A 144,179-nucleotide genomic window follows, 5' to 3' on the forward strand; every position below is an offset into this window, starting at 1 on the left:
TGGGGAAAAGCCAAACCTTGGGGACATAATCCTCCTCACTGTCTTATGTCGTTGCAGTCCTATGTCCTTCCCCGTCAGGTTCCATCACCCAAAACTGTGCAGGAGCCCCATGTACACCTCATGATTGAAGGAGAGGATCCATCCAGCCTCACCCCTTGGTAGTGTCACTGTCATTAGATCACGGACAATCAGTGAATGACCCACCGCGAACTTCTTTCTGCCCCAGAGCCTGTAGCCTCTCCCAGGTGCTGTGCCATGACTGCCTCCTCTAGGCAGGACCAAGCCTGAGCAGAACATTTACAGAACACGGAAAATGTGTCAGGGTGAGCTTTGACTACCTACCTTCCTGCTCATCTCCACCCCACAGCTACCTTATGAGGCAGGGTCTAGATTTCCACTTAACACCTGAGAAAACCGAGTCTCCAGAGAGCATATCGTCCCTCTAGGTGGGACAGCTGGGCGGGACACGAAGCAGAGTTAATCCTGGGCTGATCTTCAGTCCATGGCTTGCACTCTTGAGAACCAAAGGAAACGATTCCTTACTAAATTGCATCCTACAGACTAAAAAGTGGGAGGACGTTGTCTTGCCAGGTGAAAATAGTTAATCTTAAAAATAAAACTCACTTATTTTGCCACCAAAATGCATTTATTTCGAAAAGCCGGGAATTTCAATCCGCGTGAGAAATCTGCAACAAAACCGTAGGCATGTCCATAGAATAAAGGAGAGAAAGGCTATTCTACAGAGGAGAGGAGGCAGTGGTCAACAAAAAGTCCACTGGCATAAACTGGGAAGTGAAAATAGAGCCACTTCTAGGGTGCTGAGCTGCGACTTTCCCTCATTGGCTGGGCTGTGACTGTCCCTCATTGGCTGGGCTGTGACTATCTCTTATTTGCTGGCATGGCTGTCACTCATTGCCTGACCTGTGACTGTCCCTCACTGGCTGAGCTGGGACTGTCTTTCTGGCCTGTTGCTGGGGCCAGTAGGAAAATCTTTCTTCCTTCCTCTTACTGAAATCGTAAAGCAGTAGCTGACATGTAGTGTGCATTTGCAAGTTTCCTCTCTTCCTGTTGGATTCACAATTGGCTAACAGGTGGTAGGGTGTGAGATCTGCCCCTTCTGGCCTCTTGGCTCCAATTCAGGGAAGGTCCCTTTATTAATTTTCATAATGTGCATGGCAAGACCCCCTTAGTTTTCAACGTACATCTTGAGACTCCCTGTTCGAGGAGACCGGCACAGAAGGCTGAGTTCTCCTAGCAGAAATTTGTGCAGCATGGATTGGAACAAGGATGAAAGGATGGGCTTACTTCTGAGCACCTGCACTTAAAATAATAAAGTATCCTCTCAAGGGGAATGACTCAGAAAACCAGTTCATACTGACAGCAGAGAGTCTGCTGAAAGCTAAGGCCCACATCTCCTTTCGGGTGGTTTTTCTGCTCCCCGAGAGGATGTGGGCCTGTGGTGGAGCTTTTCTGTGCATTGAGTGTCCCTCTTGTGTGCCAGGTTCCCCAGAGTCTGGTCCGTAGAGTGGTCACACAGCACTAAGGAGCCCAGCAATCACTTCTCATCACCCTCAGCATGAACCAACAAGTTGTGGGGTGCCCCTGTGTCCAGGCCCTGAACACACTGGGAATGTCTGATCTCTTCCCATTCCTCCCTTGTATCCGTGAAGTACGGATTATTCAGTCCTTCTGTTGTGAAGAGATTCAGGCCAAGGACGTGAGGGAACAGGCAAGGTGGCCCTCTCAGGAAGTGCTAAGGCCAACTCTTACTGACTGGGGACAGGAAAGCAACCAGGCCTCTGGAGCCAGAGATTGTTTTAGGAGTCTTGAGGAGGAGGCAACCTTAACCCCGGGTGCTGACCTTCCTGCCCTGCTTCCATGACAACTTACCCTGATGGTTTGGGAAGGAGCTTTTACATAACGTGTAGATCATCTAAGAGGATCAAAAGTCAGGGTCCCACAGTCTTGTGCCCTTGGGTGTGCATTAGGTCTCTACTGATACCTGATGATTTTCTTCCCATAGGGATTCCATGCGTACATTATTCAATTCACGTAATCTCTAAAAGTGATGGTCAGAGAACCTCAAAGGAGGAATAGATTGATCGCCTTCTAGCAAACGTCTGTTATGTCGGCAGCAGTGGGCTGTCCAGACCTGTGTTTAAACTGTTTTAACCAGGATCTTGAACCATTCAGCCGGGAAGGACTTTGAAGTGCAATCATGGAAGGCGCAGTTGAAAAGAGCAGAGCATCTCTCCAAGCACTCTTGGGACCCCCCACATTTTCCCCTACCTCTCCCTCCATCCTTGTGATGTAGCCACACTGGGCTCTTGGCCCCCAGCTCATGGCAGCCTGAGACCATTTGTGTGCCTTTGTATCCGTTCCTCCTTTTGCCTCAACTCTGATTCCCTTGACTTGTCACCCTTCCCCTCTCTCCTTAATCCCACCTTCTCCTCAAAAGGCGCTGTGTCACCCCATCTAAAGTATGACCCTCAGTTTTACTTACCACATTTGAGTTGTCCATTTGCCATAGAAAGACGAATAATAAATGACTTGTCTCATACGTACAATTTAAGAAAGTAAACACATGAACAATGAAAAATAGGGACAAGCAAAAGAACAGACTCTTAACTACAGAGAAAGTGGTGGTTACCAGTGGGGAGGTGGGTGGAGGGATGGGTGAAATACGTGAAGCGGATTAAGATTCCACCTATCATGAGGAGCCCTGAGTAATATAAAGAATTGTTTAATCAGTATGTTGTACACCAAAACTATGTTAATTATGATGGAATTCACATAAGTACGTAAAAATATTTCAGAATTCAGATCAATGGAACTGTGAGAGAAGAAAAGAAATGGATATATTTTCACCCACTAGGTTTGGGGGAACTTTCAGGCACTGAGTTTGGGTGATTTTATCATGCAAAGTTGAAAACCAATACTCTCTGAATTTCCACCCGTGTCCTCATGTGCATTTCATGGAACCAGTTGGCCAGAGAAACCATCCGGGAGGCCTGTTTTGCAGGTAGTTTTCACAATATGCAGGCACTGGCTATATTAGTTTCCTTCCAGGACAAAAGGAAAGCAGTGTAAATAATGTATAGTCGGATGCACAGTAGTCAAACTTCATTTAGAATGTAGCATATGTGAGCGGGCACTTCTGGGTTGTTGCAGGAAGGGCTTGTGAAAATCCAGTCAAGCATACAAGTAATGAGAACACGAGTAAATCCTGTCTACTCAATGGTTTATGAACTCTGCTAATTAAGCCAAGGCTGGCAACGATGGGAAGAGCGAACATCAAGGAAGATGGCTAGATCCCAGGAGGTACAGTGAGCTTTGGGCTGTTGTGATGAACGCTATTCCTAGGGCCCTCTCCTCAGCTCCATGGAGGCCCTGAAACCAATGACGTCACATCCACAGTAGCTCTGTACAACCACGACCTGTCAGCCACTGGAGGGTACCAAATGGATTGGAGCTGCCCAGCAATCTCTATTCCCAGACAATTGTCCCTAAGTGACATGCCTGGTGACTCCCTGGAAAGCACCACTCCTGGGGTTTGTCCATTAGTGAACAGTCTGAGAGTTTGTTCTGTGGGTACAGCCCTGTTCACCATCTTCAGGTGCCAGGCGGCACCCCTGTAGGGAGTGTTGAATAGAAGGGATGACGGTTTGTAATCTTGTCTTGATTTCACTTTATGTGCAATAAATACTTTGAATATTTCTCCCCCAAGAATAACCTGCAAAGCATATTTTGTAGACAATTTTTTCACCAAAACCTTTAATTTTTCCTAGTAATTATGATGAACAAATAATCTTCCTCTTTTTTTTTTTTTTTTCGTTAAAACAGTGGGTCAATTTTTGGTATATCCAGTCAAGTGGAAATTCAACCTTTGGCTGTTATGTAAAAAATGTTCTGGTTCCGGTAAATGTTTTTTCCTATGGCTTGTGTGACCGAGTTCTTCCTGCAGGGGGCGCCTGAGACGCGACTGGGAAGACTGGCTTCCAGGGTCAGGGCAGCTGGCACGGCAGGCTCCTGGGGAGGCAGGAGGCTCCTCCAGTACCAACCAGGCTGTGACACAGCTTCTCGGGGAACCGGGCTGTTGTGAGGCAGTGTGGTGAGCCGTTCCCCATGGCCTGCAGCTTCCCTTACACTCCTTGGGGCAGTAGCATAAATTTATTTTTTATTGGGGTTCAGTTTGCCAACATACAGAATAACACCCAGTGCTCATCCCGTCAAGTGCCCCCCCCTCAGTGCCCGTCACCCAGTCACCCCCACCCCCCGCCCACCTCCCTTTCCACCACCCCTAGTTCGTTTCCCAGAGTTAGGAGTCTCTCATGTTCTGTCTCCCTCTCTGATATTTCCCACTCATTTTCTCTCCTTTCCTTGGGGCAGTAGTAATACATCAGCGTCTTCTCCCATGGCAGCAATCTGTGCACAGCACTCCCAGACCCCCCAGGGGGCGTATTTCCAGGAACTCCCAGAGGGCGCTTTCTAGAAAGTTCCACCTGAGAGGCGTTACTGCCGTTGTGTGAGGTGCTCGACGGGCTCCTGGAACAAGGTGAGGATTTTCCCACTGGGAGTGTGGATTCTTTTTCCCTGGGGGCTCTCTGTGCCCTGGATGTGCCTTTTCCTTGGCTGTGGTGTGTTCCCGGGGGATCTACTTCAGCCTGTGGAGGCATTTGCTTGGTTGTGATCTGAACTCAGGGGGAGGCATGTTCTGGGCAGGTTATCTCCGCCATGTTGGAGAGGAGGCTGTTCCTTGGTTTTGTCTCCGAGTTCTGCGAGGGACTTTCTTTGTGGAACTCTCTCAGGACCCGTGTGGGGACGCGACTTTGGGTGATTATCTTAATCCTATACAGAGGCGGCGTTTGGTTCAGGGTTTCGGGGATTTGGGTTTTGGTGGCGAGGAGCAGGGCGGGGGCGGGGTGGCTGCCGCAGGGGTGGCTGCCGCAGGGGTGGCTGCCGCAAGGGAGGCCGGGAGGGTGAGTGGTGGGGAGTGTTTCCGGGGGATCCATTCAAGCTCTGTGAGGGGAATGTTTCCTGGGGTGCGTTACCCCAGCCCTTGGGTTCCTCTCCCTGAGGGCGTCTACCTCAGCCTGTGAGACACTCTCCTTGGTGCTTAGCTCAGAACCAGGGCGCTCTTTTCCTTGGGTGCTTGTGTCAGCCATGATGACGCTGGGCTTTTCTGGTGTTCAGCTGATCCCAGGTGAGGTCTCAGAGTCCCGTGTGACTTTCCAGGGTGCTTGGTCACCTCCTGTGGGGGTGCTGGTCCTTGGATGCTTTAAGACTGGAGGGAAATATCCCTGGGGGGCTCCGTCTGAGTCCTGGCAGGGAGAGAACTTCACCTTGGGTGCTTTGTCAGCACTGAGGCTTTGGGCTCTTTCTTGGTGCTCCCTCTGAGGTCTGGGGAGCTGAGACTCTTCCTGGGAAGGTCCATCTCTCCCCAGAAGAGTGGATGTGCCTTCAGTGCTGTCTCTCATCCCTTGGTGAGGAGGTTTCCTTCGGCGCTTCATCTCCCTTAGGTGGGGGGCGGGGGCGCTACTCTTCCTTGGCTACTGTATCTCAGCCCTGGCTGGGGAGCATTTAGGGGGCTCTACCTTAGGGGCTGGATTCTCCCTGATGTGGTCTGTCCCAGTCTTTGGGGTGAGGTGTTGGTAAGGCGCTATAATGCACTTTTTTTTTTTTTTTTTTTTTGGAGGCAGGTTGTTGTTACGTGGATGCTCTGTCTCAGCCTGTGGTTGAATACTTTTCCTTGATTTTTGTATCTCGGTCTTGCAGGGCTCTATCTAAGCCTTTCAATGACTTTGGGTATCAAGTGAGAATCTAGGGCTGACCATGTATGTGACTTTGTTGCATTATATAATCGCGAACATATGCTATAAAGGTAGTCTTTAATCTCGGCCACGCTGGTGGGTGTGCAGGGACCTCTCATGTTAAATGTGCATTTTGTTCTGGTTGATACGTTTACTGCCTATTGACCTATGTCTCTTTTGAAAAGCTGTTCCAGGACTTTTACCTACATTTTATTGAGATATTTGTATTATTAAAATCATCTCTAGCTCAACATATATTGATATTTACACATATTTAATATAAAATTTTGCATGTCATCAGCTGATCTGTTTTAACTTTATTGCTCTTTCCTATTTCTTTTTTTAAACGAGGGGGACTCTGGGCACTGTAGCTGGAGGATGGAGGCTGGGAGCAGCAGAGGCGGAGTGAGAAAGAGAATCTCATGTAGGTTACACACCCAGCGTGACTGCAACTTGGGGCTTGACCTCACTGCTCTGAGATCATGACCTGATCTGAAATCAAAAGTCAGATTTTTAAGAAACTGAGCCACTCAAGTACCTCATATCACTCGCTGTCACTCTCTCTTTTTATTTTAGGATTTTATTTATTTGTGAGAGATATCGCTGCATAGGCACGTGTGTGTGTGTGTGTGTGTGTGTGTGTGTGTGAGAGAGAGAGAGAGAGAGACAGAGAGAGAGACAGAGAGAGATGGAGAGAGAGAGAGAGAGGGAGCATGAGTGGGGGAGAGGGACAGATGGGAACAGACTCCCCAATGAGCAGGGAGCCCAATGCTGATCACGTCAGGACCCTTAGATCATGACCTGAATGGAAGGCAGGCCCTTAACCAATTCAGGCACCCAGGCACTCCCCTATGTAACTCTCTTAATAGTGTCTCTTGATGAACAGAAATTCTCAGTTTAATTAGTCTAATCAATTTATTACTCAAAGTCAGTGCTTTTGTTCTTTTCAAAAGCTTTGCCTGCTTTAAGGACACAAAAGTAATATCCTAAGTTTCCTTCTAGATCATCTGTTCATCAGAGATCTATGTGATGTGGACAGGATGGAGGTTAGACGCAGTTCCCAGTAAGGAGCAGGTGGACTTAGTGAATGGAGCACAAAGTTTTTACCAGCCCCATTGTCAGTAATCTAGGAATTTCTGTTTCCGGATTTATTTCTAGACTCTCTGTCCTGTCACACTGGTGAATCCATCCACTCTTGCTCCAATACCACAGATTTCTCATTGCTCCTCCTTTCCAGTAAGTCAGCTGTCTGCCCGTATTTGTCTTCCAACTCGGTACTTTTGCCAAAAGATGGTCTCAGCTATTCCAAACCCTTTGAATTCCATATACTATTTATTATCAGCGCCTGAATTTCCACCAATTATAACAGAGTGGATTTCTTTTTAATTTTAAATAAAATAAATTATTCTCATCTGGGATGCCTGAGTGGCTCAGTGGTTGAGCGTCTGCCTTTGGCTCAGGTCGTGATCCCAATGTCCTGGGATCGAGTCCCACACTGGGCTCCCCACAGGGAGACTCCCTCTCCCTGTCCCTATGTCTCTGCCTCTGTGTGTCTGTCATGAATAAATACAATCTTTTAAAAAATGAAAATAGTAAAATTATTTACATTTTAAGTGATGCAGTAATTATTCTGGCAGTTGACAACAGTGAATTAGTATGAGTCTTCCAATCCACAAGATATGTATTTCTCTCCAAATACTGAATCCTTTGATTTCTGTAAGTTTTATGTTCAATGCTTCAGCCATACCTATTGTTAGGTTTACTTGATGGGTTTTGATGTTCTCTTATTTTTAATTTTTTTTTTATTTTTAAGTAATCTGTGCATCCAACTTGGGGCTCGAACTCACAACCACAAGATCAACAGTCCCACCATCCACCAACTGAGCCAGCAAGTGCCCTTGATATTCTTGGCACTGTTCTTATGGTATTTTAACTATCTTTTTCTAATTTATTTGTTATGACACAGAAATACAGGTGATTGGATTCTTCTCTAATGTCCAGTAACTTGACAATTATACACTCGTTAATTCTCAATACTTTACATCCTTTTGGATATTCTGTGTCAGAAATCATGTCAACTGTGAACAATGACAATATCACTTCTACTTTTCCAAAATTATAATTACCATGTTTACTGTCATTTTTTAGTTCCTGCAGTATGTTTTTTCTAAATATTAATTTTTAGTTATTTATTTTTGGTTTTTGTTTTTGGTTTTTTATTTCCTGCAGTATGTTCTTGAATACACAGTGGACACCCTTGTCTTTTTTTAAAGTCAAGAAAAAAAAATGGATGGTTATGTCATCATTAAATACAGCAATATATTTGGTTGGTTGTCTATTTTTTGGCGGACAACCTTTCTTAAGTTAAAGAAAACAAAACAAAACAAAAAAAAGAAGGTTCCTTTTATCTGAAGTTGCTGATATTGTTTACCATGAGTAGGTACTACCTTCAATCTGGTTTTTCAACCTGTGACTTTTCCTGGTTTTTGCTGTTAATGTAGCACATTATACTGATGGATGTTCCAGGGGGAAACCAGTCTTGCCTTTCAGCAATAGACCCAGCAACCACCAACGCTTGGTTTTTATGTCCTATTTAATTTCATTTGCTAACCATTTGTTTAGGAGTTGTGTGTCTAGATTCAGGAGAGAGATCTGGAACTTTCGTTTTCCTATCTTCCAATGTTTTTTCTTAGATGCTTGGCAACAGGTTTATTTTTTATTTTATTTTTAAAAAATATTTATTTATTTATTCGTGAAAGACACACACAGGGAGAGAGAGAGGCATAGACACAGGCAGAGGGAGAAGCAGGCTCCATGCAGGGAGCCTGACATGGGACTCGATCCCGGGTCTCCAGGATCTCGCCCTGGGCTGAAGGCGGCGCTAAACCGCCGAGCCACCTGGACTGCCCTGGCAACAGGTTTATACTGTCCTCATAAAATGAGAAGAGAACTCACACCCTTTCTTCTCTTTTCTGAAAGAGTTTGAGTTAGACTGGTATTATTTGCCCCCTGAATGTGTGAAGAACACCTCAGGAAAGCCTTCAGTATAGGAAGGATCTTCAGTTGGTGCTAAAAGTTGTATGACATACACTAGAGTTCAGGTTTTCTGTTTTTTCTTGGTGAGATTTGTTATGTTTCATTATTCCAGAAAAGCGTCTGTTTCATCTCAGATTCCAAATTTCCTATAACATCATTCTGGGTGTTCCTGCTGTCCTTCACAGAACTGTCTTCAGGAATGCAGGGCTCAGTCTCCTGCTTTGTTGCTAGTGTAGTTTATCTGTGGCTAAATTGTCCTTGATAAACATGCCGAGGATGGCGTGGGCTGATAGTCCTGTCAGCGACCAACTTTTACTTTTGTTGAAGGTCTTTATGATCATTTTCCTTTTCCTGTCATTAACTTACGCTTTGCTTTGAGGAGCGGTCTATAGTGTGTTCCGTCTGCCATAGTAACATGCCACGAACTGGGAAGGTGACGAGGACAGACACGTCTTGGCCCCACCTCTGGAGGCCGGGAAGCCCAGGACCACCAGGGTACTGGCACCAGGGCGTTCTAGGCAAGGCCTGCTGCCTGGTTCAGAGCCTGGTGCCCCTCTCTCTGCCCTCAGTGCTCAGAGGGTTCGGGGTCTCTCTGGAGCCTTCTTTCTGAGGCACTAAACTCATTTGGGGTCATGACCCTGTCCTGAAATCAGACCTGTCAATGGTCCCTGATGCCTCCTAATACCAGCTTATTTGGGGCTTTGGATTTCAACACATGTTTGTGGGGACACACCATGTTCAGAACACAGTGTAGCTCTCGCTCTACTGTCCTGGGATTTTTTGTAGTCGTTTTGTATCTCCCTCCATGGACAGACCTCAGTATTTGCAGCCATTTTTATTTTCTTACAGAAGCATATAAAGCTATACATTTTCCTCTCTGTTTCTCCTTACCTGTGTCCCACAGATTCTGTCATGTGAGGCTTTCCTAGACAGACAAACAAAAAACAAATAGCAAGTATTGATTGAGAATCATGTTATCAAGTTTTGGAGGGCCCTTTTTTGTATTGCTTAGAAGTACTAATTTGATTTCATTTTGTTTAGAGAACATATTCTGCTTGAAATTAGGATTTGGTTTTGTTGTCACCTTGCTAATGCTTGCATGCTTGAGAAGGATTTATGTTCTTTTTTTAAAAAGATTTTATTTATTTATTCATGAGAGAGAGAGAAAGAGAGAGAGAGAGAGAGAGAGAGAGAGAGGCAGAGGGAGAAGCAGGCCCATGAAGGAAGCCTGATGCGGACTCGATCGTGGAACTCTGGGATCATGCCCTGAGCCAAAGGCAGACGCTCAGCCACCAAGCCATCCAGGCATCCCTAAGAATTTATGTTCTGATTGTTGAAAACAGGATTCTGTATATAAGGACATGATCAAACCTATTGGCGTGGTATCTTTCAATATGTGCATTTGGTATATGAGGCCTGAGCTAAGTAAGTTGTCACGTTCTGATTGATGCCCTGTAGAGCAAAATAATTGTTGCAGGTGGATATGGGAATGAAAGGAATTCCATCACAGTACACCTTAGGACTTCTCAGGAAGCCCAAGGGAGAGATGTGATCGCATTCTTCTGCTACACAGGACTGGAGTAGCATGCAAGTGAGGATCCCTAGCAGCCAAGTTGCGATCATGAGGAGGAGCTGGAATTGGGATGGAGTAGTTTCAAAAGAAGCAGAAGAGACCCAGGGAATGGACCAGGCCCTTAGTTCTATTATTGTTACAGGATTCAGCCTCATTTGATGCAAATCTCCACTTAGCTGTCAGCATCTTCTATCATTTTAGCTAGAACAGGATAGTTTCTGTTTCTGTGATTGAAAGCAACCTATGTAAAATAGTGTTCCCAGGCAAGTGAAATAGAAAACACACGATCCATTTGGAAATCAGCAGAAATTGTACCACCCTGGCAGCAACCACCACTTTTCACATTTAGTATGATCAAAGCCTGGAGTCTCTTCATAAAAGGCAATGTTTTTATTACATGTGGATCTTAGTGTGCAGAATGTCAGTATACCAAGGCCCTTCTAGGGTGCCCAGACTCCACTTGTCTATTCTGGAGAAAGTTCCATGTGCACTTGAGAAGAATGTGTATTCAGTTGCCTTTGGATGTAAAGTTGTAAATATCTGTGAAATCCACTTGATACAGCGTATCATTTAAAGCTCTTGTTTCTTTGGAGATGTTGTGCTTAGAAGATCCATGGATTGTAGAAAGCGCTGCGTTCAAGTCTCCAAGTATAAGTGTATTATTATCTAAGTATGTCTTAACTTTGGTTATTAACTGATTGATATACTTGGCAGCTCTTACATTCGGGGCAGAAATATTGATGATTGTTAGGTCCTCTTATTGGATAGATCTTTAAGAATGATATAGTGTCCATCTTTATCTCTCTTTTTAGAAACTTTTAAAAAAGATTTTATTTACTCAAGAGAGACAGAGAGAGAGAGAGAGAGAGAGGCAGAGACACAGGCAGAGGGAGAAGCAGGCTCCACACAGGGAGCTCGATGTGGGACTCGATCCCAAGTTTTCAGGATGATGCCCTGGACTGATGGCGGCACCAAACCGCTGAGTCCCCCGGGCTGCCCCCTCTTCATCTCTTACTACAGTCTTTGGGATAAACATTAATTTATCTGATATAAGGATGGCTACCCCTGCTTTCTTTTGAGGACCATTTGAATGGTAAATGGTTCTCCAACCTTTTATTTTCAGGCTGTAGGTGTCCTTACGTCTAAAATGAGTCTCTTGGGGATCCCTGGGGGGCGCAGCGGTTTGGCGCCTGCTTTTGGCCCAGGGCGCGATCCTGGAGACCAGGGATCAAATCCCACATCGGGCTCCTGGTGCGTGGAGCCTGCTTCTCCCTCTGCCTGTGTCTCTGCCTCTCTCTCTCTCTCTCTCTCTCTCTCTCTCTCTGTGTGACTATCATAAATAAATTTTAAAAAAATTTAAAATAAAATAAAATAAAATGAGTCTCTTGTAGACAGCAAATAGATGGGTATTGCCTTTTTATCCAGTCTGAAACCCTGCGCTTTTTGATGGGGTCATTAAGCCCATTCATGTTCAGAGTTACTATTGAAAGATATGAATTTAGTGTCATCATGATACCTATTCAGTCCCTGTTTTTGTGGGTTGTTTCCTTGGACTTCCTCTTTCTCTTAAAGAGTCCCCCTTAATATTTCTTGCAGAGCTGGTTTGGTGGTCACATATTCTTTCAGTTTCTGCCTATCTTGGAAGCTCTTTCTCTCTCTTTCTATTCTGAATGAGAGCCTTGCTGGATAAAGTATTCTTGGCTGCAGGTTCTTCTCCCTGACTATATCCTGCCAGCCCTCTCTGGCCTTCCAGTTCTCTGTGGAGAGCAATGCTGTTAACCTAATACTTCTCCCCATAAAGGTTAGGGATCTCTTGTCTCTTGCTGCTTTAAGGATCTTCTCTTTACCTTTGGAATTTGCAAGTTTCACTATTAAATGTCGAGGTGTTGAGTGGTTTTTATTAATTTTAGGGGGGATCTCTCTATTTCCTGGATCTGAATGCCTGTTTCCCTTCCAAAGTTAGGGAAGTTCTCAGCTATGATTTGTTCAAATACACTTTCTGGTCCTGTGTCCCTCTCGGGAACCGCAATTCAACGTAGATTTTTCCTTCTGAGGCTGTCCTTTATTTCCCTTAACCTATCCTCACGATCTTTTGATTGTTTGTCTCTTTTTTCCTCAGCTTCTTTCCTTGCCATCAACTTGTCTTCTATGGCACTCACTTGTTCTTCTACCTCGTTAACCCTCATCGTTAGGACCTCCAGTTTGGATTGCATCTCATTTAATTGATTTTTAATTTCAGCCTGATTAGATCTAAATTCTGCAGTCGTTAAGTCTCTTGAATCCTTTATGCTTTTTTCTAGAGCCGAAAGGAGATTTATAATTGTGTTTCTGAATTGGCTTTCTGACATTGAATTGTAACCCAAATTTTGTAACTCTGTGGGAGAGAGGACTGTTTCTGATTCTTTCTTTTGTGGTGAGTTTTTCCTTCTAGTCATTTTGCTCAGAACAGAGTGGCCAAAACCACGTTGTACTGGAAAAAGGAGAAAAATAGAGAAAAAAGGGGGGAGAACAAACAAAAAACAAAAAACGAGGGGGGTATCCTCTGATTCTATATGCTGTAAATCCCTCGACTTCCCCTGGAACTTTCCAGCGCTGCTCGGTCAAGAACTTGCTCTTCTCCTGTCCTTCCAGCTGGTGTTTTGGGGGAGGGGCCTGCTGTGCTGATTCTCAGGTGTGTGCACGTGGGGGAGCTGCCCAGCCTCCTGCCAGGTGTAGGGTTCAGTGGGAGCTGTTTATCCTGTGAGGCCCCTACTCCTTGGCGGCCCTGCTCAGTCTCAGGCACAAGGTGATACCAGGAGGAGCAACAAAAGTGGCGACGGCCAGCTCTCCAGCCCTGGAGTCAGCTCCAGCAGTAACTACCACAGTCTCCCAGTCCACAGGGGCCTGGATGCTCCGGGGACAGGGGGCGCCAATCTGCACAGCTCAGGGCCACCCAGGGGCAGGAGCGTCCTTACTGCCCTGTGTCCTCCCGGCCTCCATCTGTCCCGGGGGAAGCGCCCGATCCTGGGCTGTGTCCCCCCGTGCCCTGGGCTCCAGGGCCTTTGCCGCTGGAATCGCGCTCCCAGGGCCGCACAGCCCCCACTGCGCGGAGCCGCCGCCTGAGCTGCTCCTGGGGTCCCGCAGCCCCCTTGGCACAGAGCCTCCGCCTGAGCAGCTCTCGTGGCTGCACGGCCCCCTCCGCGCAGAGCCGCTGCCCGAGCTGCCGCTTGGGCTCCTCCAGGGGCCCCGCCGGGCGTGCGCTCCAGCCCTTTCCGGTACTCGGCTGGCGGTGTGGGTGCTCTCCCCTGGGGCCCAGTTCCTCTGCTAGTGCCCCTGGGAGCCTGAGGGCTCCACTGCTCCTCCTGGGATCCTGCCCGAGTTCCCTGCGAGCGCCTTTCCATCCGGGAAGATTGGTAAAGCTCCTGCTTCTCCGGGACTGGGCTTTCCTGCCCCGGAGGCTCTTGCCGCCCAGCCTTAGCCCGGCTCCTCGTGGGGCCCCTCCCCCTTGGATGCTTTTTTATTCCTTTAATTTTTTCCGTCTTCCTACCTTGATAGAAGGGCGAACTCTTCTCTCTGTAGCATTCCAGCTGTTCTCTCTTTAAATCTCAGGCCGAATTCGTAGGTTTTGAGGATGATTCGAAAGTTATGTAGGTAAGTTAGTCGGTGGGGACTGGTGACTTGGGGAATCCTACTCTTCCGCCGTCTTGCCCCGCCTCTCCCAGACTCCACTTGTGACTACACAGGAGAGTGCGGAGCAGCTGTGAGAGGGGAAAGAGCTCTTTCTGCCCTTCTTTCTGCAGGCGCTACCACGGAGGATGCCAGGCTGGCACCCCGAGAAACTAAAGGATGGGCAGCTTCTGTGCTCGACTGGACTCAACTGTGAGGCCTGGTCAGAATCCCATGCTGCTCACCCCTCACATGGTCACTTTAGTCCCATCCCAGATCCTCAACATCTCCAAATTAAATGCAATTAAAAATTTGCATATAAAGTGAATGCAATTGAAATTTCTCAGTTAAAATATTTCTAAGGTAGTTTGAAGGGCATGATAGTTCTCAGACAAATGGATTCACACTCAGCAACGTCACAAGACATTGGCAAAACAACAAACGAGTCGATTGTGGGCTGAGGGAAGTAGCAGCAAGCCCACTGGGATGCTTTTCCATTAGTCACTCCTGTTTTGTAGGTCCCTTGTGAATGTGGTGAACAAGCACTTGGAGCCTCAGTGTGCATTTCCGGGCCTGTTAGTCCTTCTTCTAGCCACTCTTAACAAGTCCTGCCCCTTCCTCATCTCGCTTTCATAAGATGGTCTTCTGCCCAGTAAAAGGATTTTGATGAAGGATGATCCTGCAGGCTGATGGCTGCTGAGCCAGGAGAGGGCTCCTGTCTGTAAGCCAGCCACCCACCATGGGAATCTTTGCGCTGGATGATCGCTCCTGACCCCCCTAGAGCTCCCCTTCCTTAGTTCATTTTTAATTTTTGCCAGAATTTTGTCTTTGTTGGAGGAGTTCCTGAGAAACTTGATCTCCCATTGACTCCAAGCTGCCCCAAATCACCAGAACCCCCTCACACGCCCCACCTCATTGAATGTAAGTTCTGCTCCACCCTAGGAACTGTGGCAAGTTCACAGCTTCAGAGTGAGTGTTGCTGGGCCCATATGGAAGGTGCCTGAAATGAACTCCGTATAGTTGTCTATACAAACTTTTTTTTTTCTGGCCAGCTCCGCGAAGATCTACTCATGCGGCTGCCCAAGACTAGCCTCATATATACGTTCTTTGTTTCTTAAACCTCCCAGGACCCATGTCGAGTGGTCTGCTGCTTTCCCTCGTCCCTTCTTGCCGCCCCCCCTTGTAACGGATGAGTGTCTGAATTCACCCAGAAGCTGCACAGTAATCTCCAGGGGTCAACCAGCCATGAGACTAGAGAAATGGATCTGGAGAAGGAGGCTCCATTGGGGAATTCCAGGCTTGGCCATTGCTCTCTGTGTGGGGAGGTGTGGAAGTCTGTCAGACGCCTGAAGACCACCCCACCCAGCCAAAGGCCAAGGCACACTTCCAGGTGTGGTTCATGTGGCTCTGGGATGCGTGGCGATGACTGCTAGACCAAGGGGCCCAGAATGTAAGCGCTGACAGGTGGTCTGAAATGCAGGGATGTTCCCTAGAGCCTGGACACTGGGATGCTGAGGGTGGATGATCAAGAATAAGTCCTCGTGAGGTCAGGGTATGTGGGGAGATATCTGGGTTTGTCTGCCAGGCTGTCTTTGCTGTCTTGCACACTCTGGCTCCTAAGGCACTGAGACTCCTGGCCAGGAGGAAGCTGATGCCCTACCAGAGCCCTAGCGCCTGCCCCTCCCATAGATCTGGCAGCTCGCATGAGTGGGCAGGAAGGTCACAGTGCAACACCAGGCAGAATGGTCCTAAACAACACAGGGACTATGTTAATGCAACAGCAGCCTGCCCTGTGCCTTCTGAACAGGGCCTCAGGCAACCTCCAGAGGAATCTGGCACCATCTGCCCGAGTTCTCACCTGATGTGGGGGTGGTAAGGGATACGTGGGCCCCCCCATCCCAGTGAGGGTTCTCAATATGCCATCCTTTGTGTAGACAACATATCTGGCCTAATGGAAGCTTTCTCCTAATGAGCAAAACAGGCCGCCACCATTAGGGGATGGGAGAAGATTTCTGTGTAGACATACCCTTGTCAAATAGACAGGGATCTGGGTCATGTTTTAAGGGTCATGATATGAAAGACTGGGCAGAGAAACTTGACATGGTGTGAAAGTTCCATGTCCCATTGAGCTGTGGGCAGCGGGATGGTAGAAGGGAAGAATGGGAAATTAAAACAGCAGATTAGGGCAGCCCCAGTGGCGCAGCGGTTTAGCGCCGCCTGCAGCCCAGGGTGTGATCCTGGAGACTCCGGGATCGAGTCCCACATCGGGCTCCCTGCATGGAGCCTGCTTCTCCCTCTGCCTGTGTCTCTGTCTCTCTCTCTAGCTGTGTCTCTATGAATAAATAAATAAAATCTTTAAAAAAAAATAAAAAATAAAACAGCAGATTAAATAGCCTACAGTAAATCCACCTTGTTCTGGTGGACTACAGTACTGTCCCAGCTATAATGTATTTGAATGACGAAGCAATAGAGCCTGTTTCTTACCCCATACCCTGGACTGGGGTCCCCTGAGAGACACTTAGCCTCATAAGGCTATGGAAGTCTCAGGAGACAGGCACAGCCTGACTCTCACAGTGGATCACTGTGCTCTGCTGCGCTCAGGACACTAAGCCCCATGGGTCCCGGGAGAGATGGGATCTTCTGGGATTTGCAAGGGGATCTCTGCAGGAAGAGTGTGTTTCCTCACAGCTGTGAGGGAGAGGAAAGGGTTCCATGCCCCCTGGGATCCCCCTCTTCTGCCGAGATGCACCATACCCAGTTGGAAGCCCACACTGTTGTTAGAGGGGAGCAGGTGGGGTCCTGCTCTGGCGGGTCCTGCTCCCAGTCCATCTCGTCTGGCCTGACTGCTGCCTTCCTTGCCCAGCATGTGTGGGAGGCATTATGAGGTCAGTTTCCTGATGCTGCCGCCACAGGACAATGTAGGGAGCAGGCCACAACTGGGATTCTTGCATAAGGGGACGGCCTTCCCATACAAACACTGTTTGTACCTGTTTTTCCAACCTTGGACTTCTGTGTAGCTCCTGTGGTGTCCCGTTACAGATTGGGCACCAGTTGCGAAGAACTTTCTACGGGGGTGGGGGTGGGGCTACTCTTAGGCCCAGCAAAGGAAGCAATCCAACAGTTGGTGTAGCCAGAGAGCCACCAGAGGATCTACCTGTATGCCCAAGGAACCCCAGGGCACATTGTGGCAGAGGGAAATGGGCATGATTATCATAGTCAGTCCTGAGGGATGGAGTGTCTGAGGAGCTCATGGAGGGGGCATGATTGCTGCTGGATGTGCACCTATGTGACTGAACGTAATTGAGGTCATATAATCCTGAAGGGTCTGGCAGGAGGGGTGGATTATCTGTTCCTCCTGACAGCCAAAGACAAGCCTCGCATGTAAATGTCCTCGCTTGTTACACCTGATATCTACCAATCTGGTTTAGTGGTCCTCTTCCTTCATCCTCTCTCTGCTCTTTGAGTAGGGGGCCAGTTTCTTACCTCACCCTGGGGAGTGTCCAGTGTTGCAAACCAGCGGGCCCTGTGGAAGATTAAGTGGGTCAGTACAAGGAAAACATTTAGCAGGCAATCTAGCTGGAAGGAAAAGTTCCATGAAAATCATTTCCCTCTTTTGCACTCCTGCTGAAGGGAAACTGTCCATGGTTCAGAAGAGGTATTGACCACAAATATTTGACAACATGCTGGGGCAAATGTGGGGGGTTATCCTAGGGTGAGAAGACATTTCCAGTAATCTCTCATACCAATACGAAACCATTTGATCCATCAGCAACATTGACAAGTGCTCATCACATGGCTCCTAGTCTGATGTGTTTGAACTCCCTGCCATTGGAAGTGGGTGGATTAAAGAGTTCTCCTCTTACCCTCTACTAAGGGGAATTCTGTGAAGATTCAGACAATAGTGGTAATGTTCACTTAAATCAAGAAAGGAAATGAAGTGATTTCCCCTGAAAGGATTTTCACAGGATGGTTTGTACTTCCACCAAGTTGTAATCACGTGTCTATTCAATTCTTGCTGAGGCATACACATTCTGGAAGCAATCTGATTCATCATATGCATTGTTTGCCTTTGGACAACACCTGTATGTTAGCTTCTCCCATTTTTCACATGGACTGGATGGAAATTAGGCTGAGTTTCCTGAAAACAGATATTTGAGTGGGCATCATTGAAAAGTGTCCCCTATTAAACCTCATATAAATGACCCAGATGCATATGTATATACATGTGTAGAAAGCAGTTTTGGAATGCTTGCATTAATTTTCAAGTTTTTATTCCAACTCCAGTGAATTAAAATACAAAATTACTATTAGTTTCAGGGGTAGAATTCAGTGATTCTACACTGCCATGCATTACGTGGTGCTCATCACAACAACTGTCCTCTTTAGGCCCTGTCACACATTAGACCCGACCCCATGCCCATCTCCCCTCTACTAAACCTTGGTTTGGTCTCTGTAGTTAGGAGTCTTTTTGATGGTTTGCCCCACCTTTTCCCCCCACGTTCATCAGTTTTGTTTCTTTTTTTTTTTGTATATTATTTTTATCAGAGTTCGATTTGCCAACGTATAGTATAACACCCAGTGCTCATCCCATCAAGGTCCCCCTCAGTGCCCGTCACCCAGTCACTCTGTCCCCCCACCCACCTCCTCTTCCACTACCCCTTGTTCATTTCCCAGAGTTAGGACAAACATTATATGGTTTCATTCATACGGGGAATATAAGAAATAGTGAAAGGGCTTAAAGGGGAAAGGAGAGAAAATGAGTGGGAAATATCAGAGAGGGTGACAGAACATGAGAGGCTCCTAAGTTAGTTTTGTTTCTTAAATTCCAAATATGAGTGAAATCATAGCCTATTTGCTTTTCTCTGTTTTATTTCAATTAGGACTATGCTCTTAGCTCCATCTAAGTAATTGCAAGATTTCATGGTTTTTGATGGCTGTGTAATATTCCATTGTATATACACCACCTGTTCTTTGTACACTTATCAGTCGATGGACATCTGTGCTCTTACCATAGTTTGGGTCTTGTAGCAAATGCTGCTATAAACATGCGCCCCTTCAAATCAGTAAGTTTGTATCCTTTGGGTAAGTACCTAGTAGGGAAATTGCTGGAACTTATCAATCTTTCCAGCAGTCGTTCTATTTTTAACTTGTTAAGGACCCTCCATACTGTGTAGGTAGTGTTGCGTTTTAGTCATTAATGGAACACGTTTCTTGATGCTCCTCAGGAAATGATGACTGATAAAGCAGAGGAGTCTGCTGTTGTGCCCCAAAGCCAAAAGAAACATCCTGGGAAACCCATCACTCCTCCTCCGTCTAAGAAAATGCAGAGGATGGCACTGCTGTCAGTGAAAGAGGAAGGAGAGGGAACATCCCACCCCGGAGGCTCAGCCATGACCTTGGAAGATGGTGAGGATGCCTGTCCTACCCTCCCGTTCCTGACCTCACTCACGGAAGCCCTGTCTCTGGGCCCTCCATGCCACGGGAGCATTTCCCATCAAGGTTACCAGCTCTGGCTGATGCTACCCTCAATTTCTTAGCCACACTGGATGTTCACTCTGTCCTTCCTAGAAACATTTCTGGCTTCCCTCCTCACCCTACTGCGTTCCTTCTTCTTGAATATGCCTTTTCATTCTTCCTTGTGCTCTTCTTTCTCCAGAGACTCTTAGTACTGTCATTGTTCCTGAGTCCCATCATTACACTGTGCCTCATTCCATGGTGCCTCCTGCCTCATTCACCTGCTCCCCTAGTTTCTGAGCTTACGTCCTGCTTTCCCACTTGACCCTGGGAGCTCATCTATTGCTGTGTGCCCAGAGTGACCATGTCCACAGAGTTATCAGTTCTTTTTTTTTTTAATTTTTATTTATTTATGATAGTCACAGAGAGAGAGAGAGAGAGAGAGAGAGAGAGGCAGAGACATAGGCAGAGGGAGAAGCAGGCTCCATGCACCGGAAGCCCGACGTGGGATTCGATCCCGGGTCTCCAGGATCGCGCCCTGGGCCAAAGGCAGGCGCCAAACCGCTGCGCCACCCAGGGATCCCGAGTTATCAGTTCTTGACACGTGCATCATTAGCGTCATCAACTCCACCCTCTATTATGCACAGATTCTGAGATCCAAATGCTGGTCTACACACACTACAGGACCTAGACCTGCCATCGTCTCCTACCATCAGCTATCCTCTCTGTGTCCTGCTTGCTAACCCTGTGTGTCCATTGCTACCCACCCCTGGTTTGTCCCACTCTAGGGGGCCTGCATGGCCCTCAGGGCCCCTGGAACTCCTGCTTTGTGTATGCACAGGCTGGCTCTGTCTCCTGCTCCTGCCTCTGCCCAGGCGTCACCTCCTCAGAGGGCCCTGGCTGACAACACACTCATGGATGCTTCCCCTTCTGCTGTCTGTAACATCCCTGCTTACTTACTTCCTGACACAAACTGTATTTTTTCCTTTGCTCATTTTATACCTACCACCAGGGTTATACATTCCAAAAGGGAAGGGTTTCTTCTGTCTTGTTCACTGCTGATCCCCAGTGTTGGCTTGATGCTTGGCAAGAGGAAGATGATTGAATGAAGTAGACCCATCACACTTGGAGTACAGCAAATTAAATTTCTGTGATGGAAAAGACTGAAGAGGATTGTCATTTACTAGCTGGGATTTTTGGTGATGGAGTTCCAATTGAGGCATTCTGATACCAAGGGACACATTTAGCTTTTCCACTTGTTGAGGGCATCAAGGGGACATTAATTGAAGGGTGCCACGGCTCTGTGAAGGGTTTTTAATTGGTTATCGTGTCCAAGTAGGTTTCTATATGTACACACAGTTCAGGAATATAAGAGGCTTCTTTATTGCATTATTTTTCTTGAGGTCCAATTTTTAGGTCCGATCCATCTATCTGGTATCGCCTTCTGCTATGAAATGAAAACTTTAGAGACACGGAGCATGTGGATGATGTCTGTGTGGGGTTGTTGAAATGCTCATGATTGCAGCTCCACATTCAATCTGGTTTCCAGATGCACCTGTCTTTCATAGTACCCATGGGGAGGGGACGAGAAGTGGTCAAACCCCACCCCCCATCCCCAATGGCCTCTTATCAAAATCTGTTCCTCCAGAGCTTATGAATATGTCAGGAGATGGCATTCCACACGGTCACTTGGATTCTTTGTCTCATGACTTAAGTGCCATCAGCAAGGGTGGGTTGCTTCACAAACCTGGTAGTAATGCACTGGTAAGAATAATCATTACCAGCTGTCTCTCTGCAGTTGACCCCAAGGTCACGGCAATGTCTGTGTCGGGAGATGTGCCAGATAAACTGCCAATACCAATAGTGATCAATATGGAAGTCAAAGAGCAGTTGAAGAAGGAAATTCGAGAGTTTGGAGGACGTAAGTAAAAAGAATTTCTCTCCATGAAACCAGAGCAAGTCTTTCTCATTCTTTGAGTTAGACTAGATCCAACCGACTTGTTGAGGCTCATCCTTTACCAGAATTGAGTTTTCACAATTAGAATAGTTCCTCATTACCTCATTATTTGAACAGAAATGTGCTAGTAAACTTTTTTTTTTTTAGTCCTTTGTATTCCTTAATTGCTTATTGTTTCTGAGAGCTCCATTGGTGGCTGTGTTTGAATGTCTGTATGTAAGCATGGAAAGCTCACATGCTCTAACATTCTAGCTCTTGAATGATTGCTGAGACATCAAGTTTTTGTTATACATCCTCTTTGTTCTTTACACGTACTGAAGGTTTTTTTTTTTTTCTAAACATGTTCAGAATATGAAAAAATCCTCAAATTGCTTGAAGGAGTACAAGGACCTCCAGAACTGCAGAGAAAGTTTGTGATATATGCCATGAAGCAAGCAGCAAAGTGAGTGTAGGAAGAATTGTCTAGTGTGTTTCTCAGGGGGCCCAGTGGGTTGCTTGGGGAGAGGTGGTATTGGGCCCTGCTGGAATTTCTCAAACCCTGGTCCTCACTCAGAGTTCATATTGTCTCCAGTTTAGAGTGATATCATCTGAATCTCACTGGTTCCTTTAAGCTCCAGGAACCTACTGTTCACACCTGAGTTTGAGGAGGACATTCATTGACCCTGAACTGTCACTCTTTGCATTTGCTGGATTGTCCCTTATCTTGCAAATATGTTTTTTGTTCTCATGCAAATGTTACTCCTCCTTGCATTTTCTACAGAGAATATTGCTTTATAGGTTCTTTAGGTATCTTTTGGTTAATGATGTCTCTCTTTATTTTCAGAGTCCAAAGACAAGACCTAATCGGTCACCTTCAGGAGGTACTAGACAAACTAGAATTGGACCACTTTCTCAAGAAAGATACTCACACCCACAACTTATAAACTTATTATGGAAATGATCAATGAGAAAGCAGAACCAGGTGGCTGTCCTGGATGCAATTTGATATTGTTGACGCCTCCTGGCATGAGTTCACTCTGAAAATTGTTTTCTTGAGGCTAAGCAAAAGCATTGCAACTTGAATGTTATAAGTTTCTGTTATTAAAACCTGGGCTTTTGCCCTAAGTATTTAGTTTGAATGAATTTTTTGTTTTCCTTCTGAGGTGGGGCAACACTATTTAGTCATCAGGTTACAGTAAATCCTAGCTCCTCAGCTGATCACAAGCCTTTAGCCTGTATTTATAATTGTCTTCTACACCAGCCAGTTCCTTTATTTTTATGAGAGGGAGAGCATGAAGTGGCAGAAGGAGGAGAGTGAGATTCTTAAGCAGGTTCCACATCTGGCACAGAGCCTGATGAGATGCTCAATGTTACAACCCTGGTATCATGACTTATGCTGAAATCAAGAGTGAGTCACTTAACTGACTTAAAAACCTGGGCAACTCCTTTTTTAAAATTTTATTTTTTAAGTAATGTCTGCACTCTGAGGGGCCTGAACTCACAACCCGGAGATCCAGAGTCATTGCCTCCACTGTCTCAGCCAGTCAGCACCCTATACATTCTCCATTCTTGTTGATTTGTATGAGACATCCTCTCAGGTCCTTATAGGGCTCGGTCTGAGGGCATGACTCCCACCTTACTTACCATGGGCCCACCATTAGATGTCCTGCCTGAAGTGACTTGTAATGTTTTCCTTTGACTTTAATGAAAATCATGAGAGTGCCGAGAATAAGCCAAACCTCATGGACACAGTCCTCCACATTGTCTCATGTAGTTACAACCCTGTGTCCTTCCCAGTCAGTTTCCATATCCCCACACTGTGCCAGAGCCCCAGGTTTGCCTGATGATTGAGGGAGAGGATCCATCCAACCTAAACCCTAGGCAGTGTCACTATCACTAGATCACTGACAGTCAGTGAGTGACCCCCGTGAACTCTCTCTGTCTCAGTGCTTGTAGCCTCTCCCTGGTACTGGGTTGTGACGTCTCCTCTAGGCAGCGCCAAGCCTGAGCAGAATATTTATAGAGCACCTCACACGGGCCAGCGTGGGCTTTGGATTCTTACCGTCCTGCTCCTCTCCACCTCACAGCCATCTTAAGAGGCAGGGGACCGATTTCTTCTTAACTACTGAGGATACTTAGTCCCCAGAGAGAATGTCCTTGCTCCAGGTCGGACAGCTGGCTTGGCGCTGAAGCCATAGTTAAACCCTGGTGTCCCTCAGTCCATGGCACGTGCTCTTGAGAATGGAGCAGCACTATGTCTAAATTTCACTAAAGGAAAACTGGATTCCTTACTGAATTGAGGTGTAAAGACTTAAAAGTACGAAGAGTTAGCCTTGCCAAGTGAAGGAGTCGTTAACCTTAAAAATAAACCTGTTCTATATTTTCAGGAAAATCACACTATAGTAAAATCATAGGCAAGTCCAGAAAACCAAGGAGAGGAAGGCTCTTATAAAGAGGAGAGGGGCAGTTGGAAACAAGAAGTTCATTTGAGTTAAACCTACATTTGAATGTAGAGAGGTTCCACATTGGCTGGCTGTCATTATCCCTCATTGGCTATGCTGTGACTGTCCCTCATTGGCTGAGATGTGACTATCTATCCCTGGGTGGGCTGTAAGTATCCTTCATTGGCTGGGCTGTGACTGGCCCTCATTGGCTGAATTGCAACTGTCTCTCATCTATCTACTGGACGGTGAATGTCTCTCATTGGCTTGCCTGTTGCTGGGGAGAGAAGGAAAAACTTTCTTCCTCTTGCTGGAATAGTAAAGCAGAAGTTGAAGCAGTATGGACTTTTGAGTTTCCTCTCTTCTTGTCGAATTCATAGTTGGTCACAGATGGAATAGCAAGCGCTTTGCCTTCTGGCCTCTTTACTCCAACTTAGGGAATCTTCCCTTTATTAATTTTTATAAAGTGCATGGCAAGAACCCCGAGTACATCTCCGAGTACAGCATGAGGCCTTTCTAGTTCGTTTTTATTTATTTATTTATTTATTTATTTATTTATTTATTTATTTTCTAGTTCGTTTTTATTTTTATTTTTATTTTTTAATAATAAATTTATTTTTTATAGGTGTTCAATTTGCCAACATACAGAATAACACCCAGTGCTCATCCCATCAAGTGCCCCCCTCAGTGCCCGTCACCCATTCAACCCCACCCCCCGCCCTCCTCCCCTTCCACCACCCCTAGTTCGTTTCCCAGAGTTAGTTCGTTTTTAAAAAGATTTTATTTATTTATTCATGAGAGATGTGGCGGGGGGGGGGAAGAGAGAGACGGACAGACAGAGACGAGTGAGAGAGAGAGAGAGAGAGAGGCGCAGAGATATAGGCAGGCTTCCCGCAAGGAGCCCGATGCGGGACTGGATCCCAGATCTGGGATCATGTCCTGAGCCAAAGGCAGACCCTCAACTGCTGAGCCACCCAGGCGTCCCGAGGCCTTTCTAGTTCAAAAGACCAACACAGAAGGCTGAGTGCTCCTTGGCTGACAATTTCTGCAGCAATGAGTGAATCAAGGAAGAATGGATGGGCTTACTTCTGATCGCCTGCACCTAGAACAACAAAGTCTCTTCTCAAGGGGACTGACTCAGAAAACCAGTTCACATTAACAGCAGAGAGTCTGCTGATATGTAAAGCCCACATCTCCTTTGAGACAGTGTTCCTGCCCCCCAAGAGCACGTGAGCCTGTGGTGGACCTCTCTGTGCATTGATGTCTCCCTTGTGTACCAGGTTCCGAAGAGTCCATCCCCATGTTGTGGTCACACAACACTAAGGAGTCCTGGGATCACTCATCATCACCCTCAGCATGAACCCACAAATTTCTGGGTGCCACTGTGTCCAGGCCCTGAACACACTGGCAATGTCTGACCTCTGCCATTACTCCTTAGGATCCATGGAGTAGAGGTTATTCAATCCTTCTCCTCCTTCTGAGTAGATTCAGGCCAAGGACGTGAGGGAAAAGGCAAAGTGACCTACTCAGGAAAGGGTAACACCAACTCTTACTGATTGGGGATAGTTAAGCAGCCAGGCCTCTGGAGCCAGAGATTGCTGAGGAGCCTCGAGGAGGGGGTGACCTTAACCCCATGTGCTGATGTCCGAGCCTTGCCTCCATGACAACTGACCCTGATGGTCAAGGAAAGAGCTTTTACATAATATGTAGATCATCTAAGAAGATAAAAAAATCAAGGTTCCACAGTTTTGTGCCCTTGGGTGTGCAGTAGGTCTCTCTCCATTAAACGTGATGATCTGCTTCAAGTCGATTTTCCACGAGTTCATTATCCAATGCATGTAATCACTAAAAGTGATGGTCAGGGAACAGCAAAGGAGGAATGAAGTGATCACTTTCTAGTAAAATCCCTTATCTGGGCAGCAGTGGGCTGCACAGACCTGTGTTTAAACTGTTTTAACCATGATCTTGAACCATTCAGCCAGGAATTATTGACAAGTACAATAACCGAAGGCACAGTTGCAAAGAGCCGGGTATCTGTCCAAGCACACTTGGAACCCTCACCTCTCCCACTGTCTCTCTGCCCCCCTCATTGTGCAACAGCCACACTGGGATCCTGGTTCCCAACGCATGGCAACCTTTGCCCATTTGAGAGCCGTTAAAGGTATACTTCCTGCTCCCTCAACTCTGCTCCTCACATCTTGTCACCCTTCCCCTCTCTCCTGAAATGCCACCTTCCCAGAGTGTTGCTATGTGACCCCATCTAAAGGAAGACCCTCAGTAGCATGTACAACATCTTCTTTGTACATTTGTCAGGGAAAGACAAATAACATACGATTTCACTCACATGTGCAATTTAGGAAACAAAACAAGTGAACAAAAAAACCCAGAAAGACAAAATTACTGACCTTTAACTACAGAGAACAAACAAAATGGTGGTTACCAGAGGGAAGAGGGTAGGGGATGGGTGATATAGTTGACGGGGATTAAGAGAAAACTTACCATGATGAACACCAAGTAGTATATAGAATTGTTTTTAATTTTTTTTTCTTTCCAAATTTTTTTTTATTGGTGTTCAATTTATTAACATACAGAATAACACCCAGTGCCCGTCACCCATTCACTCCCACCCCCCGCCCTCCTCCCCTTCTACCACCCCTAGTTCGTTTCCCAGAGTTAGCAGTCTTTACGTTCTGTCTCCCTTTCTGATATTTCCCACACATTTCTTCTCCCTTCCCTTATTTTCCCTTTCACTATTATTTATATTCCCCAAATGAATGAGAACATATAATGTTTGTGTATACAATGGAATATTACTCAGCTATTAGAAATGACAAATACCCACCATTTGCTTCAACGTGGATAGAATTGTTTTTAATACACTATATATTTGTAAACCCATAACTAAAAAACGCCATGTTAATTATATTGGAATTAAAAAAGTAAGAAATGACATTTTAAAAATATGATTGAAAAGGTATTGTAAAATTGAAATTTAGATGTACCTTAACTCACAATATTGTTTTTAATTTGAATATTTTTGCATCCAATTAGAATACATTATATAATCTTACTTTCTGGCTTTCATTGTGGCAAACTCATCAATCATATTTTTAAAATATACTTCTTTAAATGTAATTTTTGAAAAGAATTTACTTATTTATTTGAGAGACAGAGAGGGCAAACACAAGCATAGAGAGCTACAGAGGGAGAGGCAAAGCAGACTCCCTGCTGAGCAGGGAACCCAACGCCCGGCTTGTTCCAGGACCCTGGGATCATAATCTGAGCCGAAGGCAGATGCTCAATCGACTGAGCCACCCAGGTGCCCCCCAATGTCATTTTGACAAGAAAATTGCCATGAGTGCCAACTTCTTTTGCCAACTGATGGTCTATAATGATTTCTATTTAATTTCAGCTTTCTGAAAGGTCTTTTGGAAAATCTTACTCTGATTGGTGTTATTCAATAAAAATCTCTACATGAGGCTTCTACATTGGGACAAGGCTGGACAAAGGAAAATTCATGTGTCAGTTCATGAGATCCAAACAGGATTCTGATGAGTTACAAAGTCTAGATATTGTCTCTGCTTTGAACTAAGGACTATCAATGAAATATCTGCAGAACTTATATTGTCAACACATTTATTAATCACATCAGTAGCTTCCGTTTGTAAATTGGGTGTAGTAACCCAAACTAGCATTTTTTTTTGAGTCAAAAATTCCAAGCCATGAACATTTCATTTAATTGGAAATATTTCCATTTCAAATGTGAAATTGGCACATTTGTTATTCCCTAATTTCTATTTGATATGTTCTGTCCCCCTTAATAAGTGAAATTCTCATCTGGTGGTTTGTGTATTTCTAAGTTCTATCCTTTTATTCCCTTCATTGGATACTCAAGGGATACATTCTCAACTCTGCTTGGCTACACAGTCATGAAACACACTCAAAATAACTTCTTTTCATTCGCTTAAGCTAGGAAATAGACCTTCTTTTAGGCAAATGGCTTCATATACAGTCATGGTTTATGGTTGTAGAGCCTTATTACCTTTGTCTGCTTTGTTCATAATAACATCCCACGTCACATAAGAAATTGTAGTGTATTTCAAAACATGTTTTTGATTTGGCACAAAGTCTCTGTATCATTTGATATCGTATCTTTTAAAAATTTCTGGAAGTCTCAGGGTGTCTGGGTGGCTCAGTTGGTCGAGCGCCTGCCTTTGGGTTTTGTCTCAGGTTATGATCTCAGGGTCATGAGATGGGGCCCCACAATGGGCTCTGCACTCAGCATGGAGATTCTCTCTCTCCCTCTCCCTTTGCCTCTCCTACCCCCACCAGCTCATGTGCTCCCACTCTTTATTCTGAAATAAATAAACAAATCTTTTAAAGATTTTTGTGGAAATCTCTAATTTGTGTTTAATAGTGTCTTGATTGCATTTGGTCCTATGTCTTATCGCGTCTATATTTGTACTTAAATATAGTTTTCTAACAGACAACAGAAAGAATATTCCTCGGCCAGTTGATGTCCTCAACAAAGGAGCCCAACAAGACACAAATTTGGAACAATTATCTTTGTAGGCATAATGAGCTCTATGCACACTTCTATTTACTTGTCCTAGTTGGACCATGATCACGTCCCTGGCCTGAGGAATATAATGCCAATATCAGCTTCTTACACTGTATTAAAATTTTTATCCACTAGAAGGGGGTCAGCTTTTTCTCTTCATTTCAACCAGGTCAATAAAAGTATTTATTGTTGTGACACTTTTCTTAGTGTAAACGTACATAAGAATCTCAAATTTTGGTCAGGATGAGTCACATCTGGCGTACAATCAGAGGCGTACAATCAAGAGGCATGTATATGAAGCCATTTGGCTTCCTTTATTCTCAGCAATATGTCGCATTTAACACATTTTCCTAGAAGCAGGAAACATTTGTTTCCAATTTTATAAGAGAAAAATGACACAGAACGTTTTTTTTTTAAATAATTAGTTAGGTTAGTAGCTATATCAACAGTATAGAATAGAAATCAAATCCTCAATATTATAATGACCTGAGTTCAATTACATTTTTTAAAGATTTCATTTTTTTATTCATGAGAGAGAGAGAGAGAGAGATGCAGAGGGAGAAGCAGGCTCCATGCAGGGAGCCTGACGTGGGGCTTGGTCCCGGGTCTCCAGGATCAGGCTCTAGGCTGAAGGCAGTGCTAAACCGCTGAGCCACCCGGGCTGCCCAATTACATGTTTTTTCTTTATCTTTTTTTTTCCAATTACATTTTAAAATAGTAAAGCATTTGGACTCTGAGTCATCTCCTGGGATCTTTGAAGCGCAAAGAATTTTGTGCACAAACGCATCAACCACCAAATTCATTCCAACATATTCCATCGTTTTTTTTTTTTCCTGGTTTGATCACCTTCTGTTGACGTTTCCGAAAGTAAGTACACATTTGCAAGTAAGGCTATTATTGCATGGGAACAATGTAGTCTGTATCCTTGCCGCCTGAAGATCACAGGGTCACAGGAGAGGGATCTGATGGCAGGCTCTAAGAGGTGAGAGTGGCCTGCAGCTCACTCCTGCTGAGAAACCAAGGATGAGACTCTCACGTGGCAGGAAACTGGGTTGTGCCAACAATTCTGAACCAGCGTGATGTCACTGTCACCTGAGGCCTTCCAAAGGATGACTTGGCTTGGTCACAATCCTGATGTCAGCTTTTTAAGCCCTGAAGCAGAGACCCGGTCAAGATTTTCCAGAATTCGGGGTTACAGAACAATGAGAGTAGAAACAAGAAATGGTGTTGTTTCCCCTGCCAGGTTTGGGGGAACACTTGAAGCCACTGAATTTGGGTAATTAGGTACACAAAATTAAGAACCAATGCACCCTCTGAATCTACACCCTTGTCCTCATGTGCATTTCATGGAACCAGTTGGCCAGAGAAGCAATCCGGGAGGCCTGTTTTGCAGGTAGTTTTCACAATATGCAGGCACTGGCTATACTAGTTTCCTTACAGACCAAAGAGAGAAACAGTATAAACAATTTCCAGTCGGATGCACTCTATTTTATACCTCATTTAAAATGTAGCATGTATCAGTGGCTCAGTCGGTAAAGCATCTGCCTTAGGCTCAGGTCAGGATCCAAGGGTCCTGGAATCGAGCCCTGGGTCAGGCTCTTTGCTCCGTGGGGAGTCTGCTTCTCCCTCTCTCTCTGCTCCTCCCCCTACTTGTGCTCTATCCCTCTCTCTCTCAAAAACAAATGAACAAAATCGTAAAAAAATAAATGTAGCATATAGAAGTCAGTTGGAAGAACATGTGATTTTTGAACTTGAGAGTGTGAATTCAAGGTCCATTTTGAGGTAGAGATGCTTCAGTAAATTAAACTTCAAAATATAAAAAGGCACTTCTGGGTTGGTTGAGGAAGGGCCTGTGAAAAATCTACTCCAGCATACAAGCAATGAGAATACAGGCAAATCCTGTCTAAATAAGTGGTTTCAGAACCATGCAATTTTTTTTTATTTTTTTATTTTTTTAAATTTATTTTTTATAAATTTTTTTTAATTTATTTTTTATTGGTGTTTAATTTACTAACATACAGAATAACCCCCAGTGCCCGTCACCCATTCACTCCCACCCCCCGCCCTCCTCCCCTTCCACCACCCCTAGTTCGTTTCCCAGAGTTAGCAGTCTTTACGTTCTGTCTCCCTTTCTGATATTTCCCACACATTTCTTCCCCCTTCCCTTATATTCCCTTTCACTATTATTTATATTCCCCAAATGAATGAGAAAATATAATGTTTGTCCTTCTCCGACTGGCTTACTTCACTCAGCATAATACCCTCCAGTTCCATCCACGTTGAAGCAAATGGTGGGTATTTGTCATTTCTAATAGCTGAGCAATATTCCATTGTATACATAAACCACATCTTCTTTATCCATTCATCTTTCATTGGACACCGAGGCTCCTTCCACAGTTTGGCTATCGTGGCCATTGCTGCTATAAACATCGGGGTGCAGGTGTCCCGGCGTTTCATTGCATTTGTCTCTTTGGGGTAAATCCCCAACAGTGCAATTGCTGGGTCGTAGGGCAGGTATATTTTTAACTGTTTGAGGAAGCTCCACACAGTTTTCCAGAGTGGCTGCACCAGAGAACCATGCAAATTAATCCAAGGCTGGCAACAACTGGATGAGTGATCACTCAGGAAAGATGGCTAGATTACAAGAGGTACAATGAAGTTTGGGCTGTTGTGATGAGCACCATTCCAATGGCCTTCTCCCCAGCTCCTTTGTGGCCCTGACTACCCAAGACTCAAATCCACAGTAGCTCTGAACACCAGTGACTTGTCAGCCACTGGAGGGACAAAACTAATTGGAGTCCCCCCCAATAATCTTTATTTCCAGACAATTGTCACTATCTGACTTACCTGGTGACACTCCGAAAAGCAGCACTCCCGGGGCTTGTTCACCCTTGAGCAGTCTGAGAGCTCCTTCTGTGTGCACAGCCCTGTTCACCATCTTAAGGTGCCAGACCATCTGAAGGTGCCAGACAGGACCCCTGTAGGGAGTACGAATAGTAGGGATGACGGTGAGCAATCTTGTCTTGCTTTCATTTCATGTGCAATAAATACTTCAAATGTTTCACCGAAGAATAACCTACAAAGCAGATTTGCGTGGACAATATTTTTACCGAATCCTTTTAACTTTTCCTCATGAATATGATGATACAATAATCCTCCTCTATCCCCCTGAAAACAGTAGTCTAGTTTTGGATTTATCCACCCTGATCTTCATACTCAAACCTTTGAGTGAATAGTAGAAAGTGTTCTGGTTCCTAGAAATCTGTTTTCCTGTGGCATGTGTGACCGAGATCTGCCTGCAGGGGGAGCCTGAGCGGTGACCCTGAAGACTTCCTTTCAGGTTCTGGGCAGCTCCCTTGCATAGCAGGAGCCTGGGGAGGAGCCATGTTTCTTTAGCACCAGACTCTGCACTGCACAGAGCTGTTTGGGGACTGGGCTGCTGCAGGGCAGTATGGTCAGCAGTGCCCCATGGTCTGCAGTTTCTCTTACACTCCCTGGGGCAATAATGACAGATCAGAGCTTTCTGAACAGACACCTCCCAGTGCACACCACTCCCAGACTCCCTAGGGGGCATATTTCCAGCAACTCCCAGAGGGCACATTCTAGAAAGTTCCACCTGAGAGGCACCACCACTTTACTGCCATTGTGTGAGGTGCTCACAGGCTCCCGGAACAAGTTGAGAATTTTCCCACTGGGCGTGTGGGTTCTTTCCCTGGAGGCTCTCTGTGCCCTGGAGGTGCCCTCCTTGGCTGTGGTATCTTCCTGGTGGACCTACCTCAGCCTGTGGAGACACTTGCTTGGGTTCTGATCTCAGCTCAGGGGGAGGCATGTCCTGGGCAGGTTATCTCAGCCATGTTGGAGACAAGGCTGTTCCTTCGTGGTGTCTCTGAGTTCTGTCAGAGACTTTCTTGTGGAATTCTCTCAGGAGTGGGAGAGGATACATCTGTGGGTGCTTATCTCAGTCCAAATCGGGTAGGGGGTAGTGTTTCCTGATGCTGCATTAAACTCTGTGAGGAGAATGTTTCCTCGGTGCATTGCCCAGCTCTTGGGGCAATGCACCCAGTCCTCCCTGAGGACTTCTATCTCAGCCTGTGAGACACTCTCTTTGGTGCTTAGCTCAGCACAAAGGGCAACTTTTCCTTGGGTGCTCTGTCTCAGCCATGATGACGTTGGGCTTTTCTGGTGTTTAGCAGATCCTTGGTGGAGAATCCCAGTCCCGGAGAGTCTTCCATGGGTGCTGCTCCTTGGATGCTTTGCCACTAGAGGGAACTCTCCCTGGGGGGCCTCCATCTGAGCGGTGTCAGGGAGAGAACTTCCCCTTGGGTGCTTTTTCAGCACTGGGCTTTTGGGCTCTTTCTTCGTACTCCCTCTGAGGTCTGGGGAGCTGAGACTCTTCCTGGGAAGGTCCATCTCTGCTCAGAAAAGGGTCTGTGTTTACAGTGTTCTCTCTCAACCCTAGGTGAGGAGGTTTCCCTGGGCACTTCCTTCCCTTAGGTACGGGGAGGCCTATACTTCCTTGACTAGTGTATCTCAGCCCTGGCTGGGGAGCATTTAGGGGGCTCTGTGTCTGCCTTAGGGGCTGGATTCTCCCTGATGCTGTCTGTCCCAGACTTTGAGGTGACGTCTCAGTTGGGTGTTCTATTGCACTTTGGGCTGCATTGTTCTTACTTGGATGCTCTGTTTCAGCCTGGGGTGGAGTACATTTCCTTGATTTGTGTATCTCGGTTTTGCAGGGCTTCTATCTAACCCCTTTACTATGAATTTGGGCATTAGGGTGAAAATGGGGATGACTATATGTGAGAGCTGGTTGCATTATATAGTCAAAAATACTTGCTATATAGGCATTCTTTAATCTGACCACCCTGGTGGAAGTGCAGGGACCTCTAATTATTTCTAAATGGGCATTTTTTGCTTTCAATGTGGTTTATTGGCCATTTATGTATGTCTTTTATGAAGAGCATTTCCAGGACTTTTACCCACATTTTATTGTGATATTTCTCTTTTTAAAATTGATTTGTAATTCAACATATATTTATATACATTTAAATTAAAAATTGTGTGTCTTTTGGTGGTCTGTTCTGTTGTGTCACACATTTTTTTAAGAGTGAGAGAATGTGGGCACTTGGGTGGAGGGGCAGAGGGAGAGGGAGAAAGAGAACCCTGAGTAGACTTCACACCTAGAGCAAGCCCAACATGGAGCTCCATCTCACCACCCTGAGATCATGACCTGAACTGAAATAAAAAGTCAGAGCCTTAAGTACCTCAGTGGCCCAGGTGCCCCATGTCACTCTCTTTTTCTCACTTTTCATGATTTTATGTATTTATTTGAGCAAGATAGTGCTCACAAGCAAGAGGAGAGAGAGGAGAGAGAGAGAGAGAGAGAGACCACCAGCAGGGAAGAGAGGCATACAGAGAAGCCAACTTCTCATTGAGGAGGAAGCCCAATGCTAGGCTCAATCTGAGGTCCCTGGGATTGTGATCTGAGCCCAAGGCAGAAGCTTAACCAAATGAGCGACCCAGGGGCCAGCATGTTAGTCTCCTAATAGTGTCTCTTTGATGAACAGAGATTCTCAGTTTAAATATGTCTCCTCAAATTACTCCTCATGGCCATCTATTATTTGGAAATTGAGGTTGTATGGGCAGGAAGGAGGTCAGAGCAGAGGCACAGTTCCCTGGAGAGAGCAGGTGGACTTACAGAGGGGCCACAATAGTTTATTGGCCCCGTATCAGCAATCTAGCAACTGCTGTTTCCAGATTTATTTCTAGACTCTCTGTCCTGTCACACCCATGATTCCATCCACCCTTGCTCCAAAACCAAAGAGCTGTCATTGCTCCTCCTTTCTAGTCAGTCGGCTGTCTGGCAGCATTTTTCTTACAGCTTGGTTCTTTTGCTTAAAGACGGTCTCAGTTCATCGATATCCAGATACTGTTTATTATAAGACCTCAAATTTCCCCCCCCAAAGTAACAGGGTGGGTTTTTAAATCTTTTTAATAAAAAAATTACTTCCTTTTTAAGTATGACGCAATAATTATTCTGGGCAGAAATGACAATCATGTGTTGAGAACCAGTGTTCCAATCCAAAAAAAAAAAAAAAAAAGGATTTCTCTCTAAATACTGAGGTCTTTACTTCTGTCAGTGAGGTTTATGTTTTATATGTAGTGCTTAATATACCTCTTGTTACATGTACTCTACTTTTCTTTTTAAAGATTTTTATTTATGTATTCATGAAAGTGGCAGAGACACAGGCAGAAGGAGAAACAGGTCCCCTCTAGGGAACCTGATAGACTCATGCCCTGAGCTGAAGGCAGATGCTCAAACACTGAAGCACACGGGGGCCCTAATCTATAGGTTTTTATGTTCTTTTTCTTTTCTGACAAAAGCATATAAAGCCTTAAGTTTTTCTCATTCTGTGTGTAACGCTGATTCTGTCATGTGAGGTTTTGCCAAAGTTCAATAGTAGGTTTTGATTTAAAAGCTAACTCTCTGCCCCCCACTCAAGGAACCTAAGTTGAGGCTTTGTTCTACCATTACCGAGACATGTTGCTTCTGTGCTGTGTCACCTGGCTCCCAGCCTATGCCATTCCCTGTCATCTCCAGGTACCTGCCACTGCAGTGTCTTGATCTCTCCCTACAGTTTGAATCACTTCTGTAAGCCACAGAGAATCTGGTTCTGTGGCTCTTCTGCAGGCACATGCCCAGACTTCAAACACTGGCACCATTGCCACAGTAATTGCTCCTGTGTCCAGGCCCCCAAGTGCTCTGATAGTTCTGTACACCTCTAATATTGAGACCCCAGCTTCACTGCCACCAGCACATCAGGCCTGGTACTTACAGGAATCCCCTTAACTCCAACTTCTCCCCACAGGCAGGAAGAATAGGACTCTAGCATTCTTTACTACTGAGGATTCCAACTGCTTCAGCCTCTACTTGCCTTGACAGACAGGTGACCACTAGCCAATCAAGGAGCTTCCCTGGCCTCTGTAGATGTTGACCTCGGCTGATGGAGGTGCATGGAGACCAATCCATTGCACCTCTCCGTAACTGAAAATGCTACACCTACCCAGACAGTGTCCCTGTGTCACCTTCATATCGAGGTATTTCTCCACTGAGGCCAGTCTGAATAGGCCGGGAGAGCTGACTACTCCTCCAATGCATAGGCATCAGCAGAGACCCGTAAAACACTAAGGACCAAGGAGCTGTGACACTCTCAAAGGAACACAATCATTTTCCAGCATTGACCACAAAGAAATGGACATCTGTGAGTTCCCTGAGAAGTAATTCCAAATGATTATTTTAAAGAAGCTCGGCAAGATTGAAGAGATTAACACAGATACCTTACAGGCCATGTGTATGGGTTTGATATATTTAAAATGTTCACGGCAAAAGCTATTAACCAAGGATATTTATCCAGCGAAATTGTCCTTCGGAAATGAACGAGAGATAAAGACTTTCCCAGACAAAAAATATCTGAGGGAGTTCATCTCTGCTAGACTTGCCTTAGAAGAAATGCCAAATGGATTTCTTGAAATAGAAATGAAACAACAGGGGCACCTGGGTGGCTCAGTTGGTTGAGCATCTGCCCTCAGCTCAGGTTATGATCCCAGAGTTCTGAGATTGAGTCCTAGGATGGAGCCTCAGGATCGAGCCACTTGCTCAGCAGGGAGCCTGCTTTTCCCTCTGCTCCTCACCCAACATGTGCTTCTCTCTGTCTCAAATAATAAATAAAATCTTATTAAAAATAAAAAAAAATAAAAACATGTGATCAAATTTTGGGGTGCCTTTTGTTGTGTTTCTGGGAAGTAATAATTTAATTTCATTTTATTTAGAGAACATATTCTGCATAAAATTTAGAATTGGGGTATGTTGACACAATTGCCAATGTTTGCATGCTTGAGAAGAAGTTATATTCTTTTTTTTATGGTGTTTTTTTATTTTTTTATTTTTTATTTTTTATTTTTTTTAATTTATTTTTTATTGGTGTTCAATTTACTAACATACAGAATAACCCCCAGTGCCCGTCACCGATTCACTCCCACCCCCGCCCTTCTCCCCTTCCACCACCCCTAGTTCGTTTCCCAGAGTTAGCAGTCTTTACGTTCTGTCTCCCTTTCTGATATTTCCCACACATTTCTTCTCCCTTCCCTTATATTCCCTTTCACTATTATTTATATTCCCCACATGAATGAGAACATATAATGTTTGTCCTTCTCCGACTGACTTACTTTATGTATACAATGGAATATTACTCAGCTATTAGAAATGACAAATACCCACCATTTGCTTCAACGTGGATGGAACTGGAGGGTATTATGCTGAGTGAAGTAAGTCAGTCGGAGAAATTATATTCTGATTCCTAAATGCAGGATTCTATCTGAGGCCAAGATCAAGTCTATTGAGGGTAGCATTTTTCAATCTGTGCATTTGCTATTTGGCGCCTGAGGTAAACAATTTCACACATTGTGATTAATGCCCTGTAGAGAAAAATAATTGGTGCAGGTGTATATGTACATGAAAGATTCCCATCACAGTAAACCTTAGCACTTCTTTAGGGAGCCCGAGGGAGAGATGTGACTGCATTCTCCTGCTACACGGGACTGGAGTAGCATGTCAGTGAGGAGCCCTGGCAGCCACCATGAGATCATGAGGAGGAGCTAGAACTGGGATGAAGTGGCCTCGAAACAGCAAAAGAAAGCATGTGGAATGGACCAGGCCCTTAGTCACATTATTGATACAGGATTCAGTCTCCTTTGATGCTAATCTCCCCTTAGCTGTTGGCTTCTTGTATCATTTTAGCCAAAACAGGACAGTTTTCTGTCCCTGTGATTGAAAGCAAGCTATGCAAACAGTGTTCACCATGACAAGTGAAAGAGAAAACAACACAAGATCCATTTGTAAATCAGCAGAAATTGTGCCACCTGGCAGCTACCACTTTTCACAATCAGTGTGATGAAAGCCTGGAGTCTCCTCATAAAAATACATGTTCTTATATGTGGTTCTTTGCGTGAAGGATGTCAGTATATCAAGGCTCCTCCAGGATGGCCAGACTCCACTTGTGACAATGAAGAGAGTGTAGAGAAGCTGTGAGAGGGAGAAGAGCTCTTTCTGCACTTCTGCAGGTGGGTAAAATGGAGAGTGCCAGGCAGGCACCCTGAGAAACTAAAGGAGAGGTGGCCCCTGGGCTGACTGGACTCAGCCGTGAGGACTGATCAGCCTCCTGTGCTGCTCCCCCTTCTCGTGGTGACCTTAGTCTGATCCCTTTTCTTCAAGATATCCAGGTCAAATGCAATTAAAATTTGCAATTAAAATTAAATGAAATGCAATTAAATGTTGCAGTTAAAATGTTACTATGCTCTTTTGGAGAGAATGATGGTTCTCAGAAAAGTGGAATCACACTTAGCAATGTCACAACCACTGACGAATCAATAAGCATGTTAATTGTGGGCTGAGGGAAGCTGCAGCAAGCCCACTGTGATGTTTTCCAACTAGTCACTACTGTATCGCAGGTTCCTTGTGAATATGGTTAACACAGCAGTTGGCGCCTGAGGCCACGGATTTCAGTACCCATCTGTCCTCCTTCTGGCCACTCTTGTCGTGACCTGCTGCATCCTCATCTCGTTGCTTTCATAAGATGGTCCTTTGCCAAGTAAAGGGATTCTGATGGAGGATGATCCTGAACACTATCAGCCAGTGAGCCAGGAGAAGGCACCTTTCCTCAGGTCAGCCACCCATCATGGGAATCTTTGTGCTCGCTGATTGCTCCTGACACCCACACCTCCCCTTCCTTCCCTTGTTCCTAGTTTTTGCCAGAATTCTGCCTTTGTCAGAGGAGTTCCTAAGAGAACATGACATCCCGTGAACCCCACGCTGCCCCAAGTCAGGGGAGCCCCTCACCCCAACGTTGTTCCTTGAATGTAAGTCCCTATCTGCTCTAGGAAATGTGGCCAGATCACAACCTCAGAGCGAGGGTTGCTGGGCCCATCTGGAAGGTGCCTGGGATGAATCCCCTGTAATCGTCTATACAGACTTTTATGGTTCTGCTGGCAGTGCAAAGAGCTAATGGTGGGCCTGTCCAATCCAGCCTGATATATACTTTCCTTGCTGCTTAAACCTGTCAGGACCCATGTGGAGTGACCCGCGTCATTCTCTGTTCCCTCCTTGTCCTCCCTCTAAGTGGTCAGTGTCTGATTTCACCCAGAAACTGCAGAGGGATATCCCAGGGGTCAGTCAGCCAGGACCCAAGAAATTATTCTGGAGAAGGAGATATCCTTGGGGGATCCCAGGCTTGGCCCCTGTCCTCTGCATGAGGAGGTGTGGAGGTCCTTCAGATGCTTGAGGACCACCCAATTTTGGGAGAAACCCCCACCTTTTCAGTTGTCTGATGTGATGGAGTTAGTTGCACCTGGTCAACCTAACAGTGAATGGAAGCCCATGGGTTGGGCAGCCTGGCCTCTGCTGTGAACAGATGGGTGGACACTGGTACCCAACGACAGGCCACAGCTAGGATAGCATGGTGGAAGAAGAGCTGAGGGTAGAGAAGGGCCTGTGGAGTGCACTGCTCCACCGTCTTGAGGGGTGGAAGAAAAGAAGGGACAGGAGGAAGGGTTGTTGGAGACATGAGGCACTGCCTTCAGGAGTTAAAGCACACGAGGTGCCTGGGGCCTGTGGTCAGAGTGCCAGGACAGGGCGTGAGAGCCACTAAGTGGGAGGACCCCCAAGCGACGAGGAGGGGTACTGGTCATGGATGAAGATAGATCTATGCATCCCACGCCCTTGGACCCTTGATACAATAGAAATGATATTCAGCTTCACAGACGCTTGCTGTGGGAGTCTGCAGCTGGGGAAAGTCCTTGAGGATTGCTTCAATACCCTCTGAGCTCATTGTCATGGCTGCCCATCCCACCCAAAGGTCGGGGCACACCTCTAGGTGGGGTTCGTGTGGCTCCAGAATGCATGGCGATGGCTACTAGACGCCGGGGCCTGGGACTGAACGTGCTGACAGTTGGCCTGAAGTGCAGGGATGAACCCTAGAGCATGGACACTGGGAAGCTGAGGATGGATGATCAGGAATAAGCCCTTGTGAGATCAGTGTATATGGAGAGACATTTGGGTTTGTCTGCCAGGCTATCTTTGCTGTTTTGCACACTCTGGCTCTAAGGCAATGAGACTCCTGGCCATGAGGAAGCTGATGCCCTAGCTGAACCCTAGCCCCTGCCCTTTCCCATAGATTCAGCAGATGGTGTGCGTGGGCAGGGAGGTCACACCAGAGCACCAGGCAGGGTGGGCCTGGACAACACAGGGACTTGGTCACTGCAGCAGCAGCCTGCCCTGTGCCTTGTGAGCAGCGCCCCAGGAAACCTCCAGAGGAATCTGGCACCATCTGCCTGAGTTCTCGCCTGATGAGGGGGTGGCAAGTGACCATGTGGGCCCCTCCCTCCCAGTGAAGGTTCCCAATATGCCATGCTTTGTGTAGACAACACATCTGGCCTAATGGAAGCTTTCTCCTATTGGGCAAAACAGGCCACCACCATTAGAGGATTGGAGAAACCCAATTCTGCGTACACGTACCATGTGAAGTAGACAGTGATATGGTTCACGTTTTAAAGGTAACGATATGCAAGACTTGGCGGAAGAACATGACATGGTGTGGAGGTTCCATGTCCCGTGTGAGCTGTGATCAGCAGGATGGTAGAAGGGAAGAATCGGATATTAAGGCAGCAGATTACAGTGCCAACAATAAAACCACCTTGGTCAGGTGGACTTCTGTACTATCCCAGACTTTACTCCATTTGTTTTCTTTTTGCACAGTTTTTAAATTTAAGTTCAATTTACCTACATATAGTATAACACTCAGTGCTCATCACATCGCGTGCCCTCCTTAATGCCCGTCACCCAATGACCTCTTCCCCTTGGACCTCCCCTTCAGCAACTGTCAGTTTGTTTCCCAGAGTTAAGAGTCTCTCATGGTTCGTCTTCCTCTCTGATTTTTCCCCATTCAGGTTCCCCTCCTTCCTTATAGTCCCTTGCACTATTTCTTATATTCCACATATGAATGAAACCATATAATAATTGTCTTTCTCCAATTAACTTATTTCACTCAGGATAATATCCTCCAGTTCCATCCACATCTATATGAATATTACATATTCATCCTTTTGGATGGTTGAGTAATATTCCATTTTATATAGTCACTTCTTCTTTATCCATTCATCTATCAGAGGACATCTTGTTTCCTTATATAGTTTGCCTATTGTGGACATTGTTGCTATGAATATTGAGGTACAGGTGCCGCTCTGTTTCACTACATCTGCAACTTTGGTGTAAATACCGAGTCATGCAATTGCTGGGTCATAGGGTAGCGCTATTTTTAACTTCTTGAGGATCCTCCATAGGGTTTTCTAGAGTGGCTGTACTAGCTTACGTTCCCCACAAGACTGGAAAAGTGTTCCCCTTTCTCCATATCCTGACCAACATTTGTTGTTTCATTTTTTAATTGTTTTTCAATTCTTAACTTGAGAACACAGTATCAAATTTTAAATTTTCACTATAGTGGGCATGTGGGTTGGCCCATCCTAAACTTGTTTCTACCAAATGAGTTAATAGAAAGAAGGAAACATTATTTTATTGACCAGGCAATGACAACACTGCTTTGAAGAAAATGTGCTTACTTCCTCTATGGAAACCTATTGTTTAATGTCTTTTATATTTTATTAATTTTTATTTATTTTTATAAATTTATTTTTAATTGATGTTCAATTTGCCAACATATAGAATAACAGCCAGTGCTCATCCCGTCAAGTGCCCACCTCAGTGCCCATCACCCAGTCACCCCCATCCCCCGACAACCTCCCCATCCACCAACCCTAGTTCGTTTCCCAGAGTTAGGAGTCTTTCCTCCCTGGTTATTACCCTGTTCAGGTTTTCTATTTCTTCCAGTTTCAGTTTTGGTAGTTTGTGGCTTTCCAGAAATGCGTCCATTTCCTCTAGATTGTCTAAATTATTGGCATACAGCTGTTCATGTTTTTTTAAATAATACATTTATTTTTTATTGGTGTTCAATTTGCCAAAATACAGAATAACACCCAGTGTTCATCCCGACAAGTGCCACCCTCAATGCCCGTCACCCATTGAACCCCACACCCTGCCCTCCTCCCCTTCCACCACTCCTAGTTAGTTTCCCAGAGTTAGGAGTCTTCATGTACTGTCTCCCTCTCTGATATTTCCTACCCATTTCTGCTCCCTTCTCTTCTACTCCCTTTCACTATTATTTATATTCCCCAAATGAATGAGACCATATGTTTGTCCTTCTACGATTGACTTATTTCATTCAGCATAATACCCTCCAGTTCCATCCACGTTGAAGCAAATGGTGGGTATTTGTCATTTCTAATGGCTGAGTAATATTCCATTGTATACATAAAGCACATATTCTTTAGCCATTCATCTTTTTTTAAATATAAACAGATTTTATTTTATTTTTTATTATTTATTTTTAATAATAAATTTATTTTTTATTGGTGTTCAATTTGCCAACATACAGAATAATACCCAGTGCTCATCCGTCAAGTGCCCCCCTCAGTGCCCGTAACCCATTCACCCTCATCGCCTGCCCTCCTCCACTTCAACCACCCATAGTTCATTTCACAGTTAGGAGTCTTTATGTTCTGTCTCCTTTTCTGAAATTTCCTACCCATTTCTTCTCCCTTCCCTTCTATATCCTTTCACTATTATTTATATTCCACAAATGAATGAGACCATATAATGTTTCTTCTTCTACGATAGACTTATTTCACTCAGCATAATACCCTCCAGTTCCATCCACGTTGAAGCAAATGGTGGGTATTTGTCATTTCTAATGGCTCAGTAATATTCCATTGTATACATAAAGCACATCGTCTTTATCCATTCATCTCCCTATGGACACCGAGGCTCCTTCCACAGTTTGGCTATTGTGGACAATCCTGCTATAAACATTGGGGTGCAGGGATCCCAGAATTCATTGCATTTGCATCTTTGGGGTAAATCCCGAATCCATACGTCTATGAAGGCAAGGGAAACAAAAGCCAAAAAGAACTACTGGGGCTTCATCCGGATAAGAAGCTTCCCCACGTCCAAAGAAACAGTCAACCAAGCTAAAAGACAACCTACAGAATGGGATAAGACAGTTGCAAATGGCATATCAGATAAAGGGCTAGTATCCAAGACTTGTAAAGAATGGATTCAACTCCACAGCAAAGAAACAAACAATGCAAACAAGAAATGGGCACAAGACACGAACAGAAATGTCCCAAAGAAGACATAGACATGGCCAACAAGCATGTGAGAAAATGCACCACATCACCTGCCATCCGGGAAATACAACTCAACAGCACAATGAGATACCAGCTCACACAGTGAGAATGGGGAAAATTCACAAGACAGGAATCAAGGAGTGTTGGAGAGGATGTGGAGAAAAGGGACCCCGCTTGTCCTGTTGGTGGGAATGGGAAGTGGGACAGCCACTCTGGAAATCTCTGTGGAGGTTCCTCAAAGTGCTAACAATAGAAATGCCCTGGAACCCAGCGATTGCACTGCTGGGGATTTTCCCGAAAGACACAGATGCAGTGAAACGGCAGGACACCTGGACCCCAATGCTTAGAGCGGCAAGGTCCACAAGAGCCAAGCTTTGGAAGGAGCCTCGGCGTCCATCGAAAGACGGATGGAGAAAGAAGACGTGGTCTATCTCTACAATGGCATATTCGTCAGACACTAGAAATGACAAAGACCCACCCTGTGTGTCAGCGTGGATGGAACTCGAGGGCATTATGACGAGTGAAGTCAGTCAATCGGAGAAGGACAAACATTCTATGGTCTCATTCGTTTGGGGAATAGAGAGAATCCTGACGGGGATTCAAGGGGAGAGGAGAGAAATTGAGTGGGAACGATCAGTGAGGGTGACAGGATCCAAGAGACCCCTAGCTCTGGGAAACCAACAAGGGGTGGTGGAAGGGGAGTTGGGCGGGAGGTTAGGATGACTGGGAGACGGGCACTGAGGGGGGCGCCTGACGGGATGAGCAGTGGGTGTTATGCTGTGCGTTGGCAAATCGAACTCCAATAAAGAAACATACAGAAAACCACCACAACAACAAGAATAAGAACGAGAGCAGCAGCAGTGGGGACTGAATAGGTATTACGGGGTCACTAAATTCATAGCTGTCAATAGGAACTCTGACAATGAATGTGCTAAAGGATCCCCTGAAAAGGTGCAGGGTTTCACACGGGATCAAAAGGCAAGACCCATCTATTTGCTGTTTACAGGAGACTCATTTGACTTCCATTACAGTCCCAAAATGGAAGGTCAGAGAGACATTTCCCACACATGCTCCTCAAAGGAAAGCTGGGGTAGCATTCCTCATAGCAGATGAATTCAAGGGTATCCCAACGGCTGTAGTAAGAGATGAAGAGGGACACTCTCTCATACCTAATGGGTCTATCCAACAAGAACACCGAACAATCAGGAGACCTTATGCCCCTCATGTGGGAGCTGCCAAGGATCTCAAACAATCAATAACCAAAGTAGAGACATACGTAGATAAAAATACACAAATAGTCGGAGACTTCCACATGGCACTTTCTGCAAAGGAGGGAGCTTCCAAGCACCAAGGGAACAAGAGCTATACAGGATACATTGGACCAGGTAGTCTACACAGATATATACAGAACCTTGCATCCGCACGCAACTGAAGACACATTCCTCTCAAGGGCACATGGGGCTTTCTCCAGAAGAGACCACATCCTGGGTCACAAATCACGTCTCAACGGATCCCAAACGATTGGAATTTTCCCGTGCATGGTTCCAGACCACAATGCTTTGAAACTTGAACTCCATTCCAGGAGGAGATGTGGAAGAAATTCAAACTCGTGGAGGTGAAAGAGTGTGACCTGCTGAAAGATGAACGGGTCAACCAGGAAAACAGACGAGACCTAAAAAGATTCATGCAAACTAATGCAAATGAAGATACAACCGTTCAACATCTTTGGGATACAGTAAAAGCAGTCCGAAGAGGGAGATACATCACAATACAAGCATCCCTCACCCAATTGGAAAGAAAACCTCAATTACACAAGATAACCTCGCACCTAGCAGAACCTGAGAACGAACAGCCAATGCAATCTACACCAAGCAGAAGAAGAGACTTAATAAGGATTCAAGCAGAACTCCTTGAAATAGAGACCCGAAGAACTGTAGAAGAGATGTGCAAAACCAGGAGTTGGTTCCGTGAAAGAATCAATAAGATAGATAAACCAGGAGCCAGGCTTCTTGAAAAGTAAAAAGACTCCAATGAATAAAATCATGACTGAGGAATGAGAGATCATAACCAATACGAAGGACATACAAACGATTTCTAAACATATTATGAGCGGCAATACGCCAATAAACAAGGCAATCTGGAAGAAATGGCCGCGTTTCTGGAAACCCACAATCTACCAAAAGTGGAACAGGAAGAAACAGAAAAGCTCTTCAGAAGCCAATAACCAGGGAGGAAATGGAAGCAGTCATCAACAACCTGGCAGGACACAAAAGTCCATCGTCAGCTGGCTTCCCAGGGGAGTTCTATCCAACGTTTGCAGAAGGATCAATTCCTAGTCTACTAAAGCTGTTGCCAAAGATAGAAAGGGACGGAATACTCCCAGACTCCTTCTCTGAGACTTGCATCACCTTAACTCCCACACCAGACAAAAACCCCACCACAAAGGAGAATGAGAGACCAATATCTCTGAGGAATACAGATGCAAAACTTCTCAACAAGATACTAGCCAATCGGAAACTACGGGACATTAAAGATTGTTCACCAGGACCAAGTGGGAGTTATCCGCAGCTTGCAAGGCTGGTTCAACACTCGTCAAGCCATCAACGTGATAGATGATATCCACAAGAGAATACACAAGAGCCATAGGATCCTCTCCACAGATGCAGAGAAAGCATTTGACAACGTACAGCATCCATTCCTGATCAAACTCCTCAGAGCGTAGGGACAGAGGGAACATTCTTCAGCATCTTTAAAGCCATCTACGAGAAGCCCATGGCAAATATCGTTCTCAGTGGGGAAAGACTGGGAGCCTCTCTCCTAAGATCAGGAACACGACAGGGATGTCCACTCTCACCGCTGCTCTTCACCACAGTACTGGAAGTGCTGGCCTCTGCAATTGGACAACAAAAGGGAATAAAAGCCATTCACCTTGGTGAAGAAGAAATCCAACTCTCCCTCTTTGCAGATGACCTGACACTGTACGTAGACTACCTGAAAGACTCCATCCCGAGCCTGCTAGAACTCATACAGCAGTTCGGCAGTGTGTCAGGACACAAAACCAATGCCCAGAAATCAGTGGCACTTCTATACCGTAACAATGAAATGGAAGAAAGAGGAATTCAGGAGTCCATGCCATTCACAATGGCACCCAAAAGCATACGATACCTAGGAAGTAACTCAACCAAACAGGGAAAGGACCTACACCCTAAAAACGACAGAACACTTCTGAAAGACATGGAGCGAGACACAAACAGATGGAAAAATATTCCATGCTCGTGGATTGGGAGAATGAATTTTGTGGAAGTGTCAAAGCTACCCAGGGCGGTTTTCCCATTTAATGCAGTCCCTATCAAAATACCATGGGCTTTCTTCAGAGAGTTGGGACAAATCATCTTAAGATTGGCGTGGAATCAGTAAAGACCCCGAATAGCCAGGGGGAGATTGAAAAAGAGAACCAGAGCCGGGGGCATCACAACGCCGGATTTCAAGTTGTACGACAAAGCTGGGATCCTCAACACACTGTGGTACTGCCACCAACACAGACACATAGATCCATGGAACGGAAGAGAGAACCCAGACATGGGCCCTCAACTCTACGGTCAACTACTATTCGACAAAGCAGGAAAGACTCTCCACTGGGAAAAGGACAGTCTCTTCAATTAATGGTGCTGGGGAAATTGGACCGCCACGTGCTGAAGAATGAAACAACACCATTCTCTTACACCATACCCAAAGATAAACTCAAAATGGAGGAGAGATCAAAACACGAGACAAGAATCCATCCAACTCCTAGAGGAGATCACGGGCATCAGCCTTTTGGAGCTTGCCCACAGCAGGCCCTGGCAAGATACGTCTATGAAGGCAAGGGAAACAAAAGCCACAAGGAACTACTGGGACTTCATCTGGATTAGAAGCTTCCGCACGGCCAAAGAAACAGTCAACCAAGCTAAAAGACAACCTACAGAACGGGATAAGACATTTGCAAATGACATATCAGATAAAGGGCTAGTATCCAAGACCTGTAAAGAACGGATTCAACTCCACAGCAAAGAAACGCAGTATCCAAACATGAAATGGGCAAAAGGCACGAACAGAAATGTCACCAAAGAAGACATAGACATGGCCAACAAGCACATGAGAAAATGTACCGCATCACCTGCCATCCAGGAAATACAACTCAACAGCACAAGGAAAGCATTTAGAAGACGACCTAGCTGGTATGAAAATGTCCATGAATATCAATTTCCAGGGCATGATCCTGGAGTCCTGGATCGAGTCCCACATCGGGCTCCCTGCAGGGAGCCTGCTTCTCCCTCTCTTTTGTCTCTGCCTCTCTCTCTGTGTGTGTCTCTCTTGAATAAATAAATGAAATCTTCAAAAAAAAAAAAAAAAAGGGCAGCCCTGGTGGCTCAGCAGTTTATCGCCTGTCTTCGGCCCAGGGCATGATCCTGGAGTCCCCGGATGGAGTCTCACATCGGGCTCCCTGCATGGAGCCTGCTTCTCCCTCTGCCTGTGTCTCTGCCTCTGTGTGTGTGTGTGTCTCTCATGAATAAATAAATGAAATCTTTAAAAAATAAAAGAAAATCATTTCCCTCTTTTACATTCCTCTTGAATGCGTACTGTTCTTGTTTCAGAACAGGTATTGGCCACAAGCTGATGCCAACATGGTGGGGCAAATATGGGGGTTATCCTTGGACAAGAAGACCTTTGACATAATCTGTCATACCAATAAGTCCCATTTGATCTATGAGCAACTTTGAAAAGTGGCCGTTATATGACCTCTAGACTGGCATATTAGAAATTCTTGCCATTTGAAGCAGGTGGATTAAAATTTTCTCCCCTCACCTTTGAAGAGGGGCATTGTGTGAATACCCAGTCAATAATGATAACCTTGCATTTTAATCAAATTGGGAAGGGAAATGGAATTATTTCTGCTGAAAAAGTCAATACAGAATGGTTTACATTTCCTCAAATATGAAATCATGTGTGTATTCAATTCTGAATAAGGGGTACACTATTTGGAAGCAATCTGATTCATCTTGCACTGTGTTTGCCTCTGCTTGGAGCTTGTTTATTAGCTTCTCCTGTTTTCCCCATAGACTGGATGGAAATTAGGCTGGGTTTCCTGAGAATAGAGTATTTGTGGGAACCTGGTAAAACCTGGCCACTGTGAAAAATGATATTAATGACGCAGATGCATGTGGATGGATAGATAGATAGATGATAGATAGATAGATAGATAGATAGATAGATAGATAGATAGATAGATAGAATGCAGTAGTTTTGGAAAGGTGGCATTGTTTTTCAAGATTTTATTTAAACTTCAGTTAAGAGACAGTGAGATATTAGTTTCAGGGGTAAAGTTCATTGATTCCGCAATTCCAAACAACACTCGGTGCTCATCACAACATGTGTCATCCTTAGGCCCTGTCACACATTAAAACTGACTCCATGCCCTCCTCTCTTCCAGTGGCCCTCAGTTTATCCCAGTAGTTAGGAGTCTGTTTTCTGGTTTTCACTTCCTTTCTCCTCCCATGTTCCTCTGTTTGGTTTCTTACATTTCACAAATGAATGAAATCCTTTGGTAGTTCCCTTTTTCTCCCTGACTTATTTTGCTTTGCCGTATGCTTTCTAGCTCCATGTACGTCACTGGTATAGGCAAGATTTCATTGTTTTTGAAGGCTGAGTAGTATCCCACTGTATATACACCAGCTGTTCTTTTTCCGTTTATCAGACAATGGACATTGGGGCTCTTTCCATAGTTTGGCTATTGTCAATAATGCTGCTATAAACATGTGCACCTTCAAATCACTATTTTTGTTTCCTTTGGGCAAAGACTTAGTAGTGTAATTGCTGGATCTTAGCATCATTCTATTTTAACTTCTTGAGGACCCTTGGTACTGTGTACGTATGGTTGCATCTTTGTCATTAATGGAACGTGTTTCTTGATACTCCTCAGGAACTAATGACTGATAAAGCAGAGGAGTCTGCTGTCGGGGCTCGAAGCCAAATGAAACGTCCTGGAAAACCTATCATTCCACCTCCATTGAAGAGAATACTGAGGATGACGCTGCTGTCAGCGAAAAAGGGAAGCAAGGGAGCATCCCACCCCAGGCGCTCAGCCATGTCCTTGGAAGATGGTGAGGATGCCTCTCGTCCCCTCCATTCCTTCCGGACCCAGGGGAGTTCTGTCCTAGCTGCTCCACAACATGGGAACACTTCCCATCAAGGTCACCAGCCCTGGGTGATGCTGCCATCAGTTTCTTAGTTCCACTGGACCAGGTATTCATTGTGCCTTTGCTGGAAAGGTTCCTGGCTTCCCAAACTCCACAGGCTACATGTTTCCTTCTTATTGAACATGTCTTTTCATTCTTATTTGTGCTCTCTTTCTATCAAGACTCTTTTTTAATAATAAATTTATTTTTATTGGTGTTCAATTTGCCAACATACAGAATAACACCCAGTGCTCATACCATCAAGTGCCCCCCTCAGTGCGGGTCACCCATTCACCCCACCCCCGCCCTCCTCCCGTTCCACCATCCCGAGTTCATTTCCCAGAGTTAGGAGTCTTGATGTTCTGTCTCCCTTTCTGATATTTCCTACCCATTCCGTCTCCCTTCCCTTCTATTCACTTTCACTATTATTTATATTCCCCAAATGAATGAGACCATAAAATAAATGTTTCTCCTTCTCCGATTGACTTATTTCACTCAGCATAATACCCTCCAGTTAAATCCACATTGAAGCAAATGGTGGGTATTTGTCATTTCTAATGGCTGAGTAATATTCCATTGTATACATAGACCACATCTTCTTTACCCATTCATCTTTCGATGGACACCGAGGCTCCTTCCACAGTTTGGCTATTGTGGACATTGCTGCTAGAAACATCGGGGTGCAGGTGTCCTGGCATTTCATTGCATCTGTATCTTTGGGGTAAATCCCCAGCAATGCAATTACTGGGTCGTAGGGCAGGTCTATTTTTGACTCTTTGAGGAACCTCCACACAGTTTTCCAGAGTGGCTGCACCAGCTCACATTCCCACCAACAGTGTAAGAGGGTTCCCTTTTCTCTGCATCCTCTCCAACATTTGTGGTTTCCTGCCTTGTTAAATTTCCCCATTCTCACTAGTGTGAGGTGGTATCTCATTGTGGTTTTGATTTGTATTTCCCTGATGGCAAGTGATGAACAGCATTTTCTCATGTGCATGTTGGCCATGTCTATGTCTTCCTCTGTGAGATTTCTGTTCATGTCTTTTGCCCATTTCATGATTGGATTGTTTGCTTCTTAGCTGTTGAGTTTAATAACTTCTTTATAGATCTTGGAAACTAGCCCTTTATCTGATATGTCATTTGCAAATATCTTCTCCCATTCTGTAGGTTGTCTTTGAGTTTTATTGACTGTATCCTTTGCTGTGCAGAAGCTTCTTATCTTGATGAAGTCCCAATAATTCATTTTTGCTTTTGTTTCTCTTCCCTTCGTGGATGTATCTTGCAAGAAGTTACTGTGGCTGAGTTCAAAAAGGGTGTTGCCTGTGTTGTCCTCTACGATTTTGATGGAATCTTGTCTCAGATTTAGATCTTTCATCCATTTTGAGTTTATCTTTGTGTACGGTGAAAGAGAGTGGTCTAGTTTCATTCTTCTGCACATGGTGGTCCAATTTTCCCAGCACCATTTATTGAAGAGACTGCCTTTCTTCCAATGGATAGTCTTTCCTCCTTTATCAAATATTAGTTGACCATAAAGTTCAGGGTCCACTTCTGGATTCTCTATTCTGTTCCATGGATCTATGTGTCTGTTTTTGTGCCAGTACCACACTGTCTTGATAACCACAGCTTTGTAGTACAACCTGCAAACTGACATTGTGATGCCCCCAGCTATGGTTTTCTTTTTTAAACTTCCCCTAGCTATTCGGGGTCTTTTCTGATTCCACACAAATCTTAAAATAATTTGTTCTAACTCTCTGAAGAAAGTCCATGGTATTTTTTTTTTTAAATTTTTTTTTTTTATTTATTTATGATAGTCACAGAGAGAGAGAGGCGCAGAGACACAGGCAGAGGGAGAAGCAGGCTCCATGCACCGGGAGCCCGACGTGGGACTCGATCCCGGGTCTCCAGGATCGCGCCCTGGGCCAAAGGCAGGCGCCAAACCCCTGCGCCACCCAGGGATCCCAGTCCATGGTATTTTGATAGGGATTTCATTAAACGTGTAAATTGCCCTGGGTAACATTGACATTTTCACAGTATTAATTCTGCCAATTCATGAGCATGGAATATTTTTCCATCTCTTTGTGTCTTCCTCAATTTCTTTCAGAAGTGTTCTATAGTTTTTAGGGTATAGATAGATCCTTTACCCCTTTGGTTAGGTTTATTCCTAGGTATCTTATGCTTTTGGGTGCAATTGTAAATGGGATTAACTCCTTAATTTCTCTTTCTTCAGTCTCATTGTTAGTGTAGAGAAATGCCATTGATTTCTGGGCATTGATTGTGTATCCTGCCACACTGCCAAATTGCTGTATGAGTTCTAGCAATCTTGGGGTGGAGGCTTTTGGGTTTTCTATATAGGGTATCATGTCATCAGCGAAGAGGGAGAGTTTGACTTCTTTGACAATTTGAATGCCTTTAATGTCTTTTTGTTGTCTGATTGCAGAGGATAGGACTTCCAGTACTATGTTGAATAGCAGTGGTGAGAGTGGACTTCCCTGTCTTGTTCCTCATCTTAGGAGAAAGGCTCCCAGTGCTTCCCCATTGAGAATGATATTTGCTGTGGTCTTTTTGTAGATGGCTTTTAAGATGTTGAGGAATGCTCCCTCTATCGCTAAACTCTGAAGAGTTTTGATCAGAAATGGATGCTGCATTTTGTCAATTGCTTTCTCTGCATCTAATGAGAGGATCATATGGTTCTTGGTTTTTCTCTTGCTGATATGATGAATCACATTGATTGTTTTACGAGTGTTGAACCAGCCTTGTGTCCCGGGGATAAATCCTACTTGGTCATGGTGAATAATTTTCTTAATGTACTGTTGGATCCTATTAGCTAGTATCTTGTTGAGAATTTTTGCATCCATGTTCATCAGGGATGTTAGTCTATAATTCTCCTTTCTGGTGAGGTCTTTGTCTGGTTTTGGAATTAAGGTGATGCTGGCCTCATAGAATGAATTTGGAAGTACTCCATCTCTTTCTATCTTTCCAAACAGCTTTAGTAGAATAGGTATGGTTTCTTTTTTAAACATTTCATAGAATTCCCCAGGGAAGCCATCTGGCCCTGGACTTGTGTGTCTTGGGAGGTTTTTGATGACTACTTCAATTTCCTCCCTGATTATTGGCCTGTTCAGGTTTTCTATTTCTTCCTGTTCCACTTTTGGTAGTTTGTGGCTTTCCAGAAATACATCCATTTCTTCTAGATTGCCTAATTTATTGGCATATAGCTGTTCACAATATGTTTTTAAAATCGTTTGTATTTCCTTGGTGTTGGTAGTGATCTCTCCTTTCTCATTCATGATTTTATTAATTTGAGTCTTCTCTCTCTTCTTTTTAATAAGGCTGGCTAATGGTTTATCTATCTTATTAATTCTTTCAAAGAACCAATTCCTGGTTTTGTTGATCTGTTCCACAGTTCTTCTGGTCTCGATTTCGTTCAGTTCTGCTCGAATCTTTATTAACTCTCTTCTTCTGCTGGGTGTAGGATCTATCTGCTGTTTTTTTCTCTAGCTCCTTTATGTGTAAGGTTAGCTTTTGAATTTGAGTTCTTTCCAGTTTTTGAATGGATGCTTGTATTGCGATGTATTTCCCCCTCAGGACTGCTTTTGCTGCGTCCCAAAGATTTTGAACGGTTGTATCTTCATTGTCATTATTTTCCATGAAACTTTTTAATTCGTCCTTAATTTCCTGGTTGACCCTTTCATCTTTTAGCAGGATGGTCCTTAACCTCCACGTGTTTGAAGTCCTTCCAAACGTCTTGTTGTGATTTAGTTCTAATTTCAAGGCATTATGGTCTGAGAATATGCAGGGGATGATCCCAATCTTTTGGTATCGGTTCAGACCCGATTTGTGACCCAGTATGTGGTCTATTCTGGAGGAAGTTCCATGTGCACTTGAGAAGAATGTGTATTCAGTTGCGTTTGGATGTAAAGTTCTGTAGATATCTGTGAAATCCATCTGGTCCAGTGTATCATTTAAAGCTCTCATTTCTTTGGAGATGTTGTGTTTAGAAGACCTATCGAGTGTAGAAACTGCTAGATTGAAGTCACCAAGTAAAAATGTTATTATGTAAGTATGTCTTAACTTTGGTTTTTAATTGAGTGATATATTTGGCAGCTCCTACATTCGGGGCATATATATTGAAGATTGTTAAGTCCTCTTGTTGGATAGATCCTTTAAGTATGATATAGTGTCCCTCTTCATCTCTCACTACAGTCTTCGGGGTAAATTTTAGTTTATCTGATATAAGGATGGCTACCCCTGCTTTCTTTTGAGGACCATTTGAATGGTAAATGGTTCTCCAACCTTTTATTTTCAGGCTGTAGGTGTCCTTCTGTCTAAAATGAGTCTCTTGTAGACAGCAAATAGATGTGTCCTGCTTTTTTATCCAGTCTGAAACCCTGCGCCTTTTGATGGGGTCATTAAGCCCATTCACGTTCAGAGTTACTATTGAAAGATATGATTTTAGTGTCATCATGATATCTATTCAGTCCTTGTTTTCGTGGATTGTCCCACTGGACTTCTTCTTAAAGGGGAATTTTAAGAGTACCCCTTAAAATTTCTTGCAGAGCTGGTTTGGAGGTCACATTTTCTTTCAGTTCCTGCCTGTCTTGGAAGCTCTTTATCTCTCTTTCCATTCTGAATGAGAGCTTTGCTGGATAAAGTATTCTTGGTTGCATGTTCTTCTCATTTAGGACCCTGACTATATCCTGCCAGCCCTTTCTGGCCTGCCAGGTCTCTGTGGAAAGGTCGGCTGTTACCCTAATACTCTTCCCCATAAAAGTCAGGGATTTCTTGTCTCTTGCTGCTTTAAGGACCTTCTCTTTATCTTTGGAATTTGCAAGCTTAACTATTAAATGTCGAGGTGTTGAACGGTTTTTTTGATTTTATGGAGGGATCTCTCTATCTCCTGGATCTGAATGCCTGTTTCCCTTCCCAGATTAGGAAAGTTTTCAGCTATGATTTGTTCAAATACATATTCTGGACCTCAGTCCCTTTCGGCGCCCTCGGGAACCCCAATTAAATGTAGGTTTTTCTTCCTCAGGCTGTCATTTATTTCCCTTAATCTATCCTCATGGTTTTTTAATTGTTTGTCTCTTTTTTCCTCAGTTTTCCTCCTTGCCATCAACTTGTCTTCTATGTCACTCACTCATTCTTCCACCTTGTTAACCCTCGTCGTTAGGACTTCTAGTTTGGATTGCATCTCATTCAATTGTTTTTTAATTTCTGCCTGATTAGATCTAAATTCTGCAGTCATGAAGTCTCTTGAGTCCTTTATGCTTTTTTCTAGAGCCACCAGTAGCTTTATAATAGTGCTTCTTAATTGGCTTTCTGACATTGAATTGTAATCCAGATTTTGTAACTCTGTGGGAGAGAGGACTGTTTCTGATTCTTTCTTTTGAGGTGAGGTTTTCCTTCTAGTCATTTTGTTCAGTGCAGAGTGGCCAAAAACAAGTTGTATTGGGAAAAGGAGAAAAAGAGAGGAGAGAAAGAACGAAAGAAAAGAGAAAAACAGAAAAGAAAAAAGGAAGAAAAAAAGAAGAAAAAGGGAAGAAAAAGAGAAAGGAGAAAAGGGAGGGGGAAGCAAACAGAAATCAAAAATCAAAAAAAAAAAAAAAACAAAACACGGGGGAGTATCTTCTGATTCTGTATACTTTACTTCCCTTGACTTCCCCTGGAACTTGTCTATCTAGCTGGTCTTCTGGGGGAGGGATCTGTTGTGCTGATTTTCAGGTGTTAGCATTTGGGGGAGCTGCTCAGCCCCCTGCCTGGTGCCGGGCTCAGTGGAGATTGTTTACCCCGTGAGGCCCCAGGAGGAACAACCACAGTGGTGGCGGCCAGCTCTGGAGCCCTGGATTCAGCTCCTGCAGTAACTAAGGATCTCTCCGTCTGCAGGGGCCTGGATGCTCCGCGTGTGGGGCCGCTGATCTGCTCAGCTCGGGGCAGGAGCGTCCTCGCTGTCCTGGGACCTCCTGGCCTCTGCCTGTCCCGGGGGGAGGCCGGATCCTGGGCTGTGTGGCGCCCTGTGCTCCCGGGCCTGCGCTGTTGGATTCGCGCTCCCAGCTGCGCAGCCCCCTCTCTGTGCCACCGCCCAGGCTCCTCTGAACTGCTCCTGGGTCAATGCATGCGCGCGCTGCACTCCTTTAGGGAGCTCGGCGCACTCTCCCTGGGGCGCAATTGCTCTGTTAGTGTTCCAGGGAGCCTGAGGGTATCCCCGCCCTCCTGGGGTCCTGCTTTAACTCCCGGCTGTGTGCCTTTGTGCCCGGGAAGATTGGTGCAGCTCCTGCTTCTCTGGGACGGAGCTTTCCTGTCTTGGGGGCACTCGCCCCGGCCTTTGCCTGGCTCCTTGCGGGGCCCCTCCCCCTTGGATGCCTTTTGTTTCTTTAATTCTTACCCCCTCCCCCGTCTTCCTACCTTGATAGAAGCACGAACTCTTCTCCCTGTAGCATTCCAGCTGTTCTCTCTTTAAATCTCAGGCCGAATTCGTAGATTTTCAGGATGATTTGAAGGTTATCTAGGTTATTTGGTGGGGACAGGTGATTTGGAGACCCTACTCTTCTGCCAGCTTGCCTGTCCTCCCCTCAATCTGGTTTCCAGATGCACCTGTCTTTCACAGTATCCATGGACCGGGGAGGTTAAGTGGTAAAAGCCCCCTGATGGCTTCTTGTCAAAATGTCTTCCTCCAAAGCTTATGAATTTTACAGGAGATTGTATTCCACACAGTCAGTTGGGTTCTTTGCCTCATGACTTAACCAAGGGTGAGCTGCTTCAGGAACCTGATAGTAATGCACTATAACCAGCTGTCTCTCTACAGATGACCCCAAGGTCATAGCAATGTCTGTGTTGGGAGATGTGCCTGATAAACTGTCATTACCAATGGTAATCAATATGGAAATCAAAGAGCAATTGAAGAAGGAAATTCAAGAGTTTGGAGGATGTAAGTACAATAGGAATTCCTTTCCATGAAACCATAGAAAGTCTTTCTCATTCTGTGATTTAGACTAGATTCAACCGACCTCTTGAGGATCAATCCTTGGCCAGAATTGAGTTTTCACAAATAGAATAGTTCCTCATTATTTGAAATTAAATGTCCTAGAAACGTATTTTATTTTGATCTTTTGTATTCCTTAATTGGTTATTGTGTCTGAGAACTCCATCGGTGGCTGTGTTCAGGTGTCTATATGTAAGTATGTCAAGCCCACATGTTCTAACATTCTTCCCCTTGAATGATTCTTGAGACATCAAGATTGAATTCTACATCCTCTTTCTTTTTTACATTTTTGGGGTATATATATATATTTTATTTTTTTTTCATTTATTTATGATAGTCACACACACAGAGAGAGAGAGGCAGAGACATAGGCAGAGGGAGAAGCAGGCTCCATGCACCGGGAGCCTGACGTGGGATTCGATCCCGGGTCTCCAGGATCGCGCCCTGGGCCAAAGGCAGGCGCCAAACCGCTGTGCCACCCAGGGATCCCCGGGGTATATTTTTTTATTGGAGTTTGATTTGCCAACATATAGTGTAACACCCAGTGCTCATCCCGTCAAGTGCCCCTCTTAGTGCCCATCACCCAGTCACCTCATCCCCCCACCCACCTCCCCTTCCACCATCCCTTGTTCATTTCGCAGAGTTAGGAGTCTCTCATGTTCTGTCACCCTCTCTGATATTTCCCACTCATTTTCTCTCCTTTCCCCTATAATCCCTTTCACTATTTTTTTTATATTCCCCATATGAATGAAACCATATAATGTTTGTCCTTCTCTGACTTACTTCACTCAGCATAATACCCTCCAGTTCTATCCACGTTGAAGTAAATGGTGGGTATTCGTCCTTTCTAATGGCTGAGTAACATTCCATTCACATCTTCTTTATTCATTCATCTTTTGATGGACACCGAGGCTCTTTCTACAGTGTGGCTATTGTTGACATTGCTGCTATAAACATTGGGGTGCAGGTGTCTTGGTCTTTCACTGCATCTGTATCTTTATGGTAAATCCCCAACAATGCAATTGCTGGGTCGTAGGGTAGCTCTATTTTTAATCTTTTTTTTTAATTTTTATTTATTTATGATAGTCACAGAGAGAGAAAGAGAGAGAGGCAGAGACACAGGCAGAGGGAGAAGCAGGCTCCATGCACCGGAAGCCCGACGTGGGATTCGATCCCGGGTCTCCAGGATCGCGCCCTGGGCCAAAGGCAGGCGCCAAACCGCTGCGCCACCCAGGGATCCCGCTCTATTTTTAACTCTTTGAGGAACCTCCACACAGTTTTCCAGAGTGGCTGCACCAGTTCACATTCCCACCAATAGTGCAAGAGGGTTCCCCTTTCTCCACATCCTCTCCAACATTTGTTGTTTCCTGTCTTGTTAATTTTCACCATTCTTCACTGGTGTGAGGTGGTATCTCATTGTGGTTTTGACTTGTATTTCCCTGACGGACAGGAATGCGCAAATAATTAAAGCTTTTTTTTCTAAATATGTTCAGAATATGAAAAAATTCTCAAATTGCTTGAAGGAGTGAAGGGAACTCCAGAACTGCAGAGAAAGTTCATGGTATATGCCATGAAACAAGCAACAAGGCAGGGGGAATCGTCCAGTATGTTCCCCAGCAGGCCCAGTGGGATGCTGAGAGAGAGGTGAGGCCAGGGCCTGCCTGGAGTTTCTCCAACCCTGGTCCTCACTCAGAGTTCATGGTGTCTCTAGTATTTAGATTGATATTATCTGAGTCTGACTGGTTCTTTCAAACTCAAAGAGCCTACTGTTGACACCTGAGTTTGGGGAGGACATTGACTCTGAAATGTCACTCTTTGTATTTGCTGGATTGTCTGTTACCTTGCAAATGTGTTTTTTTGTTATCTGTAAATGGGACTTCTTGTCACAATTTCTACAGAGAAATTTCTATCTATACTGCTTCATAGATTCTTTGTGTATCTTTTGGTTGATGATGTCTTTATTATTATTTTCAGAGTTCAAAGACAAGACCTAAACAGTATCCTTCAGAAGGTACTATACTAACTAGAATTGGACCACCTTCTCAACAAAGATATTCACACTCACAACTTATAAACTTATTATGGAAATGATCAATAAGAAGCAGACCCAGTTGGCTCTCCTCGAATGCAACCTGATATTGTAGATGCCTCAACTCTGCTTCTCACATCTTGTCACCCTTCCCCTCTCTCCTGAAATGCCACCTCCTCAGAGTGTTGCTGTGTGACCCCATCTAAAAGAAGACCCTCAGTAGTATGTATAACATCTTCTTTGTACATTTGTCAGGGAAAGACAAATAACATACGATTTCACTCACATGTGCAATATAGGAAACAAAAAAAGTGAACAAAAAAACACAGAAAAACAAAATCACTGACCCTTAACTACAGAGAACAAAGTGGTGGTTACCAGAGGGAAGAGGACAGGGATGGGGGATATAGTTGATAGGGATTAAGAGAACACTTACCATGGTGAACACCAAGTAGTATATAGAATTGTTTAATACAATATATATTTTTAAATTCATAACTAATAACACCATGTTAATTATATTGGAATTAACACAAGTAAGAAATAATATTTTATTTTATTTTAATAATAAATTTATTTTTTATTGGTGTTCAATTTGCCAACGTACAGAATAACACCCAGTGCTCATCCCGTCAAGTGCCCCCCTCAGTGCCCGCCACTCAGTCACCCCCACCCGCTGCCATCCTCCCCTTCCACCACCCCTAGTTCGTTTCCCAGAGTTAGGAGTCTTCCATGTTCTGTCTCCCTTTCTGATATTTCCTACCCATTTTTTCTCCCTTCCCCTCTATTCCCTTTCACTATTATTTATATTCCCCAAATGAATGAGACCATATAATGTTGTTCTCTGATTGACTTATTTCACTTATTCACTCAGCATAATACCCTCCAGTTCCATCCACGTTGAAGAAAATGTTGGGTATTTGTCATTCTAATGGCTGAGTATTTTAAAAATATGATTGAAAAGGTATTGTAAAATTGAAATTTAGATATACCTTAACTCACAATATTGTTTTTAATTTGAATATTTTTGCATCCAAGTAGAATGTATTATATCTTACTTTCTGGAATTCATCAATTATATTTGTAAAATACACTTCTTTAAATGCTATTTTTAAAAAGAATTTACTTATTTATTTGAGAGAGAGAGAGAGAGCGAGAGAGCAAACAAAAGCATGGAGAGCTACAGAGGGAGAGGCAAAGCATACCCCCTGCTGAGTAGGGGCACTTGATGGGATGGGCACTGGGTGTTATTCTGTATGTTGGTAAATTGAACACCAATAAAAAATAAATTTATTATGAAAAAAAGAAACAAAAAACAAGGAGGAGTATCCTCTGATTCTGTATACTGTAAATCCCTCGACATCCCCTGGAACTTTTCAGTGATGCTTGGTCAATAATTTGTTTTCTGAGGTACCTCCACACAGTTTTCCAGAGTGGCTGCACCATTTCACATTCCCACCAACAGTGCAGGAGGGTTCCCTTTTCTCCGCATCTTCTCCAACATTTGTGGATTCCTGCCTTGTTAATTTTCCCCATTCTCACTGGGGTGAGGTGGTATCTCATTGTGGTTTTGATTTGTATTTCCCTTATGGCAAGTGATGCAGAGCATTTTCTCATGTGCATGTTGGCCATGTCTATGTCTTCCTCTGTGAGATTTCTGTTCATGTCTTTTGCCCATTTCATGATTGAATTGCTTGTTTCTTTGTTGTTGAGTTTAATAAGTTCTTCATAGATCTTGGAAACTAGTGCTTTATCTGATACATCATTTGCAAATATCTTCTCCCATTCTGTAGGTTGTCTTTTAGTTTTGTTGACTGTGTCTTTTGCTGTGCAAAAGCTTCTTATCTTGATGAAGTCCCAATGGTTCATCTTTGCTTTTGTTTCTCTTGCCTTCGTGGATGTATCTTGCAAGAAGTTTCTGTCGCCATGTTCAAAAAGGGTGTTGCCTCTGTTCTTCTCTAGGATTTTTTTTCAGCCAGGAACATAAAATGTCTTATTACTGAGCATCATAACTTTCAGTTACATGGTGTACATCATGTCAAAATGTGTTTGCTAATATTACCTCACTTACATAACAGGAAGGTAGTGAAATAATGTCTGTAAATACAGACTTAAGAAGGCACAGAAGCCATTGATGTTATGATGTTTGCACTTTTGACAGAAAATAAAAGGCCATCCATATTGACTCTTAAATTGACTGTGAATCAAACTCCCCATGCTGCCTCTTATTCATCACAGGAGCCCTGAGAAAGCCTCATCCTACCACCCTTTAGCTGAGTCAGGCCAAACCAGCATTCATGGGATACACAGGCTAAGCATTTTTTTAAAGAATATAAAGATGAATTTATGTGGCAAGAAAGATTTAAAAGATTTATTTATTTTTCTTTTTTCTTTTTTTTAAATAATACATTTATTTTTTATTGGTGTTCAATTTGCCAACATACAGAATAACACCCAGTGCTCATCCCATCAAGTGCCCCCCTCAGTGCCCATCACACAGTCACCCCCAACCCAAGCCCTCCTCCCCTTCCAACAACCCTAGTTCGTTTCCCAGAGTTAGGAGTCTTGATGTGCTGTCTCCCTTTCTGATATTTCCTACCCATTTCTTCTCCCTACCCTTCCATTAACTTTTACTATTAGTTATATTCCCCAAATGAATAAGACCATAAAATGTTAGTCCTTCTCCAATTGAATTATTTCACTCAGCATAATACCCTCCAGTTCCATCCATGTTGAAGCAAATGGTGGGTATTTGTCATTCTAATGGCTGAGTAATATTCCATTGTATACATAAACCACATCTTTTTTATCCATTCATCTTTCAATGGACACCGAGGCTCCTTCCACAGTTTGGCTATTGTGGACATTGCTGCTAGAAACATCGGGGTGCAGGTGTCCTGGCATTTCATTCCATCTGTATCTTTGAGTAAATCCCCAGCAGTGCAATTGCTGGGTTGTAGGGCAGGTCCATTTTTAACTCTTTGAGGAACCTCCACACAGTTTTCCAGAGTGGCTGGATGGCTGCACCATTTCACATTCCCACCAACAGTGCAAGAGGGTTCCCTTTTCTCCGCATCCTCTCCAACATTTGTGGTTTCCTGCCTTGTTAATTTTCCCCATTCTCACTGGTGTGAGATGGTATCTCATTGTGGTTTTGATTTGTATTTCCCTGATGGCAAGTGATGCAGAGCATGTTCTCATGTGCATGTTGGCCATGTTTATGTCTTCCTCTGTGAGATTTCTGTTTATGTCTTTTCCCACTTCATGATTGGATTGTTTGTTTCTCTGCTGTTCAGTTTAATAAGTTCTTTACAGATCTTGGAAACTAGCCCTTTATCTGATACGTCATTTGCAAATATCTTCTACCGTTGTGTAGGCCCTTTATCTGATACGTCATTTGCAAATATCTTCTACCATTGTGTAGGTTGTCTTTTAATTTTGTTGACTGTTTCTTTTGCTGTGCAGAAGCTTCTTATCTTGATTAAGTCCCAATAATTCATTTTTGCTTTTGTTTCTCTTGCCTTCATGGATGTATCTTCCATGAAGTTGCTATGGCGAAGTTCAAAATGGGTGTTGCCTGTGTTCTCCTCTAGGATTTTGTTGGACTCTTGTCTCTCATTTAAATCTTTCATCCATTTTGAGTTTATCTTTGTGTATGGTGTAAGAGAATGGCCTAGTTTCATTCTTCTGCACGTGGCAGTCCAATTTTCCCAGCACCATTTATTGAAGAGACTGTCTATTGTCCAGTGGATAGTCTGTCCCGCTTTGTCGAATATTAGTTGACCATAGAGTTCAAGGCCCACTTCTGGTTTCCCTAACCTGTTCCATGGATCTATGTGTCTGTTTTTGTGCCATTATCACACTGTCTTGATGAGCAGAGCTCTGTAATACAACCTGCAATCTGGCATTATGATGCCCCCAGCTATGGTTTTCTTTTTTAAAATTCCCCTGGCTATTCAGGGTCTTTTCTGATTCCACACAAATCTCAAAATAATTTGTTCTAACTCTCTGAAGAAAGTCCATGGTATTTTGATAGGGATTGCATTAAACATGTAAATTGCCCTGGGTAACATTGACATTTTTACAATATTAATTCTGCGAATCCATGAGCATGGAATATTTTCCCATTTCTTTGTGTCTTCCTCAATTTCTTTCAGAAGAGTTCTATAGTTTTTCGGGTATACATCGTTTACCACTTTGGTTAAGTTTATTCCGAGGAATCTTATGCTTTTGGGTGCAATTGTAAATGGGATTGACTCCTTAATTTCTCTTTCTTCAGTCTCATTGTTAGTGTAGAGAAATGCGACTGACTTCTGGGCATTGATTTTGTATTCTGCCACACTGCCAAATTGCTGTATGAGTTCTAGCAATCTTGGGGTGGAGGTTTCTGGGTTTTCTATGTAGAGTATCACGTCATCAGCGAAGTGGGAGAGTGACTTCTTCTTTGACAATTTGAATGCCTTTAATGTCTTTTTGTTGTCTGATTGCAGAGGCGAGGACTTCCAGTACTATTTTCAATAGCAGTGGTGAGAGTGGACATCCCTGTCTTGCTCCTGGTCTTAGGGGAAAGGCTCCCAGTGCTTCCCCATTGAGAATTATATTTGCTGTGGGCTTTTCGTAGATGGCTTTTAAGATGCTGAGGAATGTTCCCTCTATCCCTACACTCTGAAGAGTTTTGATCAGGAATGGATGCTGTATTTTGTCAAATGCTTTCTCTTCATCTAATGAGAGGATCATATGGTTCTTGGTTTGTCTCTTGCTGATATGATGAATCACAATGATTGTTTTCCGAGTGTTGAACCAGCCTTGTGTCCCGGGAATAAATCCTACTTGGTCATGGTGAATAATTTTCTTAATGTACTGTGGATCCTATTGGCTAGTGTCTTGTTGAGAATTTTTGCATCCATGTTCATCAGGGATATTGGTCTGTAATTCTCCTTTTTGGTGGGGTCATTGGTTTTGGAATTAAGGTGATGCTGGCATCATAGAACGAATTTGGAAGTACTCCATCTCTTTCTATCATTCCAAACAACTTTAGTAAATAGGTATGGTTTCTTATTTAAACGTTTGACAGAATTCCCCTGGGAAGCCATCTGGCCCTGGACTTCTGTGTCTTGGGAGATTTTTGATGACTGCTTCAATTTCTTCCCTGGTTATTGGCCTGTTCAGATTTTCTATTTCTTCCTGTTCCACTTTTGGTAGTTTGTGGCTTTCCAAAAACACATCCATGTCTTCTAGATTGCCTAATTTATTGGCGTATAGCTATTCATGATATGTTTTTAAAATCGTTTGTATTTCCTTGGTGTTGGTAGTGATCTCTCCTTTCTCATTCATGATTTTATTAATTTGAGTCTTCTCTCTCTTCTTTTTAATAAGGCTGGCTAATGGTTTTTCTATCTTATAATTCTTTCAAAGAACCAACTCCTGGTTCCTCCTTTTGTTGATCTGTTCCACAGTTCTTCTGGTCTCGATTTCGTTCAGTTCTGCTCGAATCTTTATTAACTCTCTTCTTCTGCTGGGTGTAGGATCTATTTGCTGTTTTTTTCTCTAGCTCCTTTATGTGTAAGGTTAGCTTTTGTATTTGAGTTCTTTCCAGTTTTTGAATGGATGCTTGTATTGCGATGTATTTCCCCCTCAGGACTGCTTTTGCTGCGTCCCAAAGATTTTGAATGATTGTATCTTCATTGTCATTAGTTTCCATGAATCTTTTTAATTCGTCCTTAATTTCCTGGTTGACCCTTTCATCTTTTAGCAGGATGGTCCTTAACCTCCACGTGTTTGAAGTTCTTCCAAACTTCTTGTTGTGATTTAGTTCCAATTTCAAGGCATTATGGTCTGAGAATATGCAGGGGATGATCCCAATCTTTTGGTATCGGTTCAGACCCGATTTGTGACCCAGTATGTGGTCTATTCTGGAGGAAGTTCCATGTGCACTTGAGAAGAATGTGTATTTAGTTGCGTTTGGATGTAAAGTTCTGTAGATATCTGTGAAATCCATCTGATCCAGTGTATCATTTAAAGCTCTCGTTTCCTTGGAGATGTTTTGTTTTGAAGACCTATCGAGTGTAGAAACTGCTAGATTGAAGTCACCAAGTAAGAGTGTATTATTAACTAAGTATGTCTTAACTTTGGTTATTAATTGAGTGATATATTTGGCAGCTCTCACATTCGGGGCATATATATTGAAGATTGTTAAGTCCTCTTGTTGGATAGATCCTTTAAGTATGATATAGTGTCCCTCTTCATCTCTCACTACAGTCTTCGGGGTAAATTTTAGTTTATCTGATATAAGGATGGCTACCCCTGCTTTCCTTTGAGGACCATTTGAATGGTAAATGGTTCTCCAACCTTTTATTTTCAGGCTGTAGGTGTCCTTCTGTCTAAAATGAGTCTCTTGTAGACAGCAAATAGATGGGTCCTGCTTTTTTTATCCAGTCTGAAACCCTATGCCTTTTGATGGGGTCGTTAAGGCCATTCACGTTCAGAGTTACTATTGAAAGATATGAGTTTAGTGTCATCATGATATCTTTTCAGTCCTTGTTTTTGTGGATTGTTCCACTGGACTTCTTCTTAAAGGGGAATTTTAAGAGTCCCCCTTAAAATTTCTTGCAGAGCTGGTTTGGAGGTCACATTTTCTTTCAGTTCCTGCCTGTCTTGGAAGCTCTTTATCTCTCTTTCCATTCTGAATGAGAGCTTTGCTGGATAAAGTATTCTTGGTTGCATGTTCTTCTCATTTAGGACCCTGAATATATCCTGCCAGCCCTTTCTGGCCTGCCATGTCTCTGTGGAGAGGTCTGCTGTTACCCTAATACTCCTCCCCATAAAAGTCAAGGATTTCTTGTCTCTTGCTGCTTTAAGGATCTTCTCTTTATCTTTGGAATTTGCAACTTAACTATTAAATATCGAGGTGTTGAACGGTTTTTATTGATTTTGGGGGGGGGGGAGGTCTCTCTATTTCCTGGATCTGAATGCCTGTTTCCCTTCCCAAGTTAGGAAAGTTCTCAGCTATGATTTGTTCAAATATATATTCTGGACCTCTGTCCCTCTCGGCGTCCTCAGGAATTAAATGTAGGTTTTTCTTCCTCAGGCTGTCATTTATTTCCTCATGGTCTTTAATTGTCTCTTTTTTCCTCAGTTTCCCTCTTTGCCATCAACTTGTCTTCTATGTCACTCACTCTTTCTTCCACCTCGTTAACCGTCGTCGTTAGGACTTCTAGTTTGGATTGCATCTCATTCGATTGATTTTTAATTTCTGCCTGATTAGATCTAAATTCTGCAGTCATGAAGTCTGTTGAGTCCCTAATGCTTTTTTCTAGAACCACCAGTAGCTTTATAATAGTGCTTCTGAATTGGCTTTCTGACATTGAATTGTAATCCAGATTTTGTAACTCTGTGGGAGAGAGGACTGTTTCTGATTCTTTCTTTTGAGGTGAGGTTTTCCTTCTAGTCATTTTGCTCAGTGCAGAGTAGCCAAAAACAAGTTGTATTGGGAAAAGGAGAAAAAGAGAGGAGAGAAAGAACGAAAGAAAAGAGAAAAAGAAAAAAGAAAAAAGGAAGAAAAAAAGAAGAAAAAGGGAAGAAAAAGAAAAAGGAAAAAAAGGGAGGGGGAAGCAAACAGAAATCAAAAATCAAAAAAAAAAAAAAACCAAAACACGGGGGAGTATCTTCTGATTCTGTATACTTTATTTCCCTTGACTTCCCCTGGAACTTGTCTATCTAGCTGGTCTTCTGGGGGAGGGATCTGTTGTGCTGATTTTCAGGTGTTAGCATTTGGGGGAGCTGCACAGCCCCCTGCCTGGTGCAGGGCTCAGTGGGGATTGTTTACCCGTGAGGCCCCAGGTGGAACAACCCCAGTGGCGGCAGCCAGCTCTGAAGCCCTGGATTCAGCTCCCGCAGTAACTCGGAGCTCTCAGCCTGCAGGGGCCTGGAGGCTCCGGGGCCGGGCCGCTGATATGCTCAGCTCGGGGCAGGAGTGTCCTTGCTTTACTGGGCCCTCCTGGCCTCTGCCTGTTCAGAGGGGAGGCCGGATCCTGGGCTGTGTCCCCGGCGCCCTGCGCAGCCCCCTCCACGGCGCCTCTTCCTCCCCCTGAGCCCCTCCGAGCTGCTCCCGGTTGAAGCCATCCGCGCGCTGCAGCCCTTTAGGGAGCTCGGCGCACTCTCCCCGGGGCGCAGGTGTCTGTTAGTGTCCCAGGGAGCCTGAGGGCAGCCCCGCCCTCCTGGAGTCCTGCTCTAACTCCCTGCCAGCACCTATTCTGTCCGGGAAGATTGGTGAAGCTCTTGCTTCCCCGGGACGGTGCTTTCCTGTTCTGGGGGCACTCGCCCAGGCCTTTGCCTGGCTCCTCGCGGGGCTCCTCCCTCTTGGATGCCTTTTGTTTCTTTATTTCTCCCCCCCCTCCCCCGTCTTCCTACCTTGATAGAAGCGTGAACTTTTCTCACTGTAGCATTCCAGTTGTTCTCTCTTTAAATCTCAGGCCGAATTCGTAGATTTTCAGGATGATTTGAAGGTTATCTAGGTAATTTTGTGGGGACAGGTGACTTGGGGACTCTACTCTTCCGCCATCTTTTATGTATCTGGAACATGTTTCTTGATGCTCCTCAGGAACTGATGACTGATAAAGCAGAGGAGTCTGCTGTCGGGGCTCGAAGCCAAATGAAACGTCCTGGAAAATCCGTCGTTCCACCTCCATTTAAGAGAATACTGAGGATGACGCTGCTGTCAGAGAAAAAGGGAAGCGAGGGAGCATCCCACCCCAGGGGCTCAGCCATGTCCTTGGAAGATGGTGAGGATGCCTGTCGTCCCCTCCCCTTCCTTCCGGACCCAGGGGAGTTCTGTCCTAGCTCCTCTACACCATGGGAACACTTCCCATCAAGGTCACCAGCCCTGGGTGATGCTGCCATCAGTTTCTCAGCCCCACTGGACCAGGTGTTCATTGTGCCCTTCCTGGAAAGGCTCCTGGCTTCCCAAACTCCACAGTCTACATGTTTCCTTCTCCTTATTGAACATGCCTTTTCATTCTTCTTTGTGCTCTCTTTCTATCAAGACTCTTAATACTGTCATTACCCTTGATTCCCTTGTTACACTGCCCCTCATTCCATACTGCCTCCTCCCTCAGCCACATGCTCCACTAGCTTCTGAGCTTATGTCCTGCTTTCCCACTTGACCCTAGGAGCCCATCTGTTGCCATGTGACCAGAGTCACCATGTCCACGCAGAAATTAGATGATGACATGTGTATCCTTAGTCTGCAGTCAGCTCCCCCCCCCTGCACTCAAAACAGAATCTGAGGCCCCAACACCGGTCTGCATGCGCTGCAGGATCTGGACCTTCCATCCTTTCCTTTATTCACCTGTCCTCTCTGTGTCCTTCTTGCTGTTTCTCCCTCTGTCCTATGTTTCAGAACCCTGGCTCATCCCATCCTAGGGGCCCTGCATATCCCCCACTGCAGCTGGAAGTCCTGCCCTGCGTGTGCGTAGGTCGGCTATGTCTCCTGCTCCTGGCTCTGTCTAGGGGTCACCTCCTCAGAGTGCCCTGCCTGACCACGTGCTCATGGGGGCTTTCCCCTCCTGCTATCTGTCACATCTCTGCTTACTTACTCCCTGACAGAAACTCAAACTGTATTACTCCCTTTGCTCGCTTTATACCTACCACCTGACTTCCGCATGAGTCTATACATTCCAAAAAAGTTGGGTTTCTTCTTGTTCACTTGTTCTTCTATCTTGTTCACTGCTGATTGCCAGTTTTGGCTTGATGCTCGGCACACAGGAGGATGAAGAAATGAAGTAGAGGTGTTGCACTAGGTGTAGAAATCAATTGATCTCCTGAGACAGAAAAGAGAGATGAGGAGCATCATTTACTGCCTGGGATTTTTGGTGATATAGTGCCAATATCAGACATCCTGACATCGAGTGAGACATTCAGCTCTTTGCTTTGTTGAGGGAATCAAGCGGACATTACATCATGAGCGCCAGGGCTCTGTGAATGTTTCTTAATTGGTTATAGTGTTCCATTAGGTTCCTGTGTGTATGCACAGTGCCAAGAATATAAGAGGTTTCCTTGTTCTATTATTTTTCCTGAGGCAAATTTTCAAGTCTGATACGTCTATCTGTTATAGCATCGTCCTATGAAATGAAAACTTTAGAGACATGGAGCACGTGTGGGTTTGTTGAATTCCATGAGATTGCAGCTCCATATTGGACCTGGTTTCCAGATGCATCTGTCTTTCACAGTATCCATGGGGAGGGGAGGGAAAGTGGTCAAACTCCACTCATGGCTGCTTGTCAAAATCTGTTTCCTCCAGAACTTATGCATATGGCAGGAGATGGTATTCCACACAGTCCGTTGGATTCTTTGTCTCGTGACTTAACCAGTGACAGCAAGGGTGGCTTGCTTCACAAACCTGGTAGTATGCACTGGGTGGGAGGGATCATTACCAGTTGTCTCTCTGCAGATGACCCCAGGGTGAGAGCAATGTCTGTGTCAGAAGTTCTGCCAGATAAACTGCCAATGCCAATGGAAATCAATATTGAAATCAAAGAGCAATTAAAGAAGGAGATTCAACAGTTTGGAGGACATAAGTAGAATAAGAATTTCTCTCCATGAAAGCAGAGGAAATCTGCTTTCTCATCCTATGATTTAGACTACATTCAACTGACCTCTTGAGGCTCAACCTTTGCCAGAAATGGGTTTTCACAATTGGAATGGTTCCTCTTTATTTGGACTAAAGTGTCCCAGTAAACGTTTTGTTGTTGTTGTTCTGCATTCCTTAATTGGTTACTGGGTGTCAGAGTTCCATTGGTGGCTGTGTTCGGGTATATGGATGCAACCAACGAAAACCCACATGCTCTGTAACATTTTACCACTTGAATGATTCCTGAGATACCAGGATTGAGTTCTACATCCTCTTTGTACTTTGCAATGCTGAAGGTCTTTTTTTAAATATATATATATATATTCAGAATATGAAAAAATCCTCAAATTGCTTGAAGGAGCGCAAGTTCCTCCAGAGCTGTGGAGAAAATATGTCGCGTATGCCATGAAGGAAGCAGCGAGGTGAGTGTAGGAGGAATTGTCCAGTGTATTTCCCAGCGGGCCCAGTATGGTGCTGGGTGAGGGGTGGGGTCGTGCCCACCTGGCATTTCTGAAACTCTGGTCCTCACTCAGAGTTCATGTTGTTTCCAGTTTTAGATTGATATTATCTGAGTCTCACTTTTTCTTCCAAGCTCCGTGGGTCTACTGTTCACACCAAAGTTGAGGTGGGCCTAGACCCATAACCGGTACTCCTTGTATTTGCTGGATTGTCCCTAACCTTGAAGATGTCCCTTACCTGTTCTCATGTAAATGGGACTTCTTGAATTTTCTACAGAGAGTTCTGCTTCATAGGTTCTTTGGGTTTCCCTTGGCTAACGATTTGTCTCTTTAATTTCAGATTTCAAAGACAAGACGTAATCAGTCACCTTGAGAAAGTACTCGACACACTTGAGTCAGACCACTTTCTCAACAAAGATATTCACACCCCAAATTTGAACTCCCCTCAAGGAAGTGATCAATGAGAAAGCAGGTCTGTCCTGGGATGCAACCAGATATTGTTGATGCTTCCTAGCGGGAGTTTGCTAAGAAAATTGCCTTCTTGTGGCTGAGAAAAAGCCTTGCAACTTGAACGTTAGAAGTTTCTGTTATTAAAACATGGGCTTTTGCCCTAAGTATTTAGTTTGGATGGGTTGTGGTTTATTTTTTTCCTTCTGAAGTGGGACAACACTATCAATTCATCAGATTATACTATATCCTGGCTCCTCAGCATGTCACAGGCCTGTAGCTGGTATTTATAATTGTCTTCTACATAAACGAGTTCCTTTCTTTTTTAAAGAGAGGGTGAGCATGAAGTGGCAGAAGGAGGAGAGAGATATTCTTAAGCAGATCCACATCTGGCACAGAGCCTGATGAGATGCTCAGTGTTACAACCCTGATATCATGACCTGTGCTGAAGTCAAGAGTGGGCCACTTAAGTGACTTAAATACCCGGGCAACACCTTTTTTTTTTTATAAATCTTACTTTTTAAGTAATGTCTACACTCAATGAGGGGCCTGAAGTCACAACCCAGAGATCCAGAGTCATGGTCTCCACTGTCTAGCCAGTCAGCTCCCTATGCACTCTCCGTTTCTTATTCATTTTGCATGACATAGCCTGTGAGCTGGTCATAGGGCTCGGCCTGAGCGGGTGATTCCCACCTTACTTACTATGGACCCACCATTAGATGTCCTGCCTGAACTGACTTGTAAAGTTCTCCTTTGACTTTAATAAAAATCACGAGAGTGGTGGGGAAAAGCCAAACCTTGGGGACATAATCCTCCTCACTGTCTTATGTCGTTGCAGTCCTATGTCCTTCCCCGTCAGGTTCCATCACCCAAAACTGTGCAGGAGCCCCATGTACACCTCATGATTGAGGGAGAGGATCCATCCAGCCTCACCCCTTGGTAGTGTCACTGTCATTAGATCACGGACAATCAGTGAATGACCCACCGTGAACTTCTTTCTGCCCCAGAGCCTGTAGCCTCTCCCAGGTGCTGTGCCATGACTGCCTCCTCTAGGCAGGACCAAGCCTGAGCAGAACATTTACAGAACACGGAAAATGTGTCAGGGTGAGCTTTGACTACCTACCTTCCTGCTCATCTCCACCCCACAGCTACCTTATGAGGCAGGGTCTAGATTTCCACTTAACACCTGAGAAAACCGAGTCTCCAGAGAGCATATCGTCCCTCTAGGTGGGACAGCTGGGCGGGACACGAAGCAGAGTTAATCCTGGGCTGATCTTCAGTCCATGGCTTGCACTCTTGAGAACCAAAGGAAACGATTCCTTACTAAATTGCATCCTACAGACTAAAAAGTGGGAGGACGTTGTCTTGCCAGGTGAAAATAGTTAATCTTAAAAATAAAACTCACTTATTTTGCCACCAAAATGCATTTATTTCGAAAAGCCGGGAATTTCAATCCGCGTGAGAAATCTGCAACAAAACCGTAGGCATGTCCATAGAATAAAGGAGAGAAAGGCTATTCTACAGAGGAGAGGAGGCAGTGGTCAACAAAAAGTCCACTGGCATAAACTGGGAAGTGAAAATAGAGCCACTTCTAGGGTGCTGAGCTGCGACTTTCCCTCATTGGCTGGGCTGTGACTGTCCCTCATTGGCTGGGCTGTGACTATCTCTTATTTGCTGGCATGGCTGTCACTCATTGCCTGACCTGTGACTGTCCCTCACTGGCTGAGCTGGGACTGTCTTTCTGGCCTGTTGCTGGGGCCAGTAGGAAAATCTTTCTTCCTTCCTCTTACTGAAATCGTAAAGCAGTAGCTGACATGTAGTGTGCATTTGCAAGTTTCCTCTCTTCCTGTTGGATTCACAATTGGCTAACAGGTGGTAGGGTGTGAGATCTGCCCCTTCTGGCCTCTTGGCTCCAATTCAGGGAAGGTCCCTTTATTAATTTTCATAATGTGCATGGCAAGACCCCCTTAGTTTTCAACGTACATCTTGAGACTCCCTGTTCGAGGAGACCGGCACAGAAGGCTGAGTTCTCCTAGCAGAAATTTGTGCAGCATGGATTGGAACAAGGATGAAAGGATGGGCTTACTTCTGAGCACCTGCACTTAAAATAATAAAGTATCCTCTCAAGGGGAATGACTCAGAAAACCAGTTCATACTGACAGCAGAGAGTCTGCTGAAAGCTAAGGCCCACATCTCCTTTCGGGTGGTTTTTCTGCTCCCCGAGAGGATGTGGGCCTGTGGTGGAGCTTTTCTGTGCATTGAGTGTCCCTCTTGTGTGCCAGGTTCCCCAGAGTCTGGTCCGTAGAGTGGTCACACAGCACTAAGGAGCCCAGCAATCACTTCTCATCACCCTCAGCATGAACCAACAAGTTGTGGGGTGCCCCTGTGTCCAGGCCCTGAACACACTGGGAATGTCTGATCTCTTCCCATTCCTCCCTTGTATCCGTGAAGTACGGATTATTCAGTCCTTCTGTTGTGAAGAGATTCAGGCCAAGGACGTGAGGGAACAGGCAAGGTGGCCCTCTCAGGAAGTGCTAAGGCCAACTCTTACTGACTGGGGACAGGAAAGCAACCAGGCCTCTGGAGCCAGAGATTGTTTTAGGAGTCTTGAGGAGGAGGCAACCTTAACCCCGGGTGCTGACCTTCCTGCCCTGCTTCCATGACAACTTACCCTGATGGTTTGGGAAGGAGCTTTTACATAACGTGTAGATCATCTAAGAGGATCAAAAGTCAGGGTCCCACAGTCTTGTGCCCTTGGGTGTGCATTAGGTCTCTACTGATACCTGATGATTTTCTTCCCATAGGGATTCCATGCGTACATTATTCAATTCACGTAATCTCTAAAAGTGATGGTCAGAGAACCTCAAAGGAGGAATAGATTGATCGCCTTCTAGCAAACGTCTGTTATGTCGGCAGCAGTGGGCTGTCCAGACCTGTGTTTAAACTGTTTTAACCAGGATCTTGAACCATTCAGCCGGGAAGGACTTTGAAGTGCAATCATGGAAGGCGCAGTTGAAAAGAGCAGAGCATCTCTCCAAGCACTCTTGGGACCCCCCACATTTTCCCCTACCTCTCCCTCCATCCTTGTGATGTAGCCACACTGGGCTCTTGGCCCCCAGCTCATGGCAGCCTGAGACCATTTGTGTGCCTTTGTATCCGTTCCTCCTTTTGCCTCAACTCTGATTCCCTTGACTTGTCACCCTTCCCCTCTCTCCTTAATCCCACCTTCTCCTCAAAAGGCGCTGTGTCACCCCATCTAAAGTATGACCCTCAGTTTTACTTACCACATTTGAGTTGTCCATTTGCCATAGAAAGACGAATAATAAATGACTTGTCTCATACGTACAATTTAAGAAAGTAAACACATGAACAATGAAAAATAGGGACAAGCAAAAGAACAGACTCTTAACTACAGAGAAAGTGGTGGTTACCAGTGGGGAGGTGGGTGGAGGGATGGGTGAAATACGTGAAGCGGATTAAGATTCCACCTATCATGAGGAGCCCTGAGTAATATAAAGAATTGTTTAATCAGTATGTTGTACACCAAAACTATGTTAATTATGATGGAATTCACATAAGTACGTAAAAATATTTCAGAATTCAGATCAATGGAACTGTGAGAGAAGAAAAGAAATGGATATATTTTCACCCACTAGGTTTGGGGGAACTTTCAGGCACTGAGTTTGGGTGATTTTATCATGCAAAGTTGAAAACCAATACTCTCTGAATTTCCACCCGTGTCCTCATGTGCATTTCATGGAACCAGTTGGCCAGAGAAACCATCCGGGAGGCCTGTTTTGCAGGTAGTTTTCACAATATGCAGGCACTGGCTATATTAGTTTCCTTCCAGGACAAAAAGGAAAGCAGTGTAAATAATGTATAGTCGGATGCACAGTAGTCAAACTTCATTTAGAATGTAGCATATGTGAGCGGGCACTTCTGGGTTGTTGCAGGAAGGGCTTGTGAAAATCCAGTCAAGCATACAAGTAATGAGAACACGAGTAAATCCTGTCTACTCAATGGTTTATGAACTCTGCTAATTAAGCCAAGGCTGGCAACGATGGGAAGAGCGAACATCAAGGAAGATGGCTAGATCCCAGGAGGTACAGTGAGCTTTGGGCTGTTGTGATGAACGCTATTCCTAGGGCCCTCTCCTCAGCTCCATGGAGGCCCTGAAACCAATGACGTCACATCCACAGTAGCTCTGTACAACCACGACCTGTCAGCCACTGGAGGGTACCAAATGGATTGGAGCTGCCCAGCAATCTCTATTCCCAGACAATTGTCCCTAAGTGACATGCCTGGTGACTCCCTGGAAAGCACCACTCCTGGGGTTTGTCCATTAGTGAACAGTCTGAGAGTTTGTTCTGTGGGTACAGCCCTGTTCACCATCTTCAGGTGCCAGGCGGCACCCCTGTAGGGAGTGTTGAATAGAAGGGATGACGGTTTGTAATCTTGTCTTGATTTCACTTTATGTGCAATAAATACTTTGAATATTTCTCCCCCAAGAATAACCTGCAAAGCATATTTTGTAGACAATTTTTTCACCAAAACCTTTAATTTTTCCTAGTAATTATGATGAACAAATAATCTTCCTCTTTTTTTTTTTTTTTTCGTTAAAACAGTGGGTCAATTTTTGGTATATCCAGTCAAGTGGAAATTCAACCCTTTGGCTGTTATGTAAAAAATGTTCTGGTTCCGGTAAATGTTTTTTCCTATGGCTTGTGTGACCGAGTTCTTCCTGCAGGGGGCGCCTGAGACGCGACTGGGAAGACTGGCTTCCAGGGTCAGGGCAGCTGGCACGGCAGGCTCCTGGGGAGGCAGGAGGCTCCTCCAGTACCAACCAGGCTGTGACACAGCTTCTCGGGGAACCGGGCTGTTGTGAGGCAGTGTGGTGAGCCGTTCCCCATGGCCTGCAGCTTCCCTTACACTCCTTGGGGCAGTAGCATAAATTTATTTTTTTATTGGGGTTCAGTTTGCCAACATACAGAATAACACCCAGTGCTCATCCCGTCAAGTGCCCCCCCCTCAGTGCCCGTCACCCAGTCACCCCCACCCCCCGCCCACCTCCCTTTCCACCACCCCTAGTTCGTTTCCCAGAGTTAGGAGTCTCTCATGTTCTGTCTCCCTCTCTGATATTTCCCACTCATTTTCTCTCCTTTCCTTGGGGCAGTAGTAATACATCAGCGTCTTCTCCCATGGCAGCAATCTGTGCACAGCACTCCCAGACCCCCCAGGGGGCGTATTTCCAGGAACTCCCAGAGGGCGCTTTCTAGAAAGTTCCACCTGAGAGGCGTTACTGCCGTTGTGTGAGGTGCTCGACGGGCTCCTGGAACAAGGTGAGGATTTTCCCACTGGGAGTGTGGATTCTTTTTCCCTGGGGGCTCTCTGTGCCCTGGATGTGCCTTTTCCTTGGCTGTGGTGTGTTCCCGGGGGATCTACTTCAGCCTGTGGAGGCATTTGCTTGGTTGTGATCTGAACTCAGGGGGAGGCATGTTCTGGGCAGGTTATCTCCGCCATGTTGGAGAGGAGGCTGTTCCTTGGTTTTGTCTCCGAGTTCTGCGAGGGACTTTCTTTGTGGAACTCTCTCAGGACCCGTGTGGGGACGCGACTTTGGGTGATTATCTTAATCCTATACAGAGGCGGCGTTTGGTTCAGGGTTTCGGGGATTTGGGTTTTGGTGGCGAGGAGCAGGGCGGGGGCGGGGTGGCTGCCGCAGGGGTGGCTGCCGCAGGGGTGGCTGCCGCAAGGGAGGCCGGGAGGGTGAGTGGTGGGGAGTGTTTCCGGGGGATCCATTCAAGCTCTGTGAGGGGAATGTTTCCTGGGGTGCGTTACCCCAGCCCTTGGGTTCCTCTCCCTGAGGGCGTCTACCTCAGCCTGTGAGACACTCTCCTTGGTGCTTAGCTCAGAACCAGGGCGCTCTTTTCCTTGGGTGCTTGTGTCAGCCATGATGACGCTGGGCTTTTCTGGTGTTCAGCTGATCCCAGGTGAGGTCTCAGAGTCCCGTGTGACTTTCCAGGGTGCTTGGTCACCTCCTGTGGGGGTGCTGGTCCTTGGATGCTTTAAGACTGGAGGGAAATATCCCTGGGGGGCTCCGTCTGAGTCCTGGCAGGGAGAGAACTTCACCTTGGGTGCTTTGTCAGCACTGAGGCTTTGGGCTCTTTCTTGGTGCTCCCTCTGAGGTCTGGGGAGCTGAGACTCTTCCTGGGAAGGTCCATCTCTCCCCAGAAGAGTGGATGTGCCTTCAGTGCTGTCTCTCATCCCTTGGTGAGGAGGTTTCCTTCGGCGCTTCATCTCCCTTAGGTGGGGGGCGGGGGCGCTACTCTTCCTTGGCTACTGTATCTCAGCCCTGGCTGGGGAGCATTTAGGGGGCTCTACCTTAGGGGCTGGATTCTCCCTTGTGTGGTCTGTTCCAGCCTTTGAGATGGGTCTTAGTAGGGTGCTGTATTGCACTTTGGGCTGTTTTGTTCTTACTGAATACTCTCTCTTAGCTGGGGATGGAGTACTTTTCCTAGATTTTTTATCTCAGTTTTGCTGCGCTTCTATCTAAATCTTTGAATGGCTTTGGGCATCAAGGTCAGAATCTAGAGCTGACGATATATGAGAGTTTGTTGCATTAAATTGTCACAAACAGTTGCTGCATGGGCAGTTTTTGTTTCAGCCGCCCTGGCGGGTGTTCAGAGACCTCATGTCAAATCTGCATTTTCTGCTGGTTGATGTGTTTACTGGCTATTCATGTATGTCTTTTATGAAAGGCTGTTCCAGGACTTTTACCCATATTTTGTTGAGATATTTGTATTTTTAAAATTATCTATAGTTCAGGGGATCCCTGGGTGGCGTAGCGGTTTGGCGCCTGCCTTTGGCCCAGGGCGTGATCCTGGAGACCCGGGATCGAATCCCACGTCGGGCTCCCGGTGCATGGAGCCTGCTTCTCCCTCTGCCTGTGTCTCTGCCTCTCTCTCTCTCTCTCTCTGTGACTATCGTAAATAAATAAATAAAAAATTAAAAAAAAATAAAATTATCTATAGTTCGACATATATTGAGATCTACATTTATTTTTTTATTTTTATTTATTTATGATAGTCACACAGAGAGAGAGAGAGGCAGAGACACAGGCAGAGGGAGAAGCAGGCTCCATGCACCGGGAGCCCGATGTGGGACTCGATCCCGGGTCTCCAGGATCACGCCCTGGGCCAAAGGCAGGCACTAAACCGCTGCGCCACCCAGGGATCCCCGAGATCTACATATATTTAATATAAAAATTTGTATGTCATCAGCTGTCTGTTTGGCTTTTTCACTCTTTTTCTTTTAACGTGTGAGAGGCTCTGGGTAGGGGACTCGGGCAATGGGGTTCAGGAGAGGTAGAGTGAGAGAAAGAGAATCTCATGTAGGCTACACACCCAGCATGACTCCAACTTGGGGCTCGATCTCACTGCCCTGAGATATGGCCTGAGCTGAAATCAAAAGTCAGGTGTTCCAATAGTTCATTTTTGCTTTTGTTTCTTTTGCCTTCGTGGATGTATCTTGCAAGAAGTTACTGTGGCCGAGTTCAAAAAGTGTGTTGCCTGTGTTCTCCTCTAGGATTTTGATGGACTCTTGTCTCACATTTAGGTCTTTCATCCATTTTGAGTTTATCTTTGTGTATGGTGAAAGAGAGTGGTCTAGTTTCATTCTTATGCATGTAGATGTCCAATTTTCCCAGCACCATTTATTGAAGAGACTGTCTTTCTTCCAGTGGATAGTCTTTCCTCCTTTATTGAATATTAATTGACCATAAAGTTGAGCGTCCGCTTCTGGATTCTCTATTCTGTTCCATTGATCTATGTGTCTGTTTTTGTGCCAGTACCACACTGTCTTGATGACCACAGCTTTGTAGTACAGCCTGAAATCTGGCAATGTGATGCCCCCAGCTATGGTTTTCTTTTTTAAAATTCCCCTGGCTATTCGGGGTCTTTTCTGATTCCACACAAATCATAAAATAATGTGTTCTAACTCTCTGAAGAAAGTCCATGTTATTTTGATAGGAATTGCATTAAACGTGTAAATTGCCCTGGGTAACATTGACATTTTCACAGTATTAATTCTGCCAATCCATGAGCATGGAATATTTTTCCATCTCTTTGTGTCTTCCTCAATTTCTTTCAGAAGTGTTCTATAGTTTTTAGGGTATAGATAGATCCTTTACCTCTTTGGTTAGGTTTATTCCTATGTATCTTATGCTTTTGGGTGCAATTGTAAATGGGATTGACTCCTTAATTTCTCTTTCTTCAGTCTCATTGTTAGTGTATAGAAATGCCACTAAGAAGGTTTTGCACAGCAAAGGATACAGTCAACAAAACTAAAAGACAACCTACAGAATGGGAGAAGATATTTGCAAATGACGTATCAGATAAAGGGCTAGTTTCCAAGATCAATAAAGAACTTATTAAACTCAACACCAAAGAAACAAAGAATCCAATCATGAAATGGGCAAAAGACATGAAGAGAAATCTCACAGAGGAAGACATAGACATGGGCAACATGCACATGAGAAAATGCTCTGCATCACTTGCCATCAGGGAAATACAAATCAAAACCACAAAGATACCACCTCACACCAGTGAGAATAGGGAAAATTAACAAGGCAGGAAACCACAAATGTTGGAGAGGATGCGGAGAAAGGGGAACCCTCTTACACTGTTGGTGGGAATGTGAACTGGTGCAGCCACTCTGGAAAACTGTGTGGAGGTTCCTCAAAGAGTTAAAAATAGACCTGCCCTACGACCCAGCAATTTCACTGTTGGGGATTTACCCCAAAGATACAGATGCAATGAAATGCCGGGACACCTGCACCCTGATGTTTATAGCAGCAATGTCCATAATAGCCAAACTGTGGAAGGAGCCTCGGTGTCCATCAAAAGATGAATGGATAAAGAAGATATGGTTTATGTATACAATGGAATATTACTCAGCCATTAGAAATGACAAATAACCACCATTTGCTTCAACGTGGATGGAACTGGAGGGTATTATGCTGAGTGAAATAAGTCAATCAGAGAAGGACAAACACTATATGTTCTCATTAATTTGGGGAATATAAATAATATTGAAAGAGAATAGAAGGGAAGGGAGAAGAAATGGGTAGGAAATATCAGAAAGTGAGACAGAACATAAAGACTCCTAACTCTGGGAAACAAACTAGGGGTGGTGGAAGTGGAGGAGGGCAGGGCATGGGGGTGAATGGGTGACGGGCACTGAGGGAGGCACTTGACGGATGAGCACTGGGTGTTATTCTTTATGTTTGCAAATTGTACACGAATAAAAAATAAATTTATTATTAAAAAAACAAAAGTCAGGTGTTTAAAAAACTGAGGCACCCCTGAGCCCCATGTCTCTGTCTCTGTCTCTTTTATTTTAGGATTTGATTTGTGTAAGAAAATGCTACAAGTGCACAAGTGTGTGAGAATGAGAGAGAGAGCTGGAGAGAGTGGGGGATCATGAGCAGGGGAGAGGGGCAGATGAGAAGCAGACTCCCCAATGAGCAGGGAGCCCAATTCTGGTCACATAAAGACCCTGAGATAATGATTTGTGTGGAAGGCAGATGCTTTACCCGTTCAGCCACACAGGCACCCCCTATGTCTCTCTCTTAATAGTGTCTTTTGATGAACAGAATTGTTCAGTTTAAGTCTAATCAATCTTTTACTCAAAGTCAGTGCGTTTATTCTTTTCAAAAGCTTTGCCTACTCTAGGGACACGAATGTAATATCCTAAGTTTCCTTCTAGATCATCTATTCACTGGAGTTTGATTTGGTATGGACAGGAAGCAGGTCAGAGCAGAGACGCAGTTTCCCGTAGGGAGCAGGTGGACTTAGTAAATGGAGCACAAAGTATTGCCAGCCCCGTTGTCGGCAATCTAGGAACTGCTGTTTCCAGGTTTATATCTAGACACTCTGTCCTGTCGCTGTGGTGCATCCGTCTACCCTTGCTCCAATACCACAGAGTTCTCATTGCTTCTCCTTTCCAGTAAGTCAGATGTCTGCTTTTATTTGTCTTCCAACGTGGTTCTTTTGCCAAGAGATGGTCTCAGCTATTCTAAACTCTTTGAATTCCATATACTATTTATTATGAGTGCCCGAATTTTCCCCAAAAGTAACAGGGTGGGTTTCCTTTTAATTTTAAATTTAAAAAAATTATTTACATTTTGGGATGCTTGCGTGGCTCACTGGTTGAGCATCTGCCTGCCTTTTCCTCAGGTCATGATCCCTACATCCTGGGATTGATTCCTACATCGGGCTCCCCACAGGAAGACTCCTTTTCCCTCTGCCTATGTCTCTGCCTCTCTCTGTGTGTCTCTCATGAATAAATACATAATATATTAATAAAAATAATAAAATTATTTGAATTTTAAGTGATGCAATAATTATTCTGGCAATTGACAACAGTGAATTAATACAAGTCTTCCAATCCACAAGAAATGTATTTATCTCCAAATGCTGAGTCCTTTGACTTCTGTCAGTGATAGTTAAGTTTTATGGGTAGTGCTTCAGAATACCTACTTAGGTTTACTCAGTAGGTTTTGATGTTCCTTTATTTTTAAATATTTTTAAGTCATCTCTACATTCAACGTGGGGCTTGAACTCACAACCACCAGATCAACAGTCCCACCATCCACCAACTGAGCCAGTGATTGCCCTTGATATTCTTGACACTGTTCTTATAGCATTTTAAATACCTTTTTCTAATTGATTTGTTATGACACAGGAATACAGGTGATTGGGTTCATCTCTAATGTCTGGTAACTTGACTATTATACACTTATTAATTCTCAATATTTTACATCCTTTTGGATATTGTGTCAGAAACTGTGTCAACTGTGAACAATGACAATGTCACTTCTGCTTTTCCAAATTTATACTTACTATATTTACTGTCATTTTCTAGTTCTTGCGATATGTTCTTGAATACACAGTAGACAACCTTGTGTTATTTAAACTCAAGTAAAAAAAGTTTTGTTACGTCATCATTAAATACACCACTATGTTCAGTTGTTTGTTGGTTTGTTTTTTGGCAGATATCCTTTCTTCAGTTAAAGAAGTCTTGGTTTATCTGAAGTTGCTGGTCTTGTTGCCCATGAACAGGTACAACCTGATTATTACAATAGCTGTGTTACTACTTTTCCCTTGCTTTTGCTGTTCATGTAGCATATTATGAAGGTTCCAGGGCGAAACCAGTCTTGCCTCCCAGTAGTAGGCCCAGCAAACACTTAAGCTTGTTTTTTTTTTTATGTCTTATTTAATTTCATTTGTTAACCATTTGTTTAGGAGTTGTGTGCCTATATTCAGGAGAGAGATCTGAATCTTTCACTTTCCTATCTTTCAATATTTTTCTTTGATGCTGGCAACATGTTTATGCTGCCCTCCTAAAATGAGAAGGGAACTCAAATACTTTCTTCTCTTTTCTGAAGGAGTCTGCGTAAGACTGGTAAATTTTCCCTCCTGAATGTGTGAAGGACTCCTCGAGAAAGCCTTTGGGATAGGAAGGATCTTCAGTTGGGGCTAAAAGTTGTGCCACATATACTAGTGTTTTGGTTTTCTGTTTTTACTTGGTGGGATTTGGTATGTTTCATTGCTCTAGAAAAGTGTCTATTTCATCTCAGATTCCAAATTTGATATAACATCATTCTGGGTGTTCCTGCTGTCTTCTGGTTGCAGGGCTCGGTCTCCTGCTTGTTTGCTAGTGTTGCTTATCTGTGGCTAAATTGTCCTTGATAATCGAGCCAAGGATGGCGTGGGCTCTTAGTCCTGTCAGCGACCAATTTCTGCTTGTGTTGAGCATATTTATGGTTATTTTCCTTTTCCCTGTCATTAACTTACACTTTCCTCTGAAGATCTGTCTTAGATTATTCTGGCTGCTGGCAGAACATGCCACAAAAGGGCAAGATGACAAGGACAGACACGTGTTGGCCCTGCCGGTGGAGGCTGGGATGCCCAGGACCAGGGTGCCAGCACCAGGGAAACCTAGGGAAGGTCCACAGCCTGGTCGGAGCCTGGAGCCCTCATTCTGCCCTCAGTGCTGGGAGGGATTCAGGTCTCTGTGGAGCCTTCTTTCTGAATCACTGAGTCCCATTGGGTTCACGACCCGGTCCTGACCTTGGATCCTGCCAAAGTCCCTGATGCCTCCTAATACCTGCTTCTATGGGGGTTTGGATTTCAACACATGCTTGTGAGAAGACACGAGTGTTCAGAGTACAGAATAGCTCTCACTCTATTTTCTTGGATTTATTGTAGTCTTTTTTACACCTTCCTCCATGGACAGACTTCGATAATTGGCAGCCATTTTTCTTTCCTAACAGAGGCATATAAAGCTATACATTTTCCTCTCTGTTCCTCCTTACCTGTGTCCCACAGATTTGGTCGTGCCAGGCTTTCCTAGAGTTCAGTAGTAAGTATTGGTTTAGAAGCATGTTATCAAATTTTAGAGTCCCTTTTGTTATGTTGCTAAGAAGTAGTAATTTAATTTCATTTTGTTTAGAGAACATATTCTGCATGAAATTTAGGAGTTGGGATTTTTTAAAACATTTTATTTATTTATGAGAGAGAGAGAGAGAGAGAGGCAGAGACACAGGCAGAGGGAGAAGCAGGCTCCATGCAGAGAGCCCAATGTGGGACTCAATCCCGGGTCTCCAGGATCAGGCCCTGGGCTGAAGGTGGCGCTAAACCACTGAGCCACCTGGGCTGCCCTGGGAGTTGGGATGTTGACACTGTTGTTAATGTTTGCATGCTTGAGAAGAAATTATATTCTGATTGTTGAAAACAGGATTCTATTTGAGGACATGATCAAGCCTTTTGAATGTGTTCTTTTTCAGTCTGTGCATTTGGTATCTAGGGCCTGAGCTAAGTAAATTGTCACAGCTAAGTAAATTGTCCCTTCTTCAGGGAGCCTGAGGGAGAGATGTGACCCCATTCTTTTACTACACAGTCCTGGAGTAGTATGTAAGGGAAGATCCCTGGCAGCCCCCTTGCGATCATGAAGAGGAGCCAGAACTGGGATGATGTAGTTTCAAAACAAGCAGAAGAGAACCTGAGGAATGGACCAGGCCCTTAGTTATATTGTTATTATAGTATTATTCAACCTCCTTTGATGATAATCTCCCCTTAGTTGTTGGCTTCTTGTGTCATTTTAGCCAAAAACAAGAGAGTTTTCTTTCCCTGCAATTGAAAGCAAGCTATCTAAAACAGTGTTCACCATGGCAAGTGAAAGAAAAAAAAACACAATATTCATTTGGAAATCAGCAGAAATCATACCACCTGGTAGCAACTACTTTTCACATTCAGTATGACCAAAGCCTGGAGTCTCTTCATAAAAAAGGCAATATTCTTATTATATTCGATCTTAGCCTGAAGAATGTCAGTGTACCAACACTCCACCTGGGTGCTCAGACGTACTTGTGACAATGCAGAGAGTGCAGAGCAGCTGTGAGAGGGAGAAGGGCTCTTTCTGCTCCACTGCTAGTGGGTACCATGGAGAGTGCCAGGCGGGCACCCTGAGAAACTAAAGGAGAGGCGGCCCTTGGGCTCGACTGGGCTCAACTGAGGACTGGCCAGCCTTCCAATGTTGCTCACCTCTCACGTGGTCACCTTAGTCCCATCCAGATATTCAACATTTCTGAATTAAATGCAATTAAAATCTCTCAGTTAAAATATTTCTAAGGGAATTTGCAGGGGATGATAATTCTCAGAAAAATGGATTCACACTCAGCAATCTCACAAGACATTGATGAATCAACAAACGTGTCAATTGCACACTGACAGAAGCAAGCCCACTGCTATGATTTTCCATTAGTCACTCCTGTTTCTTAGGTTCCTTGTGAATGTGGTGAACAAGCACTTGGAGCCTCAGGCTGTGGAATTCCGAGGCCTGTCAGTCCTCCTCCTGGAAACTCTTAATGAGTCCTGCCCTTTTCTCATCTCTTCACTTTCATAGGATGGTCCTTTGCCAGGCAAAGGAATTTTGATGAAGGATAATCCTGCACGCTGAAGGCTACGGAGCAAGGAGAAGGCTCTCATCCCCAAGCCAGCCACCTATCATGGGAATCTTTGTGCTCGCTCATTGCTCCTGACCCCCTACATCTCCCCTTCCTTACCTTATTCCTAGTTTTTGCCAGAATTTTGCTGTTTGCAGGAGAAGTTACTGAGAGACGTGAACTCCCATTGACCCCAAGCTGGCCCCAAGACATCGGAACCCCCTCACACCACGCCCTCATTGAATGTAAGTTCTGATCCCCCTTAGGAACTGTGGCAAGGCCACAGCTTCAGAGTAAGGGTTGCTGGGCACATCTGGAATGTGCCTGGGACAACTCCGTGGAGTCATCTATGCAAACTTCTTTTGTTCTGGCCAGCTCTGTGAAGATCTCCTCATGCAGCTGCCCAAGACCAGCCTTGTATGTACATCCTTTGCTTCTTAAACCTGCCAGGACCCATGTGGTGTGGTCTGCTGATTTCCCTGGTCCCTTCTTGTCTCTCTGTAATGGGTCAATGCCTGATTTCACCCATAACCTGCAGAGGAATTTCCCAGGGGTCAGTCAGCCAGGAGACCAGAGAAATAGGTTTGGAGAAGGAGGCATCACTGGGGAATTCCAGGCTTGGCCTTCACTCTCTGTGTGGGGAGGTGTGGAGGTCCATCAGATGCTTGAAGACCACTCCATGTATTTGGGGACACCCCCACATTTTCAGGCAGTCTGATGTGTTACTGCAGGGAGTTGCACCTGGTCACCCAGTAGATGCGGGAAATCCATGGCTAGGGTAGGCTGGCCTCTGCTGTGAATAGATGGGCGGGCACTGGTACCTGATGACAGGCCACAGCTAGGATAGCAAGTTGAAAAAAGAGCTAAGTGTAGAGAAGGGTGTGTGAAGTGCACTGCTCCAAGCACCTGGGGGTGGCAGACAAGGGGGGACAGGAGGAAGTATGTTAGAGATTTTAGGCTCTGCTCATCGAAGTTGAGCTTCCCAGGGATTCTAGTCTGAGTGCAAGGACAGGGCCTGAGAGCCACTAAGAAGGAGAACCCCTGAGTGAAGAGCAGCACTACTGGTGATGGATGAGGAAGATAGGTCAATGTGTCCCATACCCTCTGACCCCTGACACAAAGGAAATGAAATTCAGCAACACTGCTGCAGGACGCAGGAGTGCCCAGCTGAGGAAAGTTCTTGAAGATTGCTCCTATGCCTACTGAGTTCACTGACATAGCCACCCACGCAGCCAAAGTCCAGGGCATACCTCCAGGTGTGGTTAGTGTGGCTCTGGGTTAGGTGGCAGTGGCTGCTAAATAAGGGGCTGAGAACTCTTGCCCTGACAGTTGGCCTGAAATACAGGGATGATCCCTAGGTCATGGACACCAGGAAGGTGAAGTGGATGATCATGAATAAGCCCTCATGAGGTCAGGGTATGTGGAGAGATATTTGGGTGTGTGGCCAGGCTGTCATTGCTGTTTTGCACACTCTGGCTCCTAAGGCACTGAGACTCCTGGCCGTGAAGAAGCCTCTGCCTTGGCTGAGCCCTAGCCCCTGCCCCTCCCATAGATTCAGCAGATGGTGTGCATGGGCAGGGAGGTCACACCAGAGCACCAGGCAGAAAGGGCCTGGACAATACATGGACTTGATCAGTGCAACAACATGCAACAACAGCTGCTCTATGCCTTCTGGGCAGGGCCCCAGGCAACTTCGAGAGGAATCTGCCAAGAGAGGGACCCCAAGAGAGGGACCATTTGCCAAGTTCTCGCCTGATGAGAGGGTGGCAAGTGATTACATGGGCCCCTCCCTCCCAGTGAGGGTTCTCAATATGCCATGCTTTGTGTAGACAACACCTGGTCCTAATGCAGGCTTTCCGCTACTAGGCAAAGCAGGCCACCACCATTAGGGGATTGGAGAAGATGAGTTCTGTGTACACTTAGCCTTGTCAAATAGACAGGGATCTGTGTCACGTCTTAAGGGTCACAATATGGAAGATTGGGCTGAGGAACATGATATGAGGTGGAGGTTCCATGTCCCATATGAACTGTGGGCAGCAGAATGTTAGAAGAGAAGAATGGGAAATTAAAGCAACAGATTAAATAGCCTACATTAAATCCACTTTGTTCTGGTGGACTACAGTACTGTCCCGGCTTCAATGTATTTGAAGGACTGACCAGTAAGGCCTGTTTCTTACCCCATACCACAGACTGGAGTCTCCTACCGTGATATTCAGCATCATAAAGCTATTGAAGCCTCAGGAGAGAGGCATAGCCCAAATCTCAAAGTAGATCACTGTGCTCTGCTGCTCAGGACACTAATCCCTGTTGGTCCTTGGAGAGATGGGATCTTCTGGGATTTGCAAAAGGGTCTCTGCAGAAAGAGTATGTTTCTTCACAGTTGTGCAGGAGAAGGAAGGGCTCCATGTCCCCTGGGATCCCCCTATTCTGCTAAGATTCACCATACCCAGACGGGAGACCACACCATTGTTAAATGGGAGCAGGTCTGGGTCCTTCTCTGGCAGATCCCACTCCAGGTCCATATTCTCTTGCCTCAAACTGCGGCCTTCCCTGCCCAGCATGTGTGGGAGGCATTATGAGGTCAGGTTCCTGATGCTGCAGCCACAGAAACATGTACGGAGCAGGCCACAAGTGGGATTGTCACACAAGGGGACGACCTTCCCATATAAACCCTGTGTTTATCTGTGCTTCCAAACTTGGACTTCTGCTGCTCCTGTGGTGTCTGTTTACAGATTTGGCACCAGATGCAAAGAACTTTCTACAGGGTGGACCAGCAAAGGAAACAATCCAACTGTTGGTGTAGCCAGAGAGCCACCTACATGCCTAAGGAACCCTGGGCGGACGGTTCAGGGCACATTGTGGCAGAGGGAAATAGATATGATTGTTATAGCCAGTCCTGAGGGGTGGAGTGTCTGAGGGGACATGATTGCTGCTGGATGTGCACCTATGTGACTGAACCCAATTGAGGGCTCCATATAAACTTGGAGGTTCTGGTAGGAGGGGGTGGATTATCTATTCCTCCTGCCAGCCAAAGACAAGCCTTGTATGAAAATATCCTTGCTTATTACACCTCCTACCTACCAATCTGGATTGGGGGTCCTCTTCCTTCAGCCTCTCTCTGCTCTTTGAGTAGGGGGCCACTTTCATATGTCACCCTGGGTAATGTTTAGCGTTGCAAACTAACGGGGTTTGTGTAAGATTAAGAGGGTCAGTACAAGGAAAGCATTTAGCAGGGAATCTAGCTGGAATGAAAAGTTCCATGAAAATCATTTCCCTCTTTTGCACTCCTCCTGCAGGGACACTGTCCATGGTTCAGAACAGGTATTAACCACAAATTGATGCCAACATGGTGGGGCAAATGTGAGGGTTATCGTAGGATGTGAAGACGTTTCCAGTAGTCTTTCCTATCAATATGTCCCATTTCATCTATGAGCAACATTGACAAATGCTCATCACATGGCTCCTAGTCTGATGTGTTTGAACTCCCTGCCATTGGAAGTGGGTGGATTAAAGAGGTCTCTTCTTACCCTCTACTAGGGGAATTCTGTAAAGATTCTGTCAATAGAGATAAAGTTCACTTAAATTAGGAAAGGAAATGAAGTGATTTCTCTTGAAAGGATTTTCACAGAATGGTTTATACTTTCTCAAAGATATAATCACATGTTTATTCCATTCTGGCTGAGGAGCTCACATTCCAGAAGCAATCTGATTCCTCATGTACAGTGTTTGCCTTTGGTCAACACTTCTATATTAGCTTTCCCCGTTTTCTACATAGACTGTATGGAAATTACGCTGGGTTTTCTGACAACAGATATTTGTGTGGGCGCGGTTAAAACTTGTCCCTTAATAAATATCAGAATAATGATGCAAATTCAAGTGTATTTACATATGTAGAATGCAGTTTTGGAATGGTTACATGATTTTTCAAGTTTTTTAAAGATTTTATTTATTTATTCATGAGAGACACACACACACACAGACAGAGACAGAGGCAGAGACACAGGCAGAGGGAGAAGCAGACCCCATGCAGGGAGCCTGATGTGGGATTCGATCCCGGGACTCCAGGATCACAGCCTGGGCCGACGGCAGGTGCTAAACCGCTGAGCCACCCAGGGATCCCCTCAAGTTTCTATTTAAACTTGCATTACTTAAAATACAAAATTACTATTAGTTTCAGGGGTGGAATTCAGTGATTCTACACTTCAATACATTACCGGGTCTCATCACAACAAATGTCCTCCTTAGTCTCTGTCACACATTAAACCCAACTCCATGCTCATTTCCCCTCCAGTAACCCTCAGTTTGGTCTTTGTAGTTAGGAGTCTTTTTTATGGTTTGCCCATCTTTTTGCACCCCATGTTCATCTGTTTTGTTTCTTAAATTCCAAATATAAGTGAAACCATAGCATATTTGCCTTTCTCTGACTTAGTTAAATTAGGATTATGCTCTTAGCTCCATCCAAGTAATTGCAAAATTTCATTGTTTTTGATGGATAAGTAATATTCCATTGTATATACACCATCTCTTTTTTGTATATTTAATAGTCGATGGACATTTGTGCTCTTACCATACTTTGGCTATTGTAGAAAATGCTGCTATAAACATGCGCCCCTTCATCAGTCAGTTTGTACCCTTTGGGTAAATAGCTAGTAGGGAAATTGCTGGAATTTCTAGCGTCATTCTATTTTTAACTTTTTAAGGACCATAGGTATGGTTGCATTTTAGTCATTAATGGAACATGTTTCTTGATGTTCCTCAGGAAGTGATGACTGATAAAGCAGAGGAGTCTGCTGTCGGGCCCTGAAGCCAAATGAAACATCCTAGGAAATCCATCACTCCTCCTTCATCTAAAAAAATGCAGAGGATGGCACTGCTGTCAGTGAAAGAGGAAGGAGAGGGAGCATCCCACCCCGGAGGCTCAGCCATATCCTTGGAAGATGGTGAGGATGCCTGTCCTCTTCTCCCTTTTCCGATCTGACTCACGGAAGCCCCATCTCTGGGCCCTCCATGCCATGGGAGCATTTTCCCTCAAGTTTACCGGCCCTGGCTGATGCTACCCTCAATTTCTCAATGACACTGGACCAGGTGTTCACTCTGTCCTTCCTGGAAATATTTCTGACCTCCCAACTTCCTCACCCTACTGCCTTCCTTTTCCTCATTGAATATGCCTTTTCATTCTTCCTTCTGCTTTTCTTTCTCTAGACTCTTAAGAGTGTCATCATTCCTGAGTCCCATCATTACACTGTACCTCATTCCACACTGCCTCCTGCTTCATCCACCTGCTCCCCTACGTTCTGAGGTTACACCCTGCTTGCCCACTTGACCCTAGGAATACACCTCTTTCTTTGTGCTCACAATGACCATGTCCAAACAGTAATCAGTTCTTGACACATACATCATTAGTGTCATCAACTCCACCCTGTATTCTGCACAGATTCTGAGATTCCAATGCTGGTGTACACACCCTACAGGACCTAGCCCTGCCATCCTCTCCTACAATCACCTGTCCTCTCTGTGTCCTCCTTTCTGCCTTTGTGTGTGTCCATTGCTCCCTGGCCCTGGTTCGTCACCTCAGGGCCCCTGGAATTCCTGCTTTGTGTGTGCACTAGCCGGCTCATTCTCCCGCTCCTGGCTCTGCCCAGGGATCACCTCCTCAGAGCGCCCCAACTGACCACTCACTCATGTATGCTTCCCCTCCTGCTCTCTGTCGCATCCCTGCTTATGTACTTCCTGATACAAACTCAAACTGTATTATTCCCTTGACTCATTTTATACCTACCACCAAGGTTATACATTCCAATAAGGAAGGGTTTCTTCTGTCTTCTTCACTGCTGATTCCCAAAGTTGACTTGATGCTTGGCAAGAGGAAGGTGATTGAATGAAGTAGACTTGTCACTCTTGGAGTACAACAAATTAAATTTCTTTGATAGAAAAGAATGATGAGGATTTTCATTTACTGGCTGGGATTTTTGGTGATGACTCGAGTGCCAGTTTAGGCTTTTGGATATCAAGGGACACATTCAGCTTTCCACTTATTGATGGCATCAAAGGGACATTAAGTCAGAAGTGCCAAGGCTCTGTGAAGGTTTCTTAATTGGTTGTAGTGTCCAAGTAGGTTTCTATGTGTACACATAGTTCCAAGAATATAAGAGGCTTCTTTATTGTATTATTTTTCCTGAGGCCGAATTTTCAGACCCAATCCATCTATCTGGTATAGTCTTTTGCTAAGAAACGGAAACTCTAGAGACAAGAAGCAGGTGTGTGTGTGTGTGTGTGTGTGTGTGTGTGTATGGGAGGTTGTTGAAATGCTCATGATTGCAGCTCCACATTCAGTCTGGTTTCCAAAGGCACCTGTCTTTGACCGTATCCATGGGGAGGGCAGGAAAAGTGGTCAACCTGGGTGGCACCCGCACCCGATGGCCTCTTTTTTTTTTTTTTTTTTTTTTTTTTTTTTTTAAAGATTTTGTTTATTTATTCATGAGAGACATGGGGGGCAGGGGGAGGGGGGCGGAGAAGCAGGCTCCATGCAGGGAGCCCGATGTGGGACCTGATCCCTGGACTCCAGGATCACGCCCTGGGCGTGAAGGCGGGCGCTAAACCGCTGAGCCACCCAGGGATCCCCCACCCGATGGCCTCTTATCAAAATATGTTCCTCCAGAGTTTTTTAATATGTCAGGAGATTGTATTCTACCCAGTCAGGTGGATTCTTACTCTCATGAATTAACCAATACTAGCAAGGGTGGGCTGCTTCACAAAACTGGTAGTAATGCACTGGTAAGAATAATCTTTACCAGTTGTCTCTCTGCAGATGACTTCAAGGTCGCAGCAATGTCTGCGTCAGATGTGCCAGATAAACTGCCAATACCAATGGTAATCAATATGGAAATCAAAGAACAATTGAAGAAGGAAATTCGAGAGTTTGGAGGACGTAAGTATGATAAGAATTCCTCTCCATGAAACCACAGGAAGTCTTTCTCATTCTGTGATTTAGAATAGATTGAACTGACCTCCTGAGGCTCATCCTTTGCCAGAATTGTGTTTTCACAAATAGAATAGTTCCTCATTATTTGAACTGAAGTGTTCTAGGAAATGTAATTTATCTTGATCTTTTGTATTCCTTAATTGGATATCGTGTCTGAGTCCTCCACTGGTGGCTGTATTCAATTGTCTGTTAAACTCACGTGAAGTTTAACAGCATGGAAAACTCACATGCTTTAACATTCTAGCCCTTGAATGATTACTGAAACACCAAGATTGAGTTCTACATCCTCTTTGTTCTTTACAAATACTGATGGTGTTTTTTTTCTAAATATGTTCAGAACATGAAAAAATACTCAAATTGCTTGAAGGAGTGCAGGGACCTCCAGAACTGCAGAGAAAGTTCGTGGTATATGCCATGAAGCAAGCAGTGAGGTGAGTGTAGGAGGAATCATCCAGTATGTTTCCCAGCCGACTCAGTGGGCTGCTGGGAGAGAGGTGGGGTTGGGCCTTCTTTGGAGTTTCTCAAACCTTGGTCTTCACTCAGAGTTCATGCCATCTCCAGTTATGTAGATTGATATTATCTGAGTCTCACCAGTTCCTTCAAGCTCAAGGATCCTACTGTTCACACCTGAGTTTGAGGAGGACATTGACCCTGAATTGTCACTGTTTTTATTTGCTGGATTGTCCCTTACCTTGCAAATGTTTTGTTTTTCTCCTTTGTAAATGGTACTTCTCCTTGCATTTTCTTTTTAAGATTTTTAAATAATTTATTCATTCTTGAGAGACACACGCAGAGAGGCAGATTTATAGGCAGAGGGAGAAGCAGGCCTCTTGTGGGGCGTCCCATGTGGGTCACTATCCCGGGTCTCTGGCACCACACCCTGAGCTGAAAGCAGATTCTCAACCCCTCAGCCATCCAGGTGTCCTTCTTGCATTTTCTATGGAGAATACTGCTTCTTAGGTTCTTTGGATATCTTTAATAACTTCTCTCTTTATTTTCAGAGAACAAAGACAAGCGCTAATCGGTCACCTCCAGAAAGTACTAGACAAACTAGAATTGGACCACTTTCTCAAGAAAGATATTCACACCGACAACTTATAAACCTATTATGGAAATGATCAATGAGAAAGCAGAACCAGGTGGCTGTCGTGAATGCAATTCAATATTGTTGACGCCTCCTGGCATGAGTTCGCTATGAAAATTGTTCGCTAAGCAAAAGCATTGCAATTTGAATGTTATGTTTTTGATATTAAAACCTAAGTATTTAGTTTGAATGGATTTTTTTTTGTTTTCCTTCTGAAGTGGGCAACACTGTTAAGTTATACACATATAGTATAACTATATCCTAGCTCCTCAGCAGATTACAGGCCTTTAGCTTGTACTTATAGTGCCTTCTACACTAGCCAGTTCTTTTTTTTAAAGAGAGGGAGTGCATGAATGGGCATAGGGAGAAGGAGAATGAGTCTTTTTTTTTAGGAGAATGAGTCTTAAGTAGGTCCCACATCTAGCACAGACCATGATGTGGATATCAGTCTTACAAATCTGATATCATGACCTGTGCTGATATCAAGAATGGGTGGCTTAAGTGACTTAAAAACCTAGGCATTTCCTTTTTTATATTTTATTTCTAACTAATCTCTACACAGTGTGGAGCCTGAACTCACAACCTGGAGATCAAGAGTCATGGCTCCACTGTGTCAGCCAGTCAGGATCATATACACTCTCTATCTCTTATTCATTTTGCATGACATAGCATTTCAGCTGCCAATAGGGCTCGGCCTGAGGGGATAACTCACACCTTACTTACCATGGACCCCCCCCCCACTAGATGTCCTGCTTGAACTAAGCTGTTAGAATTTTCATTTTACTTTAATTATAAACATGAGGTGCTGAGAAAAAGCCAAACTTCGCTGACATAATCCTCCACGTTGTCTTGTGTAGTTGCAGCCCTGTGTCCTTCCCAGTCAGGTTCCATCTCCCCACACTGTGCAGGTTCCCCATGCCTGATGATTGAGGGAGAGGATCAATCCAGCCTGACCCCTTGGTAGTGTCACTGTCACTAGATCACTGATCAGATCACTGATAACTGGTGAATGACCCACCATCAGCTTCTCTCTGCACAGGAGCCTATAGCCTGTCCTGGGTACCGGGCCATGACTGTTTTTTTTTTTAGGAAGGACCAAGCCTGTGCAGAACTTTTATAGAACACTTAAAATGGGTCAGGATGGGCTTTGACTACCTACCTTCCTGCTAATCCTAACCCCACAGCTATGTTATCAGGCAGGAACTAGATTTCCACTTAACACCTGAGAAAACTGAGTCTCCAGAGAGCATCTTGTTCCTCCAGGTCTGGCAACTGGATGGGAACCGAAACCAAAGGTAATCCCATGTGTCCTTCAGTCCACGGCGTGTGCTCTTGAGAACAGAGCAGCACTGTTTCTAAACTTCACAAAAGGGAAACTGGATTCCTTACTAAATTGAGATCAAAAGACTGAGAAGTGCTAAGACTTTTCTTGCCAAGTGAAGAAGTTGTTAACCTTAAAAATAAAACCATCAGTTATTTTGTCAGCAAAAGTATTTATTTGGGAAGAGCAAGCAATTGCAATGTAGCACAAGCAAGCTACAACAAAATCATAGGCAAGTCCAGAGAAGGAGAGGAAGAACCTTTTAGAAGAGAGGGCAGTTGTAAAACACAAGTCCACTGGAATAAACTGGGATTTGGAAGTAGAGCAGCTGCTCACTGGCTGGGCTGTACCCTTCTCTCATTGGCTGGTTGTGACTGTTTCTCATTTGGTCAGCTGTGAGTGTCCCTCATTGGCTGTTGTGGCTGGGCTAGTACTGTGTCTCACTGGCTGGGCTGTTGCAGGAGAGAGTAGGAAAATTTGTTTTCCTCTTGCTAGAATAGTAAAGCAGTAGCTGAAGCAGTATGCACTTGCAAGGTACCTCCCATCCTGTTGGATTCACAATTGAACACAGATGATAGAGTATGAGATCTCCCTCTTCTTGCCTCTTGACTCCAACTTAGGGAAGTTTTCCTAAGTTAATTTTCCTAAAATTCATGGCAATACCCCTTTTCATCTCCAAGTACAGCATGAGGTCTCCTTGGTTCAAGAGACAAGTATAGAAGGCTGAGTACTTCTGGACAGACAAATTCTACAGCATGGGATGGATCAAGGAAGAAAGAATAGGCTTACTTCTGAACACCTGCACCTAGAACAACAAAGTCTCCTCCCAAGGGGACTGACTCAGAAAGCCAGTTCAAAAAAAAAAAAATCAAAAAAAAAAAAAAAAGAAAGAAAGCCAGTTCACATTAACAGCGGAGAGTCTGCTGAAAGGTAAGGCCCACATCTCCTTGGGATGCCGTTCCTGCCCTCCAAGAACATGTGGACCTGTGGTGGAACTCCCTGGGCATTGAATGTCTCCCTTGTGTACCAGGTTCCCCAGAGTCCATCTTCACGTAGTGGTCACATAGCACTAAGGAGCCCAGTGATCACTCCTCATCACCCTTAGCATGAGCCCACAAATTACTGGGTGCCACTGTGTCCAGGCCCTGAACACACTGGAAATGTCTGACCTCATCCATTTCTCTTTAGCATCCGTGAAGTAGAGATTATTCAGTCCTTCTGTTGTGAGGAGATTCAGGCCAAGGACATGAGGGGACAAGCAAGGTGACCTACTCAGGAAAGGGTAATGCCAACTCTTACTTATGGGGGAGAGACAAGCAGCCAGGCGTCTGGAGCCAGAGATGGTTTGAGGAGCCTTGAGGAGGGAGTGACCTTAACCCCAGGTGCTGATATTCCTGCCCTACTTCCATGACAACTGGCCCTGATGGTTAAGGAAAGAGCTTTTCCCTAACATGTAAGTCATCTCTAAAGATCAAAAATCAGGGTCCCGCAGTTTTGTGCTCTTGAGTGTGCAAAAAGTCTCTACTGATACCTCATGATCTGCTTCAAGTCGACTTTCTATGAGTTCCTTATCCAATTTATGAAATCACTAGAAGTGATAGGGAATATCAAAGGAGAAATAGAGTGATCACCTTCTAGCAAAAAGTTCCTTATGTGGGCAGCACTGGGCTGCACAGATCTGTGTTTAAAGTGTTTTAACAATCATCTTGAACTATTCAGCCAGGAAGGACTATCAAGAACAATCAGGGAAGGCAGTGTAAAAGAGCTGGGAATCTGCCCAAGCACACTTAGGACCCTTCAACTCTCCCACGGTCTCTCTCCTGATCCCGTGCTGCAGCCACACCAGTTCCCAGCACATGGCAGCCTGAACTCTTTCATGTGCCTTTGCAGCTGTACTACCTGCTGCCTCAACTCCGATTCCCATGACTTGTCACCCTTCCCCTCTCTCCTTAATCCTATCTCCTCAGCAAGGCACTGCATCACACCATTTAAGGTAAGACCCTCAGTGATATGTATAACATCTTTGTCCATGTGTCAGAGAAAGACAAAGAACACATAATTTGACTCATATGTACAATTTAAGAAACAAAACAGATGAACAAATAAAAAATAAATTTATTTTAAAAAACAGATGAACAATGAAAAAAAGGACAAACAAAATAACAGACTCTTGACTACAGAGAACAAAGTTCATGGTGGCTAAGAGAGGGGATTGGAGTGGGGGAATCAGTGAGATAGGTGAAGGTGAAATAGGCTTATCATGATGAGCCCTGCATAATGTAAAGAATTGTTTAATCACTGTAGTATACACCCAAAAGTAATACAAAACTATGTTAATTATGATGGAATTAAAGTAAGAAAGTAAAAATACTCTAAACTTCAAAGCTATGGGACAATGTAATAGAAGAAACAAGAAATTGCTGTTACTTCACCTACTAGGTTTGGGGGAACATTTTAGCCACTTAATTTCAATAACTTGTTACACAAAATTAAAAACCAATACAATCTCTGAACCTGCACTTGTGGTCTCATGTGCATTTCATGGAACCAACTGGATAGAGTAGCAATCCGGGAGGCCTAGTGTACAGGTAGTTTTCACCATAGGCAGGGACTGCCTATATCAGCTTCCTTACAGAACAAAAAGGAAGCAGTAGCAATAATTTATAGTCACATGTACTGCACTGATACTTCACTTAAAATGTAGCATATAAGAGGAGACACTTCTGGGTTGTCGGAGGAAGGGCCTGTGAAAATCCACTCTAGCATACAAGCAATGAGAAGACGGGTAAATCCTGTCGAATAAATGGTTTCAGAACTGTGGAAATTAACCCAAGGCTGGCAACAACCAAAAGAACATTGACTCAAGAAAGATGACTAGATCCCAGGAGAGACAGTGAGCTTTGGGCTATTGTGATGGTGGGCACTCTTCCCACAGCCCTCCCCTCTGCTCCCTGTTCGCTCTGAAAGCTATGACCTCACATCCACAGTAGTTCTGAACACCAGAGTCCTGTCACACACTGGATGGACAAACTTATTGGAGCTCCCAGGCAATTTCAATTCCCAGACAATCGTCACTATGTGACGTGCCTGGTGACTCCATGAAAAGGACCAGTCCTGGGGCTTTTCTGTCACTGAGCAGTCTGAGAGCTACTTCTGTGGGCACAGCGCTGTTCACATCTTAGGGTGACAGGTGGGATCCCTGTAGGGAGTATGAATAGAAGGGATGACAGTGAGCAATCTTGTCTTCCTTTCATTTTATGTGCAATAAATACATCAAATGTTTCTCCCCGTTAATAACTTGAAAAGCATATTTGTGCACACAGTTTTTTACCAATGCTTTTAATTTTTCCTAATTATTATAATGATTAAATAATCCTCCTCCTTTTCTGTTAAAACAGTGGGCCAGTTTTGGATTTATCCATTCTCTGCTTCAAACTCCACTCTGGCTGATATGTAAAAAATGTTCTGGTTCCTCTAAATGTTTTTTCCTGTGGCTTGTGTGACCGAGTTCTGCCTGTAGTGGGCACCTGGGACTTGGCCAGGAAGATTTGCTTTGGGGTTCTGGGCTCCTGGGACAGCAAGCTCCCGGGGAGGCCCCAGCCTTCTCCAGCATCGGGCTGTGCACCATACAGAGCTTCTGGGGGGCTGAGATGCTTCAGGGCTGTGTGGCCAGCAGCACCCCATGCCTGCAGCTTCCCTTATACTCCCGGGGGGGGGGCGGTAATAATAGATCAGAGTCAACTGCCCTGGCACGTCCCTGTGCACAACAATTCTAAACCCCAGGGGGTATATTTCCAGCAAATCCCAGAAGGCACATTTCTAGAAAGTTCCACCTGAGAGGCACCACCACTTTAATGCCATTGTGTGAGTTGCTTCACAGGCCTCTGGAACAAGGTGACGATTCACCCACTGGGAGTGTGGATTCCTTTTGCTGGTGGCTCTCTCTGTGCAATGGAGGTGCCTGTCTCTTGGCTGTGGTATCTTCCTGGGGGGATCTAACTCAGCCTGTGGAGACAATTGTTTGGGTTCTGATCTCAGCACGAGGGAGGGAGAGGCATGTTCTGGGTAGCTCATCTCATCCCTGTTGCAGAGGGGGCTGTCCTTGGTGGCGTCTCTGAGTTATATAAGGAACTTTCCTTGTGGAAATCTCCCAGCACTGGGAGGGGATGCGACTTTGAGTGATTATCTCAGTCTTAAGTGGGGAGTGTGTGGGGAGGTTTCCTGGTGTGCAATTCAAGCCCTGTGAGGGGAATGTTTCTTGGGGTGCATTACCCCAGGCCTTGGGCTCCTCTCCCTGAGGGCTTCTACCTCAGCCTGTGAGACACTCTCTCTGGTGCTTAGCTCAGCACCACGGGACACTTTCCCTTCGGTTCTCTATGTCAGCCACGATGAGGCTGGACTTTTCTAGTGATTTCCTGGTCCCTGGTGAGGACTTTGAGTCCAGGGAGACTTTCTTGGGAGCTCTGTCACCTCTTGTGAGGGTGCTGGTCCTTGGATGCTTTAAGACTAGAGGGAAATCTCCCTGGGAGAGCTCTGTCTGAGTCCGTGCAGAGAAAGAACTTTACACAATGAGTTAAGCATCCCACTCTAGGTTTCATCTCATGTTCTGATCGCAGGGTCATGAGATCAAGCCCTATGATGGACTCCACACTGAGCTTAGAATCTGCTTGAGATTCTCTCTGCCTCCCGCTCTGCCTTTTCTGCTCATGCTCTCTCTCCAAAATAGATAAATAAATCTTTTTAAAAAATCAAACCAGAAAAGAACAACTGCTGTTGAAGTTGGAGAAATTGGAACCTTTGTGCACTATTGTTGTGATCATAAAATGGTGTGGCTGCTATAGGAAATAGCATGCTAGTTCCTCAAAAAATTGAAGAAATAAAAATGCTAGAAGATCTAGCAATCCTTCTGGATATATATTTAAAAGAATTGAAATCAGGGTCTCGAACAAATATTTGCACACCCATGTTCATAGCATTATTCAAAATATCCAGAAGATGAGGACACCTGGGTTGCTCAGTGGTTGAGAATCTGCCTTTGGCTCGGGGCGTGATCCCAGTCTGGGATCGAGTTCCATATGGGACTCCCTGCGAGGAGCCTGTTTCTCTCTCTGCCTATATCTCTGCCTCTTTCTGTGTGTCTCTCATAAATAAATAAATAAATAAATAAATAAATAAATAAATAAATAATTTTTAAAAAACACAAAATATCCAAAATATGGAAGAAACCCATGTGTCCATCCATCAATGGATGAACTGGGTAAAAAAAGTGTTATGCACATACAGTGGTATGTTATTCAGCCTTAGGAAAAGAGGAAATTCTGACATATGCTACAGGTTACTAGAGTAGTCTAATTTATAAAAACAGAAAGAAGAAATGTGGTTGCCAGGGTCTGGGGTTAACAGTATGTTTGATGGAGCTCAAAATATGGGTTTGTGCAGCTCTCTTCTGACTACAAAATGAACATTGGTAGAACGGAACATACATACTGTCCATTTGCATTTTCTGGGTAATCATTTTTTCATAATCTGACCCACAAGCATACAGAGCACTTGGGATTGTCTCAAATGCAAGGACCAGTGTATACATAATTTTATATTCTATAACAACTGGCAAAGAAAGTCCTTAATTCTGATTCAAAAACTAACACATTGCATAAATTGCATAAACATTTGTTAAATACAGTTTTAAACAGAACATCAGGTATAAACAGGAACCTGCTGCATGTCTGCGGGCAAATCTATGTGGGGGTCTGACTTTTTGACCTTTGGAGAAGATCTATTTTTTTATATAAAATCTCTCTTTGCCATGGAGACAGGACGAGGAGATTAGCACATCCTGAGAAGGCCACCTTTCCTGTCCCCTCATGGCCTTGGCATGAATCTCCTCACAACAGAAGGACTGAATAATCACTGCTCCAGGGATATTAAGGAAGAATGGAAGAGATCAGATATTCCCAGTGTTTACAGGGCCTGGCCACAGTGGCACCTAGAAATGTGTGGGTTCATTTGTGTGACCATTTATGGGCCAGACTCTAGGGAGCCTGGTACACAAGGGAGACAATCAAGGCCCAGGGAGCTCCACCACAGGCCCACATTTTCTTGGGGGCAGGAACACTGTCCCAAAGGAGATGTGTGGGCTTTAGCTATCAGCAGATTATCTGTATTAATGTGAACTGGTTTCTGAGTCAGTCCCCTTGAGAGGAGAGTCTGTTGTTCTAGGTGCATACGTTCATAAATAAAGCCATCTTTTCTTCCTTGATGCACAAATTGTCAGCCTATGAGCACTCAACCTTCTGTTCTGATCTCTTCAAGTGGGGAGGCTCATGCTGTACTTGGAGATGAAAGGCGGTCTTGCCATGCCCTTTATGAAAATTAAAAAAGGGAAACCTCCCTAAGTTGGAGTCAAGAGGCCAGAAGGGCAAGCTGTCATCCCCTATACCATCTGTGGCTAATTGCAAATCCAACAGGAGGAGAGGAAACTTGCAAGTGCATACTACTTTGGCTACTGCTTTACTATCCTGACAAGAGGAAGAAAGATTTTCTGTCTCACCACCTGGCACCAGCCCAGCCAATGAGAGACAGTCACAGATCAGAAAAAAAGAGACAATCACTACCAAACCATGGAAGAACAGTCACATCTCAACCAATGAGGAACAAAGCTCAGCCAATGAGAAGTGGCTCTACTTCAAAATCTCGGTTTATTTTACTGGACGTTTTGTTGACAACAGCCTCCTATCCTCTGTAAAAGAGTCTTCTTTGTTCTCTGGACTTGCCTATGGTTTTGTTGTAGAAGTTTGTAAAAGTTAAGAACTTTTCACTTGGCAAGACAAAGTCTTGGCACTTTTTTAGTCTTATATCTCATTTTGGTAAGGAATCCAGTTTCCCTTGTGTGAAGCACAGAAACTGTTGCTCCATTCTCAAGGGCACATACCATGGAGTGATGGACAATCTTGGTTAACTCTGGCTTCAGGGATCCCTGGGTGGCGCAGCGGTTTGGCGCCTGCCTTTGGCCCAGGGCGCGATCCTGGAGACCCGGGGTCGAGTCCCACGTCGGGCTCCCGGTGCATGGAGCCTGCTTCTCCCTCTGCCTGTGTCTCTGCGCCTCTCTCTCTCTCTCTCTGTGACTATCATAAATAAATAAAAATTAAAACAAAAATTTAGAACTCTGGCTTCAGCTCCCAGCCACCTGTAGGACCTGGAGCAAGGATTAGCGCTCTGAAGGCTAAGTTTCTTCAGTTGTTGAGTGGACATCATAGCCACTGCCTCATAAGGTGGCTGTGGAGTTGAGATGAAGCAGGATGGTAAGAAGCTGAAGCACATCATGGCCCATTTTAGGTGTTCTGTAAATGTTCTACTCAGGTTTGGTGGTGCCTAGAGGAGACAGTCATTGCGCAGTACCTGGGGAAAGCTATAGTTTCTGGAGCAGAGACAAGTTCATGGTGGGTCATTCACTGACTGTCACTGACCTAGTGACAGTGACACTGTCAGCAGTCAGACTGGATTATTCCTATTCCTCAATCATCAGTCAAACATGGAGAACCTGCACAGTGTGGGGGGATGGAACCTGACTGGGAAGGACACAAGGCTGTAACTACACAAGACAATGTGGGGGACTATGCCCTCGATGTTTGGAGTTTTCTCAGCATTCTCATGATTTTTATTAAAGTCAAAGGAAAATGATGACAACTCACTTCTGGCAGGACATCTAATGGTGGGTCCATGGTAAGTATTGAGTGAGTCATCTCTTTAGGTTGAGCCCTATGAGCAGCTGAGGGACTGCCTCAGACAAAATGAATAAGAAATGGAGAGTGTATAGGGTCCTGGCTAGTTGAGTCACTGGAGCACATGACTCTCGATTTCCTGTGAGTTCAGACCCAAGGTTGAGTATAGAAATTACTAAAACATTATATGGTCTCATTCATTTGAGGAATATAAATAATAGTGAAAGGGAATAGAAGGGAAGGGAGAAGAAATGGGTAGGAAATATCAGAATGGGAGACAGAACATGAAGACTCCTAACTTTGGGGAACGAACTAGGGGTGGTGGAAGGGGAGGAGGGTGGGAGGTGGGGGTGAATGGGTGTCAGGCACTGAGGGGGGCACTTGATGGGATGAGCACTGGGTGTTATTCTGTATGTTGGCAAATTGAACACCAATAAAAAATAAATTTATTATTAAAAAATTACTTAAAATTAAATTAAAGGAAAGGGGGTGTACAGGTAATTCAGTCAGTTAAGCAATCAAGTCTTGATTTCGGATCAGGTCATGATGTCAGGGTTGTGAGATCGAGCTCCGAATCAGGCTTTGTGCCAGATGTGGAACCTGCTTAAGATTCTCTCTCCCTCTCCCTCTGCCCCTCCCCACCCTCTCCCTTTTATTTTTTAAAGATTTATTTATTTATTCATGAGAGACACAGACTGAGAGAGAGAGAGAGAGAGAGGCAGAGACATAGGCAGAGGGAGAAGCAGGCTCCTTGCAGGGAGCTCAATGCAGGACTCGATCCCTGATCCCAGGATCACAACCTGAGCCGAAGGTGGGTGCCCAACTGCTGAGCTACCCAGGGGTCCCCCCACCCTCTGTCTTTAAAAAAAAAGAAAAGAAATGTTTAGTGTAGAAGACACTTAAAAATACCATCTACAGGCCTGTGACCTGTTGAGGAGAATAGGATAGAGTGTAACCTGATGACAGCAGTGTTGTCCCAGTTCAGAAGGAAAACAAAAAGTCCATTCAAACTAAATACTTAGGGCAAAAGCCCAGGTTTTAATAGCAGAAACTTGAATGTTATAAGTTCCAATGCTTTTTCTTAGCCTCAAGGCAACAATTTTCTGAGAGATCTCATGCTAGGAGGCATCAACAATATCGAGTTCCATCAAAGACATCCACCTGGTTCTGTTTTCTCATTGAACACTTCCATAACAGGTTTATAAGTTGGTGTGAATTTCTTCATTGAGAAAGTGGTCCAATTCTAGTTTGTGTGGTACTTTCTCAAGGTGACTAAGTCTTGTCTTTGAAATCTGAAAATAAAGAAACAAAACATTAACCAAGGATACCCAAAGAACCTATGAAGGAGAACTCTGTAGATGATGCAAGGAGAAACCCATTTACATGAGAACAGAGGACAAACCTGCAAGGTAAGAAAAATCCAGCTAATACAAAGAGTGCCAGTTCAGGGTATAGGCCCACCTCAAACTCTGGTGAGAACAGAAAGCTCCTTGAGCTTGGAAGAAAGACTGAGACTCAGATAATATCAATCTAAATAACTAGAGATAACATGAACTCTGAGTGAGGATCATGATGTGAGAAACACCAGGCAGGCCTGGCCTCACCCTATCACCTGCACTACTCTGGGACCACGGGGAAGCACACTGGATTTTTCTTCCTACATCCACCTCCCTACTTCTGTCATGGCATGTGCGATAAACTTTCTCCACAGTTCTGGAGGTCCTTGCACCCCTTCAAGCAATTCAAGGATTTTTCATATTCTGAACATACTTAGAAAAAATATGCTTCAGTATTTATAAAGTACAAAGAAGGGTAGAACTTAAACCTGGTGTCTGAGAAATCATTCAAGGGCAAGAATGTTACAGGGCACATGGGCTTTCCATGCGTACATCTGGACACTCGAACACAGCCACCAATGGAACTCTGGGACACAATAACCAATTAAGGAATACAAAAGAACAACAACAACCAAAGGTTTAGTGGGACATTTCAGTCCAAATAAAGAGGAACCATTCTAATTGTGAAAATTCAATTCTGGCAAAGGATGAAACTAAAGAGGTCAGTTGAATAAAGTCTAAATCACAGAATGAGAAGGAGTTCCTGTGGTTTCATGGAGAGAAATTCTTTTTTTTTTTTAATTTTTTTTAAATTTTTTATTTATTTATGATAGGCACACAGTGAGAGAGAGAGAGGCAGAGACACAGGCAGAGGGAGAAGCAGGCTCCATGCACCGGGAGCCTGACGTGGGATTCGATCCCGGGTCTCCAGGATCGCGCCCTGGGCCAAAGGCAGGCGCCAAACCGCTGCGCCACCCAGGGATCCCCATGGAGAGAAATTCTTATTGTACTTATGACTTCCACTGTTAAAATTCCTTCTTTAGTTGCTCTTAAATTTCGGTATTTTTTTGAGGTTAGCAAATTTTCACTTTATTTTATTTGTTTTTAATTGGAGATCAATTTGCCAACATTTAGCATAACACCCAGTGCACATCCCGCCAAGTGTCCCCCCTCAGTGCCCATCACCCAGGCACCTCAACCCCCTGCCCACGTCTCTTTCCACTAGCCCTTGTTCGTTTCCCAGAGTTAGATGTCTCTCATGTTTTGTCACCCTCACCGATATTTTCACTCATTTTCTCTCCTTTCGCCTTATTCCCTCTCAATAATTTTTATATTCCCCAAATGAATGAGACCACATAATGTTTGTCCTTTTCCAATTGACTTATTTCACTCAGCAAAATACCCTCCAGTTCCATCCATGTTGAAGCACATGGTGGGTATTGTTAAGTCTCTAATGGCTGAGTAATATTCTATTGTATACATATACAACATCTTCTATATCCATTCATCTTTTGATGGACACCGAGGCGCCCTCCACAGTTTGGCTATTGTGGACATTGCTGCTAGAAACATCAGGGTGCAGGTGTTCCGGCGTTTCACTGTATCTGTATCTTTGGCGTAAATCCCTAGCAGTGCAATTGCTGGGTCGTAGGGCAGATCTATTTTTAACTCTTTGAGGAACCTTCACACATTTTTTCAGAGTGGCTGCACCAGTTCACATTCCCACCAACAGTACAAGAGGGTTCCCCTTTCTCCATATCCTCTCCAACATTTGTTGTTACCTGTCTTGTTAATTTTCCTCATTCTCACTGGCGTGAGGTGGTATCTCATTGTGGTTTTGATTTGTATTTCCCTGATGGCACGTGATGCAGAGCTTATTCTCATGTACTTGTTGGCCATGTCTATGTCTTCAGCTGTGAAATTTCTGTTCATGTCTTTTGCCCATTTCATGATTGGATTTTTTGTGTTTTTGCTGTTGAGTTTAGTAAGTTCTTTATAGATCTTGAATACTAGTCCTTTATCTGATAGGTCATTTGCAAATATCTTCTCCCATTCTGTAGGTTGTCTTTTAGCTTTGTTGACTGTATCCTTTGCTGTCCAAAAGCTTCTTATCTTGATGAAGTCCCAATAATGCATTTTTGCTTCTGTTTCTCTTGCCTTCATGGATGTATCTTGCAAGAAGTTACTGTGGCCAAGTTCAAAAACGGTGTTGCCTGTGTTCTCCTCTAGGATTTTGAAGGATTTTTGTCTCACATTTAGATCTTTCATCCACTTTGAGTTGATATTTGTGTATGGTGTAAGAGAATGGTCTAGTTTCATTCTTCTGCATGTGGATGTCCAATTTTACCAGCACCATTTATTGAAGAGACTGTCTTTTTTCCAGTGGATAGTCTTTCCTCCTTTATCGAATATTAGTTGACCATAAAGTTCAGGGTCCACTTCTGGATTCACTAATCTGTTCCATGGATCTATGTGTCTGTTTTTGTGCCAGACCACACTGTCTTGATGACCATAGCTTTGTAGTACAACTTGAAATCTGGCATTGTGATGCCCTCAGCTATAGTTTTCTTTTTAAATATTACTTTGGCTATTCAGGGTCTTTTCTGATTCCACACAAATCTTAAGATGATTTGTTCCAACTCTGTGAAGAAAGTCCATGGTATTTTGATAGGGAATGCATTAAATATGAAAATTTCCCTAGGTAGCATTGACATTTTCACAAAATTAATTATTCTAATCCATGAGCATGGAATATTTTTCCATCTCTTTGTGTCTTCCTCAATTTCTTTCAAAAGTGTAATGTAGTTTTTAGGGTATAGATCCTTTACCTCTTTGGTTAGGTTTATTCCGAGGTATCTTATGCTTTTGGATGCAAATGGGATTGGCTCCTTAATTTCCCTTTCTTCAGTCTCATTATTAGTGTATAGAAATGCCACTGACTTCTGGGCATTGATTTTGTATCCTGCCACACTGCCAAATTGCTGTATGAGTTTTAGCAATCTTGGGGTGGAATCTTTTGTGGTTTCTGTGTACAGTATCATGTCATCTGTGAAGAGGGAGAGTTTGACATCTTCTTTGCCAATTTGAACGCCTTTTATTTCTTTTTGTTGCCTTATTGATGAGGCTAGGTTTTCTAATACTATGTTGAATAGCAGTGGTGAGAGTGGACATCGCTGTCGTGTTCCTGACCTTAGGGGAAAGGCTCCCAGTCTTTCCACCATTGAGAATGATATTTGCTTGGGCTTTACGTAGATGGCTTTTAGAGGCAGAGGAATGTTCCCTCTATCCCTACACTCTCAAGGGTTTTGATCAGGAATGGATGCTGTACATTGTCAAATGCTCTCTCTGCATCTATGGAGATGATCATACGGTTCTTGTGCTTTCTCTTGTTGATATGATCTATCACATTGATTGCTCTACGAGTGTTGAACCAGCCTTACATCTCAGGGATAAATTCCACTTGGTCATGGTGAGTAATCTTCTTCATGTACTCTTGGATCCTATTGGCTAGTATCTTGTTGAGAATTTTTGCATCTGTGTTCATCAGGGATATTGGTCTATAATTCTCCCTTTTGGTGGGGTGTTTGGTTTCGGGATTAAGGTGATGCTGGCTTCAGAGAACAAGTTTGGAAGTACTCCATCTCTGTCCATCTTTCAGAACAGCTTTAGTAGAATAGGTATGCTTTCTTCTTTAAAAGTTTGATAGATTTCTCCTGGGAAGCCATCTGGCCCTGGACTTTTGTGTCTTGGGAGGTTTTTGATGACTGTTTCAATTTCCATCCTGGTTGTCAGCATGCTCAGGTTTTCTATTTCTTCCTGTTACAGTTTTGGTAATTTGTGGTTTTCCAGAAATGCGTCCATTTCTTCTAGATTGCCTAAATCATTGGCGTATAGCTGCTCATAATAAGTTTTTAAAATCGTTTGTACCTCCTTGGTATTGGTGGTGATCTCTCCTTTCTCATTCATGATTTTATTAATTTGAGTCTTTTCTCTTTTCTTTTTAATAAGGCTGGCTAATGGTTTATCTATCTTATTAATTCTTTCAAAGAACCAACTCCTGGTTTTGTTGATCTGTTCCACAGTTCTTCTGGTCTCGATTTCGTTGAGCTCTGCTCGAATCCTTATTTACTCTCTTCCTCTGCTTGGTTACTCATTATTTGCTGTTCCTTCTCCAGCCTCTTTAGGGGTAAGGTTAGCTTTTGTATTTGAGTTCTTTCCAGTTTTTGAATGGATGCTTGTATTGTGATGTATTTCCCCCTCGGGAGTGCTTTTGTTGTATCCCAAAGATTTTAAACAGTTGTATCTTCATTCTCATTAGTTTCCATGAATCTCTTTAATTCTTCTCTAAATTTCTGGTTGACCCTTTCATCTTTTAGCAGGATGGTCCTTAACCTCCACGTGTTATCCTTCCAAAGTTCTTCTTCTGGTTTAGTTCTAGCTTCAAAGCATTATGATCTGAAAATATGCAGGTACGATCCCAATATTTTGGTATCGGTTCAGACCTGATTTGTGACCCAGTTGTGGTCTACTCTGGAGAAGCTTCCATGTGCAGTTGAGAAGAATGTGTATTCAGTTGCGATTGAGTGTAAAGTTTTGTAAATTTCTCTGAAATCCATCTGGTCCAGTATATCATTTAATGCTCTTGTTTCTGTGGAGATGTTGTGTTTAAAAGATCTATCAATTGTAGAAAGCACCGTATTCAAGTCTCTAAGTAGAAGTGTATTATTAACTAATTATGTCTTTACTTTTTTTTTAATAAATTTATTTTTTATTGTTGTTCAATTTACCAACATACAGAAAAACACCCAGTGCTCATCCCATCAAGTGCCCCCCTCAGTGTCCGTCAGCCATTCACCCCAACCCCTCGCCCTCCTCCAATTCCACCACCCCTAGTTCGTTTCCCAGAGTTAGGACTCTTTATGTTCTGTCTCCCTTTCTGATATTTTCAACCCATTTCTTCTCCCTTCCCTTCTATTCACTTTCACTATTATTTATATTCCCCAAATGAATGAGACCTTAAAATGTTTGTCCTTCTCCGATTAACTTCTTTCACTCAGCATAATATCCTCCAGTTCCATCCATGTTGAAGCAAATGGTGGTTATTTGTCATTTCTAATGGCTGCGTAATATTCCATTGTATACATAAACCACATCTTCTTCATCCATTTATCTTTTGATGGACACCGAGGCTCCTTCCACAGTTTGGCTATTGTGGACATTGCTGCTAGAAACATCAGGTTGAGGGGTCCCAGCGTTTCATTGCATCTGAATCTTTGGGGTAAATCCCCAACAGTGCAATTGCTGGCTGGTCTATTTTTAACTCTTTGAGGAACCTTCACACAGTTTTCCAGAGTGGCTGCACCATTTCACATTCCCACCAACAGTGTAAGAGGGTTCCCTTTTCTCCGCATCCTCTCCAACATTTGTGGTTTCCTGCCTTGTTAATTTTCCCCATTCTCACTGGTGTGAGTTGGTATCTCATTGTGGTTTTGATTTGTATTTCCCTGATGGCAAGTGATGCAGAGCATTTTCTCATGTGCATGTTGGCCATGTCTATGTCTTCCTCTGTGAGATTTCTCTTCATGTCTTTTGCCCATTTCATGATTGGATTGTTTGCTTCTTTGGTGTTGAGTTTAATAAGTTCTTTATAGATGTTGGAAACTAGCCCTTTATCTGATATGTCATTTGCAAATATCTTCTCCCTTTCTGTAGGTTGTCTTTTAGTTTTGTTGACTGCATCCTTTGCTATGCAAAAGCTTCTTATCTTGATGAAGTCCCAATAGTTCATTTTTGCTTTTGTTTCTTTTGCCTTCGTGGATGTATCTTGCAAGAAGTTACTGTGGCCAAGTTCAAAAAGGGTGTTGCCTGTGTTCTCCTCTAGGATTTTGATGGAATCTTCTCTCACATTAAGATATTTCATCCATTTTGAGTTTATCTTTGTATATGGTGTAAGAGAATGCTCTAGTTTCATTCTTCTGCACGTGGCGGTCCAATTTTCCCAACACCATTTATTTAAGAGACTGTCTTTTGTCCAGTGGATAGTCTGTCCCGCTTTGTCGAATATTAGTTGACCATAGAATTGAGGGCCCACTTCTGGATTCTCTATTCTGTTCCATGGATCTATGTGTCTGTTTTTGTGCCAGTAACACACTGTCTTGATGATCACAGCTTTGTAGTACAACCTGCAATCTGGCATTGTGATGCCCCCAGCTTTGGTTTTCTTTTTTAAAATTCCCCTGGCTATTCGGGGTGTTTTCTGATTCCACACAAATCTTAAAATTATTTGTTCTAACTCTCTGAAGAAAGTCCATGGTATTTTGATAGGGAATTCATTAAACGTGTAAATTGCCCTGGGTAACATTGACATTTTCACAATAGTAATTCTGCCACTCCATGAGCATGGAATATTTTTCCATCTCTTTGTGTCTCCCTCAATTTCTTTCAGAAGTGTTCTATAGTTTTTAGCGTATAGATCCTTTACCTGTTTGGTTAGGTTTATTCCGAGGTATCTCTCCGGGACTGGGATTCTCCACCAAGGATCAGCTAAACACCAGAAAACCCCAATGTCATCATGGCTGAGACAGAGCACCCAAGGAAAAGTTGCCCCTTGTACTGAGCTAAGCACCAAAGAGAGTGTCTCACAGGCTGAGATAGAAGTCCTCAGGGAGGACTGGGTGCATTGACCGAAGAGCTGGGGCAATGCACCAAGGAAACATTCCCCTCACAGAGGTTGAATGGAGAATCAGGAAACACTGCCCCCTGCCCGATTTGGACTGAGATAAGCACCCACAGATGTATCCTCTGCCGCTCCTGAGAGAATTCCACAAGAATGTCTCTGACAGAACTCAGAGACACCACGAAGGAACAGCCTTGTCTCCAACATGGCTGAGATAACCTGCCCAGGACATGCCTCCCCCTGAGCTGAGATCAGAACCCAAGCAAGTGGCTCTACAGTCTGAGGTAGGTTCCCCAGGTAGATACCACAGCCAAGGAGGGCACCTCCAGGGCACAGAGAGCCTCCAGGGATAGAACCCACACTCCCAGTGGGAAAATTCTCACCTTGTTCCGGGAGCTGTGAGCACCTCACACAATGGCAGTAAAGTGGTGGTGCCTCTCAGGTGGAACTTTCTAGAATGTGCCCTCTGGGAGTTGCTGGAAATATGTCCCCTAGGGAGTCTGGGAGTGGTGTGCACTGGGAGGTGTCTGTTCAGAAAGCTCTTGTCTGTCATTACTGCCCCAGGGAGTGTAAGGGAACCTGCAGACCATGGGGCACTGCTGACCATACTGCCCTGCAGCAGCCCAGTCCCCAAACAACTCTGTGCAGTGCAGAGTCTCGTGCTAAAGAAACATGGCGCCTCCCCAGGTTCCTGCTATGCAAGGGAGCTGCCCAGAACCTGAAAGGAAATCTTCGTGGGCACCGCTCAGGCTCCCCCTGCAGGCAGAACTCGGTCACACATGCCACAGGAAAACAGATTTCTAGGAACCAGAACTCTTTCTACTATTCACTCAAAGGTTTGAGTATGAAGATCAGGGTGGATAAATCCAAAACTAGACGACTGTTTTAAGGGGGAAAGAAGAGGATTATTGGATCGTCATATTCATGAGGAAAAGTTAAAAGGATTCGGTAAAAATATTGTCCACACAAATCTGCTTTGTAGGTTATTCTTCGGAGAAACTTTTTTTTTTTTTTGGAGGGAAACATTTGAAGTATTTATTGCACATGAAATGAAAGTAAAACAAGATTGCTCACTGTCATCCCTACTATTCATACTCCCTACAGGGGTCCTGTCTGGCACCTTCAGATGGTCTGGCACCTTAAGATGGTGAACAGGGCTGTGCACACAGAATGAGCTCTCAGACTTCTCAAGGGTGAAGAATCCCTGGGAGTGCTACTTTTTGGAGTGTCACCAGGTAAGTCAGATAGTGACAATTGTCTGGAAATAAAGATTATTGGGGGGGGCTCCAATTAGTTTTGTCCCTCCAGTGGCTGACAAGTCACTGGTGTTCAGAGCTACTGTGGATTTGAGTCTTGGGTAGTCAGGGCCACAAAGGAGCTGGGGAGAAGGCCATTGGAATGGTGCTCATCACAACAGCCCAAACTTCATTGTACCTCTTGTAATTTAGCCATCTTTCCTGAGTGATCACTCATCCAGTTGTTGCCAGCCTTGGATTAATTTGCATGGTTCTGAAACCACTTATTTAGACAGGATTTGCCTGTGTTCTCATTGCTTGTATGCTGGAGTAGATTTTTCACAGGCCCTTCCTCAACCAACCCAGAAGTGCCTTTTTATATTTTGAAGTTTAATTTACTGAAGCATCTCTACCTCAAAATGGACCTTGAATTCACACTCTCAAGTTCAAAAATCACATGTTCTTCCAACTGACTTCTATATGCTACATTTATTTTTTTACGATTTTGTTCATTTGTTTTTGAGAGAGAGAGGGATAGAGCACAAGTAGGGGGAGGAGCAGAGAGAGAGGGAGAAGCAGACTCCCCACGGAGCAAAGAGCCTGACCCAGGGCTCGATTCCAGGACCCTTGGATCCTGACCTGAGCCTAAGGCAGATGCTTTACCGACTGAGCCACTGATACATGCTACATTTTAAATGAGGTATAAAATAGAGTGCATCCGACTGGAAATTGTTTATACTGTTTCTCTCTTTGGTCTGTAAGGAAACTAGTATAGCCAGTGCCTGCATATTGTGAAAACTACCTGCAAAACAGGCCTCCCGGATTGCTTCTCTGGCCAACTGGTTCCATGAAATGCACATGAGGACAAGGGTGTAGATTCAGAGGGTGCATTGGTTCTTAATTTTGTGTACCTAATTACCCAAATTCAGTGGCTTCAAGTGTTCCCCCAAACCTGGCAGGGGAAACAACACCATTTCTTGTTTCTACTCTCATTGTTCTGTAACCCCGAATTCTGGAAAATCTTGACCGGGTCTCTGCTTCAGGGCTTAAAAAGCTGACATCAGGATTGTGACCAAGCCAAGTCATCCTTTGGAAGGCCTCAGGTGACAGTGACATCACGCTGGTTCAGAATTGTTGGCACAACCCAGTTTCCTGCCACGTGAGAGTCTCATCCTTGGTTTCTCAGCAGGAGTGAGCTGCAGGCCACTCTCACCTCTTAGAGCCTGCCATCAGATCCCTCTCCTGTGACCCTGTGATCTTCAGGCGGCAAAGATACAGACTACATTGTTCCCATGCAATAATAGCCTTACTTGCAAATGTGTACTTACTTTCGGAAACATCAACAGAAGGTGATCAAACCAGGAAAAAAAAAAACGATGGAATATGTTGGAATGAATTTGGTGGTTGATGCGTTTGTGCACAAAATTCTTTGCCTCTTTAAAGATCCCAGGAGATGACTCAGAGTCCAAATGCTTTACTATTTTAAAATGTAATTGGAAAAAAAAAGATAAAGAAAAAACATGTAATTGGGCAGCCTGGGTGGCTCAGCGGTTTAGCACTGCCTTCAGCCTAGAGCCTGATCCTGGAGACCCGGGACCAAGCCCCACGTCAGGCTCCCTGCATGGAGCCTGCTTCTCCCTCTGCATGTCTCTCTCTCTCTCTCTCATGAATAAAAAAATGAAATCTTTAAAAAATGTAATTGAACTCAGGTCATTATAATATTGAGGATTTGATTTCTATTCTATACTGTTGATATAGCTACTAACCTAACTAATTATTTAAAAAAAAAACGTTCTGTGTCATTTTTCTCTTATAAAATTGGAAACAAATGTTTCCTGCTTCTAGGAAAATGTGTTAAATGCGACATATTGCTGAGAATAAAGGAAGCCAAATGGCTTCATATACATGCCTCTTGATTGTACGCCTCTGATTGTACGCCAGATGTGACTCATCCTGACCAAAATTTGAGATTCTTATGTACGTTTACACTAAGAAAAGTGTCACAACAATAAATACTTTTATTGACCTGGTTGAAATGAAGAGAAAAAGCTGACCCCCTTCTAGTGGATAAAAATTTTAATACAGTGTAAGAAGCTGATATTGGCATTATATTCCTCAGGCCAGGGACGTGATCATGGTCCAACTAGGACAAGTAAATAGAAGTGTGCATAGAGCTCATTATGCCTACAAAGATAATTGTTCCAAATTTGTGTCTTGTTGGGCTCCTTTGTTGAGGACATCAACTGGCCGAGGAATATTCTTTCTGTTGTCTGTTAGAAAACTATATTTAAGTACAAATGTAGACGCGATAAGGCATAGGACCAAATGCAATCAAGACACTATTAAACACAAATTAGAGATTTCCACAAAAATCTTTAAAAGATTTGTTTATTTATTTCAGAATAAAGAGTGGGAGCACATGAGCTGGTGGGGGTAGGAGAGGCAAAGGGAGAGGGAGAGAGAGAATCTCCATGCTGAGTGCAGAGCCCATTGTGGGGCCCCATCTCATGACCCTGAGATCATAACCTGAGACAAAACCCAAAGGCAGGCGCTCGACCAACTGAGCCACCCAGACACCCTGAGACTTCCAGAAATTTTTAAAAGATATGATATCAAATGATACAGAGACTTTGTGCCAAATCAAAAACATGTTTTGAAATACACTACAATTTCTTATGTGACGTGGGATGTTATTATGAACAAAGCAGACAAAGGTAATAAGGCTCTACAACCATAAACCATGACTGTATATGAAGCCATTTGCCTAAAAGAAGGTCTATTTCCTAGCTTAAGCGAATGAAAGGAAGTTATTTTGAGTGTGTTTCATGACTGTGTAGCCAAGCAGAGTTGAGAATGTATCCCTTGAGTATCCAATGAAGGGAATAAAAGGATAGAACTTAGAAATACACAAACCACCAGATGAGAATTTCACTTATTAAGGGGGACAGAACATATCAAATAGAAATTAGGGAATAACAAATGTGCCAATTTCACATTTGAAATGGAAATATTTCCAATTAAATGAAATGTTCATGGCTTGGAATTTTTGACTCAAAAAAAATGCTAGTTTGGGTTACTACACCCAATTTACAAACGGAAGCTACTGATGTGATTAATAAATGTGTTGACAATATAAGTTCTGCAGATATTTCATTGATAGTCCTTAGTTCAAAGCAGAGACAATATCTAGACTTTGTAAATCATCAGAATCCTGTTTGGATCTCATGAACTGACACATGAATTTTCCTTTGTCCAGCCTTGTCCCAATGTAGAAGCCTTGAGATTTTTATTGAATAACACCAATCAGAGTAAGATTTTCCAAAAGACCTTTCAGAAAGCTGAAATTAAATAGAAATCATTATAGACCATCAGTTGGCAAAAGAAGTTGGCACTCATGGCAATTTTCTTGTCAAAATGACATTGGGGGGCACCTGGGTGGCTCAGTCGATTGAGCATCTGCCTTCGGCTCAGATTATGATCCCAGGGTCCTGGAACAAGCCGGGCGTTGGGTTCCCTGCTCAGCAGGGAGTCTGCTTTGCCTCTCCTTCTGTACCTCTCTATGCTTGTGTTTGCCCTCTCTGTCTCTCAAATAAATAAGTAAATTCTTTTCAAAAATTACATTTAAAGAAGTATATTTTAAAAATATGATTGATGAGTTTGCCACAATGAAAGCCAGAAAGTAAGATTATATAATGTATTCTAATTGTATGCAAAAATATTCAAATTAAAAACAATATTGTGAGTTAAGGTACATCTAAATTTCAATTTTACAATACCTTTTCAATCATATTTTTAAAATATCATTTCTTACTTTTTTAATTCCAATATAATTAACATGGCGTTTTTTAGTTATGGGTTTACAAATATATAGTGTATTAAAAACAATTCTATGTACTACTTGGTGTTCATCATGGTAAGTTTTCTCTTAATCCCCGTCAACTATATCACCCATCCTCTACCCTCTTCCCTCTGGTAACCACCATTTTGTTTGTTCTCTGTAGTTAAGGGTCAGTAATTTTGTCTTTCTGGGTTTTTTTGTTCACTTGTTTTGTTTCCTAAATTGCACATGTGAGTGAAATCGTATGTTATTTGTCTTTCCCTGACAAATGTACAAAGAAGATGTTGTACATGCTACTGAGGGTCTTCCTTTAGATGGGGTCACATAGCAACACTCTGGGAAGGTGGCATTTCAGGAGAGAGGGGAAGGGTGACAAGATGTGAGGAGCAGAGTTGAGGGAGCAGGAAGTATACCTTTAACGGCTCTCAAATGGGCAAAGGTTGCCATGCGTTGGGAACCAGGATCCCAGTGTGGCTGTTGCACAATGAGGGGGGCAGAGAGACAGTGGGAGAGGTGAGGGTTCCAAGTGTGCTTGGACAGATACCCGGCTCTTTGCAACTGTGCCTTCGGTTATTGTACTTGTCAATAATTCCTGGCTGAATGGTTCAAGATCATGGTTAAAACAGTTTAAACACAGGTCTGTGCAGCCCACTGCTGCCCAGATAAGGGATTTTACTAGAAAGTGATCACTTCATTCCTCCTTTGCTGTTCCCTGACCATCACTTTTAGTGATTACATGCATTGGATAATGAACTCGTGGAAAATCGACTTGAAGCAGATCATCACGTTTAATGGAGAGAGACCTACTGCACACCCAAGGGCACAAAACTGTGGAACCTTGATTTTTTTATCTTCTTAGATGATCTACATATTATGTAAAAGCTCTTTCCTTGACCATCAGGGTCAGTTGTCATGGAGGCAAGGCTCGGACATCAGCACATGGGGTTAAGGTCACCCCCTCCTCGAGGCTCCTCAGCAATCTCTGGCTCCAGAGGCCTGGCTGCTTAACTATCCCCAATCAGTAAGAGTTGGTGTTACCCTTTCCTGAGTAGGTCACTTTGCCTTTTCCCTCACGTCCTTGGCCTAAATCTACTCAGAAGGAGGAGAAGGATTGAATAACCTCTACTCCATGGATCCTAAGGAGTAATGGCAGAGGTCAGACATTGCCAGTGTGTTCAGGGCCTGGACACAGTGGCACCCAGAAATTTGTGGGTTCATGCTGAGGGTGATGATGAGTGATCCCAGGACTCCTTAGTGTTGTGTGACCACAACATGGGGATGGACTCTTCGGAACCTGGTACACAAGGGAGACATCAATGCACAGAGAGGTCCACCACAGGTTCACGTGCTCTTGGGGGGCAGGAACACTGTCTCAAAGGAGATGTGGGCTTTACATATCAGCAGACTCTCTGCTGTTAATGTGAACTGGTTTTCTGAGTCAGTCCCCTTGAGAAGAGACTTTGTTGTTCTAGGTGCAGGCGATCAGAAGTAAGCCCATCCATTCTTCCTTGATTCACTCATTGCTGCAGAAATTGTCAGCCAAGGAGCACTCAGCGTTCTGTGTTGGTCTTTTGAACTAGAAAGGCCTCGGGACGCCTGGGTGGCTCAGCAGTTGAGGGTCTGCCTTTGGCTCAGGACATGATCCCAGATCTGGGATCCAGTCCCGCATCGGGCTCCTTGCGGGAAGCCTGCCTATATCTCTGCGCCTCTCTCTCTCTCTCTCTCTCACTCGTCTCTGTCTGTCCGTCTCTCTCTTCCCCCCCCCCCCGCCACATCTCTCATGAATAAATAAATAAAATCTTTTTAAAAACGAACTAACTCTGGGAAACGAACTAGGGGTGGTGGAAGGGGAGGAGGGCGGGGGGTGGGGTTGAATGGGTGACGGGCACTGAGGGGGGCACTTGATGGGATGAGCACTGGGTGTTATTCTGTATGTTGGCAAACTGAACACCTATAAAAAATAAATTTATTATTAAAAAATAAAAATAAAAAATAAAAACGAACTAGAAAATAAATAAATAAATAAATAAATAAATAAATAAATAAATACGAACTAGAAAGGCCTCATGCTGTACTCGGAGATGTACTCGGGGTTCTTGCCATGCACTTTATAAAAATTAATAAAGGGAAGATTCCCTAAGTTGGAGTAAAGAGGCCAGAAGGCAAAGCGCTTGCTATTCCATCTGTGACCAACTATGAATTCGACAAGAAGAGAGGAAACTCAAAAGTCCATACTGCTTCAACTTCTGCTTTACTATTCCAGCAAGAGGAAGAAAGTTTTTCCTTCTCTCCCCAGCAACAGGCAAGCCAATGAGAGACATTCACCGTCCAGTAGATAGATGAGAGACAGTTGCAATTCAGCCAATGAGGGACAGTCACAGCCCAGCCAATGAAGGATACTTACAGCCCACCCAGGGATAGATAGTCACATCTCAGCCAATGAGGGACAGTCACAGCATAGCCAATGAGGGATAATGACAGCCAGCCAATGTGGAACCTCTCTACATTCAAATGTAGGTTTAACTCAAATGAACTTCTTGTTTCCAACTGCCCCTCTCCTCTTTATAAGAGCCTTCCTCTCCTTGGTTTTCTGGACTTGCCTATGATTTTACTATAGTGTGATTTTCCTGAAAATATAGAACAGGTTTATTTTTAAGGTTAACGACTCCTTCACTTGGCAAGGCTAACTCTTCGTACTTTTAAGTCTTTACACCTCAATTCAGTAAGGAATCCAGTTTTCCTTTAGTGAAATTTAGACATAGTGCTGCTCCATTCTCAAGAGCACGTGCCATGGACTGAGGGACACCAGGGTTTAACTATGGCTTCAGCGCCAAGCCAGCTGTCCGACCTGGAGCAAGGACATTCTCTCTGGGGACTAAGTATCCTCAGTAGTTAAGAAGAAATCGGTCCCCTGCCTCTTAAGATGGCTGTGAGGTGGAGAGGAGCAGGACGGTAAGAATCCAAAGCCCACGCTGGCCCGTGTGAGGTGCTCTATAAATATTCTGCTCAGGCTTGGCGCTGCCTAGAGGAGACGTCACAACCCAGTACCAGGGAGAGGCTACAAGCACTGAGACAGAGAGAGTTCACGGGGGTCACTCACTGACTGTCAGTGATCTAGTGATAGTGACACTGCCTAGGGTTTAGGTTGGATGGATCCTCTCCCTCAATCATCAGGCAAACCTGGGGCTCTGGCACAGTGTGGGGATATGGAAACTGACTGGGAAGGACACAGGGTTGTAACTACATGAGACAATGTGGAGGACTGTGTCCATGAGGTTTGGCTTATTCTCGGCACTCTCATGATTTTCATTAAAGTCAAAGGAAAACATTACAAGTCACTTCAGGCAGGACATCTAATGGTGGGCCCATGGTAAGTAAGGTGGGAGTCATGCCCTCAGACCGAGCCCTATAAGGACCTGAGAGGATGTCTCATACAAATCAACAAGAATGGAGAATGTATAGGGTGCTGACTGGCTGAGACAGTGGAGGCAATGACTCTGGATCTCCGGGTTGTGAGTTCAGGCCCCTCAGAGTGCAGACATTACTTAAAAAATAAAATTTTAAAAAAGGAGTTGCCCAGGTTTTTAAGTCAGTTAAGTGACTCACTCTTGATTTCAGCATAAGTCATGATACCAGGGTTGTAACATTGAGCATCTCATCAGGCTCTGTGCCAGATGTGGAACCTGCTTAAGAATCTCACTCTCCTCCTTCTGCCACTTCATGCTCTCCCTCTCATAAAAATAAAGGAACTGGCTGGTGTAGAAGACAATTATAAATACAGGCTAAAGGCTTGTGATCAGCTGAGGAGCTAGGATTTACTGTAACCTGATGACTAAATAGTGTTGCCCCACCTCAGAAGGAAAACAAAAAATTCATTCAAACTAAATACTTAGGGCAAAAGCCCAGGTTTTAATAACAGAAACTTATAACATTCAAGTTGCAATGCTTTTGCTTAGCCTCAAGAAAACAATTTTCAGAGTGAACTCATGCCAGGAGGCGTCAACAATATCAAATTGCATCCAGGACAGCCACCTGGTTCTGCTTTCTCATTGATCATTTCCATAATAAGTTTATAAGTTGTGGGTGTGAGTATCTTTCTTGAGAAAGTGGTCCAATTCTAGTTTGTCTAGTACCTCCTGAAGGTGACCGATTAGGTCTTGTCTTTGGACTCTGAAAATAAAGAGAGACATCATTAACCAAAAGATACCTAAAGAACCTATAAAGCAATATTCTCTGTAGAAAATGCAAGGAGGAGTAACATTTGCATGAGAACAAAAAACATATTTGCAAGATAAGGGACAATCCAGCAAATGCAAAGAGTGACAGTTCAGGGTCAATGAATGTCCTCCTCAAACTCAGGTGTGAACAGTAGGTTCCTGGAGCTTAAAGGAACCAGTGAGATTCAGATGATATCACTCTAAACTGGAGACAATATGAACTCTGAGTGAGGACCAGGGTTTGAGAAATTCCAGCAGGGCCCAATACCACCTCTCCCCAAGCAACCCACTGGGCCCCCTGAGAAACACACTAGACAATTCTTCCTACACTCACTTTGCTGCTTGCTTCATGGCATATATCACAAACTTTCTCTGCAGTTCTGGAGGTCCTTGTACTCCTTCAAGCAATTTGAGGATTTTTTCATATTCTGAACATGTTTAGAAAAAAAAAAAACCTTCAGTACGTGTAAAGAACAAAGAGGATGTATAACAAAAACTTGATGTCTCAGCAATCATTCAAGAGCTAGAATGTTAGAGCATGTGAGCTTTCCATGCTTACATACAGACATTCAAACACAGCCACCAATGGAGCTCTCAGAAACAATAAGCAATTAAGGAATACAAAGGACTAAAAAAAAAAAGTTTACTAGCACATTTCTGTTCAAATAATGAGGTAATGAGGAACTATTCTAATTGTGAAAACTCAATTCTGGTAAAGGATGAGCCTCAACAAGTCGGTTGGATCTAGTCTAACTCAAAGAATGAGAAAGACTTGCTCTGGTTTCATGGAGAGAAATTCTTTTTACTTACGTCCTCCAAACTCTCGAATTTCCTTCTTCAACTGCTCTTTGACTTCCATATTGATCACTATTGGTATTGGCAGTTTATCTGGCACATCTCCCGACACAGACATTGCCGTGACCTTGGGGTCAACTGCAGAGAGACAGCTGGTAATGATTATTCTTACCAGTGCATTACTACCAGGTTTGTGAAGCAACCCACCCTTGCTGATGGCACTTAAGTCATGAGACAAAGAATCCAAGTGACCGTGTGGAATGCCATCTCCTGACATATTCATAAGCTCTGGAGGAACAGATTTTGATAAGAGGCCATTGGGGATGGGGGTGGGGTTTGACCACTTCTCGTCCCCTCCCCATGGGTACTATGAAAGACAGGTGCATCTGGAAACCAGATTGAATGTGGAGCTGCAATCATGAGCATTTCAACAACCCCACACAGACATCATCCACATGCTCCGTGTCTCTAAAGTTTTCATTTCATAGCAGAAGGCGATACCAGATAGATGGATCGGACCTAAAAATTGGACCTCAAGAAAAATAATGCAATAAAGAAGCCTCTTATATTCCTGAACTGTGTGTACATATAGAAACCTACTTGGACACGATAACCAATTAAAAACCCTTCACAGAGCCGTGGCACCCTTCAATTAATGTCCCCTTGATGCCCTCAACAAGTGGAAAAGCTAAATGTGTCCCTTGGTATCAGAATGCCTCAATTGGAACTCCATCACCAAAAATCCCAGCTAGTAAATGACAATCCTCTTCAGTCTTTTCCATCACAGAAATTTAATTTGCTGTACTCCAAGTGTGATGGGTCTACTTCATTCAATCATCTTCCTCTTGCCAAGCATCAAGCCAACACTGGGGATCAGCAGTGAACAAGACAGAAGAAACCCTTCCCTTTTGGAATGTATAACCCTGGTGGTAGGTATAAAATGAGCAAAGGAAAAATACAGTTTGTGTCAGGAAGTAAGTAAGCAGGGATGTTACAGACAGCAGAAGGGGAAGCATCCATGAGTGTGTTGTCAGCCAGGGCCCTCTGAGGAGGTGACGCCTGGGCAGAGGCAGGAGCAGGAGACAGAGCCAGCCTGTGCATACACAAAGCAGGAGTTCCAGGGGCCCTGAGGGCCATGCAGGCCCCCTAGAGTGGGACAAACCAGGGGTGGGTAGCAATGGACACACAGGGTTAGCAAGCAGGACACAGAGAGGATAGCTGATGGTAGGAGACGATGGCAGGTCTAGGTCCTGTAGTGTGTGTAGACCAGCATTTGGATCTCAGAATCTGTGCATAATAGAGGGTGGAGTTGATGACGCTAATGATGCACGTGTCAAGAACTGATAACTCGGGATCCCTGGGTGGCGCAGCGGTTTGGCGCCTGCCTTTGGCCCAGGGCGCGATCCTGGAGACCCGGGATCGAATCCCACGTCGGGCTTCCGGTGCATGGAGCCTGCTTCTCCCTCTGCCTATGTCTCTGCCTCTCTCTCTCTCTCTCTCTCTCTCTCTCTGTGACTATCATAAATAAATAAAAATTAAAAAAAAAAAGAACTGATAACTCTGTGGACATGGTCACTCTGGGCACACAGCAATAGATGAGCTCCCAGGGTCAAGTGGGAAAGCAGGACGTAAGCTCAGAAACTAGGGGAGCAGGTGAATGAGGCAGGAGGCACCATGGAATGAGGCACAGTGTAATGATGGGACTCAGGAACAATGACAGTACTAAGAGTCTCTGGAGAAAGAAGAGCACAAGGAAGAATGAAAAGGCATATTCAAGAAGAAGGAACGCAGTAGGGTGAGGAGGGAAGCCAGAAATGTTTCTAGGAAGGACAGAGTGAACATCCAGTGTGGCTAAGAAATTGAGGGTAGCATCAGCCAGAGCTGGTAACCTTGATGGGAAATGCTCCCGTGGCATGGAGGGCCCAGAGACAGGGCTTCCGTGAGTGAGGTCAGGAACGGGAGGGTAGGACAGGCATCCTCACCATCTTCCAAGGTCATGGCTGAGCCTCCGGGGTGGGATGTTCCCTCTCCTTCCTCTTTCACTGACAGCAGTGCCATCCTCTGCATTTTCTTAGACGGAGGAGGAGTGATGGGTTTCCCAGGATGTTTCTTTTGGCTTTGGGGCACAACAGCAGACTCCTCTGCTTTATCAGTCATCATTTCCTGAGGAGCATCAAGAAACGTGTTCCATTAATGACTAAAACGCAACACTACCTACACAGTATGGAGGGTCCTTAACAAGTTAAAAATAGAACGACTGCTGGAAAGATTGATAAGTTCCAGCAATTTCCCTACTAGGTACTTACCCAAAGGATACAAACTTACTGATTTGAAGGGGCGCATGTTTATAGCAGCATTTGCTACAAGACCCAAACTATGGTAAGAGCACAGATGTCCATCGACTGATAAGTGTACAAAGAACAGGTGGTGTATATACAATGGAATATTACACAGCCATCAAAAACCATGAAATCTTGCAATTACTTAGATGGAGCTAAGAGCATAGTCCTAATTGAAATAAAACAGAGAAAAGCAAATAGGCTATGATTTCACTCATATTTGGAATTTAAGAAACAAAACTAACTTAGGAGCCTCTCATGTTCTGTCACCCTCTCTGATATTTCCCACTCATTTTCTCTCCTTTCCCCTTTAAGCCCTTTCACTATTTCTTATATTCCCCGTATGAATGAAACCATATAATGTTTGTCCTAACTCTGGGAAATGAACAAGGGGTAGTGGAAGAGGAGGTGGGTGGGGGGACAGAGTGACTGGGTGACGGGCACTGAGGGGGACCTTGATGGGATGAGCACTGGGTGTTATACTATACGTTGGCAAATCGAACTCTGATAAAAATAATATACAAAAAAAAAAGAAACAAAACTGATGAACGTGGGGGGAAAAGGTGGGGCAAACCATCAAAAAGACTCCTAACTACAGAGACCAAACCAAGGTTTAGTAGAGGGGAGATGGGCATGGGGTCGGGTCTAATGTGTGACAGGGCCTAAAGAGGACAGTTGTTGTGATGAGCACCACGTAATGCATGGCAGTGTAGAATCACTGAATTCTACCCCTGAAACTAATAGTAATTTTGTATTTTAATTCACTGGAGTTGGAATAAAAACTTGAAAATTAATGCAAGCATTCCAAAACTGCTTTCTACACATGTATATACATATGCATCTGGGTCATTTATATGAGGTTTAATAGGGGACACTTTTCAATGATGCCCACTCAATATCTGTTTTCAGGAAACTCAGCCTAATTTCCATCCAGTCCATGTGAAAAATGGGAGAGAAGCTAACATACAGGTGTTGTCCAAAGGCAAACAATGCATATGATGAATCAGATTGCTTCCAGAATGTGTATGCCTCAGCAAGAATTGAATAGACACGTGATTACAACTTGGTGGAAGTACAAACCATCCTGTGAAAATCCTTTCAGGGGAAATCCACTTCATTTCCTTTCTTGATTTAAGTGAACATTACCACTATTGTCTGAATCTTCACAGAATTCCCCTTAGTAGAGGGTAAGAGGAGAACTCTTTAATCCACCCACTTCCAATGGCAGGGAGTTCAAACACATCAGACTAGGAGCCATGTGATGAGCACTTGTCAATGTTGCTGATGGATCAAATGGTTTCGTATTGGTATGAGAGATTACTGGAAATGTCTTCTCACCCTAGGATAACCCCCCACATTTGCCCCAGCATGTTGTCAAATATTTGTGGTCAATACCTCTTCTGAACCATGGACAGTTTCCCTTCAGCAGGAGTGCAAAAGAGGGAAATGATTTTCATGGAACTTTTCCTTCCAGCTAGATTGCCTGCTAAATGTTTTCCTTGTACTGACCCACTTAATCTTCCACAGGGCCCGCTGGTTTGCAACACTGGACACTCCCCAGGGTGAGGTAAGAAACTGGCCCCCTACTCAAAGAGCAGAGAGAGGATGAAGGAAGAGGACCACTAAACCAGATTGGTAGATATCAGGTGTAACAAGCGAGGACATTTACATGCGAGGCTTGTCTTTGGCTGTCAGGAGGAACAGATAATCCACCCCTCCTGCCAGACCCTTCAGGATTATATGACCTCAATTACGTTCAGTCACATAGGTGCACATCCAGCAGCAATCATGCCCCCTCCATGAGCTCCTCAGACACTCCATCCCTCAGGACTGACTATGATAATCATGCCCATTTCCCTCTGCCACAATGTGCCCTGGGGTTCCTTGGGCATACAGGTAGATCCTCTGGTGGCTCTCTGGCTACACCAACTGTTGGATTGCTTCCTTTGCTGGGCCTAAGAGTAGCCCCACCCCCACCCCCGTAGAAAGTTCTTCGCAACTGGTGCCCAATCTGTAACGGGACACCACAGGAGCTACACAGAAGTCCAAGGTTGGAAAAACAGGTACAAACAGTGTTTGTATGGGAAGGCCGTCCCCTTATGCAAGAATCCCAGTTGTGGCCTGCTCCCTACATTGTCCTGTGGCGGCAGCATCAGGAAACTGACCTCATAATGCCTCCCACACATGCTGGGCAAGGAAGGCAGCAGTCAGGCCAGACGAGATGGACTGGGAGCAGGACCCGCCAGAGCAGGACCCCACCTGCTCCCCTCTAACAACAGTGTGGGCTTCCAACTGGGTATGGTGCATCTCGGCAGAAGAGGGGGATCCCAGGGGGCATGGAACCCTTTCCTCTCCCTCACAGCTGTGAGGAAACACACTCTTCCTGCAGAGATCCCCTTGCAAATCCCAGAAGATCCCATCTCTCCCGGGACCCATGGGGCTTAGTGTCCTGAGCGCAGCAGAGCACAGTGATCCACTGTGAGAGTCAGGCTGTGCCTGTCTCCTGAGACTTCCATAGCCTTATGAGGCTAAGTGTCTCTCAGGGGACCCCAGTCCAGGGTATGGGGTAAGAAACAGGCTCTATTGCTTCGTCATTCAAATACATTATAGCTGGGACAGTACTGTAGTCCACCAGAACAAGGTGGATTTACTGTAGGCTATTTAATCTGCTGTTTTATTTTTTATTTTTTTTTAAAGATTTTATTTATTTATTCATAGAGACACAGCTAGAGAGAGAGACAGAGACACAGGCAGAGGGAGAAGCAGGCTCCATGCAGGGAGCCCGATGTGGGACTCGATCCCGGAGTCTCCAGGATCACACCCTGGGCTGCAGGCGGCGCTAAACCGCTGCGCCACTGGGGCTGCCCTAATCTGCTGTTTTAATTTCCCATTCTTCCCTTCTACCATCCCGCTGCCCACAGCTCAATGGGACATGGAACTTTCACACCATGTCAAGTTTCTCTGCCCAGTCTTTCATATCATGACCCTTAAAACATGACCCAGATCCCTGTCTATTTGACAAGGGTATGTCTACACAGAAATCTTCTCCCATCCCCTAATGGTGGCGGCCTGTTTTGCTCATTAGGAGAAAGCTTCCATTAGGCCAGATATGTTGTCTACACAAAGGATGGCATATTGAGAACCCTCACTGGGATGGGGGGGGCCCACGTATCCCTTACCACCCCCACATCAGGTGAGAACTCGGGCAGATGGTGCCAGATTCCTCTGGAGGTTGCCTGAGGCCCTGTTCAGAAGGCACAGGGCAGGCTGCTGTTGCATTAACATAGTCCCTGTGTTGTTTAGGACCATTCTGCCTGGTGTTGCACTGTGACCTTCCTGCCCACTCATGCGAGCTGCCAGATCTATGGGAGGGGCAGGCGCTAGGGCTCTGGTAGGGCATCAGCTTCCTCCTGGCCAGGAGTCTCAGTGCCTTAGGAGCCAGAGTGTGCAAGACAGCAAAGACAGCCTGGCAGACAAACCCAGATATCTCCCCACATACCCTGACCTCACGAGGACTTATTCTTGATCATCCACCCTCAGCATCCCAGTGTCCAGGCTCTAGGGAACATCCCTGCATTTCAGACCACCTGTCAGCGCTTACATTCTGGGCCCCTTGGTCTAGCAGTCATCGCCACGCATCCCAGAGCCACATGAACCACACCTGGAAGTGTGCCTTGGCCTTTGGCTGGGTGGGGTGGTCTTCAGGCGTCTGACAGACTTCCACACCTCCCCACACAGAGAGCAATGGCCAAGCCTGGAATTCCCCAATGGAGCCTCCTTCTCCAGATCCATTTCTCTAGTCTCATGGCTGGTTGACCCCTGGAGATTACTGTGCAGCTTCTGGGTGAATTCAGACACTCATCCGTTACAAGGGGGGGGCGGCAAGAAGGGACGAGGGAAAGCAGCAGACCACTCGACATGGGTCCTGGGAGGTTTAAGAAACAAAGAACGTATATATGAGGCTAGTCTTGGGCAGCCGCATGAGTAGATCTTCGCGGAGCTGGCCAGAAAAAAAAAAGTTTGTATAGACAACTATACGGAGTTCATTTCAGGCACCTTCCATATGGGCCCAGCAACACTCACTCTGAAGCTGTGAACTTGCCACAGTTCCTAGGGTGGAGCAGAACTTACATTCAATGAGGTGGGGCGTGTGAGGGGGTTCTGGTGATTTGGGGCAGCTTGGAGTCAATGGGAGATCAAGTTTCTCAGGAACTCCTCCAACAAAGACAAAATTCTGGCAAAAATTAAAAACGAACTAAGGAAGGGGAGCTCTAGGGGGGTCAGGAGCGATCATCCAGCGCAAAGATTCCCATGGTGGGTGGCTGGCTTACAGACAGGAGCCCTCTCCTGGCTCAGCAGCCATCAGCCTGCAGGATCATCCTTCATCAAAATCCTTTTACTGGGCAGAAGACCATCTTATGAAAGCGAGATGAGGAAGGGGCAGGACTTGTTAAGAGTGGCTAGAAGAAGGACTAACAGGCCCGGAAATGCACACTGAGGCTCCAAGTGCTTGTTCACCACATTCACAAGGGACCTACAAAACAGGAGTGACTAATGGAAAAGCATCCCAGTGGGCTTGCTGCTACTTCCCTCAGCCCACAATCGACTCGTTTGTTGTTTTGCCAATGTCTTGTGACGTTGCTGAGTGTGAATCCATTTGTCTGAGAACTATCATGCCCTTCAAACTACCTTAGAAATATTTTAACTGAGAAATTTCAATTGCATTCACTTTATATGCAAATTTTTAATTGCATTTAATTTGGAGATGTTGAGGATCTGGGATGGGACTAAAGTGACCATGTGAGGGGTGAGCAGCATGGGATTCTGACCAGGCCTCACAGTTGAGTCCAGTCGAGCACAGAAGCTGCCCATCCTTTAGTTTCTCGGGGTGCCAGCCTGGCATCCTCCGTGGTAGCGCCTGCAGAAAGAAGGGCAGAAAGAGCTCTTTCCCCTCTCACAGCTGCTCCGCACTCTCCTGTGTAGTCACAAGTGGAGTCTGGGAGAGGCGGGGCAAGACGGCGGAAGAGTAGGATTCCCCAAGTCACCAGTCCCCACCGACTAACTTACCTACATAACTTTCGAATCATCCTCAAAACCTACGAATTCGCCTGAGATTTAAAGAGAGAACAGCTGGAATGCTACAGAGAGAAGAGTTCGCCCTTCTATCAAGGTAGGAAGACGGAAAAAATTAAAGGAATAAAAAAGCATCCAAGGGGGAGGGGCCCCACGAGGAGCCGGGCTAAGGCTGGGCGGCAAGAGCCTCCGGGGCAGGAAAGCCAGTCCCGGAGAAGCAGGAGCTTTACCAATCTTCCCGGATGGAAAGGCGCTCGCAGGGAACTCGGGCAGGATCCCAGGAGGAGCAGTGGAGCCCTCAGGCTCCCAGGGGCACTAGCAGAGGAACTGGGCCCCAGGGGAGAGCACCCACACCGCCAGCCGAGTACCGGAAAGGGCTGGAGCGCACGCCCGGCGGGGCCCCTGGAGGAGCCCAAGCGGCAGCTCGGGCAGCGGCTCTGCGCGGAGGGGGCCGTGCAGCCACGAGAGCTGCTCAGGCGGAGGCTCTGTGCCAAGGGGGCTGCGGGACCCCAGGAGCAGCTCATGCGGCGGCTCCGCGCAGTGGGGGCTGTGCGGCCCTGGGAGCGCGATTCCAGCGGCAAAGGCCCTGGAGCCCAGGGCACGGGGGGACACAGCCCAGGATCGGGCGCTTCCCCGGGACAGATGGAGGCCGGGAGGACACAGGGCAGTAAGGACGCTCCTGCCCCTGGGTGGCCCTGAGCTGTGCAGATTGGCGCCCCCTGTCCCCGGAGCATCCAGGCCCCTGTGGACTGGGAGACTGTGGTAGTTACTGCTGGAGCTGACTCCAGGGCTGGAGAGCTGGCCGTCGCCACTTTTGTTGCTCCTCCTGGTATCACCTTGTGCCTGAGACTGAGCAGGGCCGCCAAGGAGTAGGGGCCTCACAGGATAAACAGCTCCCACTGAACCCTACACCTGGCAGGAGGCTGGGCAGCTCCCCCACGTGCACACACCTGAGAATCAGCACAGCAGGCCCCTCCCCCAAAACACCAGCTGGAAGGACAGGAGAAGAGCAAGTTCTTGACCGAGCAGCGCTGGAAAGTTCCAGGGGAAGTCGAGGGATTTACAGCATATAGAATCAGAGGATACCCCCCTCGTTTTTTGTTTTTTTGTTTGTTCTCCCCCCTTTTTTCTCTATTTTTCTCCTTTTTCCAGTACAACGTGGTTTTGGCCACTCTGTTCTGAGCAAAATGACTAGAAGGAAAAACTCACCACAAAAGAAAGAATCAGAAACAGTCCTCTCTCCCACAGAGTTACAAAATTTGGGTTACAATTCAATGTCAGAAAGCCAATTCAGAAACACAATTATAAATCTCCTTTCGGCTCTAGAAAAAAGCATAAAGGATTCAAGAGACTTAACGACTGCAGAATTTAGATCTAATCAGGCTGAAATTAAAAATCAATTAAATGAGATGCAATCCAAACTGGAGGTCCTAACGATGAGGGTTAACGAGGTAGAAGAACAAGTGAGTGCCATAGAAGACAAGTTGATGGCAAGGAAAGAAGCTGAGGAAAAAAGAGACAAACAATCAAAAGATCGTGAGGATAGGTTAAGGGAAATAAAGGACAGCCTCAGAAGGAAAAATCTACGTTGAATTGCGGTTCCCGAGAGGGACACAGGACCAGAAAGTGTATTTGAACAAATCATAGCTGAGAACTTCCCTAACTTTGGAAGGGAAACAGGCATTCAGATCCAGGAAATAGAGAGATCCCCCCTAAAATTAATAAAAACCACTCAACACCTCGACATTTAATAGTGAAACTTGCAAATTCCAAAGGTAAAGAGAAGATCCTTAAAGCAGCAAGAGACAAGAGATCCCTAACCTTTATGGGGAGAAGTATTAGGTTAACAGCATTGCTCTCCACAGAGAACTGGAAGGCCAGAGAGGGCTGGCAGGATATAGTCAGGGAGAAGAACCTGCAGCCAAGAATACTTTATCCAGCAAGGCTCTCATTCAGAATAGAAAGAGAGAGAAAGAGCTTCCAAGATAGGCAGAAACTGAAAGAATATGTGACCACCAAACCAGCTCTGCAAGAAATATTAAGGGGGACTCTTTAAGAGAAAGAGGAAGTCCAAGGAAACAACCCACAAAAACAGGGACTGAATAGGTATCATGATGACACTAAATTCATATCTTTCAATAGTAACTCTGAACATGAATGGGCTTAATGACCCCATCAAAAAGCGCAGGGTTTCAGACTGGATAAAAAGGCAATACCCATCTATTTGCTGTCTACAAGAGACTCATTTTATTTATTTTATTTTAAATTTTTTAAAATTTATTTATGATAGTCACACAGAGAGAGAGAGAGAGAGAGAGAGAGAGAGAGAGGCAGAGACACAGGCAGAGGGAGAAGCAGGCTCCACGCACCAGGAGCCCGATGTGGGATTTGATCCCTGGTCTCCAGGATCGCGCCCTGGGCCAAAAGCAGGCGCCAAACCGCTGCGCCCCCCAGGGATCCCCAAGAGACTCATTTTAGACGTAAGGACACCTACAGCCTGAAAATAAAAGGTTGGAGAACCATTTACCATTCAAATGGTCCTCAAAAGAAAGCAGGGGTAGCCATCCTTATATCAGATAAATTAATGTTTATCCCAAAGACTGTAGTAAGAGATGAAGAGGGGGCAGCCCGGGGGACTCAGCGGTTTGGTGCCGCCATCAGTCCAGGGCATCATCCTGAAAACTTGGGATCGAGTCCCACATCGAGCTCCCTGTGTGGAGCCTGCTTCTCCCTCTGCCTGTGTCTCTGCCTCTCTCTCTCTCTCTCTCTGTCTCTCTTGAGTAAATAAAATCTTTTTTAAAAAGTTTCTAAAAAAGAGAGATAAAGATGGACACTATATCATTCTTAAAGGATCTATCCAATAAGAGGACCTAACAATCATCAATATTTCTGCCCCGAATGTGAGAGCTGCCAAGTATATCAATCAGTTAATAACCAAAGTTAAGACATACTTAGATAATAATACACTTATACTTGGAGACTTGAACGCAGCGCTTTCTACAATCCATGGATCTTCTAAGCACAACATCTCCAAAGAAACAAGAGCTTTAAATGATACGCTGTATCAAGTGGATTTCACAGATATTTACAACTTTACATCCAAAGGCAACTGAATACACATTCTTCTCAAGTGCACATGGAACTTTCTCCAGAATAGACAAGTGGAGTCTGGGCACCCTAGAAGGGCCTTGGTATACTGACATTCTGCACACTAAGATCCACATGTAATAAAAACATTGCCTTTTTATGAAGAGACTCCAGGCTTTGATCATACTAAATGTGAAAAGTGGTGGTTGCTGCCAGGTGGTACAATTTCTGCTGATTTCCAAATGGATCGTGTGTTTTCTATTTCACTTGCCTGGGAACACTATTTTACATAGGTTGCTTTCAATCACAGAAACAGAAAACTATCCTGTTCTAGCTAAAATGATAGAAGATGCTGACAGCTAAGTGGAGATTTGCATCAAATGAGGCTGAATCCTGTAACAATAATAGAACTAAGGGCCTGGTCCATTCCCTGGGTTCTCTTCTGCTTCTTTTGAAACTACTCCATCCCAATTCCAGCTCCTCCTCATGATCGCAACTTGGCTGCTAGGGATCCTCACTTGCATGCTACTCCAGTCCTGTGTAGCAGAAGAATGCGATCACATCTCTCCCTTGGGCTTCCTGAAGAAGTCCTAAGGTGTACTGTGATGGAATCCTTTCATTCCCATATCCACCTGCAACAATTATTTTGCTCTACAGGGCATCAATCAGAACGTGACAACTTACTTAGCTCAGGCCTCATATACCAAATGCACATATTGAAAGATACCACGCCCAATAGGTTTGATCATGTCCTTATATACAGAATCCTGTTTTCAACAATCAGAACATAAATTCTTAGGGATGCCTGGATGGCTTGGTGGCTGAGCGTCTGCCTTTGGCTCAGGGCATGATCCCAGAGTTCCACGATCGAGTCCCGCATCAGGCTTCCTTCATGGGCCTGCTTCTCCCTCTGCCTCTCTCTCTCTCTCTCTCTCTCTCTCTTTCTCTCTCTCTCATGAATAAATAAATAAAATCTTTTTTAAAAAAAGAACATAAATCCTTCTCAAGCATGCAAGCATTAGCAAAGGTGACAACAAAACCAAATCCTAAATTTCAAGCAGAATATGTTCTCTAAACAAAATGAAATCAAATTAGTACTTCTAAGCAATACAAAAAAGGCCCTCCAAAACTTGATAACATGATTCTCAATCAATACTTGCTATTTGTTTTTTGTTTGTCTGTCTAGGAAAGCCTCACATGACAGAATCTGTGGGACACAGGTAAGGAGAAACAGAGAGGAAAATGTATAGCTTTATATGCTTCTGTAAGAAAATAAAAATGGCTGCAAATACTGAGGTCTGTCCATGGAGGGAGATACAAAACGACTACAAAAAATCCCAGGACAGTAGAGCGAGAGCTACACTGTGTTCTGAACATGGTGTGTCCCCACAAACATGTGTTGAAATCCAAAGCCCCAAATAAGCTGGTATTAGGAGGCATCAGGGACCATTGACAGGTCCTGATTTCAGGACAGGGTCATGACCCCAAATGAGTTTAGTGCCTCAGAAAGAAGGCTCCAGAGAGACCCCGAACCCTCTGAGCACTGAGGGCAGAGAGAGGGCACCAGGCTCTGAACCAGGCAGCAGGCCTTGCCTAGAACGCCCTGGTGCCAGTACCCTGGTGGTCCTGGGCTTCCCGGCCTCCAGAGGTGGGGCCAAGACGTGTCTGTCCTCGTCACCTTCCCAGTTCGTGGCATGTTACTATGGCAGACGGAACACACTAAGACCGCTCCTCAAAGCAAAGCGTAAGTTAATGACAGGGAAAAGGAAAATGATCATAAAGACCTTCAACAAAAGTAAAAGTTGGTCGCTGACAGGACTATCAGCCCACGCCATCCTCGGCATGTTTATCAAGGACAATTTAGCCACAGATAAACTACACTAGCAACAAAGCAGGAGACTGAGCCCTGCATTCCTGAAGACAGTTCTGTGAAGGACAGCAGGAACACCCAGAATGATGTTATAGGAAATTTGGAATCTGAGATGAAACAGACGCTTTTCTGGAATAATGAAACATAACAAATCTCACCAAGAAAAAACAGAAAACCTGAACTCTAGTGTATGTCATACAACTTTTAGCACCAACTGAAGATCCTTCCTATACTGAAGGCTTTCCTGAGGTGTTCTTCACACATTCAGGGGGCAAATAATACCAGTCTAACTCAAACTCTTTCAGAAAAGAGAAGAAAGGGTGTGAGTTCTCTTCTCATTTTATGAGGACAGTATAAACCTGTTGCCAGGGCAGTCCAGGTGGCTCGGCGGTTTAGCGCCGCCTTCAGCCCAGGGCGAGATCCTGGAGACCCGGGATCGAGTCCCATGTCAGGCTCCCTGCATGGAGCCTGCTTCTCCCTCTGCCTGTGTCTATGCCTCTCTCTCTCCCTGTGTGTGTCTTTCACGAATAAATAAATAAAATATTTTTTAAAAATAAAATAAAAAATAAACCTGTTGGCAAGCATCTAAGAAAAACATTGGAAGATAGGAAAACGAAAGTTCCAGATCTCTCTCCTGAATCTAGACACACAACTCCTAAACAAATGGTTAGCAAATGAAATTAAATAGGACATAAAAAACCAAGCGTTGGTGGTTGCTGGGTCTATTGCTGAAAGGCAAGACTGGTTTCCCCCTGGAACATCCATCAGTATAATGTGCTACATTAACAGCAAAAACCAGGAAAAGTCACAGGTTGAAAAACCAGGTTGAAGGTAGTACCTACTCATGGTAAACAATATCAGCAACTTCAGATAAAAGGAACCTTCTTTTTTTTGTTTTGTTTTGTTTTCTTTAACTTAAGAAAGGTTATCCGCCAAAAAATAGACAACCAACCAAATATATTGCTGTATTTAATGATGACATAACCATCCATTTTTTTTCTTGACTTTAAAAAAAGACAAGGGTGTCCACTGTGTATTCAAGAACATACTGCAGGAAATAAAAAACCAAAAACAAAAACCAAAAATAAATAACTAAAAATTAATATTTAGAAAAAAACATACTGCAGGAACTAAAAAATGACAGTAAACATGGTAATTATAATTTTGGAAAAGTAGAAGTGATATTGTCATTGTTCACAGTTGACATGATTTCTGACACAGAATATCCAAAAGGATGTAAAGTATTGAGAATTAACGAGTGTATAATTGTCAAGTTACTGGACATTAGAGAAGAATCCAATCACCTGTATTTCTGTGTCATAACAAATAAATTAGAAAAAGATAGTTAAAATACCATAAGAACAGTGCCAAGAATATCAAGGGCACTTGCTGGCTCAGTTGGTGGATGGTGGGACTGTTGATCTTGTGGTTGTGAGTTCGAGCCCCAAGTTGGATGCACAGATTACTTAAAAATAAAAAAAAAAATTAAAAATAAGAGAACATCAAAACCCATCAAGTAAACCTAACAATAGGTATGGCTGAAGCATTGAACATAAAACTTACAGAAATCAAAGGATTCAGTATTTGGAGAGAAATACATATCTTGTGGATTGGAAGACTCATACTAATTCACTGTTGTCAACTGCCAGAATAATTACTGCATCACTTAAAATGTAAATAATTTTACTATTTTCATTTTTTAAAAGATTGTATTTATTCATGACAGACACACAGAGGCAGAGACATAGGGACAGGGAGAGGGAGTCTCCCTGTGGGGAGCCCAGTGTGGGACTCGATCCCAGGACATTGGGATCACGACCTGAGCCAAAGGCAGACGCTCAACCACTGAGCCACTCAGGCATCCCCAGATGAGAATAATTTATTTTATTTAAAATTAAAAAGAAATCCACTCTGTTATAATTGGTGGAAATTCAGGCGCTGATAATAAATAGTATATGGAATTCAAAGGGTTTGGAATAGCTGAGACCATCTTTTGGCAAAAGTACCGAGTTGGAAGACAAATACGGGCAGACAGCTGACTTACTGGAAAGGAGGAGCAATGAGAAATCTGTGGTATTGGAGCAAGAGTGGATGGATTCACCAGTGTGACAGGACAGAGAGTCTAGAAATAAATCCGGAAACAGAAATTCCTAGATTACTGACAATGGGGCTGGTAAAACTTTGTGCTCCATTCACTAAGTCCACCTGCTCCTTACTGGGAACTGCGTCTAACCTCCATCCTGTCCACATCACATAGATCTCTGATGAACAGATGATCTAGAAGGAAACTTAGGATATTACTTTTGTGTCCTTAAAGCAGGCAAAGCTTTTGAAAAGAACAAAAGCACTGACTTTGAGTAATAAATTGATTAGACTAATTAAACTGAGAATTTCTGTTCATCAAGAGACACTATTAAGAGAGTTACATAGGGGAGTGCCTGGGTGCCTGAATTGGTTAAGGGCCTGCCTTCCATTCAGGTCATGATCTAAGGGTCCTGACGTGATCAGCATTGGGCTCCCTGCTCATTGGGGAGTCTGTTCCCATCTGTCCCTCTCCCCCACTCATGCTCCCTCTCTCTCTCTCTCTCCATCTCTCTCTGTCTCTCTCTCTGTCTCTCTCTCTCTCTCTCTCACACACACACACACACACACACACACACACACGTGCCTATGCAGCGATATCTCTCACAAATAAATAAAATCCTAAAATAAAAAGAGAGAGTGACAGCGAGTGATATGAGGTACTTGAGTGGCTCAGTTTCTTAAAAATCTGACTTTTGATTTCAGATCAGGTCATGATCTCAGAGCAGTGAGGTCAAGCCCCAAGTTGCAGTCACGCTGGGTGTGTAACCTACATGAGATTCTCTTTCTCACTCCGCCTCTGCTGCTCCCAGCCTCCATCCTCCAGCTACAGTGCCCAGAGTCCCCCTCGTTTAAAAAAAGAAATAGGAAAGAGCAATAAAGTTAAAACAGATCAGCTGATGACATGCAAAATTTTATATTAAATATGTGTAAATATCAATATATGTTGAGCTAGAGATGATTTTAATAATACAAATATCTCAATAAAATGTAGGTAAAAGTCCTGGAACAGCTTTTCAAAAGAGACATAGGTCAATAGGCAGTAAACGTATCAACCAGAACAAAATGCACATTTAACATGAGAGGTCCCTGCACACCCACCAGCGTGGCCGAGATTAAAGACTACCTTTATAGCATATGTTCGCGATTATATAATGCAACAAAGTCACATACATGGTCAGCCCTAGATTCTCACTTGATACCCAAAGTCATTGAAAGGCTTAGATAGAGCCCTGCAAGACCGAGATACAAAAATCAAGGAAAAGTATTCAACCACAGGCTGAGACAGAGCATCCACGTAACAACAACCTGCCTCCAAAAAAAAAAAAAAAAAAAAAGTGCATTATAGCGCCTTACCAACACCTCACCCCAAAGACTGGGACAGACCACATCAGGGAGAATCCAGCCCCTAAGGTAGAGCCCCCTAAATGCTCCCCAGCCAGGGCTGAGATACAGTAGCCAAGGAAGAGTAGCGCCCCCGCCCCCCACCTAAGGGAGATGAAGCGCCGAAGGAAACCTCCTCACCAAGGGATGAGAGACAGCACTGAAGGCACATCCACTCTTCTGGGGAGAGATGGACCTTCCCAGGAAGAGTCTCAGCTCCCCAGACCTCAGAGGGAGCACCAAGAAAGAGCCCAAAGCCTCAGTGCTGACAAAGCACCCAAGGTGAAGTTCTCTCCCTGCCAGGACTCAGACGGAGCCCCCCAGGGATATTTCCCTCCAGTCTTAAAGCATCCAAGGACCAGCACCCCCACAGGAGGTGACCAAGCACCCTGGAAAGTCACACGGGACTCTGAGACCTCACCTGGGATCAGCTGAACACCAGAAAAGCCCAGCGTCATCATGGCTGACACAAGCACCCAAGGAAAAGAGCGCCCTGGTTCTGAGCTAAGCACCAAGGAGAGTGTCTCACAGGCTGAGGTAGACGCCCTCAGGGAGAGGAACCCAAGGGCTGGGGTAACGCACCCCAGGAAACATTCCCCTCACAGAGCTTGAATGGATCCCCCGGAAACACTCCCCACCACTCACCCTCCCGGCCTCCCTTGCGGCAGCCACCCCTGCGGCAGCCACCCCTGCGGCAGCCACCCCGCCCCCGCCCTGCTCCTCGCCACCAAAACCCAAATCCCCGAAACCCTGAACCAAACGCCGCCTCTGTATAGGATTAAGATAATCACCCAAAGTCGCGTCCCCACACGGGTCCTGAGAGAGTTCCACAAAGAAAGTCCCTCGCAGAACTCGGAGACAAAACCAAGGAACAGCCTCCTCTCCAACATGGCGGAGATAACCTGCCCAGAACATGCCTCCCCCTGAGTTCAGATCACAACCAAGCAAATGCCTCCACAGGCTGAAGTAGATCCCCCGGGAACACACCACAGCCAAGGAAAAGGCACATCCAGGGCACAGAGAGCCCCCAGGGAAAAAGAATCCACACTCCCAGTGGGAAAATCCTCACCTTGTTCCAGGAGCCCGTCGAGCACCTCACACAACGGCAGTAACGCCTCTCAGGTGGAACTTTCTAGAAAGCGCCCTCTGGGAGTTCCTGGAAATACGCCCCCTGGGGGGTCTGGGAGTGCTGTGCACAGATTGCTGCCATGGGAGAAGACGCTGATGTATTACTACTGCCCCAAGGAAAGGAGAGAAAATGAGTGGGAAATATCAGAGAGGGAGACAGAACATGAGAGACTCCTAACTCTGGGAAACGAACTAGGGGTGGTGGAAAGGGAGGTGGGCGGGGGGTGGGGGTGACTGGGTGACGGGCACTGAGGGGGGGGCACTTGACGGGATGAGCACTGGGTGTTATTCTGTATGTTGGCAAACTGAACCCCAATAAAAAAATAAATTTATGCTACTGCCCCAAGGAGTGTAAGGGAAGCTGCAGGCCATGGGGAACGGCTCACCACACTGCCTCACAACAGCCCGGTTCCCCGAGAAGCTGTGTCACAGCCTGGTTGGTACTGGAGGAGCCTCCTGCCTCCCCAGGAGCCTGCCGTGCCAGCTGCCCTGACCCTGGAAGCCAGTCTTCCCAGTCGCGTCTCAGGCGCCCCCTGCAGGAAGAACTCGGTCACACAAGCCATAGGAAAAAACATTTACCGGAACCAGAACATTTTTTACATAACAGCCAAAGGGTTGAATTTCCACTTGACTGGATATACCAAAAATTGACCCACTGTTTTAACGAAAAAAAAAAAAAAAGAGGAAGATTATTTGTTCATCATAATTACTAGGAAAAATTAAAGGTTTTGGTGAAAAAATTGTCTACAAAATATGCTTTGCAGGTTATTCTTGGGGGAGAAATATTCAAAGTATTTATTGCACATAAAGTGAAATCAAGACAAGATTACAAACCGTCATCCCTTCTATTCAACACTCCCTACAGGGGTGCCGCCTGGCACCTGAAGATGGTGAACAGGGCTGTACCCACAGAACAAACTCTCAGACTGTTCACTAATGGACAAACCCCAGGAGTGGTGCTTTCCAGGGAGTCACCAGGCATGTCACTTAGGGACAATTGTCTGGGAATAGAGATTGCTGGGCAGCTCCAATCCATTTGGTACCCTCCAGTGGCTGACAGGTCGTGGTTGTACAGAGCTACTGTGGATGTGACGTCATTGGTTTCAGGGCCTCCATGGAGCTGAGGAGAGGGCCCTAGGAATAGCGTTCATCACAACAGCCCAAAGCTCACTGTACCTCCTGGGATCTAGCCATCTTCCTTGATGTTCGCTCTTCCCATCGTTGCCAGCCTTGGCTTAATTAGCAGAGTTCATAAACCATTGAGTAGACAGGATTTACTCGTGTTCTCATTACTTGTATGCTTGACTGGATTTTCACAAGCCCTTCCTGCAACAACCCAGAAGTGCCCGCTCACATATGCTACATTCTAAATGAAGTTTGACTACTGTGCATCCGACTATACATTATTTACACTGCTTTCCTTTTTGTCCTGGAAGGAAACTAATATAGCCAGTGCCTGCATATTGTGAAAACTACCTGCAAAACAGGCCTCCCGGATGGTTTCTCTGGCCAACTGGTTCCATGAAATGCACATGAGGACACGGGTGGAAATTCAGAGAGTATTGGTTTTCAACTTTGCATGATAAAATCACCCAAACTCAGTGCCTGAAAGTTCCCCCAAACCTAGTGGGTGAAAATATATCCATTTCTTTTCTTCTCTCACAGTTCCATTGATCTGAATTCTGAAATATTTTTACGTACTTATGTGAATTCCATCATAATTAACATAGTTTTGGTGTACAACATACTGATTAAACAATTCTTTATATTACTCAGGGCTCCTCATGATAGGTGGAATCTTAATCCGCTTCACGTATTTCACCCATCCCTCCACCCACCTCCCCACTGGTAACCACCACTTTCTCTGTAGTTAAGAGTCTGTTCTTTTGCTTGTCCCTATTTTTCATTGTTCATGTGTTTACTTTCTTAAATTGTACGTATGAGACAAGTCATTTATTATTCGTCTTTCTATGGCAAATGGACAACTCAAATGTGGTAAGTAAAACTGAGGGTCATACTTTAGATGGGGTGACACAGCGCCTTTTGAGGAGAAGGTGGGATTAAGGAGAGAGGGGAAGGGTGACAAGTCAAGGGAATCAGAGTTGAGGCAAAAGGAGGAACGGATACAAAGGCACACAAATGGTCTCAGGCTGCCATGAGCTGGGGGCCAAGAGCCCAGTGTGGCTACATCACAAGGATGGAGGGAGAGGTAGGGGAAAATGTGGGGGGTCCCAAGAGTGCTTGGAGAGATGCTCTGCTCTTTTCAACTGCGCCTTCCATGATTGCACTTCAAAGTCCTTCCCGGCTGAATGGTTCAAGATCCTGGTTAAAACAGTTTAAACACAGGTCTGGACAGCCCACTGCTGCCGACATAACAGACGTTTGCTAGAAGGCGATCAATCTATTCCTCCTTTGAGGTTCTCTGACCATCACTTTTAGAGATTACGTGAATTGAATAATGTACGCATGGAATCCCTATGGGAAGAAAATCATCAGGTATCAGTAGAGACCTAATGCACACCCAAGGGCACAAGACTGTGGGACCCTGACTTTTGATCCTCTTAGATGATCTACACGTTATGTAAAAGCTCCTTCCCAAACCATCAGGGTAAGTTGTCATGGAAGCAGGGCAGGAAGGTCAGCACCCGGGGTTAAGGTTGCCTCCTCCTCAAGACTCCTAAAACAATCTCTGGCTCCAGAGGCCTGGTTGCTTTCCTGTCCCCAGTCAGTAAGAGTTGGCCTTAGCACTTCCTGAGAGGGCCACCTTGCCTGTTCCCTCACGTCCTTGGCCTGAATCTCTTCACAACAGAAGGACTGAATAATCCGTACTTCACGGATACAAGGGAGGAATGGGAAGAGATCAGACATTCCCAGTGTGTTCAGGGCCTGGACACAGGGGCACCCCACAACTTGTTGGTTCATGCTGAGGGTGATGAGAAGTGATTGCTGGGCTCCTTAGTGCTGTGTGACCACTCTACGGACCAGACTCTGGGGAACCTGGCACACAAGAGGGACACTCAATGCACAGAAAAGCTCCACCACAGGCCCACATCCTCTCGGGGAGCAGAAAAACCACCCGAAAGGAGATGTGGGCCTTAGCTTTCAGCAGACTCTCTGCTGTCAGTATGAACTGGTTTTCTGAGTCATTCCCCTTGAGAGGATACTTTATTATTTTAAGTGCAGGTGCTCAGAAGTAAGCCCATCCTTTCATCCTTGTTCCAATCCATGCTGCACAAATTTCTGCTAGGAGAACTCAGCCTTCTGTGCCGGTCTCCTCGAACAGGGAGTCTCAAGATGTACGTTGAAAACTAAGGGGGTCTTGCCATGCACATTATGAAAATTAATAAAGGGACCTTCCCTGAATTGGAGCCAAGAGGCCAGAAGGGGCAGATCTCACACCCTACCACCTGTTAGCCAATTGTGAATCCAACAGGAAGAGAGGAAACTTGCAAATGCACACTACATGTCAGCTACTGCTTTACGATTTCAGTAAGAGGAAGGAAGAAAGATTTTCCTACTGGCCCCAGCAACAGGCCAGAAAGACAGTCCCAGCTCAGCCAGTGAGGGACAGTCACAGGTCAGGCAATGAGTGACAGCCATGCCAGCAAATAAGAGATAGTCACAGCCCAGCCAATGAGGGACAGTCACAGCCCAGCCAATGAGGGAAAGTCGCAGCTCAGCACCCTAGAAGTGGCTCTATTTTCACTTCCCAGTTTATGCCAGTGGACTTTTTGTTGACCACTGCCTCCTCTCCTCTGTAGAATAGCCTTTCTCTCCTTTATTCTATGGACATGCCTACGGTTTTGTTGCAGATTTCTCACGCGGATTGAAATTCCCGGCTTTTCGAAATAAATGCATTTTGGTGGCAAAATAAGTGAGTTTTATTTTTAAGATTAACTATTTTCACCTGGCAAGACAACGTCCTCCCACTTTTTAGTCTGTAGGATGCAATTTAGTAAGGAATCGTTTCCTTTGGTTCTCAAGAGTGCAAGCCATGGACTGAAGATCAGCCCAGGATTAACTCTGCTTCGTGTCCCGCCCAGCTGTCCCACCTAGAGGGACGATATGCTCTCTGGAGACTCGGTTTTCTCAGGTGTTAAGTGGAAATCTAGACCCTGCCTCATAAGGTAGCTGTGGGGTGGAGATGAGCAGGAAGGTAGGTAGTCAAAGCTCACCCTGACACATTTTCCGTGTTCTGTAAATGTTCTGCTCAGGCTTGGTCCTGCCTAGAGGAGGCAGTCATGGCACAGCACCTGGGAGAGGCTACAGGCTCTGGGGCAGAAAGAAGTTCACGGTGGGTCATTCACTGATTGTCCGTGATCTAATGACAGTGACACTACCAAGGGGTGAGGCTGGATGGATCCTCTCCCTCAATCATGAGGTGTACATGGGGCTCCTGCACAGTTTTGGGTGATGGAACCTGACGGGGAAGGACATAGGACTGCAACGACATAAGACAGTGAGGAGGATTATGTCCCCAAGGTTTGGCTTTTCCCCACCACTCTCGTGATTTTTATTAAAGTCAAAGGAGAACTTTACAAGTCAGTTCAGGCAGGACATCTAATGGTGGGTCCATAGTAAGTAAGGTGGGAATCACCCGCTCAGGCCGAGCCCTATGACCAGCTCACAGGCTATGTCATGCAAAATGAATAAGAAACGGAGAGTGCATAGGGAGCTGACTGGCTAGACAGTGGAGACCATGACTCTGGATCTCTGGGTTGTGACTTCAGGCCCCTCATTGAGTGTAGACATTACTTAAAAAGTAAGATTTATAAAAAAAAAAAGGTGTTGCCCGGGTATTTAAGTCACTTAAGTGGCCCACTCTTGACTTCAGCACAGGTCATGATATCAGGGTTGTAACACTGAGCATCTCATCAGGCTCTGTGCCAGATGTGGATCTGCTTAAGAATATCTCTCTCCTCCTTCTGCCACTTCATGCTCACCCTCTCTTTAAAAAAGAAAGGAACTCGTTTATGTAGAAGACAATTATAAATACCAGCTACAGGCCTGTGACATGCTGAGGAGCCAGGATATAGTATAATCTGATGAATTGATAGTGTTGTCCCACTTCAGAAGGAAAAAAATAAACCACAACCCATCCAAACTAAATACTTAGGGCAAAAGCCCATGTTTTAATAACAGAAACTTCTAACGTTCAAGTTGCAAGGCTTTTTCTCAGCCACAAGAAGGCAATTTTCTTAGCAAACTCCCGCTAGGAAGCATCAACAATATCTGGTTGCATCCCAGGACAGACCTGCTTTCTCATTGATCACTTCCTTGAGGGGAGTTCAAATTTGGGGTGTGAATATCTTTGTTGAGAAAGTGGTCTGACTCAAGTGTGTCGAGTACTTTCTCAAGGTGACTGATTACGTCTTGTCTTTGAAATCTGAAATTAAAGAGACAAATCGTTAGCCAAGGGAAACCCAAAGAACCTATGAAGCAGAACTCTCTGTAGAAAATTCAAGAAGTCCCATTTACATGAGAACAGGTAAGGGACATCTTCAAGGTTAGGGACAATCCAGCAAATACAAGGAGTACCGGTTATGGGTCTAGGCCCACCTCAACTTTGGTGTGAACAGTAGACCCACGGAGCTTGGAAGAAAAAGTGAGACTCAGATAATATCAATCTAAAACTGGAAACAACATGAACTCTGAGTGAGGACCAGAGTTTCAGAAATGCCAGGTGGGCACGACCCCACCCCTCACCCAGCACCATACTGGGCCCGCTGGGAAATACACTGGACAATTCCTCCTACACTCACCTCGCTGCTTCCTTCATGGCATACGCGACATATTTTCTCCACAGCTCTGGAGGAACTTGCGCTCCTTCAAGCAATTTGAGGATTTTTTCATATTCTGAATATATATATATATATTTAAAAAAAAGACCTTCAGCATTGCAAAGTACAAAGAGGATGTAGAACTCAATCCTGGTATCTCAGGAATCATTCAAGTGGTAAAATGTTACAGAGCATGTGGGTTTTCGTTGGTTGCATCCATATACCCGAACACAGCCACCAATGGAACTCTGACACCCAGTAACCAATTAAGGAATGCAGAACAACAACAACAAAACGTTTACTGGGACACTTTAGTCCAAATAAAGAGGAACCATTCCAATTGTGAAAACCCATTTCTGGCAAAGGTTGAGCCTCAAGAGGTCAGTTGAATGTAGTCTAAATCATAGGATGAGAAAGCAGATTTCCTCTGCTTTCATGGAGAGAAATTCTTATTCTACTTATGTCCTCCAAACTGTTGAATCTCCTTCTTTAATTGCTCTTTGATTTCAATATTGATTTCCATTGGCATTGGCAGTTTATCTGGCAGAACTTCTGACACAGACATTGCTCTCACCCTGGGGTCATCTGCAGAGAGACAACTGGTAATGATCCCTCCCACCCAGTGCATACTACCAGGTTTGTGAAGCAAGCCACCCTTGCTGTCACTGGTTAAGTCACGAGACAAAGAATCCAACGGACTGTGTGGAATACCATCTCCTGCCATATGCATAAGTTCTGGAGGAAACAGATTTTGACAAGCAGCCATGAGTGGAGTTTGACCACTTTCCCTCCCCTCCCCATGGATACTGTGAAAGACAGATGCATCTGGAAACCAGGTCCAATATGGAGCTGCAATCTCATGGAATTCAACAAACCCACACGTGCTCCATGTCTCTAAAGTTTTCATTTCATAGGACGATGCTATAACAGATAGACGTATCAGACTTGAAAATTTGCCTCAGGAAAAATAATAGAACAAGGAAACCTCTTATATTCTTGGCACTGTGCATACACACAGGAACCTAATGGAACACTATAACCAATTAAGAAACATTCACAGAGCCCTGGCGCTCATGATGTAATGTCCGCTTGATTCCCTCAACAAAGCAAAGAGCTGAATGTCTCACTCGATGTCAGGATGTCTGATATTGGCACTATATCACCAAAAATCCCAGGCAGTAAATGATGCTCCTCATCTCTCTTTTCTGTCTCAGGAGATCAATTGATTTCTACACCTAGTGCAACACCTCTACTTCATTTCTTCATCCTCCTGTGTGCCGAGCATCAAGCCAAAACTGGCAATCAGCAGTGAACAAGATAGAAGAACAAGTGAACAAGAAGAAACCCAACTTTTTTGGAATGTATAGACTCATGCGGAAGTCAGGTGGTAGGTATAAAGCGAGCAAAGGGAGTAATACAGTTTGAGTTTCTGTCAGGGAGTAAGTAAGCAGAGATGTGACAGATAGCAGGAGGGGAAAGCCCCCATGAGCACGTGGTCAGGCAGGGCACTCTGAGGAGGTGACCCCTAGACAGAGCCAGGAGCAGGAGACATAGCCGACCTACGCACACGCAGGGCAGGACTTCCAGCTGCAGTGGGGGATATGCAGGGCCCCTAGGATGGGATGAGCCAGGGTTCTGAAACATAGGACAGAGGGAGAAACAGCAAGAAGGACACAGAGAGGACAGGTGAATAAAGGAAAGGATGGAAGGTCCAGATCCTGCAGCGCATGCAGACCGGTGTTGGGGCCTCAGATTCTGTTTTGAGTGCAGGGGGGGGGAGCTGACTGCAGACTAAGGATACACATGTCATCATCTAATTTCTGCGTGGACATGGTGACTCTGGTCACATGGCAACAGATGGGCTCCTAGGGTCAAGTGGGAAAGCAGGACATAAGCTCAGAAGCTAGTGGAGCATGTGGCTGAGGGAGGAGGCAGTATGGAATGAGGGGCAGTGTAACAAGGGAATCAAGGGTAATGACAGTATTAAGAGTCTTGATAGAAAGAGAGCACAAAGAAGAATGAAAAGGCATGTTCAATAAGGAGAAGGAAACATGTAGACTGTGGAGTTTGGGAAGCCAGGAGCCTTTCCAGGAAGGGCACAATGAACACCTGGTCCAGTGGGGCTGAGAAACTGATGGCAGCATCACCCAGGGCTGGTGACCTTGATGGGAAGTGTTCCCATGGTGTAGAGGAGCTAGGACAGAACTCCCCTGGGTCCGGAAGGAAGGGGAGGGGACGACAGGCATCCTCACCATCTTCCAAGGACATGGCTGAGCCCCTGGGGTGGGATGCTCCCTCGCTTCCCTTTTTCTCTGACAGCAGCGTCATCCTCAGTATTCTCTTAAATGGAGGTGGAACGACGGATTTTCCAGGACGTTTCATTTGGCTTCGAGCCCCGACAGCAGACTCCTCTGCTTTATCAGTCATCAGTTCCTGAGGAGCATCAAGAAACATGTTCCAGATACATAAAAGATGGCGGAAGAGTAGAGTCCCCAAGTCACCTGTCCCCACAAAATTACCTAGATAACCTTCAAATCATCCTGAAAATCTACGAATTCGGCCTGAGATTTAAAGAGAGAACAACTGGAATGCTACAGTGAGAAAAGTTCACGCTTCTATCAAGGTAGGAAGACGGGGGAGGGGGGGGAGAAATAAAGAAACAAAAGGCATCCAAGAGGGAGGAGCCCCGCGAGGAGCCAGGCAAAGGCCTGGGCGAGTGCCCCCAGAACAGG

At 44.7% G+C, this 144,179-nt stretch overlaps 2 protein-coding genes across 14 annotated transcripts; one reads left to right on the top strand and one right to left on the bottom strand.

The window, feature by feature from the left end:
* Positions 1 to 3,976: 3,976 nt before the first annotated feature.
* LOC112668502 (cancer/testis antigen family 45 member A8-like) lies at positions 3,977 to 91,755 on the top strand. 7 transcript variants are annotated; one of them, XM_035711597.2, is made up of 6 exons: positions 3,977 to 4,111; positions 4,422 to 4,555; positions 19,290 to 19,470; positions 21,317 to 21,439; positions 21,824 to 21,917; positions 22,299 to 22,597. In XM_035711597.2, the coding sequence occupies exons 3-6, from the start codon at positions 19,293 to 19,295 to the stop codon at positions 22,396 to 22,398; spliced, it is 495 nt and encodes a 164-aa protein (XP_035567490.1). In that variant the 5' UTR covers positions 3,977 to 4,111; positions 4,422 to 4,555; positions 19,290 to 19,292; the 3' UTR covers positions 22,399 to 22,597. The 7 variants fall into 7 exon arrangements, with proteins under 7 accessions (XP_035567490.1, XP_035567487.1, XP_035567489.1 ...); XM_035711594.2 differs by having other exon boundaries at positions 3,983 to 4,111; positions 4,390 to 4,555; XM_035711596.2 differs by having other exon boundaries at positions 3,985 to 4,111; positions 4,393 to 4,555.
* Positions 91,756 to 117,568: 25,813 nt separating this feature from the next.
* Positions 117,569 to 143,790, bottom strand: LOC112667629 (integrator complex subunit 6-like). 7 transcript variants are annotated; one of them, XM_025459794.3, is made up of 6 exons: positions 136,054 to 136,185; positions 135,609 to 135,742; positions 120,688 to 120,868; positions 118,721 to 118,843; positions 118,245 to 118,338; positions 117,569 to 117,863 (listed from the first exon to the last, which is right to left on the bottom strand). In XM_025459794.3, the coding sequence occupies exons 3-6, from the start codon at positions 120,863 to 120,865 to the stop codon at positions 117,764 to 117,766; spliced, it is 495 nt and encodes a 164-aa protein (XP_025315579.1). In that variant the 5' UTR covers positions 120,866 to 120,868; positions 135,609 to 135,742; positions 136,054 to 136,185; the 3' UTR covers positions 117,569 to 117,763. The 7 variants fall into 7 exon arrangements, with proteins under 7 accessions (XP_025315579.1, XP_025315426.1, XP_025315502.1 ...); XM_025459641.3 differs by having other exon boundaries at positions 135,609 to 135,774; positions 136,054 to 136,179; XM_025459717.3 differs by having other exon boundaries at positions 135,609 to 135,771; positions 136,054 to 136,177.
* Between the last annotated feature and the right edge of the window lie 389 nt (positions 143,791 to 144,179).

The sequence above is a fragment of the Canis lupus genome, chromosome X (assembly GCF_003254725.2).
Source record: "Canis lupus dingo isolate Sandy chromosome X, ASM325472v2, whole genome shotgun sequence".
NCBI classification, from domain to species: Eukaryota; Metazoa; Chordata; class Mammalia; order Carnivora; family Canidae; genus Canis; species Canis lupus.

What these genes read in the sequence shown, in the direction of transcription:
- LOC112668502 (XM_049107170.1), top strand. Translation starts at nt 4,735, where the DNA reads ATGTTGGAGAGGAGGCTGTTCCTTGGTTTTGTCTCCGAGTTCTGCGAG. An exon ending in AGCCATGACCTTGGAAGATG is followed by an intron (nt 19,471 to 21,316) that starts GTGAGGATGCCT and finishes GTCTCTCTGCAG; the next exon opens with TTGACCCCAAGGTCACGGCA. An exon ending in AATTCGAGAGTTTGGAGGAC is followed by an intron (nt 21,440 to 90,818) that starts GTAAGTAAAAAG and finishes AAATATGTTCAG; the next exon opens with AACATGAAAAAATACTCAAA.
- LOC112667629 (XM_025459493.3), bottom strand. Translation starts at nt 135,429, where the DNA reads ATGTTGGAGAGGAGGCTGTTCCTTGGTTTTGTCTCCGAGTTCTGCGAG. An exon ending in GTGTGGGGACGCGACTTTGG is followed by an intron (nt 120,869 to 135,330) that starts GTGATTATCTTA and finishes GATGCTCCTCAG; the next exon opens with GAAATGATGACTGATAAAGC. An exon ending in AGCCATGACCTTGGAAGATG is followed by an intron (nt 118,844 to 120,687) that starts GTGAGGATGCCT and finishes GTCTCTCTGCAG; the next exon opens with TTGACCCCAAGGTCACGGCA.